Consider the following 144,179-nt stretch of genomic DNA (forward strand, 5'->3'; position numbering starts at 1 on the left):
TGCCCATAGCACATGGTGTCATGCCCAGCGCCCTTACATCTTCTTAGGGATGTCTACTGCCCTCTGTGAACTACATGCAGAATAGAAATGCATTGTTTATCTGAAACCAGAGGACCTAAAATCCTGTGCCCTTTTTTTTCCCTTTGGCACTAGAGGGTGTCTATACTTAGAAATTAAACCACACCAAAGCCCGTTCCTTGGGCTCCCAGGTCAACCGGCGTGAGCTGACCATGTCCACATGTCTGAGCTCTTAGAATTGTGGAATCTTAGAATTGCTTGGGTTGGAAGCTCATCTACTCTGACCCCCCTGCAATGAGCAGGGACATCTTCAACTGGATCACGTTGCTCAGAGCCCCATCCAACCCAAACTTCAATGTTTCCAGGGATGGGGCACCTATTACCTCTCTGGGCAACCTGTTCCAGTGTTTCACCACCCTCGTTGGAAAAAATTTCTTCCTTATATCTAGTCTGAATCTACCTTTTTTTAGTTTAAAACCATTACCCCTTGACCTGTGGCAACATGTTCTTTAGTTTAGTTGGCTGCAATCATGTCCAGCTTTTCATCCACCTGTACCCCCAAGTCCTTTTCCTCAGGGCTGCTCTCAATTCCTTCATCCCCCAGTCTGTACTGATACTGGAGTTTGCCCCGACCCACATGCGGGACCTCGCACTTGGCCTTATTGAATCTCATAAGGGCCTCCTGGGCCCACTTCTCAAGGTTCCTCAGGTCCCTCTGGATGGCACCCGTCCCTCAGGTGTGTCAACTGCAGCACTCAGCTTGATATCGTCGGCAAACTTGCTGAGGGTGCATTCGATCTCACTGTCTATGTTGTTGATGAAGACATTAAAGAGTACTGGTCCCAGTACAGACCCCTGAGGGACTCTGCTTGTCACCACTCTTGGTGCTTCCAAAAAGGTTGCCCGTGTTCAAACTGCAACTGGGACAAGCTGTTCCTGCAGAATCGTTTGGAAGATGCCTCTGACAAACTCAGGTCTAACGGTACATATGACTGAACTTCAGTGTTCAGACACTCCAGTGCTCCTGACACATTACTACTATATGCCTAACAGGTCATTCTGAAGTTAATTATCTGCCTGAAAGATACTGAAAAACTGGCACATTGGTATTTATCTGTAATACAGCTACGGTAAATGCATTCATCTGCAAAGGGGTTGAGAGACAAGAAAAAGGCCCAAACTGGTTACCAAGACAGAGGTTAGCATTTCTGCAACTACAACTTCTCCATAACACTGAGCTTTGATTCTCCAAGGTTGAGAGATTATATCTATTTTTTAATTAAGATTCCCAAGATAAAGATAAAGTTGCCAAGCTTTAAGTGTTAAACATCAGTTAAGAAGGGAAATTGCATGCCCTAGGAAAAAAAAAAAGATTATGTATGTGAGGCGGAGTGGGTTTTTCTTTTTTTAAATAAGCATGATAAAAGGCTTAGTAAAAAATGTAAAGAGGGAAAATAATAAATGTAAAGAGGGAAACTACATGGATCACATAGTGAGGACATGTCAGTCATTCCTCAGCGATGCCTGCTCAGAAAGGGACCATTTGCTGTAGGTTTAGAGATTTAAAAGTTGCCCCCTCCTAACCTTGCGGGAAGTTACGTGCCGCGTTTCACAGCCCGCACTGTCAGTGATCCCACAGAGGGCTGGAGGCTGCGGGCACATGTCAGCGAGTCGCTGGAGCCCTGTCACTGATGGGAAAAAGATTAGCATGGCTTGCAAAGACACGGAGCAACACGATAGGGAAGATAACTCAGCGGAGCGTCTACCCCAAAAATGATTTTTTACTAAATTGCTGGCGTGTTGGCCTGACAGCCCCCTGGTTCACTGGGATTAACATCAAGGCTCCAGTGCGGGAATGGTTCCAGAGTGACCAGCGAGAGAGACAATAGACAAAGCGGGGCTCTTTCATCTTGGGGCTGCTGGAGCGAAGCCCTGACAGGTGATGGATGAGCAGAAACCGACACGGCTTCCCCGTGTCCTCCCCAACACTGCGCGGTTTATGGCCCGACACACTGCGCCCATTATCCCAGCCCTCGCCCCCGGCTCTCCCCGGCCCTCCTCTCCCCCGCCGGCCGCCCCACCGCCCCCTCGCCCGGCCGTGATGGGGGGGGTGGCTGGACCATGTGGAGGGGACAGACAGACACCTACTGAGTGCTACGGCCGGGTGGGGAGTGGGCAGGCAGGGGACGTACGCGTGTGGGTGGCATGGATGGGTGGGTGTTGCGCTGCTGCGTGCATTGCTATTTATCACATTGCTGTGCGTGTGTGTCACGTTGCTGTCTGGGTACCACATTGCTCCGTCCGTGTGTGGCGAAGGGACCCAGGCCCGCAGACCTTGCAGTGATCCGTGTTCCTGAGTCTTTGCTACCACCACCCCCATCACACCTTTAGCCACCTAAAGCAATAAGCGCCTTATTCAGTCCTCTGTCACTTTAGTTACTCCATGTTTTGCGGTCATAATTGCCATCAGATGTGACCATTGCATGAACGTTATGGAATATATCCCTCAAGGTTCCAGGAGGGAGACATTTAGAGAGGAACAGGAGCTGAAGAGGTGGATTCCTCCAGCTCCATCCTTCACCGGACAGCTGAATTCAGCCCTTCACAAGTCTCAGCCCAGGAGGATTTTAGCCTGTGCACACCGTGCTTGTCCAAAAAGACAAAAACTATCATCTGACCTTCTTGGCAGGTCAAGACTTTTCAGTCTAGTTGCTTCTACATGAGGAATTTTCCATTAGGCACCTTTACAGCAGCTTGTTTAGCTCTCCAGTGATATAAACATTTATCTCTGTGATTCAATCACTTCCCTCAAAATTGTCTGAAGTCTAAGATGTTCTAAAGTATCTAAAGTCCTCTTGGATATGTGCTTCAAACACACACTTACTAACTCAGAAAAAAATTAAGATTTAAAACTTCTGGTAGCACAGCAGTAGGGCCACTTTGTAAGCTAAAAATAGATCTCTGATTAGAAAGCAGAAAATTCCCTGCAGTTCAACCTGGATATTTTCGCTTACTTTCTATTATATTTCAGATAATGAGACAAGGAGGATCATGAAGGATTAAGTACAAATATTATAAACGGGATAGTAGTGTAATTAATTGGGCTTGGGAGGGGATAAGGACTGAATGAAAAATGAGTGATCTTACTTAATGGAGGGTTATGTGTACAATATTTATGCATCAGCATAAGCGTGTGCCTTCCCTGCAAGCACAGTTATTGAGCACAGCTAATTTTGGGCGTTTTTTTTGTGCTTCGGGGATAAATCACAGAGAGGACTAAATGTTTTGTCTTTGATGTGCACATACAGTGGAGTCATTTCACCTGTAGATGGTGATTCAGAGACATAAAAAGAAGCTTGGGGAAGCAACAAGAAACCATCTGAGCTTGTTCCCAATAGACCTTGATTGATGTGCCCACTGTTCCCTATGTTATCAGTCAATACACAAAAACTAATACTTCAGCAAAACACAGCGAAACTGATTAATATAGGGGCCTTTGAGTCCACAGTGTTATACAGCTGACAGATTTATAAATTCAGACTTCGGGTGAGCAATGAAGAATGCATGCCATTAAGGTGAATAATAACACTATGAGGTTGAACAAGAAAGCATTAATGTAAATGATAGCTAGATGGACTGGAAAAGCAACAAGATAGAAAGTTGAGGTCAACTGCTGTGGCTTTTAAAGGTAAAAAGGTAAACCTGATCATCAGCTTTCGGATTGTTTTGCTTCTTAAGACTGGCAATTTCCTGACCTCACAAAACACACGGACCTGTTCTTACTAATTTTGTGAAGTACTTCATATTACTGATGAACAGATTGTATTTAGATATTGCCAGCACATAAACAGTCCATTTAAAAAGCAGTGCAGTAAAGCCATTTTCAGCAGTGATGCTACTATTCTAAATGACAAAAATTGGAATTTGATACAATGTTAGAGAGACCTTCAAAAAATTCAAGCTCTGTTTGCCATTGTATACCAAATGTTGCCCTTCTCGTTGAATAAGCCAGCTGCAAGCCATATGGATTTGTCTAAAAAACAAAACAAAAAACCCTAATTCTTTTATTTCTGTAACTTGGAATAGATAACTTCGTATGGACAGTAAGGTTTGTGCCCATTCTCAAACGATTGCTGGCATTTCCACCACGCTGTTAGATGAGTTTGGTTGATGCAAATACTCTCTTCTGCTCAGTTTAAGGCATGAACTGGTGGCATTTATGAAAATTTTTCTGTGATACTTTGCAGAAAGCGGGAATAGTTCTAATCTAATTAAAAAAACATTTTGTATTTTACCATGATTAGAGAATCAAGATCGTTTTGAGCCCCAGGCGAAGTTCTGTAACTGTTACCTTAGAGGTTCCCTCCCGCACCCTCCTTTAACTTGCTCACTTTCAGGTGCTGTGATTTCTGCATTCCTGAGACCAGCTTTAATGAGGCTGTAGGGTTGGTGGAGCACAATTGTTTGCAAGCACATAAGTTTTGCTTTGAAATCACAGGTGATCTTGATATTTCCAGCAGGCGGAACTTCCACTTGTGTAAAGCTGCTGGATTCAGTCCAGAGAATTTGGCCTGGATGAGTGAATACAGCTGAGCAGCAACCCTGGGAAAACTTCTCTTCACTATGACTCAGAGAGGTACCGCTGGGCATAGCCAAAATCTTCAATTAAAATTAAAAACTTGCTTGCTTTGTCATACATGTGTTTCTGATGTTTTTAATGAAACTATTCACAGAGGGGAATTGTGCAACATTTATCCCATTTTCTGAGGAACACTACTGTATAATATAACATTGTGCCATTAATGCTCAGTTGTCTTGCACTGATAAAAGTTAGCTGTGTCACAATATTTACTTTTAATTGCCCTGATAATACGTTTCCATTCAGTATCTGATCTTTCTATATACAGTCCCTGTCCATGTGTCGAAACTTTAACTCACTTGTTCCCTAGTGTTCTTACCATCGAAAAACATCGCTATGAGCAATTTTCTATACACATATATTAATTTTGGATCACTGAGATTGCCTAATGAGATTATAATTCTCTGTTAAATATTTCTGACAGAAGAGATCCAGAACAGAATTTGGAAAACATCTTTATCTCATGATGAAACCAAATTTGTTTTCGTCAGAAATATTCCCAAGAAAGCCTTCTGCAAGAAATTATCCTGCGTAATGCTAATAAAGCAGAATTAGTTCAGGTTGCCGCTGACAGCAAATAATTCTCAATTTTTTCACCCTATCGGGCTCCCACACTTGGAGATTATTACAAGCAACTGTTAGGAACAAGAAAATGAATATGGGAAAAAGTGGAGAGAGAATTTTCTTTCCTTGAATTACTCTTGGCACCTTGGGATGGTCATCCTAAACTGGATCCCAGCTCAGTCACCTGGGTGAAATTGCCTCCAATGGAGCACCTCTCAACACACAAATAAAAATTTGGTCCGGTTTTCTATGAATTCTAATTTTTACAGCACTTCTCCATTATGTTTTATTAGTCAACACTGCAACAGTAGGGTTTTAAAAGGGAAGATTATTTTTCTCAAATTATTTTTGATGTAAGATGCTGCACACCAGTGAGCTTTACTAACTGATGTTCACAGGCAGGAGTTCAGTTGGTTGGGAGGAAGGTGGGCTTTGCAAGTTTTTGGTTTAGTTTTCTGAGAGGCTTTATTATTTTTTTTTTTTCGTTCCTGTTTGAGATGCTGCAGCTTTGGTCAGCTTGATACAAGTATTTCCTTAATGTGAATATTGATGCAAGTTACATCTTCCTGTGACTGCTGGGAAATCAAGGAAGATGCTGAGCCTTCTACCAAATTGTCCTGCCGATTGTGGTAAACAGCATTACAATAGAGAAGTGTATACTAATGTTCTGGCTAGCATTAAATAACAATGAATTTGTGCCTTTCTTAGTCATGTCTGTACTAAACAGACCCAAAGTGTGAAGTCAGACAATGCTGACTTCTCATCCTTGGGTTAGGTCAAATTTAAGAAGTTGTGTGGCCCAAGAGGACTGGACCTGTAGAGCAAAACTCTTGGTGCTGAGGACATGATGTCCCCTGTATATGTATTTTGGGGTTTTAACCTAAGTCTAAATCTATTCTGGTGTCACAGACTGAATGTTCATTAAAATCATAGAATCATAGAATGTGTTGGGTTGGAAGGGACCTTTAAAGGTCATCTAGTCCAACCCCCCTGCAGTAAGCAGGGACATCTTCAACTAGATCAGGTTGCTCAGAGCCTCATCAAGCCTGGCCTTGAATGTCTCCAGGGATGGGGCCTCCACCACCTCTCTGGGCAACTGTTCCAGTGTCTCACCACCCTCATTGTAAAGAACTTCTTCCTAAGCACCTCTATTAGCACCTAGAGCTGTGAAGTGAACTTCTGGAGCACACCTCCTGGTTTAATATCAGGGGAAAGGAGTTGCTTCGCGTGCTCCAAGACAGTTCTACCACATGGGCGAGCAAGTTGCTTCAAAAACCCCATTCCCCTGATCCAAATTAAAAAATTAATGCAGACACCCCCAAATATATTGCTTAATTATTGTTTAATTATGGGGCCTGCTGTATACGGATGCAAACTCTGCCATGTCACTCGCCCTCATCTTAGATCCAGCCGTGGGCTATTGTGTTTGCAAAAAAAGCCAGAACTGTCCTGCCCCCACCGCACGCAGGTCTCATTTGCAAGAGAAGAGGTGGTAAATGCAACTCACATTTCTTCGACTTAATCTGCAGATTGGATATTAAGGAAGTGGGAAATGCGTGTCCGATGACCTCAGGCTATGTCTCCACTTGAAAATAAAACATGACAAAGATCACAGCTTGTCTCACACCCATACACGTAAGCTCTCCTCCTTCCAATACCAGGGTCTCCTCAGGTAAAACCCTTGCTCTCTTGCAGTGAAGTTGCACATATCTCTCATCCACTTCCTGATGGGTTTTTGTGTTTACTCTAACATTTTTAATTTGAGAATCGAATCAAAAATTCTATCAGAGCCAGATAAATCCTCTCTCTTCTGAAGAGTTGCACTATGGTGCTACTACAGCTCTTTTTCATGGGAATGACAAAAACTTCCTGAATTTGTTTTACACCCTGGCAAAGACTGGTGGAATAGGGCACCATGGTGAAATTATATTCCTGTCTGGGAGCTCGGTGCAGTATACCCATCCCTTATTTTACCATTCTTACTCTGAGGACCATACCACAGAGCGTGTGAGCACACCTTACGTCTGCAGCACCTAACGCTTGACCTCAGAGACCAACGCATCTAAAATAGTCCATGCTTTGCATGAAACTAGTGCAACTAAAACCCATCCTGCGGATTCTGTATAATTTGCAAATTGCTCTGCTTTCCTGGCACCAATGAAGATGCTGTTGATGCCCAGGGGTCCCAATGATCATCACTTCGAGTTTTGGCAATTCTGTAGGTGGTGTGACCTTGCTATTAGGTAAAAATTGCCTTTTAGCCTCAGCTCACACTGAAATCTTCCCTGTCTTCTACTATTTTTGCTTCTTTTTTTTTTTTTTTTTGGTTTTATAACTAAAATAGGAGCCTCCATTTCTACACAGACCATGCAGTTAAACAGGGTCAATCTAAACTGCCAGTATTTTGCCTCAGAATGCAGTGCTTGGTAAGGCCACATCCTCCACTTGGATAAATTAAAATTGCTCATTAAATAGAGCTATTCTGATTTTTGCCAATTTGGGAGATTGTTTGATATGATGTGAAGAAAAAGTTCCTAAAAATTAGACACAGCATTCTTGAAGACTGATGAAGGAATATATTCCTTGTTTTCGGTACAGAGAATTTCTTTATTTACACTTGTCCATACCAGGAGCATTAATTCCAGATAGGGGCGAAGGCTTAAGAATTACCTCTTTAGTCTAACATCTGTTTGTCCAAGGGGAATTATTTATTTTAAATCCATTCATCTAGTAGAGACCTGACAGACTACCAAATTAGCATGAAGATGGTTGTATAGACAAACCTGCCTACAAAAATGGAAAAAAAAATCCAGGTTAATCCAAAATAATTCACTTAAATGAACCTCATATAAGAAAAACACACTTAGAGTCATCAGTCGCTCATTGCCAGAAGGAAGGTATGTATCAAAAGGAGACTTGAAAAGGCCTGTCCTAATGCCCAGTGTTCTTCAATATATTTATAGAAGTCACGGACAATTGGCTAGATAATACTTTCATTACATTTGTAGACAATACCAATGTGGGAAGGACTGAGAGTGCAACAAAAAGACTCAGGCACAGCTTGCTACTGAAAAATGGTCCCATTTTCCCCAGGCCACTCTTTTCCTCAGACACAATCGTTTATGCAGCGGTTGGAACTAACCTGACTAAAAAACCCCAAAAGGATTAGTTTTCAACTGCATATTGCAGGCTGCAAGGTGACAAGGTGGGATAGGGTGGGAATGCGTGAACAGAGCTGGGGGCGGGTGGGGGAGATGCCCATTTCAGCCACAGCCACTGTAAAGGGACCCTGCAATTGAACCCCAATAGTACACTGAAGGACAGAAATACGAGTTCAAAATAATCTCGACAAATAGGAAATTCACTGAAAACAGGATTAAATAGGATAGGAGCAAAGTATTGCACTTAAGTAATATAAATGGCCTTTGTAGGGAGATTACAAGATTGCAGTTCCCCCTTTGATTCCACGCTGACTTCTGAGTGCAACACCTTGATCTTGTGCCTCTGTGGCACCTGTAAGAATTTTGGGTTGCCTTTCCAGTTTGGTTATGATTAAGTATCAGGGCAAAGCAGAGAGAAGGCTGTTCTACAAGTCAGGGAGCAGATACTCAACCTGCTGCCAATGCTTACTGCAGATAACATCTGAAGTAATCCTTATGTCCTACAATTGTTTCACCTACAGCCTCCAGTTTCTGCCTTTCCAAACAAGGCAGGAGACAAAACAAACAAAAAACCTGCTCTCACAAGCGAAAATCACAACCTAAATAATATGGTTAGAAGGCTTCATGTCTCTGGTGTTGTATACCCACAGCTAAACCCAACACCGAGGTCTTTCCTCAGTCTTCAAGTAGTCCTGACTCAGGTGGAAGGGTTCAGCTCACCAGAGACCTCAGCTGCCTTCTCTAGATATCATTCTCTCTCATATCTAGGCTTTATATTCATTTGCTTTTATAGAGAGGCCCCCCAAGGACGTACCTGTGCCCTTCTAAACTTCAACAGGGTACAAGGCCTATGTAGTTTCCTATATTGCCCTCGTGACCTTCCCACTATGAATGGAGCAACGCTATCCATATCTAACACGTGAGATTTCTTTTCTTAGGCTTTGACCAGAGGGATAATAATTTCTTTTCCTAGCATTTAGATTAAAGGAAAACTTTTTTTTTTTTTTAAATTACCTTCTGATGTCATTTAAACTAATGGAATTACACGAGAATATAAACAGTACGTAAAAGACGACTTGGGCTCCTAAGCCATGTTTACACAGGCGTCTGAGTGAGGAAACCCGTTTTCTGAGCCGCGCACACATCATTCTCCACGGAACGTGGATTGTATAAAGCTGCATTGTTCCCTCTTCCAACTCACTCAGAGGGCTTTTTGTGTTTTTGCTGCTTCTACCCCTCCCCCCCAATCCTATATACGGACCATTTTTCTCTTTTTATTCTTGCTGCTGCTGTGTCCTTGTCCTTCCTTCTTCAGCCTCTTTGCGGGATGTGGCAGAGCTTGGACTCCCACCTCTCCCACAGGCATATAAAAAAAAACCCCCAAAACAAAACCAAAGAAAACACAAACCACGTAATACTGGAATTAAATTTGCTTCCAAAATATTGTGCTCAACAGCTTACGTGAAAAGAGAGAAGGGTCTTTTCTTCCCCAGGTAAGACTAAGGAGTGATGAAACTGAGATAAAGAAGGGTTCCCAAAATTCAGTGTTTGTCCATCACCTGTGGTTTTTAAATCCATCATTATAACTACTAGATTTTCTTTTGTTCTTTTCTTACTTACTTTGACTATCTGCTGATAATAATTCTATAGCAGGCATGAGAGAGAGAGTAACATTTTACCCATATTCAATTATGCTACACTTCACCTTTCTCAGATTATATTAATTATAATTCATGGCTTTAGCAAACCACTCTTAGAGTTAAAGGGCACTCAAATAAGGAAGAAAAACAAACGTAATCTCTGACTCCAATGTACTCATGCAAGGCCTGTTAACCCACTGATTAAATGATCTAGCCTTGCATAATTATCCCTGCTATATGAACTGGTAAACAAAGGCAAAAAGGTGGCTTTCCTACTGAGAGCCAGCATAGGGATAAATTATCCATTGATTTCCACTGGAGCTTTAAAAACGTTAATGTTAGAATGTTAGCGTTTCGCCTTAATGTTCGCAAACTTCAATCAGGATACATTCTTACATTTGAAATGAATTATGGTGTTTCAGCAGGGGATGAGAGGTGACGTGTAAGTCCCTCGTATTTTAGACTGCATGGCAGAGTTTGCATTTCATCAGCTAGCCAGGGTTTTATATAATACCACTTAATAAAATTAAACATTTTCCTTGATACAAATGAACACATTTGGGTGTTTGTTTAAAGGAATAACTACACAAAAGGTAAAACGTAATACCAAACTAATGTCTAATGAACTGTATTTTTCCCTGCCCAGCATCTCCATCTTCCTGAACCACAGCTGTGTGGGGTAAGCTTCACGATTCACCCTTATTCCTTCCCTGCCTCCAAACCAGCCTTGTCCCAGCTGACGGAGCAAAGGCTCGAGCTGTAGGAGACCTTCTCGGATACTGGGATATGGGGTGGGACCAAAGCATGCCGGGCACCGAGAGGTCTCGGTGCTCTCCCCCGTGCCCTGGCCCGGCTGGAGTGTCTGCGCTCAAGAAAGGGCTTTTATTCACCCCGTAACAGAGTTTCCCGGACTCCATTTCTTTAGCTACTTACAGGCAATCAGTGAGGGGCAGTACCAAAACCTCACAGAGGCAAATGACTTGATATTGCTGCTTCTCCTTCTGCTACTTTTTCCTCTCTGTTAAGGACCCTACACTGCTTTGACATGGTCTAACATTTTCACACCCTTTCCTGATTTTTAAGGGCCGGCACTTACCTCCCCTCCCCTTTAGAAGGAATGGCATATAACTACAGTCTGTGCTAAGTCAGTTCATCAAATACTTAATGATGAAGTCCGTCAGGCCTAACCTACTCCAGAATAGTGAATTTAGCCAAGGCTGGGGCACCGAAGCATCAACTCAGTATTTAAGGATATTACTTGCAGCGTATCTACTACTTGCTGGGGGGTAATGGTGAGAAAACACCAGCTAAAGGACTGATCAGCAAGTAACGCCGCAAAGCTTTTCCGTTCCGAGGGTTGTGTTTTCTCATCTCAGTATTGCCAGTGCTATGTGCCACAGGAAGCATCATTCCTTTCTTTCCCCTGTCCATTTTAATGCTTCCACATCTTTAATATTTTATGTTGAGGAATATCCTTTCCCTAAAAATGTGCCCACTACGATCAGTCTAGAGAGGAGTAACCCCACGAAGTCAGTGCGGCGGCACCTGAAGGAAACAATTTCTAGTTTTAAGTATTGCGGAGAGCTGAATTGTTTTGCGATACCTCTTGATTTCATTGCCTGGTTCTAGAGGTTTTTTGCGGATCCAAAATGTTTCCAGGTCCCCCTGCCCCTGGTTGTTTGTATTCGCCTCTCACGTTCCGATTTCACTGTTTAAAGGGCAAGGAAAGTTTACTGAATGGAAAGACCTTGGAGTCTACAATATCAAACAGGGGAGTGACCTCAAAGGAAAGCATATTTCATTAAAAAGAAAAAAAGAGTTTCCTTGCAAATCCAGCTTGTTTTACCCACCCAGATCTGTCTTTTTGCTGCCTCTGTGGTAACACATGTTTTATATGAATCTATATTAAGATGAATTTTAACCTACAAATAACTAGATACAGCTATGCAGTAGGAGGGAATTCCTACGAGATGATGTAAAGTTTTTTAAGCAGTAAAATTAAAAATAGCACATAAAACCTGACCAGTAGATTTGGATCTGAACCAAAGCAACACATTTGGGAAACATTATCAAGTTTATCAGGGGTAACATATCACAGAAAATCTGCTTCTGTTTATATGCCATTTATTATTCATTTTTGACATTTCCCTTTTTTCTTCAACCTTTTTTACCCCAAAGCAAATATATGTTAGACTTAACTGAAACGTGAGATAACAGGCTGGCCTTTTTATTTTCTTTCCCTGTAAGACAAAAGCAGATCTGACTAGAAGTAAAAAAAAATAAAATTCTATGAAATATAAGTACTGGGGAAAAAAAGTTGCCAGAGTAGCACTGGCAATAAAGGAGAAATCTGCCTCGCAATGAAAACCAAGAAAAATTAAAATGCCTAACAAGATTAAACTAAGGGGCGAATTCTGTCCTTCCCTACGCTGTCTTGCGTTTGATGATGTATAAATAGCACATTACAGATGTCTGTCTCAGGCAACATACCATATCAGTGGTAAAAAGCTTTTTTATGTCCGGGACACTTATATTAATAGGGTTATACCAGCAGAGACTTTTTTGCCCACAGTTTTCCGAATGTTTTCAGGTCAAAACGATTTATAGTAGCCAAGTCTAACTCAGGGAAAAATACAAACAATGAAAGCAAATTCAGTCTTGGTAAATGATTCAGTCCCTCAACTTTACTCGGACAAATTCTCACTCACATCATCGCAATAAACTTTCGATGAGAACGAGCTGTCACTTTACTTGCTTTTGGTCTGTCTTCGAAATAAAGGTAATCATGAAAAGGCAGTTTAAACCTGATCCCAAGTCAGCCAAGATGCATGCAGACTTGCTACTGAACGCAGCTCAAGTTGGAGCTCAACTTCAATCTGAATCCTTTTATGTTACTTGCCTGCCCGTCGGTAGTTTGCAACTTCCTTCAATGGATTCAACTGCAAAATATGAACACGTCTTTGAAAGCTGCCACTGAACAACGGTTTGTTCCGATGCTGAGCTCCCCAGCTGAGGTGAATGTTTATTATTCTTTGCTTCGACGAGCAAAACTTTTGGAGCGGTTTCAAGAGCAGATCTTTCCTCTGTGTGCTCTGGAATACGCACACCCCAGCAGCAGACCCTCCTCACGTCTCAAAGAAAGCAAAAACAACAACGGGCATAAAACGGTGGAGACATTTATTTTAAAATGCAAGCAAACCTCCAGAAAATTATAATATAAATATGTATTATCCAGGGTTTATTTATTCTTAGTTTTTTATTTTAGTAAGCACTGCAGTTTTGAAAGTAGAGACTTCTTTTTTTTAGAATGCATGTGATAAAACAGCTCTGCGATTTTATTAGTTGTTGCATATTGCTGCTGATGTAAATGCTTTGAGTGTCTACTGAATATTTCCAATTGAAGAGTTATTTATGGCAATAAAAGAAAACTGTGAAGATTCTTGCGATTACAACGCACGATGAGTTTGCAGACTCACAACCAGACGTTACTAAGGAAATCTTGGGTTACTCCACTACTGTGGCAGAGCACGAAATTCACATTTTGGCAAATGTAAGGTAACATGTCTTAAAACGTGCTATTTAGAGGATGCTTATTCAAAGTGGACACAGATGGAAGAGACCAGAGAGAGTACGTCAAATGCAGTTTCGAGTAACCCAGTAAGGTTGAACTGCTGAACCCTGCTGTGGAAATTAGCATCACTGGTGATGCTGTCAGGAGCTGAGTGCTACCAGACAGAAAACATGATTTATTAGTGCACATGAAGAAAAAGTTACAACTTCTAAGAATTAAGAGGTTTTGTTTTGGGTTTTTTTGGTTTGTTTTCAGCTTGGCAACTTGAAGGCTAATGACTTGAATCAATTTTGAATCATAGAATCATTTATGTTGGAAAAGACCCTTGGGATCATCGAGTCCAACCATCAACTCCACTCTACAAAGTTCTCCCTTACACCATATCCCTTAACACCACATCTAAATGACTCCTAAACACATTCAGGGATGGTGACTCCACCACCTCCCTGGGCAGCCTATTCCAGTGTCTGACCACTCTTTCGGTGAAGAATTTTTTCCTAATGTCCAGCCTAAACCTACCCTGCTGCAGCTTGAAGCCTTTCCCTCTTGTTCTATCGCTAATGACCTGTGAGAAGAGACCAGCACCAACCTCTCTACAGTGTCCTTTCAAGTAGTTGTAGAGAGTGATGAGGTCTCCCCTCAGCCTCCTCTTCCTCAAACTAACCAGTCCCAGCTCCTTCAATCACTCCTCATGAGATGTATTCTCCAGGCCCTTCACCAGCTTCGTTGCCCTCCTCTGCACTCGCTCCAGCACCTGATATCTCTCTCGTATTGAGGTGCCCAGAACTGGACACAAGTCTCAAGGTGTGGCTCCACCAGTGCTGAGTACAGGGGGACAATCACCTCCCTCCTTCTGCTGGATCAGATCCTCAAAAAACAACTAAATGAGAATGAAACCCAAGTCATTTATTTTATATTGCTGTTTGTGTTGTCTCTCTCTCGCAGTTGCAGAAACCCCAGCAGAGGACAGCACTAGACATTGCTCAAAGCAAAAACTTGCAGATACTGGGAACACTTCGATGCTTCGTTGACCCTCCTGAGTATCACTGTAAGAGCTGGCATTTCATCCAAGCTAATAACTGAGTGTCCACAGTGAAGAAAGAGTCATTTCTGGGGGTGACTCAGTCCACCCTAATGTCGGAGTTCAAGAAAGAACGAAGGTCTTTAGAGGTCTGTCTCTCCATGGTCTTTGGAGCACTGCACATAGGAGGACATAATTTGCTACCTCAGGCAAAGCCCATGGATGTTGCGAGTGGTGTCCCTTGAAATGCCACAGGAAAATTAAGGTTGTTAACACCCACCACCTGTATTTTCAAGACGTCTGTGGCAGGCAGGACTCAAAAAAGTCTGTGCTTCAAACAGCGTATCGGGTCAAGATGAACAAAGCTGTGAAAGAATTCATCTGCTTCAAACGGAGGCAAAAACATATTTTCTAATTTTGAGAAGAGATGATAAAAAAAAATAAATTAAAAATGAATGCCATTAAAAAGAAGGTGAGAGGATGTCCTTTTAGCAGCTCTGATGCCAGTACTCTCACCATGAATTATTTTTATTTTCATTCTCCTTTCAAGATCAGGGAGGTAAATGACCTGCCACTGCAAAGTCTAGAACGCTATCTTTCATTTTTATGCTTCTTGACCCATGAAGTCAATAAAAGACGTCTCAGAGGAATTCTTTCAGCAGAAGTTTCTAATAGAATTGCGATACAATTGAATGAACGCCCCAGGAGAAATGGACTTTCCAAATACACACAAAATCCCAGACCAGCTTTCCGCATGAGGAAAGTGGGAATTCCTGCTATTTCATGGGCCTTTGTTTTACACAGAAACGGCCCCACTACTACCTGGCGTGAAAATAATCTGAATTAAATTGAAGCCTGCACCTCACAGAGCTAAAACCCATGAGTGTTTGCTTGTTAGTCTTTATCGGCTGATTTTTATGAAATGCCGCATTTCAAATTGTTCTTGGGGTCAGAGTTAAAGGAAGAGAGGACAGATATTTTTTTTAAATTTTAGTTTGAAAGTATGAAAGACCTGAGGGATCTCGAACTTTCCAACACGAACGATGATCAGTGGCTTGGACACCTGTGTCAAACTCTTACCAAAATTGTTCAGCTTTTTTCTCAGCTGTTACACTGTGCCTCTTGATTCAAACTATTTGATTACTCAGGTGATACCTGCATCAACAAAACTCCAGTTTCTATTTGGAAAATACATATAATAAGGAGGACTACTGATTGTTTGAAAAATAATCTTGTCTCAGAAGCAGTATTTTTCAACAAAATAATTTAAACTAATTTTCAGACAGAATGAATTTGAGACTTTTGCTGACTTCACTTAACGTACACTGGATTGTGTTATTTGAAGATCCAGGCAATTATATCATGAATGACAAAAATAAAGAAAAAAAAAAATTGGTCTTATTTGCATATCTCAATTAAAGTAATTACAGTTGTACAACATATAATCAGAGTAGCGGGACTCAATGTGAATGTGAAACCACTCAACAAAAGGAATCTTCATTAACTTTTCAAGCTTCCAAATTTAATAAAGCTAAGGTCACTATGACAGCCCCAAATGCGGCACTCACCCTGTAGTTTTAAAACACAGCTCCGAAGAACTAAGTCATTGGTTACAAATAATCTTTTGTTGTATAAATATCATAGCTATTACTACGAATGTACACCTGAGTATGTGTAATCCAAAATTAATCAAAAGAACAAATATGTACATTTCATATCATACACATAACAGAAATCACCACAGAATCCTTTAATTAGTTTGGCTAGATAACAAAACTTTTCTTTCTCCAAATTAAGAACTGCCGCAGAGATGTAATACCTGGTTCAGTCTTATATTGATATATTCAGCATCTCAGTAAATAGGACCACGTATACCTGTTCCGTGAAGTTCGTGTAAGAATCTTACTTCAAGCCCACTGTAAGGAAGGTTTCTATTAAAGAGCCTTTGAGCTATGACGCTGCATGATATTTAAGCCTGAGTTTACTAGTTAAAGTGCCTATAATTAATCAAAGCCTTATGTGCAATAGAAAGAAAAAAAAAAAAGACATTAAATGGATTTTGTTTTTTTTTTTTTCCCCAACTACCTTAAAAACCAAATCAAATACAGAAGAACATGGAACTGCTGTATTTCAGTGTCGGACATTTCTTTGAGTTTATAAAGACACAAGCAGGAACTGCAGAAAAAAAAAAGAATCATATAAATGCATAGCATTGAATTTAGAAGTATATCAGAAATTGTCAAACATTAACGTCTGCTGCAAAATCAGTGTAAGATCACTTTTTTTTCAATAACCTTCTCAGAAATGTTACCAAAATGAGATTCAGTTCCCATCTCTCTGAATTCACTGGGAAGACTCCATTCACAGGAGCAGAAGGCAGACGGAGGCTGCGCAGCGGTGAGCTAAGGTGGGCCACCTTGCATTCCCTCACATGCTCCTAACGGGATAAAGCCAAGCATCCAAGAGCAGAGGTTACAGCCTGAGGTGGGCCCTCAGGCAGCAACTGGAGTGGAAGCTGAGGCTCTGCACAGTGTTGTGCTGCTGCCACGGAATGGGAGGTAAGATTAGTAAGAACCCTTAAGCTTCCTCCTACCATAGCATCTTAAAATCATGTCTGTACAGAGACAAGTTTCTTCATTTTGGGTAGGATCCTGTCCTGCTCAAAGCCCCTCAGAAGTTCCCTGTCCACACGCATGATCTGACCTGCAGACATTGCCGTGTCACACGACCCACAGGACAGGGTAATTTCTGAATGCATCCGTGTCAAGCCTCATACTTTGTCCTCTTTTCATTACGGAAGATCTAAACCAGTTGAGGCTGATCACCTTCCACCGTCCTCTTCCAACTTCTTTCGTGTGTCTAGAGAAGACAGACAAACTCTTCCACAGTTTCAAGGCAGTAAAAGAGTAGCTGTTTGCCACTTCATTAAAATCCATGGAAAATTTCTTTAAACCCTAGGATTTCACTGAAGTGAATGCAGAATCAGAATGAGAACAATCACAAGCTGCAACAGCAATTTTGATCCAAGCCACATAGAAATATTCTAACCTTTAAGTTCTGGTAGCAATTTTAAAATGTCAAGAGGTATGTCAACTCCTTAATACCCAAGTCTACATATTTAATTGTCACAGCCCAAATATCCAAGAGAGTTATATTAATTCCACCTGGACCCCAAATTAAGATCTGCTGAAAAATCATGATAGATCTTCCTCTTAAACTCAGGATTAGCACTTGTTTGGTTTACTTTTTAACTACATACTTATTGATTTTCTAGGACACCTACAGCACTGTTCATTTTAGTTTTAATTTCAAAGCAGTCAAGCGCAAGAGATCTCTGCAAGATTATCGTGTCACGTCATTGATCTGCACTAGCAGAAGACTCAATTTGCTCAGTAATAAGCAACATAGGTCAAAGGCCACGACTGAGAAACGACAAAGGGTATCGTTTACACCCACGTCAATCAGAAACAGCTCTATTGAAATCAATTGAGTTATATTTATGTCAAATCGGTGTGAAAGAGAATTCTGTGTTTGCAGAATTTGCATTACGTGGCAGTCTGGAATTCACCTTTATTAGCCCGTAGCAAGAAACATTACAGACTACCAAGTTAAAACACTACATCTGCTACATCGGCTTTTTAACCAAAATGGGCTTTGCTCTCCTCCTGGTGAATCGAATTCATGTCCCTGTTTCAGCTCACTGGCTTCCATTGCTTCACCTCATCTGCTTCACCGTGTGAATTCATACGTTCTGTGATTTTGCATTAGAGATTCACCTGGGGCAAGAGAACAGTAATTCGTGTCCTACATTTTAAAGAAAAAAAAAACAAACACAAAAAACCACCTCTTCCAACTATCTGCAACTATTAACAAGCTTTTGGATACGCAAAACTTTGTATTTCCTGACTTCTGATGTTCATAGACTCATGGAATTGGACAGGCAAGAATCTGTACTGGTTTTGTCTGGGAGAGACAGTAACTCGCGTGGTGCCGTGTTTTGGGCTTGTGACCAAACCAGTGTTGACAACACACCGATGTTTTAGCTATTGGTGAGCAGTGCTTACACAGAGACAAGAACTTTTCTGCTTCTGACACCACCGCACCAGCGAGCGGGCTGGGGGTGCACAGGGAGCTGGGAGGGGACACCGCTGGGGGAGCCGACCCCACTGACCAAAGGGACGTTCCATACCGTGTGACGTCATGATCAGCAATAAGTCATTTGGAGTCATGGCATTTGTCTTCCCACGTAACCGTTACCCGCGATGGAGCCCTGCTTTCCTGGAAACGGCCAAACATCGCCTGCTGATGGGAAGCACTGGAATAATTCCTTATTTTGCTTTGCTTGCGTGCACAGCGCTTGCTTTACCCATTAAACTGCCTTTTTCTCAACCCACGCGTTTTCTCGCTTTTACCCTTCCGATTCTCTTCGCCACCCCACTGAGGACAGAACAGTGCCAGGGCCCGGCTCAGGGAGGTGATCCTTCCCCTCTGCTCACCACTGGTAAGAACATCTGGAATGCTGGTACCAGGTCTGGGCTCCCTGGTACAAGAAGTCCATGGACGGACTTACCGGAGAATGTCCAGCAAGGAGCCATGAAGACGATTGTTCTGTTGTAACAAGCAGATTGTTCTTTTATATTTCTCATTGTTCTTTTAAGCCCTGTTCTGCAAACATGGAAGCTGCCACTGAGGATACTTGCCTACATTCAAATGGGTTGCAGAGATATCTAAACATGAACACAGAGCCCTCTATAGCCCAAACCAGATGTGGGATAAAAAAAGATGCAGCATTTCCCAAATGTTTGCATCCACCTACTGACATTATGTTTTTGTAGGAATATATTGATTCCATTAAACTTCTCAAGAAGGAAATGGGGAGAGGGAAGAGCGATCATTTGATATGAAGAATTTATGTCTTACTTTGTTTGGTTCAGAGTAAATGTAAGAACACAAGTCATCTTATACACTACTTTCATCACATTTCCCATTTAAATTTAGCTGAAATACAACAAAGAAAGTAGCAAAGAAGACTTTTTGTCGCTCTGTAAATTTTAGTAGACATGGAAAACACCAGATAATTTATCTGAGTGATGTGGTCTGTCACATACCAGTAAATATAATCTCAGCAACTATCCTTTGTGACAGCAAGTTAGTAGCAGCAGAAATGCTGTCATTAAGAAGTTTAAATATTTACCATACTACAAACAGGTATCCTTACCTAATGATGAACCAAAATAACGAGAACCACAGACAAAATGGAGATCAGTAACTTTGACCATTAGTCTATATAACTCTTCTTCAGAGAGAAATTCATTTGCACTTAAGATTAAATGAATCATCCTCTGGTGACCTTATTGATTATAAATGCAACCTGAGATGGCCACCATAGCCTAGGATGACTAATGTGAAGATATAAAAGTCACCGACACTGTCAAAAGTCACTCTGTAAAGTAGTATCAGCCACTTCCCCATGTCAAGATGACAGATAAGTGCCAAGAATCATCAGAAAAGCCCAGGAATTGTTTAAGTGACGTGAGGTTAGATTGCTGTGGCATACGAGTGAAATATTTTAAGTGCTTTTAAAATAAACTATAAACTGGAAGCATAAAGGTGAGCGCGCAATACCTCAGATCCGAAACTTTACATGAGATACTTCTCAGCCTCTTTACGTTGTCTCTAAATACAGACAGCCCCAATGCTTACTGTACCAAACTTTTTATTATTGCAAACAAACTTCTGTACAAAAACATCGTGGCAGGCAAAGAAATTCAGTGACTTCGGCACACAGCACATGACAACTCACAGAATGCTTTAAGGTTTACATTTTTATTATACAAGTGACAAATAGCTTTCCTCAGGGCTATTTAAAGATAAGACTTCATTGTTTGACAAATAATTGCAGGTAAGCGTGTATTAATTTCAGTTACCAAAGCTCAACAGAGTGATGTGCCATCCACCTAGATTTACCTAACTGGAAGTGAATATGAACAAGGCAGGATTTCCCCTAATACACATTTGTAAATGTCCCCCCATTAGACATGGAGTTTGTAAACAGTGGATTTACTACTGTGAAAAAGCAGTGTGATCACTGCTTCTAGGAAAAGAAAAAAAAAACCTAGTGTGATTTCTAATTGTGTTCCTGACAACAACATAGCGATCTGCGGCTGCAACTGCTGCCGTGTGACACGAACGCTGGAGCTGCGGTGCTGCCCGGTATCTGGCGCCTGTGGGTTCTGACCAGCCTTGAGAAACCTCATAGTGGCGGTTCTGCTCAGAAATAAACTCTTTAGGCAATTCCTACTCCAAAGAACTTACGATATTAATACCGTTTAAGGACTGAGTTCGATGACTGAATTCGTCACAGCGCAGCCCAGTTTCAGCAGACCAAATGCATCTTCAAAGTCTTAAGGTAATGGTTTTAGAAGTGATATGCATGAAAATTCCAGTGAGAGCACACAAACCCTGATTTACGTACACAGGAATAAGCAAATACAAATCTGAATCTGTGCACAAGCACTGGCGTTTTCACACATACATGCAAGCAAAGTACACAAAATCGAACACATTTTCCGAACGTGACCTCTGCAAGAATATGTACAGCAACTGCAGACCACCCAGAAGACACGGTTAACAGAGCATGAGCTTTGCTGCTTTTGGCAAAGCATTTCTATTCCGTTTACTGGAAAAATTACTAGAAAATAAGAACAAACAACTCGGCAAGGAACTCAACTCCTTGAAGCATCAATCACATCTCGAAACCCAACGAAGAGCAGTCAGCTGATAGGTATTTCTGTGTTGACTCTGATTCATCTAATGCATCATACTATCAAGGAACTTGACGAAGTACCTAAGAACAGCTCAGCTCTTAAAACTTATTTTTATCATCCCTAGTCTGATGAGGCCAATTTGACACTAGGGAAGTTTGCTGCTACGGAAGAGTGTTCTGTTTTATACTGGTTTATATCAGCAAAATAATTACGTGCTGGGTAGAGCTGTCTGAGAGATAACGTTCATCATGGTACATTTACACTGACAAACGCTTTCTAGTTAAGTCAAGGCATTAGAATTTCCCCCTTCCTTTCTAAATCTAATAAAATTATATAGAATTTTCAAAATCTAGCAATGGTCTTAAAACATATTTTATGTTTATTTATATTGAATCTGAAAAAGGATATTAATTTCCTCATGGTTGAAAGGTACAGTTTATACTTAATAAAAGAGGTAAAATGACCTCTTTGCAATACATTTTTGGATGTCAGCCAGCACATAATACTTAAAATCAGGTGGATCTCCACTTATTACAGGAAAGACATTGCATTTTATGAGAGTGATGAACATTCAGGTATTCTCCTATTCATACAAGTTCGAGGAGATCCTAAGACTAACTAAATAACTGTGCACACGTTCTTAAAACATACCCAATTAATTCTATTAACATTCTCCTTCTTTAAGGTTCCTTTTCTGGGGCACCTTTGACATTTCAGTTTATTTGATTTCCATTTTGTCTTCACTACTACTTACTTCTCTGATAGAGAAGGTGTTTAAGAATTCAAATGCACAGATAAACTGTTGTAGCTGAAGTATCTAAGTAAAAAAGTATTTTAAAAGTCAAAAGATAAAGGCTAGCATAAAAACTTAGGCTGCACTATATAAAGTCAGTCAGGTTATGAACAGATTCGTATATTTTAGCAATGTGAAGAAAATGGTTATGTAAATACACACAAGTATTAACATCAAACTGTATTAAATTATGTAAACATACACATCTTCTGTGATCAATACAAACATCTACTCGTCTCAGGATACTACTGCAGCATAGCTCGAATTTGTTTTGAAGTAGATTCATCATTCAGGTGTTTTGTAGTGAACCTAGAAATTGCAAGTTAAAACAGTATTTTACAAAAGGAATAGGGATTAGAAAAATTTGAAAACTTCAGTGCCTGTTTTTGAAATTGTGATTTCAGAATTACACAAAGGAGGTTCCTTCAATTACACAAAGGAGGAACTCAAATGTTCCTCTAGTCACTGGAAATTAACGGCTCATAGGCTGGTACTCCTTATCTTCTAAATACCTCTTGCAATAAATTATTCCCTGTTAATAGGTGGAGAATTGTGGCTAAATCCTGGCTAAATACTGTTTGCCATCAGTCTACGACACTGTCATAATTTTGGGTCGAAATTACCTCTTTTTTTCCAGGTAAAAGCCTCAAAAGAAGTAAAAAATATGGAAAGACATAAAAATAGGGTAAATGCTAAAAGAACTTAGGAATCTAGACTGAATTTTGGCATAATCTATAAGTCTAATTTTAAGCAGCTTTCTTAAACGTCCCGTAGCTTTACATCTTACGAAGCACCATCACACAGAGGGTCTTCTATTTTGGGGGGATTTCGTAACCAGCAGAGTTTGTTTGGTGCTGAGTTACACTTTGGGGAATATCTTGGGAGGACCTAAAAGCTTTAGTGTGTTTTTTTCCATTTAAGACCACATTCTCCACTGCTTATGTTCGTAGGGAGACCAATCATAAGCTTGAGCTTATGTATGTATCTGCATGTATCTGTAGGATTTAACTCCACATCAATTTTAATTCAAAAGACATGCTAAGCATGGTTATGGCTGCTGTTCTGACTCTATCCAAGCATTCAGCAGCTAGAGAATTCGATACACCTCTGAAAAACTTGGTACTAAGACTCCTTTCTCAGCTTCAGAGAAGTGTCAGACTGTTCCATCTTGCTTCCCAAGACAGCACCTTAAACACGTAGCTACGGGATTGCGATTTAGGTTGCTGTTTTCTTGAAGTTGCATCATTTAGCAAAATTAAAAAAAAAAAAAAAAAGTGTTACAAAATAGCAGGGAAATAGAGAAAGGAAGTACCAAGCCTCTGAGAAACATAAATTCTACTCTTTGCTTCTGAAATGTTCTAGTTGCTGGGGTATTTTATGTAACAAATCATAGCTCAGATATATTGTTTACCTTTGATGTATTGTTTACCTTTTAGATGGCTAAATTTCAGTCAATAAAACAAATCTTAAGTACGTTTGAAGAAGGACGTTACAACTTCCAATATTAATAGTCATTGCTTATGAAAGTGAAATAGAACTGCAAGAAATTAGTATTACTTAAGAAAACCCCAGGTGATGAAGGCAAACCTGAAAGGACAATTTTCTTAATAGATCAAGCTTCTAAGGTGAAAAGGCTTAAATTGAGAGAAAAAAAGGAGGAATTTGTTAAGGCTGAATGAAGCAATTATTCCACGCATACCTGAGAGCATTCAGAAGTCCTTCCACAGTGTCAGGTGGTTGTTCCTTTAAAACTTTTATGCATCCCTTCATCTGGGAACAGAAGCATGCCACTATTGAACAATAATATATGAATTGCACTAGCTGAAAACAAGGAAAAATTTCACCAAAGACAGGCAGGGTATTTTTCCTACTGAGTATTAATGCTGCTTTATATGACACAATAAAAGCATTATAACTTATTAAAAATTATCTTAAGTTAAAAACCTAACTTTTGAGAAAACGACATCTACTTTAATAAGCATTTTTAGATAGTAAATTATATATCAAGTGTATATATTTTAACTTGCATATGATTTCTCCAATTCCGACTTAAATACCAAGAACAGCTGGTATAAGCTAAAAAAACATTCTGGAAGAGAGTTCCAGGTCATTGCTGTTGGCAACTATCAGAAGAGATGTTTCAACTTTGACTTTTATTTTTATGCTTGCGCACAAGGAAGTAATTTTCAGTATTCAGTTTTTAGTTGTAAACGTAACTGGCGATAACTTATGATTAGTTTCCTGACTAGTGGTTACAAACTTAATTTGAGATAAGAAGTCCATCATGATTTTAAACACCGTACTGAACGAGAGGATACTGTGAAAAACAGGCTGAAACTCTGTCCAAATTTACAAAAGAGGAAATGAAGCAGAGAAAGCAAAGGTAGGACTCATTTGACCTCCTACACAGATTCCGTATCTGGTCAACAGAGAGAAATATTCTCTAGCCTATTTAGAATATACTTTCAGATGTAGTGAATTGTGCTCCAGAAGTACCTACTTCTTCCAATTGCTATGAAGACATCTAATAGCTATCCAGAAATTAGTCTAGATGAATTCCACTTTATTTAAAATAACAGATAAAGAAAATGGCAGAATCAAGATTTGAACCTTCTCAAGTCACATTTCAGTGCTAAATCTACATGTCAGTATTTTCTTCATAGCTAAGGAGCAACTGTGCCTTATTATGAAAGTGGAAGATTAAACACTTAACTGAAGTCAGGGTCCATGTATTTGCCATTAAAAATTATTTGGAAAATGTGACACCTTCCTGTGCAATGACCAGCCTAACAATCACTGCTCCCTGCTCAGATGGCTCACTGCTACCTGGAAGACAAAACTAGCTATGCAAATTGTTGATCAGATGAAATTCTCAGGGCAGCAGCACACATTTTTAAGTGATGCAGTTACTTCTCCTGAATTAGAGAAACTCAAGACTCTATTCACATCACTCAGTACAGGTTTACATGCCTCATCAGATCAAACTCAAAGGAGATAAAAATTCAAACCATTCTTTTTTTGTTAGAATCAGAATCCCCAAAACAGTCGAAGAGGAAAAGCTGTAAGGATGTCTAAGCTAGGAGACTGCAAATAACAGCTTGAAATAAAGTCTCCAGTCTTGAAAGAGTTAAGGAAAGGGTAATTTGTTCCATTGTCCCTGAAATTCTTTTGAAATGGCTCCCAAGAACTGACTAGCTTGGAGAAAATAGTCATTTTTCACAGTAAAACAAACTCATCATCTGAAATATTATAAGGCTTTTTTTTCATTAGAGAAGAATCACTAAACTAATTAACCAAATTAAAATTTGGGACCACGTACTCATTTTTAAAAACTGAGTCATACATCTCCTGTCTCTCATTTACATCCCACTAACTATCCTGTAAGATTACAGGGCTTTACAATAAACGTGCGAAACAAAGTACAAGCACTGTAGAGTCGGTCCTATCAAAATTTTACTTGTGCAGTCTCTGTAGGCAAGAGAGTGAATTAGAATTCAGGAAGTCTGCATTCAATTCCCAGGCTCTATCTGCTGCATGACCTTGAGCAAATCAATTCACCTCTTTGTGCCGTATCTTTCCCTCTGTAAAAGAGAGCCAAAGAGGAGCCGTGGTAAAATACTGATATCTGTAGATGAAAAACGCTAACGAAGACTTAGTGTCATGGAGCACAATAATATATATATTATTTTTTCCCTTTTGAAGTAGGTTCCTCTTGCAAAGGGAAAGACTTAGCTTCTTTTTTCCATGACTTACAGTTTATTTCTGCTGAAAGACGTGGTGCATGAGATTTAGGTTTGTAAAACCACATAGCCCAAATAATAGTACTTTTTTTTTGTTTGCAGTATCTCAGACGTAAAAATAACGTTGATTTCCCTGTGACTGGCGATGCCAAAGCTAAAACTGAAGGCTCATTATCAACATTACTACAATAACATTTCAGTTCTGCTACTTCAGATCTCAGACAAAGCAGAGACAATGTGGAATATCTGCTTATTTACAACAGAACTACTACCAAAGATGAGCATTTCAGCATAAATAAATTACATGAGTAATAAAAAATTATGACCTTATGAACTTATTCGAGGGTAAGTGTAATACAAAATTATTTTAGTGTTAACCATGAAGTTGTCAGGAAAGCAGAGCTAACAAAGACAAATGAGTATCTGTGTCTGGGAGAAAATACAAAGAAAAGAAGACTGATCCTTATTTTGATTTCTAACAAGCTGATCTATTAAAATATGCAGTTGAAGATAATTTCTGAATTTTGCCATTCAAAAGTAATTACAGTAATTTATACAAAGGCATAAGCTTGGGCTGAAAAAAAACCTGCAGACTAGTATTCTCAAACCTACAGATCGTTAAAGAAAAGTCACTCTTACATCAATCTTTGATGTCTTTGAGAAAGCTCCCACAGGATGAACGTGATCGTACAGAATAATAACTCCCACCATTACTCGCATGCAGAACATAAGGGTCTCTTCACTGGTGAATCGACTCCTGTACTCGCTGGAAAACAGAACAAAAGAAACAAACAGTCGACTTTTTACTGGAAAATTTTGCAAGCTAGACTATGAACGCATGAAATCTGAACACTGTATTTCAAGGTTGAAGATGAATCTTAGTAAGATTTTAAAGATCTTTGAATTGTTTAAGTCTTTGTTAATTTAGCAGGAAGGTTAGAAAGCAAATAGATACGTAAACCCCTTCTAACACCCCTCCAGAGTTCGGATCCTCACTTCAGCAAAATGTCTAAGACGATGGCCGCACAGAAGACTTCCACAGTATCATGGAGACTGATTGTACTTCTGTTTAATCTTAGAAACCGGAACCTCAGAACACTGGGACCTCAAAGGAAAGCTACTCTTTTTTGCTTAAATTCCTACTTTGAAACAATTAACATTTAGGTGGGGACTAATTTCAGCAGTTAGTAAGTCCAGGGCTTCACTCAGGTGGGTCACAGTCACTGCTATCTCTCTCTTTCTCCCCCCCACCAATTCCCTAGGCAACTTCAACAGCCCAGCTTCACTAACCATCTAAAACGTGGAGGCCCACTAGAGAGGACTGGACCGAACTCATTCCAAGGAGTTTTTCTTTGACTTTTCAATTGCAAACCAAGAATATGGATGGCAACAGTTAAGACAGCCTCTATCAGCTCTAATCCCTGAAACCATCATCAGAAAATGAAAAATGAACTATAGTAGAGAAATCCTGAAAAACAGAAATTATCACCATTTTTCTAGCAAATATTATTTTGAGTAGAAAATACATAGATTTGTCTACTGTCATTCACTGGTTTAATATAAAACTTGATTTTTTCACTTAAACATATCATTAAAAATACTAAAATCTATACTATATTACCTGTCAGTTTACAATAACTTCAACTTTTATTCTTCTGTTTAAATAACGCAGCACCGTAACACGAACAGACTTAAAGGCTACATACATTTTGATGTGAAAATGCTTGGTTATCGCACAATTAGAACTAAATATCAGATAATCTTCTGGCAGATCACTCACAACTTTCTGTTTCTCTACTTTTGCCAAAAAATGAACTGATACCTAAGGCTAGTTTTCAATGACTACTTCTAAGATGTCCCTGGATTGTGAGATGAGTTCCACCACCTACATACACTTCTCCAGAATTTTCATAAACAAACACAATAACCTCAGGAATTTACCCTTTCCATGGCACCACGAACAAACAATTCAAAGACAGGAAGACTACCTCGGCTCTATCTTGTATGTGTTTTCCACTCAAAGAGATATCTAACCTAAAAAAGACTTGACTAAATGCATAGCTAAATAGTAACCCCACTGGCTATACCAACTGTACAGTTTTCATACAGCTGAAGTTTCTCGCATCCAGAACAAGATGGCTGCATCCAAAAAGATCAACTCAAAGGATCCTCAAAATAGTATCATTTGTGAGAATGCTACTCGGAAAAGCCAAAATCTTGCCCTTTAGTGTGCTAATAACAGCGGCATGGGCAATCAAGAGACAGTAGTTGGCCTATGGCCCTGGTGAGACAAGACACAGACACCGAAGCCTGTGAGAGCATAACATTACACTTGTATTTTAACCTTTTGTGGAAATACAGGCTGACCTTGTAAGCTCTCCCTGACAAAACTCAATGCTGATTCATGAAGAGTATCATAAGGTGGTTAAAACAGGAGGCAAGGCTTTCTAATACCACGTCACACTGCGTATACAAATGTGATAACAACTTCAGGCAAACATACAGGATTTCATTCGGATAAAACCTGTGTTTATCCCAGGTGGCTACTTAAAATACAATGCAAATTCTATCATGCAAGAAAAACAAGACTTAAGGTAGAACTTACGGTGTTTCCAACATGACTTTACATACACTAGCCATAGTACTTAGACAGTCCGTTGTATTTTCAATTGGTAACGTTTTGTTCTAGAAGGGTTAAAAACAGACAACGTTCAGTAAACCATCTTGCAAAATTAAAATCACGAATGTCTGTGTTAGACCTTTTCTCCCCCATTACCTACTTCTGACACAAAATGTGTAGTTGCGTTACTGAGCGTTTTCAGCATTGGTGTGGCTTCTGCATAAAACAGGGACATCCTATTGGCCATTTCATTGTTTACTTCATTCTCAATGTCTAGCTGATGAGAACATGAGAAAAAATAGTCAACAAAACTCTTTAAAATGTTGCCAGCAGCAAGATAAAGACACAGTACATGCTCATGTCAGCAAGCAGATTGTTGCACAAATAGTTCCACTCTAATCACTTCATCCGGACTGCTGATTAACTCTTGGCGTGAAGGAGAGAACATGACAGTGGGCGAATCAAAAGGAAAAACCACCACCACTAATGGTATAAACGCATAGTAATAAATACCTCAGTGTGAACGGCAGATCAGATTTTATTTACTTACGTGCATGTTGTTTATTCTGTTGCGACTTATTGTCCGCCTATAATAACTGAAGTCATTCTGAATTGCTGGGTTTCTCATCTGAGAGGAAGACAAATAGGAAAGAATCACTTTCCGTTCAAAATACATGCAAAAAATTCAGGAGGTATTAAAAGATTTTATTAACCTTAAGTTCATCAAAACGAAGAGTAAAATGTAAGATTTCTGCAAACTCTTTCGCTAGAGCCTGTTCCCGTTCCAGGTGCTGAGTTGGAGTATAAGGCGGGCACGTCAAGGACTCCAATAAGCTCTGCAGGGCCTTCTCTGAATAAAAATCAGAAGCACAAATTCTATTCAGTCCACACTATGACAAACCTTTAAGCAAGTATCTAAATATACTTTGCTTGAAGGGAAGAAACCCTCTGAACATGCAGGGCCTTAACAGAAATGCTTTTTCATACGATTCTAAGGTGAGAAACGTTAGTCAAAGAGACCTGCCTCTTTGGGCTCTCTGCCATTTTCTCTCCGTTTTGTATCGCTGACCTCTTTTCCCTTTATATCACCCTTTATCCGGGTTCCCTACAGAAAATTCTCGAGAAAGCATTTTCATTGCATTCAGATATTCAACTCTTTCATCTTTCCCAATTAGCCACCAGCTCAGTACAGAGATTATTCTGGCATCTCTGTTACTAAAAGCGCCCTCTTAGGCACCGATAGCAATGTACTTCAGCTCCCGCGGCTATAATTACTAACATAACTCAACAAGAGAAAGACTCAGTAAGCAGGATGGTGTAGACGAATTCCCTTGCACTGGGAGCTCTCCCACTTTATACATAAATTTTTGCATACTGGTTCTCTTCCAGAGTCCTCATTCAAGGAGTAATTACATATTTTTGGGGGTTTGTAGGGATGACAAATCCAGTGTAAAACATGCCCAACTTCGGATTTTCAGCCTGTGAGAGAGTTTATTGACACCCTTCTCCCTCTGTTATCCCTGTTTTTAAAAAGTCTCAAAATATTATTGGTTTACATTCCTTTTAAAACTCGGAAGGATCCAAATCACAAAAAATAAATTGCATTAGTACCATAGGGACCAGTGGAGTGCAGAAGAGTGGCAGGCACCAGAGAAAAACTTCATCCATTCTTTGCTTGTACTCTATTTAGATAATGCAGATTTATTTTAAGTGATACACTAACAAACTAAGATAAATTTGAAATTAAATTAAGATTAAAAATAGGCCTTGATAAACGTAACTACAGTTAAATGTCTGCTGATATCAAACAGAAAGAATAATAACCGTTTAAAAGTCTGTGGAAAAAGAAACTTCCTACCTCTTTATATATAAAGTAGCCGAATGAGCAGACAGACTAGAACAGGGCTCACCTAATCTGAGTGAAAACTCATAAAAGCGCTTCAGCCTTACAACCAGAGGACATACTGAATTCCATGCTTTTTCTTGCAACTGGATATCATTGGGGTTTTGTATTGCCTGAAATGAAAATATTACTGTAAAGAACTGTGGTCCGTGAATAACAAGCAAAAGATGGTTCGGAAGTTTTCTAGTTCACCATTTTAGAAAGTAAGTATTGTGAAACACAGAACAATTACGAGAAATTACATTGCGCAGGAATAGGAAATTAGTGAGTCAAAAAAATACCATTTTTTTCCACCTTCCCTTTCCCCTTGTAACATAGTTATTTAAAATTATTCATTCAAATGCACCACTGACACACAGGAAATATGTTTTAACACGTTATTTGGGGAAAAAATATGTCAGAAACACCAAGGAAGACCTTTTATATGATTACAGGTTACAGAAATAGCCTTTTTGTAAGATTCCGATGCTCTTGAAATCTTCAGGTTCTTAAGTAACCAACAGCTCACAGTAACTGCAAAGCTGATGCAGGCAAAGATTTGGTCAGTTGAGCCAAATTCTACGTTACAGTTCAGAACTGTACTTCAGGACCAATTTCATAGAGTAAGATGCCTGCAAAGTCGATGTAAGGTTATAATTTACTTTGTTTCATTATTTCACTTACACAGAAGAACAACTGTTTTCAACCTTTTTAATAGTGCATTTCTAACATCTGAGTATTACTTCTTCCATGTCCTCAACTTTGACTTCTACCATAAGATATATGAAATGAGGCGTATGAAATGCTGTTTCTCAAAGTGAAAAATAATTACTAATAGTAAACTTAAGAGAAGTTCCAGCAGCCACCATTTAACAATTTGACATTAGGGCTTTATATTCAACATTACACCTAGGCTGTAACAGATTTTGTAAACACAATTTTAATGAAGATTTTCATATCGTTTCATAGAATGTGCTTGGATACAGAACAGAAGTGAGGAACACATTGAGTTTTGCTTGATTCTGCTTCCAAAAAACTGTCATTAACTTTAACAAACGTACATCTCTAATTTCTTGTCCAGCTCCTTTGTAAGCCTGAAGGTCTGCAAGCATACTTTCCGAGTCCTGTAAAACTGCACTGATCTGATTCCATACCTCCCTTTCTCCATCTGTGGGCTGTGCATCTAAGAAACAGAAAAGCAAAATGCACGAAGTCAGAAGGTAGCTGCAATACAAATGGCAAGATTACTCAGTTCTACTTAATACATTATATTCATATCGACTATGCATAACTCCATTCTCATGTGTTTTTTTAAAATACACAATTATCCTACACTGCCATTCTGCTAACATTCAAGTTTTTACTTTCTACAGCAAAGAAAAAAAAAAAGCAGTGCAGTTTTTGTATGCTCTGGCTCATAATACCTCTTCTAAAAACATTGGATCTTAAAGTGAAGCAGTATCATAAAGCAATATTATTAGAATAGGATAATGCACCAGTCCTTTAGTAAAAATGTCCCTCTCTTTCATGAGCTCCACAGCCCCGATTACAAAGAATTGTTCACTCTTCTTGCAGCTTGGGGATAAAATCAGGCCTTTCAGTGGATGGAGCAGTGGGATATTACGCCACTTTGACTTTCCTCCAGGCTTCCCTAACCAGGGTAATTTATTTCTCCTTTTGTAAAACACAGATACAGTACTGTTAAAAACATTTTTCTTATGTATGTCAGAGATCATTCCTGCTACTAAAATAAATCCAGCTCTGTCAATGATGAGTTTTCAAGGTGGGAGTGACCTGTAGATCTTTCTTGTTCAGAGAAATGACATTTGAAGTAGATCAATTTTCCCATTCAGATCCCACCCGATGGGATTTGCACAGCAGTGTGACCCCAGGGAGTGATGTTATCCCTAGAAGATCAACACGTTAGACAAGGTAGAGATCTTCTCCCTTCTTTTGCTTTAAAACATAAAGCCAACTGGCACTGACTAAAGACTGGATGACCTATATATAGAATTGTAGTCAGTATCTGTAGAAGCAATCACATTTTGTGCTGATTTTGTCTGGGGCAGAGTCAATTTTCTCCATAGTAGCTGGTATGGGGCTGTGTTTTGGGTTTGTGCTGGAAACAGTGTTGATAATACAGGAGTGTTTTAGCTACTGCTGAGCAGTGCTTACACAGAGTCAAGGTCTTTTCTGCTCCTCACACCGCCCCACCACCAAGCGGGCTGGGGATGCACAGGGAGCTGGGAGGGGACACAGCTGGGAGAGCCGACCCCACTGACCAAAGGGATATCCCACACCATATGGTGTCGTGCTCAGCATTAAAGCTGGGGGAAGGAGGAGGAAGGGGGCACATTTGGAGTGATGGCGTTTGTCTTCCTAACTAACAGTTACGTGTGATGGAGCCCTGCTTCCCTGGAGATGGCTGAACCCCTGCCTGCTGATGGGGAGTCGTGACTGAATTCCTTATTTCGCTTTGCTTGCATGCGCGGCTTTTGCTCTACCTATTAAACTGCCTTTACCTCAACCCATGAGTTTTCTCACTTTTACCCTTCTGATTCTCTCCCCCGTCCCGCTGTGGGGGGAGTGAGTGAGCGGCTGCGTGGTGCTTAGTTGCCAGCTGAGGTTGAACCATAACACATTGTCCCAGCAGACTTCTAGAGACACAACTTTTAATTTTTCTTTTTCTTAAACTTGTATTAGCTTTTAACAGAATTTTAATGTTTTTGGAAGAAAAAAAAAATATCTGAAAGTGAATCTTAGGACTTAAGGACTACTTGTTTTCATTAAAAGCAATGAGATACCTACAGTTCAAAAATTCGCCGATTAGGAAGAGATACTTTATACATCTCTACATTAATAGACAAGAAATACTAAAATAACCTTTCCTATTTAGTTTTCTCAGTCTCTTTAAGAAATGAGACACAGTTTCCCACCCATATATCAGTACAGGATTCATTTACCCACCCCGCATTAGAAACAAATGAACCGCTTTAACTTGGAGAGTCTGGAAAGAGCAGGCGTCCTCAAAGCTTCCCCATGATGTTTCGGGTTAGGATCATTTGCTTAAATGTGTCACCTACGGACCTTACACCAACCAGACACCAATGGCTGAGACTTATGTATCCATAGCTCTGAGGCAACTAATACTTAAAATGTTTTCTATATTCACAGGTCACCGTGAGTCCCATGAGACTGGGCACAGGAATCAATACTGATCTGACGTTTCCTTTTATTCCGTAAGTTTTCCCTAATCTTGTTTAAAAGACGGAACGAGTAAAAGTCAAAATAAACTGTGCTTACTCAGCTGGGTTTTATATGCAAAATACTTCGCATAACTAAAAAATTCCACCATCCTCCAAAAAGCGAAGGGGAGTAGCACCAAAGGGAAAAACTACCCCAAACAGGAAAACTCCAGCTGGGACACGGCTGTTGAAATGAACTATTAGTCCCGTTAAGTTTACAGTGTTGCTGACTGGTTCTTTCCCCAAGCTGCAAGAAATCTCAGGTACACGCCGTTAACAGGTGTGTCACCTTCTGATAAAGGGGGGAACAAAACAGTAAATGCTTCGGAGTTTAACGAAGAAACTACTAATCTTGTTGAACACTTACATACCATAAAACAACAGAGAAAGAAGGTAGGAGTCACCTATAAATCAATATCTATATTTTAATGGCTAAATAAAAAATTAAATAACATTTTCAGTGACTATTAAGACACAAAAGAGAATAAGTAATTTATTAGTACAGTTCATGAGTGTAAAATGTGCACGTTCAGGTCACCTGAAGCAGGGGCTGGTTAACAAGGTATTTCTATCTTACTTTTTCCAATTTATTTGCTTTAAAAAACATTAGCTCCTGATAGAAATGTAACACTATAGACCGCTCAGCACTTTGGGACTTAAAAACGACCGTGACTAACACGCTTTATTGTTGGTCTTTCTCCATTTTTCCCAATTCAACTTGTGGAAGTTGGGGGAAGGCTGAATGTTTGAAACCAACCGAGCTTTCCGTAGTATCCCAGCACATGGGGAAGTAGGAGTAGGAGGAAGGTAGGTGGGTGGAAGAGGGAAAGAAAGGGAAGGGAGAGGGAAAGGGCTGCAAAGGCCACAGAGCAACAGGCTTAGCTTGCGTTTGCAGAAGCGGTTCATATTTATGGTGGAAGCGTTTAGCTTAAAAATAAAGGTAGGGAGGATGATTCAGGCTTTTTTTAAAAAAAAACCAAAACATGCATCTTACTTATGAAATATATGTTATGCGAACAGATGTTCTGATAAGACCATGTCCATGTTTCAAAAGGGATTTTACATGAAGAGCCTGCCAAAAATGGTCATCTAAAAAACATGTAATCAATCACTTTGAAAAAGATTTCATCTTGCTGTCAACAACAACAGCAGCAGCAACAATTAAAAGGAATATAGACTTCTTCGTGACAGATTTTGGCTTCTCAAATTGTTTTTCTATCCAATAATACCAAAGCTTGTGTCTCTGTTCTGAGAAAAAAAATGCCATTTCTGAATCACAGCGTGGAATCACTGCTTGGCAGTGCTCACCTCTCACCCCACATCGCCAGAGAACCAGCACGCGCTTAAGTAATTGGAGCCCATTTATAAATAAATCCGTAGCCACCGACTAAGCCACATTGAATGCAAGCCCTCTGAATAGTAAGTTACCATAATCACTGGACTTACTGCATTTCAAGTCTGAGTTTTTACAGCACCCACACCTTCAGAGTACGCTGTCTTTAATAAGACAAAATTGGAAACTCTTTCACCCAAGTGTTTCCAATATGAACCTTAAACCTGACAACTAAATGAATCCTCTGTTATATTAATTCAAGAGTGAAAGCAGGCTTTACTCTTCCATATATGGATTCTACCAGCAAATTTTCATTTAGAAAGCAAAAATTTTAGCTCTGGAGAGAAATGCAATTCTATTGGCTCTACAAGACATATCCAGGATATGACAATTCATCCATTCCATGAACAAATGCCCTCTTTCAATGGTCTATTCCATGTTTTGGATGGGGCTTCAGATTTCACTAAAAAAAAAAAAAAGGGGGGGGGGGGAAGCTGGACCAACTACAATACATTTGTGGATGCATTAAATATTTCAGATGCATGGTGGGGTGGGAGGGTAGAATCATCTTTTTTTTTTTTTTCCTTAGAAAAATACCCATCGTTTGTTTCACAAAAACCGTAACAGCACAACGTATCTGCCTTATTCTTCACCAAGTGCACGTTAGAAAAAGCATAGAAACTGCTATGTAGGTAAGACATTAGTACTCATAGGACAAGATTAAATGTAAAAAGAATGGATATGAAGCCTTGACCAATACAAAATCAAGTATAACAATATCTCAGTAATTAATTTTATGAGTTATAACAATATCTTAATAATTAATTTTAATGAAGAGATACCAGACAGTACTAAAAGAAGTACTTCCAACCCACACAGCCTTCCTGTGTCTGAAACGCAGACCAAAAGCACAGCACTTTATTCCACCCTTGCTCAAACGGGCTGCAGGTTAACAGGATGCCCACTGAAGCTAGTCAGTGGTTGCATTTCAGTGAATGTGGAGTCTTATTTGTAAAAAACATCATAGCCACCCGGCCTTGACAGCCCTGAAAAAGAATAGTGAGTAAAACGAGAGGTACTACAAGCCGTTTTCAGCTTTTCTTGCCCTGTTCCACTGCTGAACACGGGCAATAACTCCACCAGCCACTGACAGCAAGTTAGAGACCAGTATAGGTGTTTTACTGTATCGTGCTAAAATCCTATTTCAGTTTTCTCATCATGACAATTATTTTTCCCATTCCAATCTGGGACAAAATTAGATGAAAAGCTAGTTTATGTCCTTAGAAAAGACAAAAGGCAGTACAACTGCAGTGAATAACATATTTCAGAGGGCACCAGAACCTGCTACACTCCATATATTAAGAACAGTATTAGGTAGAAGCACTACCCTGCCCAGCCTATGCTGGGTTTTTGAATTTCATCCTTTCTAAACTAGCTAGAACAAAGTGAAGCTCCCTAAATTGTTAATACTTGCTACGGGCATGGTGCTGTGCCAGGGATATCAGCTCCACTACAGACACGGAGTAGACAGACTTTCTCCGACTGAGCCATAGCTTCTCGCGTAGGGCACTCTCTGCAGCGCGGGAGACAAGAGTTTATTCTCCCACAGGCTGGATACAGGCCTGTCTACAGCCTTCCTGCCTTTGGAGCAAGGGTATTAATTAATATCCTATTACAGAAAAAGTGGGAAGTTGTTCTGCTGCTAGACATGTTCTAATCATAGACACTTTTAATCATACATGAACAATGATAACTGAAAATTTCATTAATCTTTCAGGAGATGGGGGGAGGACATCCTAGAAAATGTGTGTCCTTGATTCTTGGGGGTGTGGGATTAAATTAGGATCAAGTAATGAGCCCACCCAGCTAACATTTAGTAAAAAGGGGCACCTGCTCAGGTTAAGGTTTATAGAGTTTTGTCTTATAAAAAGTATTTGTATCTGAGGAGAGGATGGGACCTCCTGATAACCTATGAGCTTTAGCCTTTTAGGTTCAAAGCAAACAGTTGTTACCTCAACCTTCAAATTACTTCCAAGAATTCCTGTGGAATTATTTGTTTACTTTGCCTGAAAAAGGCCCTCTATGGGCAGCAGTAATTTGACAGTAGATTTTCTGCAAAAAAAGAACACTTGTACGCTGCTATGGAAAGAGCCTCATGTACCCAGAATTCATTTACCTGTGACTAATTTAAATAAGGTCAATATCTAAAGAACAAAACAGTTCTTGAGCTGAGAAAATCCATTTGACTCGAGACTGGCCAGGCACTCACTCTTCCCAACATTATTTTTGAGTTGAGAGCTAAGAAGGAATTAAGGCAAAATAAGTGGTATATAATCAAATCCAGTATATAGCAGTTTGAATAAGAATAACCACACCAAGATTCAAGTGTAAAATAGCAATACAGTTCACTTTCTAGGAATTAAGAGATCCTTTTCTTTATTTAAAGCTTTCAGTCAACCTTAAAAAAAAAAAAAGAGTAATTTGGCTGAATGCATATAGTTCGCATTTCACCTCAAATTAAGAAAGGCTTTTTTTCACCTGCACAGGAGAACACTATTCTCCGTAGCACTTGCTGAAGTTACCACAGTTCCCATTTCTCCCTGTTTGCTTTCAAGGCTGGACTGAATGGATCTTCAAACTGCTTCTCTTTGTACAGATGCAGAGTAACTGCCTAACTCCAAAATGATTACCGGAGAGCAGACGGAACCGCTTTTGCTATACAACATTAACTGAAATTAATGCTGGATTCAAGCTTTTTCAAGTATGACCATGGAGTTATGAAATCTGGTTCCCAGTTTTGAATCAAGAATAACGCCAGTAGAAAGGTGTCATAAGAATTGCAACTGATGATATAGACAGCTGCAGAAAAGGGGAGTTTTAAACTTTTTTTTTTTTTCCCCCAGCCTAAAATCTTCTGGGAAAAGATTAAAATAGTTATTTAAAGAAAAAAATGGAAGGTGAAATCTTGAAACATACTAATTTCTTTTTCTTTCATGATTCTTTCCAATTTTCAAGTGCAGCACAAGGCAGCATTTGAATTAGGTGAGAAAACATTTTTTTTTGAAGTGTTTCTGTTTTTATCTCTCCATTTTTCGAGACCTCAAGTATTGCATAGAAGAGGTGTATTGGAGGGACTAAGGCCAATTATGAAAAGAACAAGTTGGTAAAAAACACAGAAAAGTGAGAATGGAACTGATGAAAAGCGACTTAATAATTAAATATATTTTAAAATAAACAAAAACCCCCTCATAATGGCATTTTTCAAAAGATGCAATACAAAATGTCCTCCTCAAAATTTTCATCAAAACATAGAATTCTGACCGGGAGAACAATAATTCACAAGAAAATAAATTAATTCCTGTTGCACAGAACAACTCAACCTTATAACACAGTGCCTGTAAAATGTGCATTAATTAAGGATACTAAAGGGAAAAAATAAAATAAAAATCTACTATGCTGACCTTACTGTGTAGCTTCAAGACTGACCTAAGATATGTAAGTCTGTACCACTGCTTGCCATCCTCTCCTGCACTTCTGTTCCATTCACATGGCACTGCTGGGGCTCTTCCAACCACGGCGTCATCCGCATCACCCTGATCTAAGTGGAGGAGTATTTAGTAGGTGGGGGGAGACGGATAAAGCGGTAGTTTGGTGGGGCTTTTTTTGAACAGCTAGTTCTTAGCAACTTCATTTTTCCACATTGCTATCTGTATTGGGTTTGCACCCAAGGTTTTGGTAGCTGGGGGGTTACAGGAGTGTTTTCTGTGAGAAGCTGCCAGAAGCTTCCTCCATGTCTGATGGAGCCAATGCAACTGGCTCCAAGACGGACCCGCCGTTGGCCAAGGCTGAGCCCATCAGCAACAGTGGTAGCACCTGTGGGATAACATAGTTAAGAAGGGGGGAAAAACTGCTGCCCAGCAGCAGCTGGGAGAGAGAAGTGAAAATGTGTGAGAGCAACAACTCTGCAGACACCAAGGTCAGTGAAGAAGGATGGGGAGGAGGTGCTCCAGGAGCTCCACCAGAGATTCCCCTGCAGCCCAAGGTTAAGACCACGGTGAGGCAGGCTGTCTCCCCGCAGCCCATGGGGGTTAACAATGGAGCAGATTTCCACCTGTACCCCGTGGAGGACCCCACACCAGAGCAGGTGGATGCCCAAAGGAGACTGTGACCCTGTGGGAATCCCACACTGGAGCAGGCTCCTGGCAGGAACTGTGGAGAGAGGAGCCCATATTGGAGCAGGTTTGCTGGCAGGACTTGTGACCCCATGGGGGACCCACACTCGAGCAGTTTGTTCCTGAAGAACTGTAGCCCACGGAAGGGACCCACGCTGGAGCAGTTCATGAAGAACTGCAGCCCATGGGAGGGAATCACATTGGAGAAGTTGGTGGAGGACTGTCTCTCCTGTGGGAGGGACCCCAGGCTGGAGCAGGGGAAGAGTGTGAGGAGTCCTCCCCCCGAGGAGGAAGGAGCAGCAGAGACAATGTGTGATGAACTGACCACAACCCCCATTCCCCGTCCCCCTGATCCACGCGGGGCAAGAAGGGAGAGAAAAATCGGCAGTGAAGTTGAGCCCAGGAAGAAGGGAGGGGTGGGGGGGAAGGTGCTTTAACTTTTGGTCCTATTTCTCATTACCTTACTCTGATTCGATTGGTAATAAAATAAACTCATTTTCCCTAAGTCAAGTCTGTTTTGCCCATGACAGTAATTGCTGAATGATCTCTCCCTGCCCTTATCTCAACCCACGACCCTTCTGTTTTATGTTCTCTGCCCTGCAGAGCTGAGGAGCGGCTTTGGTGGGCACCTGATGTCCAGCCAGGGTCAACCCACCACAGTTATCATTCACGATGGGTGCAACCATGTGTCTGTACATTGCAATTCCAGCATATGGCTATGAGACTATACCGCGAAGCACCACCCATGGGATGACCCCTTTGAAGCAGCACAGATCAAATCGACTGTCAAATGAATTTAACGCCTGAATGTCCTTTTCCTGCTTTCTTTGTATAAACAATTATATTACTTTTGACCAACATCAGCCCATAAAGCCTCTGATTTTTGAGGCATAGAGACAGATTGTATTTGTTCTACTCCTGCATACGAGAAAAAGGGCAGCTTCTGTTTTTTTAAGCAGTATTTGCGCAGTACAATGTACGCACAGCAGGAAGTAGTATGTCACACACTTTCCTTTCAGGTACAATACAAAAATTACCAGGGCAGGAGTATCCAAAAAATCTGTAAACATTTCATAAGCAGTGCTGATTACTTTGAGATTTCAGCTTTCCGCCAATGAAAAGTGCACAAAAACCTAGAAAGAGCAATATCCTGATGCGAACAATGAAATACAGTAAACACATCAACTTGGCATACCCCTCATCCTCTGAATGGCCAACTCTAGTGGCCATTCATGCATGAACTCCAACCTAAAACTGAGACCACAGAACGTCTCAAGTCCAGCGAGCACACAAGCAGGCTCTTACTCATGTCCACTAACTAAGAGTGTCCTTTTACACCATACAATGGCTAATTAAAGGAGACCAAAGCATGCAATTACAGGCATTTTCAGTCACATCCTTTTGACACAATACAGATTTAGTGCCATAAAACCCTCCAAGACTTTATTTCACAAGTAAAAGATTTTAACCTGTCGCTCAGGAGTATCAAACTCCCTGCAATTTGGAGCTGATAGTTCTGTGCCTCTCTAGGTGGATGTGCCTGACTAGTGTGCGCACGTGTTTGCACTAACCACCCGTCACCTCCCATGGGAGAGGGAGCTTCATCCCGTTCACTTCTTGGCAATGCACTTACGGAAAAAAAAACCAACAACAACCTTTGCTGCCAAGACTCAAATAAAACAGGTATTTTCCCCTCTTACCACCCCTTCCACTCCACCGAGGTTTCCCACTGCCAGACCACCTGTTTCTGACAAGCCTGGGTCAGGAGAACTTTCTTACCGTCCAGGACATGATGGGGCTGATCAAACCTGGGAGCTCAGAGCAGCTGAAAACCTTCACAATAGCTTGGCAAAGCTACAGAGCGCTACTGAAGCACTCACAAAGTTGATAGGAAAAAAAAAATACTACGTGGTGGTTTGGATAAAGGTTTGACATCCCAGGTTTACAATGAAATTCTCAAATGATATAGACAGAAGAGAAAAAGGGATACACGGCTCGCAGCACCTTCTCCTGAACCCAAACTAACCAATTAACTTTTTTCATGATTTAAAACTGATTCTTCATAATGAGGTAAATAAGATCTAGATAAGAAGATTAAGATATGTGCAAAGTTACAGTCATACACTCTAGCTCTTATCCAAGAAAGCATGTTTGAACAATTTCATGAGATTTAAGTATGTGTTTAATTGACTTTTTGAACCAGTGCTTCAGAGTGCGTACGCACATAGTGCCTCATATCATGCCAGTAACTTTTTTTCAGAAAAATAATTCAGGAATTAATGATTCAAGAGAACTATTTCAAGGTGATAAAACGTGTGTCTAATCACTGAAATTCTCTCTTAAACCATGGTTCAAAACAAAGTTATTTTAAAAGCACTGGCTTCTCTCAAAACATTTTGTTATTTATTTATTATTTCTTAGAATAAAGGTATTAAAATATCACACACTGTTAGCATTTTAAATAAAAAGCATTTCACTTAAGTGGTGGAATAGGATTAAACCCATATTTAAGGATTTGATGACCAGTTTTCAAGACAATGTCTAGAAGTACATGCAGGGAAACTGTAACCACCAAAAGTGAAATAGCTTTGAATCAGATATAGATGTGACAAGGAAATTAGAATGCGAAACACTGTTTTGCAGAATGCGAAACACTGTTTTGCAAACTGATAACCATGCAATTAAGAGAGATGCAATCAAGCATATACACTTTGACCACTTCATTATTTTTTTGAAACTATAATAATCCCAGTTACATCATCACTGAACCAGGCAAAAACAGTGCCACCTCCACTGCTTATCTTTTTTCAGCTTTTTATTTCCAATATTTTATTTCCAATTTCCATTCAAGGAAGTAACATAGACGGGTTTTTTTTAACCCTGATTTGTTAAAGAAAGCTGAGGTTGAGTTCATCCATATGTAAATTTAACAATGGCTCATAAATGTTTTGAAACTAATTCAAGGTAAGGTTTGACTTCCGTATCTATCATTCTGCCCCCTTCTCTGCTCAGAATCAATTTAAATAATTTTGTGTGGTTTTATAAATATCAAAAAAGCCATATTGAACTGAAGTGTAATTTGATTTGTTTGCAAATCCCTTCTGAATTGCTTTATGATGCGTAAGCGCATGCAGTTTATTAGGAAATAATAAGCAAAGAAGGCAAGCCAGGCAAGAAGCTTTGCTCACTTTCAAAGTCAAGGAAAAAATTTGGCCCCTGATCAAGCTCTGTGCAAGTGAGAACTTTTAAAAGATTTCCCATTTGGTTCCTGAAAAATAGAAAAGGAAGAGAAAAGGAGTCCTGAGTAAGCAAATGATTTTCGCGACAAGGACTTGGACAGACTGGTTGTGCTGGAAAATACACACTGCAAGCAATCAGATTTTAAGATTTTCCTCAGTTTGCTGTTAAGTCAGGAAAAAGATTCTCTCATTGTCTTGTAATTGTTTGAACTTACTTTCAAAATCCAGGAAAAAATGTGGATAGTTTTCAATTTCCCTGGTAAGGACCTTAAGAAGATTACCCATCCCAGCAAACCTAGTAAATGCAACAAAATCGTAAACAGTTACATACGTAAACTTAGAATACTACAACTAAGGGCTTGACACAGTCTGCATTGAATATTAAACATTATGGCAAGTTCTGGACCATGAGAAACATTTTGGTCGTCAATTCTGTGATATTTATGCATGGGGACAGAGAGAGTAAGACCTTGGATGAATACAGAAATAATTCTATTCAGCAAATTGGAAATTAAACATCAGTATAACATCATGAAATACAGACAGATATTTATGAGTTTATTACTTCGCAAGAGAAACAAACTCAGAACAATATCTGTATTTGTAAATCCTCTGTTTTGCTGGACTCAAGATTACTGAATACCATTCCAGTGTAAAAAAAGAGGTCTTAATCCTTGACTTGGATTCTTTAGCATAAATCCATCTTATTTCACAAAAATAACTCAATTTAAGAAAAAAAATAATCTAATTGCTTCTAAACAGTAAAGCTTTATAAAATATTACTATAAAAATCTATCAGAAAGAAAAGCTAAAGAGCTTGCTCCTTTTAATTTTTAAAAATACATGTATGCATTTTTGGAAATAGAAAAAAGGAAAAGAAAAAAGAAAAGAAAAAAAAAAAGAAGAGGGACAAACTCTGTCTTTTTATCTATTATTCCTAGATTTTATCATCTTGGAAATCTTTGCATTTCAAGTCATGAAAAACGCCCAAAAGTAAAAATATCCAATGCTCAAAAAAGCAAGTCTCTATGGAAGGCAAAAAAAGGCAAAAAGGAAGGAGATTTGAAGAAAAGTTTTTTTACCTGTACAGTCCTTAGGAAGATACATTACTCTAAAACTACGTAGAAGTACAGCTTTCTTGGGCAAACTTAAACTATTTCTCAGAAAACGTAAAAATTAAACCATAAAAAGCACATAGAAGGATAAAGAGGTCTGCCTGGAGGGATGTAGAAAAATGTAATTTTAGATTTAAAACTCAGATTGAAAACTGATTTTTGCCTCAAAGATAAGTATTCTCAGTACTCTAAACCTTGGGGGGCTCTTGGGGCTCACATCTGATGCTCATCTATTTTTCAGTTTAACTTTTTTCCCACTTAAGAAAACAGACCACAAAAAAATTATTCTAAGCATGTACATGGCTGATACTCCTGATGAGGAGACAAAGGTTTTTTCAAATTTTCCCCCAAGCACTAGAGAAGAAAAAGTATCACCAACCCTAATTTCTATATGCATATAAGGGATATATTCTATAGCAGGAAAACCTAGGAAGGTAATGGAAGGATTGAAGATTTCAAAGCAGTCACGGTGATTCCATAAAATGATAGAAATTTACTCAATAATCCATTCAGAGCATGCAGCTTCACGTGAACCAGGTTTTTGTTAAAGAAATGGTTTTGTTTTGCATTAAATACTTCAACATTTTCTCTCCAGAACAAATCCAGTGAGCAGACTGTCAAGCCCTTTACAATTAGTAACATCTTGCACATACAACATTGAAACATGAAGAAACATTCTCCATTATTCATAAAGTTACATACACTTATATGCAGGAAAAAAATTTACAATTTTACTTTCAGAACAAGATCTGCACTGTATGAACCGAGTCTGACTTTCTGATTAGCCTACAAAGGGGAAAAACATGCAAACAAAGCAAAATACATTTTATAAGCATTAAAACTTGTATCTTCAATAATTTAACATTTTCATCACACTGGTATAATACATTTTATCAGCATCATGTAAGAGGAACAAGATAATGTGCATACACTTATTTTCCTTTTCATCACCTTGAAAGAAATAATGTATATTATTATTAAATACTATCACAACCTAAATTACTGACTCAGTTCGGATTCTTCGCTTTCAACTCGTTTTAAGCCGTATCTTACCTCATTGCCTTCGATCTTCAGAGAGTATCCAAGCATTTCTTCTACTGCCCAAGTCAGGACTGCAGCCCCAGACCGGTTTGGTCGACAGCATCCTTCCAACAGCGGGAAAGCTGCTCCCTTTGCCAAAAACCCGAGGATACGCGCCCGCATCTGCATCGAGTAGCTTGAGGCCATGTGCCCAAGCTCTGGTTTCTGAGCCTTCTTACAGAAGTACAGCACATCATGGCTCTGGAGATTTCTGAGTATTTTCCCTGAAGTTTTACTATATTTCTTAGCTTTTTTTTTTTTTCCCCCCATTTTATCCCCCCCCCCCCCCCCCTTCAATCCCTGTGTAGAAACTGATTCAGCTATTTAGGTCACAAGTATGAAACAACAACCCTGCCACAAACTTTATACCCATCTTCACAGTATTTCAGCCTCTAGTTTTCCAGCGATCTCGAAAGCATTGGTTTGACACTATGTATTTCCAATGTACATCAAACCAAAAAATAGCAATATTCAACATCAACATCTAGAAATATGGTTCAGGCAGCTGCTAAACACGCTTTACGATTTGAAATCATTTCTTTACCGTTTCCTAAAAACCAAAACTAAAAGCTAGATCTATTCCAAGAAACTTTCACTTCAAACTGTAACTCATCATTTAACACCAAGTTTTTAACTCCACATTAAAAGGCCAGCCTTCACCTTAATGGAAGTGCTAATAAACATAATTCCTTGCCCCAGATTGAATTATTTTATTCTGTATAGCTCGCTGCTTCCCAGTACTTGGATCTTCCAAACTGTCTTTCCCTGAAAACTCTAATAAAGTATTCCAAACCTCAGGAACGGCAAGTCACTTCCAGGGTAATTTTTAATGAGATTTCAAACTAACTAATGATTTAAATTCTGAGCAGGTCAGCATATATACTGTGGTTGCAACACGAATGCAAATAAACGGCTGATGCACAGAAGCAAATCAGAAAGGTTTAACTTAAGAGCATAAAATTACATTTTATTAAATTGAAAAACATTTTATTTTACTTACTGTTAAATCAGTTTAAATGTTGAAATGAGCCGCAACGCATGTATAAAAATATTGCTGTTGCAGCACTCCTAAATGATAGCAGCTTCTCTTACGGGATCTCCAAATCCCTAAAAATTCCAACTTTTAACAGTACGCTTTAAAAATGATGACATGTTGACATGACAACGATGTTTGCGTTTTCATGTTTTCTACTCTTTTCCAAACCATTAAAGCTTATTGCATAAGCATATAGAAAATACTTTCTAGGCTACTGTTGACAGTTTAGAACTCATTACTCGATTTTTCATGCTCAACATTTAATTACTGGCACACTGACATAAATAAACTGTAAAAACAGTAATGAACAAGAATATTATCCAGCAGCCCATTTAAAAATGTTGAGCCTTTAAAAATAATAACACAGGGTGGCTTTCTAACATACCACTCTGTTCCTAAAATTTAATTAATTTAGTTTTGACATTCTAGAGGCATTATCTAGAATGGGAAAATAAATTCCTTCTCCCCCACTAAACCAATCAATTTAATTTTTGAATTGTGAGAAATAAAATACTACCCACCCAAACCAAATCAAAATGCAACCCTTCAAACCTGCCATGGATTTTATATACATATACTGAAATATATATTTATTATATATTGAAATCCAATTTTGAAACTTTAGTAAATGTTCACAAACTGAGTATTATCAACTAAATACTGCACGTCCAAAGCTAAGTATCCTGTTATTTAACTCTTCTTTAAAATCTTTGTTTACACACTTTTTTAAGCAATTACATAAATTTGAAGTGTGGAGTTTTGTACTATAGTTTTAGCTATAGTACTATATAAATTGCTAGAGAAATACTACTTTATTTCCCCTTCCTTACAGGACTAATTTAATCAGTACAAACTCAAAACCATCAGCATCACTGTAGTAGCTACACTGAAAGTTTAACACACAGACAAAGCATCTGAACCTCGTGCCAGTGAAAAAGGAGACGTTCACCAGCTCAACCCTTTGCTGCTCATTGGTGCTCCTTTGCCAGATACTATTTCCTAAATCTGGCCGCTTACATAAACATAGTTTAAAAGGCTTTTGCCAAAATGAGCTGGATTAGCAAGTAACTACTACTTAAATTCATTTAGATCATCCTAAAGGAGGGACTCTTTATCAGGGAGTGTAGCGATAGGATGAGGGGTAACAGTGTTAAACTGGAAGAGGGGAGACTTAGATTAGATATGAGGAAGAAATTCTTTACTGTGAGGGTGGTGAGACACTGGAACAGGTTGCCCAGAGATGTTGTGGATGCCCCACCCCTGGAAGTGTTCAAGGCCAGGCTGGATGGGGCTTTGAGCAGCCTGGTCTAGTGGGAGGTGCCCCTGCCCAGGGCAGGAACAAGATGATCTTTAAGGTCCCTTCCAATCCAAACCATTCTATGATCCTAATGCAGTTGGTCTGGGAGTGTTCCCGTGAGCCGATCCATTAGGATTTTCAGGAGAAACAGAGACTCCCAAATTCAGGAGTGATGATGAATGATGAGGAACGGTAACTTCTAATGGCACACCTACACAGGTGGAGACAGGCATCCAGTCTGCAGTCTGAGGGAACTGTACTGTACTAAGCACATTACCACCATTAAAGCAGTAGAACTGACCTTACTGCATAAATTATTAACTGTGGTTTCAAAAAACCACCAGCATCTGAACCCAAGATGAACTCTCAGATCAAAAGCACGATTCCAAGTTGTTGCGATATTCACCTATAAAGTTTGCTGAAGAGCTTGTAAGGAAATAGCAGGAATGGAAGACTCAGAAATGAATGAAGAATAAAAAAATGCAGAAATTTCTTAACAATGATAATTTACTTTGTTTTCTGAAGGAAGCCCTGTATCACTCACTCTTTTTGTTTGGGAGAGGAAGGAAAATATAAAACATCATCTTTAATTGCATTTGCCCACTCTATTACTAAAGTTTTTGCTTTTTTTTTTTCCTATGCAATACACATTAAAACCCCCTGATCTCTTAAAGTATTTGTGTAAGACTAGCTCCAAGAAAACTGGAATGCTGCAGTGCTTGGAGCCATCCACAGAGGGAAGGTACAGGCAGAGACTGCTTTCACAAGGGTTCCCCCCCCAACACATCCCCTACTTATCCCTCTCACCATCAGTATGGGAATTGAGCTCTGCAAGGGTCAAGCAAAAGAATGGATATTACCATAGGTAAGAAACCGGGAATACTGTTGCTGTGAAAAGTGTAGTGCTGGGGTCAGGAACAGTCAAGCATTTTGATTCCTGTTCACAGCAATGCCGTCATTGGAGTTAGGCGTGGGGTTATGTAGACCCCAAAACAGGAACAGCAGCTCTGTCACTCTGCCCAGATGTTTGTCTAAACTATTCTTAAAGCTCTTCAAAAAGGCCTTTAAGCTCAATCATGACAGTTCATGTTTTATTATACCTGACCAGTCTCACTGCCCTTCTCTGCAACCTCTCCAAGGGGTGCAAATTCCAATGGGTCACTCAACTCTCGGTACAGTGCTCCAAACGCACCTGAGTATGGTGTCAAATATAATGAAGGAATTGCAGAAAACAGTGCTTTACATGTCCCTCAAATATTACTTGCACAGTCTTATTTTACCAATTGCCTTCCTTTATGCGTTTTGTCAATTCATTAGTCCTGCTTCTATACAGTACCTTTTATATATCTTCATCAAACTCCACAGTAGAGGTGGTTTTTTTTTTAATCTTCTCTCCCTTTTTCTTGTAGTTAAGAATATTTTCATGGATATGGTAGAATTATTATCTTCAGTTGTTTTACTGGTAAATCTTTAAATTTTATAAACTGTAGTTGCATTGATTAAGAAAAACATATCAACTGATGTTTAATAGCCTCAGTTTTGCAACTAGATGTTAGTTTTGAAAAGTGGTGCTATTCCTCTGTGGACTTTATTCTAGAAAGAAGCACAAGACTGTATCATTATATTAAGAAAACAAAAGAGTGAAAATAGCCATATATTTGTGTTTGAGATGCTAACTGCAAAAAACCACCAAAGATATTTCCCAGTGAACTACCCACAGTATTCTCTACAAGGCATGGATAAGGGAAAAACACATCCAAATTCTTTTCAGAGGGCAAGCTATATTAATTTTCCAGAAAAAAATAAATAATCAAATTATCCCCAATGTTAGGCTCTAAATACTGCATTTATAAGATTTTCATAATATAAGCAATATACTCGCAGAACAAGATACACCAAGAAGTGACCTACACACAGAAGCGATGAAAAACCAGTGCCACGCATTCCTTACACAGGTGAAGTATAAGCAGACTAAAACACTCCAATAAAACCCAAATGCAAAAAACAGACGTAAAGAAGTGAAAAGTGGAGTAGGAGAAGAAAGTTGCTTAAGGTGAAAGTAACCCAAGATAAAAGAATCCGTTCTGCTTTGAACAATTATTTTATTACAATTCCTAGATAAGCAACGCTTCAAGCCAAGAGCTTTTGCTGTTAACTGATGCGCAGATTGCAGGACACAATTAAAACCTACAAAAAAGGTGAGGCAAGTCAAAGGGAGTTAATAAATGGTTTGTAATGACAAATACATTTTTCACTAATTATAAAACATTAAAAGAGCTGGCCAACAATATTAGTATCCATAGCCCCAAGGATTAAAGGTCTTGGCTCATGGTTTCCCTAAAATCAAAAGGTGAAATAAAAGAAAAAAAAAAAAAAAAAAAAAGAAAAAAAAGATTACCTCCGATGAACTTATAACTTATCCAAGGGGGATATTTTTCTACATGCCAACCCTCACACCTGAACATACTTTGAACAGAACTCCTATCTATTTTCAAAGTGCATAATGTCAGAAGAACCATCATGAAAGGATGAAAACCAAGCAACCAAAATATCTGCATTCTGATTCATGAGTCATAATAAACAAAAAAAAAAAAACCAAACCCCAACAAAAAAAGTAGAATGGAAGTAAATTAAGTAATTAGAATGAAATTATATTTGAAATTAAAAAAACACTTCTGTACTTTGATCCTTCGACCTGAGTGTACAGTAACTACAGTAACCCAGTTTGCATAGGGCATCGCATGCACAGATGCTTATACAGAAAACAGGGACGCAATTTCCCTGCACAGGATAAATGGAGCCTCTATCAGCGGATCCTGTTCGGTAAGCAAAGCAGGATGCTGGTGTTTACCAAACTGATAGATGGGAGAGAGATATCTTTAACAGAAGCAGAACAGGTTTGACTAGTTTAAGTGTTTCTTCCTTTGAACAAAACCACTTCATTTTTTTTTCCAGGTGGAGTTTGACTTAGCTCTTCTGAACTCTTGTAAGAGAAGAGCAGCCACACCATCCTTTTCTGCTTAAAATTTCCTCGTCCTTGCCTTCTCTCACCCAAAATCATAGTGAAAAAGGAAATAAACCATCCTAGAATACACTCACACTCAAATTTTGGAAATCTAAGGACTTGGGAATTTGAAAAGGTATCTAGTTTCAACGTTTGTGAATATAATGAGTGAAAAAAAATCTATTCTAGAGCATATATATTATTTGACACAGAATCAGAAACAGGACTCTCAGGTAAAAAATCAGGAACAGAAAAAAATGTTGCTGGTCCTTTCTGCGTGTTAATGACTGCCAATTATTCAGCCTTCTGACTATGCCACAGAGTATTTTGTACTATGCTCACAGAAAATCCAATGCAAGTGTCTGAAAAAACAAGATGAAAACCATCATATTCCAGTTCTTCGCGCAACTCTGGTAAAGACCTTCCTCAGAGTGATTTTATTTGTGCCAGCTGATAACGGGAATAAGTCTTTGCATGTTAATTTTTCTTTATCTATTTTACTTTTGTTTTTAATACATAAGTGCCAAAACAGTACATTTAATCTCAGTCAAGCCAGGCATAACTCCTACAGTGACTGGATTTCTTACTGCATATTTGCTACTGATCTGCTCTGAATGCATCAGTATGTAGGACATAATGCATTTTGCCAGCTAAATTTGTATTTCTGGTTTGGTAATAATATATAAGATGCAGATCCGAAGCAATCTTTACAAGTATTCTTTTCCAGAAAAGGGGAGAGAAGTCAAACAATATCTTAAAATACTGAGCAGACAATTAATTCTGATCAAAGAAACGTATCGACATTACTGGAATTGCGATAGCTGTGGCTGACTATATGTATCAATAGCTCCAGAGTTGAGGAATTAAAGATGAAATGTGGATCTTTGTAGGGATTAGTTGCTATTAGTTTAAAATACTTCCACTTGTGTAATAGTGGTCTTATTTCATATCTCATTACACAAAATAAGAAAATTTGCTGACCAGTTTGCATTGCAATGCAGTTGATGGAAATAGCAAGAGTTCCACTAGGAAAAAAGAAATTATTCAAAACCCCACTGTAAATAAACTGAGGGATAATACATTTCATTTTATTTTTTTAATTTAGAATTTCAGGAAAGGGTAAAAGAAAAACTTCCTATGTGTCTCTGGGTGAGGGTAAAGGAGGAAAGAATGGGTATCATCCCCAGACAGCAATTTGAGAGACCACCTAATCCTAAGGAAGTGGTAAAGAAGGTTTTGCTGAACTATGGAGGCATCTGAGTAACAGAACTGGGGAAGAAGCTTGAGGAGCGTTAACAACCACGTATCTGTACAAGCTCCTGGAGTGACAAATGTTCTTTCTACAACACAGAGGAGTTTGCCAGAGGAATGGCTATTTTAGACTTGTTCAATACTTGTGGGGAGAATTAACTGAATATAAGGATGGAAATACAGGAGAAATTAATTAAAAACAGCAGAGGTCACTAAACAAGAAGAAAACGTCAAACTAAAGATCATGATTTCAAGAAAAGCAGGTTCGGTAATGTCATATCTGGAAGAATTGGTCTCTTGGAAAGTTGATTTAAGGGATAAAGGGAGTGCAGGAAACTCAACAGTTATGAAAATACAGAATAGGTTATTCCAATGGACAAAGTAGATAAAATGAAGACTTAGAAATCAATATGTCTGTAAAAGCACCCGGAAGAATTGCAGGAAGTAAAGAAATATGTAAAGGAGGGAGATTTGACAAATGACTGAAGATGAGAAAAGAGAAAGTGCCGTAACACCAAAAATCTGACAAAGGAGTTGTCAGTGGTTTACTGGGAAAAGAGGATGGTATTTTTAAACAGTATCTCGTATCTGCTGTATAGATCTGGTTTTTGTTCAATACTTTTAATTAGTGACAGACAGAGAAGAAGAAAATCCCTTTTTAAAATATGGACTAAGCTAGAAGGGAATTAAAATATTCTGGAAAATAGGATCATAATTCAAAAATCACTTTGATAAACTGGAGGTACTAAGTAGAAGAAATTCTGTAAATAAGAATGTAAAATACTCCACTCAAGGAAAAAAAAAAACAAATCAATCCCACAAATGCAGATGGACTGGTAAGCAGAAAGACTAAGAAAAAAAATATTAATTTTTACATTGGACTATAAATTAAACATAAAGCAGGTAAGAAAGTCGCTAAACTCCAGAATTTTTCAAAAAATTGCTCTCAGTGTCAAGTTAAGGGACAAGGGGACTGAATACTGAACAAGAACAAGTTTTCTCCGAAACACTAGTCTAATCCGTAATTATGCAGGAGTTACAGAAAAGTATAAATTCCAATAAAACGCCTCCTTTTTTCTTAATTAGCTTTATGTAATATTTTAATCATTTCTAATATTATTTTATTAACTCCTATTCTTTCACACTGGACACTCAATTCATTAAAAAGTACAGGGGCAGACTGGGACCATGCCATTTTTCTGCAAAATAGCCTGCCTTGAAAATGGCATGCAGTTAATAGGCAAGCACATTAGCCTTCTCAGTGATGAAAACATAAAGAGTTTCTTAATTCTGCATTGTGCCTAATACTTTAAGAAGCGCAGCTCCTAGTAAATCTATTTTCAAGTACTGTGTTTTATTTACACAGAATACCAAAGAAGCTTTTGTGACCCAACATGAGCTGCTAAAAGCCATTACAACTTTTTCCGGTATGTTAAGAAGTCCGATATTTGCCTAAGATGACAAGTAAGGAAGGAATACTGTGGATGGTGCTGAATTAAAACCATCCTTAATTAATTAACAATTAGATTTCTTGTATGTGTAAATGAAAATTAAAATAACGCAATGACCCTGTCGGGCTCCGCAGCGATTAATCCAAATGACTACTGGAAGCTAGTCCTAATTTAGCAGTGAAATTTGCACAGTAACTTTTTATTAAGACAATAAAATTGATGCGCAGTAGCGACTTTACACCCTACTCCTGCTTTGCTATAAAATCTGTTTTTAGCTAATTGACAAACTTGGGCGGCGATGAATCACGAGCCCATTTTACACCACTTAATTTATGACGAATTAAAAGGAAAAAACACAGAGAATTGGTTCCACTTTGCGGTGAAGCTAAAGGCCGGCACAAAGGTGGGCGCCGTACAGCTCCGCAACGCCGCCGGGCGCATTGACCGCGGAGGGGAGGCGCAAAACCCGCGGAGCGGCGCCCCTTCGGCGGGGGCGGGGCCGGGGGGGGCCCGCGCTGGGCGGAGCGAGGCAAGGGCGCCCCCTGCCGCCGCTCGGCCGCCGCCGCTTTTCACACAAAGCCGAGGGAGATTCACGCTCTAAATAAAAACTGGGTTAATTCCTCCGAAATGCTTACAGCCTGCACGCCTCGGCACCCCATCGTGTGGGCTGGAAGGGACCTTTCGGATCCTCGAGTCCGACCATCAGCCATCACTAAAACGTGTCCCTCAGCACCACCTCTACCCGTGCCTTAAATACCCACAGGGTGGTGATTCCACCGCTTTCCTGGGCAGCCCGTTCCAATGCTTGACAACCTTTTCAGTGTAAACATTTTTCCTAATATCCAATCTAAACCTCCCCTGGCGCAACTTGAGGCTGTTTCCTCTTGTCCTAATGCCTGTTACCTGGGAGAAGAGACCAACCCCCACCTGGCTACACCCCCCTTTCAGGTAGTTGTAGAGAGCGAGAGGGTCTCCCCTCAGCCTCCTCTTCTCCAGGCTGAACACCCCCAGCTCCCTCAGCTGCTCCCCATAAGACTTGTTCTCCAGACCCCTCACCAGCTTCGTTGCCCTTCTCTGGACCCACTCCAGCACCTCAGTGTCTTTCTTACAGTGAAAGGCAAAACTGGACACAGTACTCCAGGTGGGGCCTCACCAGTGCCGAGTACAGGAGGACAATCACCTCCCTAGTCCTGCTCACCACACTGTTCCTGATACACACCAGGATGCTGTTGGCCTTCTTGGCCACCTGGGCACACTGCTGGCTCATATTCAGCCAGGTGTTGACCAACACCCCCAGGTCCTTTTCCACCAGGCAGCTCTCCAGACACACCTCCCCAAGCCTGTAGCGCTGCATGGGGTTGTTGTGACCCAAGTGCAGGACCCAGCACTTGGCCTCGTTGAACCTCATACCATTATCCTTGGCCCATTGATCCAGCCTGTCCCGATCCCTCTGTAGAGCCTTCCTGTCTTCAAGCAGATCAACAGTCCCACCCAACTTGGTGTTGTCTGCAAACGTCCTGAGGGTGCACTCAATCCCCTCGTCCAGATCATTGATAAAGACATTAAACAGAACTGGCCCCAATACTGAGCCCTGGGGAACACCACTAATATCTAATCTAAACCTCCCCTGGCACAACTTGAGGCCATTTCCTCTTGTGCTATGGCCTCTTACTTGGGAGAAGAGACCGACCCTTGTTACAACCTCCTTTCAGGTAGCTGTAGAGAGCAAAGCTATTAAGGCCACAACTGGACCTAACCACGGGTCTGTATTTGCACTCAATCACCGGTGCCACCTCACTGCTGCAGGAGATGCACGCACCAACCTGAACCTTTGCAGGGACGAGAACTCCACTACCCATGGATGAATTTCTGTTCCACTCCTACTTTTCTAAATCAAGCCAAACTAAGCTAGTTCATGTTTTAAATAATCACATTTCAGAACGAGCAACAACATTAAAAAAAAAAGAAAATATTTATACCGCTTTCCTTTGCCTCCCACTTAAAACTCAGAATTTAAGTTTAAAAGTAACTGTGACTGTAAATTTGCATCCAAAATTGAGAAAAGCATGATTTCTACTGGAATGTTAACCAGCGTAGGGGTGATCAGGCTTAGCAGATAGTGAGCCAAGGTGGTGAGCATTCTTCGTAGGGCACCCCAGCCCTGCAAAGACACTCCTTGGCAGCTGTCCTCTTTCCCCCATGTGAACAGAAATACCATTTTTATTTGCCCTTATCCAAGAAGTTTCGATTAGCATTATTTCTTTTGAAGTTAAGAAGCAGACTAAAAGTTGAAAGAAGGAATAAATCTGGTTTTCCTTTTGTAGTCTCTGGCTAAAACCCAGATACACGGGATGAGATACACTGGCTTTAAAATGTCAATTATCTGCAATCAAAAATGGAGCGAGGTAGTTACATCCAAAATTTCCTTATTTGCTCTGTTGAATACCACTGTTTGAAAAGGCAAATCAAGCCTTTTAGGACTAGAAACTATGGAAAAAACACTATATTTAGGTTTGGAGCAAAATTTAAGTTTAATTTTTACATAAAAAGGGTCTAACAGCCTTGTTGGTTTGACTTTTAGTCGTAACTAACTCCCCGTTCACACTTCAACAGAGGTGACATAAGCCAAATGTGAAAGAAATAGACCCTCATAAAAGCATCATTCATCATTTTCTAACAAAAATTCAAGTTATAAACAAATATTTAAATAATTTAAAAATGTTTTTAGAAACAGCCATGTAACTTGTTAAAAAAATTGTGTAAAACTTACACAGGCACACACAGAAATGTACGTAATGTACGTGCATATACACATGTACAGAGAGCTGCAAAGCAGTGTGTTTAACCAAGAACTGAGAAATAGTTGCTTGTTACAGGAAAAAAAAAAAATCGATAACTCAAGATTAAAACCATAACACTAATAGAAATCAAGATTAAAATCATCGACTTAACTAAACTTTCTGTTTGCTGGCTCAAAGCCATCTGCTCCAGGTGTCCAGGGACACAGGCAGTTGTACAGTGGCACAGTGTACAGATTTACGGGGAGGAAGACAACCCGTGTGATTTCAGCTCTAATGGGGTCTTAAAACTTGGGTTCCTCTTAGCTCATGACTTAGATGATGTGAGCTCTCTGGAGGATGGGATGGGGCAGAAAAAGCCCTCAAATATTCCCAATTCCACAATGAACAAATGGCAGATAGTAATTTTCTGAAATAAAAGTGTTAATATTTACCATTAATAAAACTGTTTTGTAATACAGCACAGAAACATGCCTGGAAATTGAATTACGTTTTCTTCCTTCTCCTTTGAACCAATCATTCTTTTAGTTGCTGTTTATTCAACCGACTTACTAACAAAACCAGCGTAACTGAAAACTTCAGAAAAGCCTGAGAGATTAAGTAAAAAAATGCTCAGTGACTGAAGATGATGGGGGTTGATGGGAAGTAATGGAAATATACTTAGGGAAAAAAAGTTCAAAGAACACAGTTTAAAGACTGGAAAGGAATGGAAAGACCTAAAATCAATATATGTTTCAACAGTGCAAAAAATCTTTTCCATAAAAAAGCCTTTAAATTGCACAGGGTAGTATTCTTTTATTATATTTTTTTTTTATAGAAAGAATGGATTTTTTTGATACACTGATATTAGAAAAAATATATACAGGATATAAACTATATATATGCATATATACAACGGTCTCAGATAAGAAGTTTGAATTTTTATATATTTAAATTTTATATCAAATACACCAAGTTATTAATACTGCCATCCAAACTACTTAGCAAAGAAGAGCCTTTATGAAAATAATATAGTCAAGAAGTAATAATTGCACATATCAGTGGTGGAATTGACATTTGGTGTCTATGTCACTTTTTTGATATTCCAAAGTAGAATTATTTGAATTCTGCAAAAGCCCAACTGAAAAAGTGCCCAGCCCAGTCCTATACTCCCCTTTTATATGTGCCCTCCACAATGTCACACAAGAAAAGGCACTAAACCCTTCCCACCAGGTCCTCTTCAATTCAGTTCCTGAAGAACTGGCTTGTCCCAGCCACCAGTCTTCCAACCCTAGAGTGCCAAAACCAAGCATCGCCTAAAACACCAAAATTATCACCATACTGCTAATTACATGTCATTAACTTAAAGAACCAGTGCAAGAAGACCTAGAATGTTGTTTAATCTTTCCAATCAAACTAAATACACAAATAAGATGATCCTTATTTTCCTATAAAAAGTTCAAAATTCTGTAATAAATGACTCCTACATTTTAATATCTTCCACAAACTGAATTGGTTATCATGAACTTCCCGAAATGAAGTTGATAATAAAAGGTTATTTGAAAACATGCTACAATCAGCATATTTTAGTCAGGAGGAAAACTCCAATATAAATCAAGATTCCCATTTGCTACCTGGTTCGGTTTGGAAAAAAGGCTGCAGTTAAGGCTGCTATCCACTAAGTGGCATTATCACCTCAAACACCTAATTTTGACAAAAAATAATCGTAGGGCAGTGCCTTTTTTCCTCCTACAGACAGATTAATAGAAAACATTTTCTCTGGATGATTCACTTTATTGTCAGAAATTTAGGCATCGTTCCAGACAGTCAGATGTACTAGTAAACCGGCACTACCGATTTACCTTTCACATCAAGACATTTGTAAATATTTAGGAGAACGATCAGGTTAGAAATAAAACTATCAGGCCAGACATCTTGAACAAAGCAACCAAAATATCAGAGTAATATGAGCCCAAATCAGACACATAAAGGTATAATAAAGTATTTTAAAAGTAGATGGAGTTTCAGAAGTGCTGTACATCAACAATTCTAGTATTTCCTGTTGTGAAGTGTGAAAGTACCAAATGCCACACCAGATATATACTTTAGATAAAACACTTCAGAAAAAAGTAAATGTAATAGATTAGATGGATGCTACCTGATGCTGGAAGGTATTTAAAAAATTACAATAATTGTGAAAGTAAGAAAAGTATTACGTTTCACTAATTGGTAAAGGATTAGTTTTCAAAATGTTAATTAAGGATTAATGACTGTAAATATAGGTTTTTGATAAATGTTTAATGGAACAAGGCATTTAGGAACAGTATAAAGATAAGAAAAAAATACTAGAACAAAACTCTCATTGTAAAATAGTTTTTTTCTCCCCCTGTTCCTGTTGTTTGTGCCTGGTCTTTTATCACTGTCAATTTGTACATATATAAACAGCTACTGAAAATCAAGGCGGGGGCAGGAATCAGTATCACTGTATACAAAGAGTAAAGGAAAATGAAATGAGCAACTCCTTCTGTCGCTCTGCCTCTTCAAAGTATATATTTTAAGCTTGCGAAATGTCCTACACACGCACTCAAAATTCTGAGCATACTTCAATGCTAGAAGGATCAAGACATTCCTTCTTTTTTTTTTTTGTGTGTGTGATTTTTTTTTTTTCCCCCTCCTTGCTGGCCACAGAGGAATTGCATTAGGACATAGTCCTTTTTCCCTACATCCGCCTACGACAAACATTTGGTGCAAGTCAGCGACTCCAAAACCAAATTGTTTACAATTAACTCAAAAAGCCATTAAAAAAAAAAAAAATCGTTTCTTTGTTCCAGTTGGAAAGAGAGACAGCCAGATGTGTGGCTTGTTGATCTTGCTCTTTTCTGACCTCTGAGTGTAGGAAGAACTGCAGCTGAGGAAGGAAGTCAGCAAGTTGTGTTAATGAAGGTGAACGTAGCAAAAAAAGATGTCCACAATCTTTTTTCATCGAAGAAAAATCTCTTTGAAAGAGTTTTTATTTAATAAGTAGGTATTACAGAGCCTTACTTTTCGCTATTGGTGAAAAATTAGACTCTTTGTTTTGGGAGAAGTCAATAGACTCCAGGTTTTATTACTTCTGAAAAATATTCTACCCTTTATTTCAAGAACTTCATGAAGTTTCGCTGCTGTAAATTAGCAAACACCTCATCACTAACACCTGCTGGGAGTCCATCTTCCTTTGAGGACGCAAAAATGGAGGAAAAGCATTTTAATTTTAGGCTCTGACTGAGTCACAGTCTGTCATTACACACCAAAACCAGGTCTAAAGCTGAATTCCAGATTGAGAGTGTGCCCACTTCTTTGGAAAACACATCTGGCCAAAAACATACGGCAACAAACTATAGTTACTGCTGTACTTTGAAGAACTTCACATTTCTCCCTGAAACAAGTTTCTGCATTTTATCTGTAAAACACCTGGTAATTAATTAAGTAGTAATCTGTGTTGAAAACTTCATTACATGGTACTCCTCATGATGGTACAGAACACGCCTGTAGAAGATGTTCCGCAAGCATAAAAAAGAACAATCTCTCAAAGACTGCCAAGTAACAGACGTGAAACATTATCATCTTGTTTCTGAACTTTGAATTATTTTCTAAAAAACATCAAAAAATGCATTCTGAAGTTCTACAGCCACATTGCTCTTTGTTTTATCATGTTAGCTGAAAAATTAGTAAAAGTTGCCATACTTGAGGTGACACCCAAGGGCACATTCGTGTGTGAACTCCAGATTCAGTCCAAAGATCCAGCTTTAGATATTAATTCTGGCACCTAAGCATGAATCCAGACTCCTTATGCAGTTAGTGAAGCTTCCCAAATGCACTCTAGGCATCCAATTTCGTTGTCAGAATTAGGTTAAACGTTTGGTGTTGCTCTCTCTGCACTGCTACCTTCATCTTAACAGCTCACACTAGTTTTGGTACAAAATGACGCCTAATTTTTGTCAACTAGTTACTATTTTTAAAATATACTTACCATCCAGACACTTGAGTAATATCATCATAGTTCATCTTTCAACTTATGTTTATTATTATATTATTAGTCAATTAAGAAACTCTCCTATGTATTCTTAGAAAACAGGAAATTGAAAATGACGACTAGTTTACTCTCTTCCCACCCCACGTTCTCCTGCTCCCTAAGGTCTTTTAAAAGACAACATTAATAGATCACCCGACACATGCATACGTACACACAAAGCCATTTCTGCAAACGTTTATACAAATATTTAAACTGGTAAGAAAATTCAGATTCTGGAGAACTGAAACAATAATTCATGTCATACTTTTCAGAACAGTTGTAAGGGATACTGGTCATTTGAAAAACATCTAAGAGATTCCATCTTTCTCTTTGCATTAGGAGAAATTTAAAACCTTATCAAGACATTCAGCACGGCTCAAACAACTCACAGGTATGAGCACAGAGAACTGCTTCTGCTGCATTAGCATTTAGAAATTATTATTGGCTTGTCATTGTCATATTAAGATTTGATTTTCAGAACCTTTTATTTTAGAAAAAAAATGTTTAGATGCTTCTACGCTCCATATTTTGTCATAGTCTTCTTAAAGAATGAATCTTTAAGGTCATTAAAGGCATATTTAAGGGCTTCATTTTGAAAAAATAATTTGTCTCAATACCTCTAAAAGGTCTGCAATAGCAAACAGGTAGGACTTCAAAAATGTATCAGGTAAAAAAAATTACTAAAATATTTTCCTACCAGTTGTAACTCCTACCAATGGAACTGATAAAAGCAGTGAACTACACTGTAGTAATACTGACTTTCTACAGACTAAGTTTAAAAGAGTCCATAATTTAGCAGATCCTCATTTCACACTCCTTGTTTCTCATCACTGCCTGTTTCTTCTGAGATGTTAGAGTGTTCATCTCCATTCCCATCATTTTTTCCTTCAATTCTTTCTTTTCACTCAACTTATCCTATCCATAAGATCTCCCTTCAGCTCATCTCAGTCCCCCCACCATGGTGGATAAGCCCATCCAGAGCACTACATTTGAGATCTCTCCAGCTCATAAAGATCTTTCTTCACTTAAAGAGTAGAATGGGCCCTAAGTTTTAATTGAAATGCTACTTTTAGAAAAAATAATAAATTAAATGGCATATAGATAATTCCTATTTTAAATTCCCTACAACTGCAACAAAATAGAAGGTTAGGAGGCCTTTTTAGGGAGAAAATAAAGTGTAAAAATAAAATAGACATAGCAGCTTCACTGGTTAAGTATATGGTCCTTACAAGTATCACGTCATTAGTTTATAAGGCACAGAAGAATAATTTCCTACACCGCAGAAACTGTCAAAGCTATGATTAGTCTCTAATCTTAATAAGTCTTTCCTTCCACCTCTCACACCCACCTCCTCCCTTGGACCTGAGTTCGTTCGCCCGGCCAATGACATAAAACAGGAATATTGCTGGCTTTCAACTATGCCAGCTCCACATTCCCCAGAATCCTTTGTGGCTTTAAATTAATGAATTTCTACACCTTCCAAATTCCTCTGCAGGTGGCTTTATTTCTTTTGAACAAGCATCCACACGATTAGCAAACACCTATACTCTGTAGACTGCCACCGAGACCCCTGGGTTCACCTGGGTACTGCAAGCCTGCTCTGATAGAAAGCCAGCAAGGCTGCTGCCACCTTGGGCTTGTTTCTACCTGAAAAAAAAAAAATGAAGTTTTTTGTGGTCATTTGCCCACAGCACAACTTGTTGGACGCCTCTCGTGGCAGCTAAATTAATGATAGCATTCACCGTTACTAACGTAGGGTTAGCTTAAAGAGTCCTCTCCATACTCAATGGCTTCCATCTCTCTGAGAAACCGCCAGATGAAAGCTACCATCTTGCATGGCCTTTCTTCCCATAAACAAGTATTTATTTATAAATATAGTAAGATACTATTCCCTTTCAGATTTTGAGTGTTACATGCTACAATCGCCCAGTTCAAATGTCACGTCTGCTTCATGTTTCCCAGCAGCCCAGAAAGGGCTGACAAGCAGGAGCGTGTTTGGGTCAGAACTACCAGAACCGCTGTCTGTGACTTGTAGCCTTGGAGCTCTGGTGCAATGCCAATCACAACTTGGCCGCATGTGAAGTGTGATACTGAGATCTCCCATCTGTTCCCTATAATCTATGTGGTAAACACAAGTAGCCAAATTGGCACGACCTCCGGTATTTCACTACGAGGAAGAAGGTAATCTTCAATAATAAATACTCTTGTAATTACATCTACAGATCAAAACCTTCTAGCTTTTCTCTATCACCCTCTGCTTCCTCCTCAGGTATTGAAGTTTGCAGCTGTTCACAACCCCCTGATAGTCTTCCTCATGTATCAAATGCTTCCTTGGAGCAGAGAGAAGCAAGATGTTTAAATCCAATACAACAATTTGTTGCTGCAAGTACTGGCACCAGTTTCCCTGTGTTGACACCAGTACTTGTTTGAGTCCACAGTGAACTGATGCAGAGGTCAAAGCTGACAGAAAATTAATCCTCCAAGAAGTCTTTGCAATCCTGTAGATTTTCAGCAGCAAATTCCCCAAGCCAGCACATCCCAGATGAATAGGTGTTGATGCAAGAGAAGGGGCAGACGGAGCTGTACCACCACTTTGAATGGCAACAAGCTAATCAAACAACTACATACTCCATCATAAAACTAAATCCCATAGACAGACGATGCAGAGTTGCTGGTGTGGCTTCTCTCAAGGAATAAAAAATTTAAAATAACCGAACTGTTATTACTTAAAATCTCAAATAGCATTCAACAAAGACATAAACACCCTGTACAAAGTGAAGTCCAGCACATTGCATTCTTCAGCTTTCTCACAAATCACGTATAAAAGAAAGAGGGTACTTAACACAAGCACTTGGTTACGTCTTACCTCGAAATAGGGTGGTTCCAATTCACATTCAAGAATCCAAAGAGGTGATGCTAAACATTCAACGTCTGTCTGTCATGAAAAACATTCAAGATTACACTTGGGATCTCTCTCAATTTTCAGATGATACTTTCTGACTTTGAAAGGAAATATCCAGATTATATCCATGGAAAACTGAAATTATTCTTTTAAGAGTAAAATTTGGAACTTCCAAAACCTTTTAAAGTAATGCCATTCAAAAATGCTGCCGGGTTGAAATGATCAGGTACTTAAACTGATTTTTTTATCCCATATAGTTCTGCAGAACAGATTAAATTTAATTTGGATTTCATAATGAGCTGTTGCCAAGACTGGTACAGCCAAAGGAAAATAACGCTCACTGGTACTGGTATTCATTATATTAAAAATTAAACGAAACAGTACTGAAATAATGAAAACGCAAACCCACATCCAAAACATTAGCAATTTATTGTAATGACTACATTTATTTAAAACAATATTTACATTGAAAGAGGTCTGGTTAAAGCAGATCAAAATTCAGAAATGAATTTTCCAATATTTTGAAAGTACCAAAATAAAGAATGTAATTTACATGTTTAAAAGTGATCATTTCATTCTGCAAGTGTTGGGGGGGAAAGCTGAGAGAGAAACAAGGGGACCAGGCCCTTCATAAGGATTTTTAGGGACAGTTATTCTTAAGGTCTGTCTCTTGTGTCACATTTTCAACTCTCTAAATAAAAGAACTCGTAGCAACATAAGCTTGCTCCCAGAACAAAGGTGAAGTCAACTTCAGAAAAAGAAATCCGCCACAGAAAAGCTTGGAAATGAACTTCCTTTCCAACCATAACCTCAACAATGCTAATATAACTCCACAAACACTCTTCTTCCCAAATATTCTCGTTCACTATCCTTATGACTATGGAAAAACAGAGGTCAAGTCATCAGGTCATAAATTAGCTGAATTAAGTTTTGGCTTTGAAAAACATGATTGTATTTCTGCAGCTATATTTATAAAGATATGACTAAAAACTGGTTCTAAACTAATGATGGATTTTTATTCATTTAATTTCAAAATAATTAGAGTACTTGATCGCTGCCTAAAGAGGAATTATCTTTTGAAACTCGGGGGTGGTGCAGTGCAGATTTTTTTTTTTTCCATCTAAAAATATGTTCTTTATTGCAAATTGTAACTATTCATTATAAAAGCAGATTAAATTAAAACAGAATGTAACACTAATTTTTCAAGTAGAGCACCCACATAGGGAACTAATTAGGAATAGCTCCTCTGTGTAAACAAACCTTTGTACCAATTAGTAGCTGGTCAAGTCAGGGAACTCCCTTTCTCCAGGGGAAAAAAGTCTATTTTCAGCATTGCTTTATTTTGCTGCTGGCTGCAAATTCTCTCCAGTTCTGTAGCAACGGAGGGTGTTTAGAACTTACATTTCAGAGACTTTGATGGGAACCTGGTCAAGATTTGGGGGGGAAAAAAAAAAAAAAAAAAGAGGCAGTAGAATGCCTAAAAAAAAAAAATATTACAGAATTAGGACGTCAAAAGGGATGAGAACAAATCCCATTCTCTGCCTAGGCCAATTCTATCCCAAGGGTTTACAAAAACCAGAACAATACCAGTGAAATGATTCAAAATAAACAGTGGAGTAAATGAAAAAAGTACATGGGAAAAAGAATTCTCAGTTGTTGTTCTATAATAAGAAAAGCAAACAAATAAAAGCCTCAAGGCGAGAAGATTACACCCAGATAGCATTTTGAAAGCGTTGGTTAGGTGCAACAATAAAACTACATAACAGGAAGCCATTCAAGGGAGGCTGAGTATTCGTTTATCATTTATGACGTTCAAATCTGCTAGACAGCTGCTCTGTGCAGACAGAAAGTACTAGAGTCGACTCCTACCTTGACGAAGATGATCCAGAGCCTTCCCGATACTTATACAGAGGCTGCAACCTGTGGATTTAAAAATTTGTTTAAAAGAATTGTTATTAACAAAACTGCTTTAATGACTAAGTAAAAATCAGAAAACTTACTTAAATACCTTCAAAACATAGTCATTCCCCCCCAATTTTTTTTTTTTTTTAAAGCAATGACTACTGCTGCAACGTATCTTCCACTATGCATTATACCCCAGAGCAAAAGGTCAACTAATCCCATAGTAAAGCGCATCAAGATAGCGAACTACTGTTACCATGTTCAGGACACTTTACTAACTCCAGAGAGTGATACGGGTTACATGGGAAAGAAGCTGTGAAGGAGGCACTGAAGAACATTCCGAGCAGGAACACCTTGGGACAGGGAAAGGACTGGAAGCACCTCACAGAACCCAGAAAACCCCCATTTCCTACAGAGTGGCGATGCAGAACAAGAGACAACTTCTGACCCTCCAGCCCCACTGGGTTGAAAAACCCAGCTCTAGATACCCTTGTTTTCTATAGCGTTTACTGGTCGAAGATACATGAAAACACGACATGGACCTCTTGGAATGGGTCCAGAGGAGGGCCACGAAGATGATCAGAGGGCCGGAGCACCGCTGCTACGAGGACAGGCTGAGACAGTTGGGGTTGTTCAGCCTGGTGAAGAGAAGGCTCTGGGGAGGCATTATAGTGGCCTTCCAATACCCGAAGGGGGCTACAGGAAAGATGGGGAGGGACTCTTTATCAGGGAGGGTAGTGATAGGACTAGGGGTGATGGTTTTAAACTGAAGGAGGGGAGATTTAGCTATCGGGAAGAAATTCCTTACTGTTAGGGTGGTAAGGCACTGGGACACGTTGCCCAGATTGGTTGTGGATGCCCCATCCCTGGAGGTGTTCAAGGCCAGGCTGGATGGGGCTTTGAGCAGCCTGGTCTAGTGGGAGGTGTCCCTGCCCATGGCAGGGGGGTTGTAACAAGGTGATCTTTAAGGTCCCTTCCAACCCAAACCATCCTATGATTCTATGACCCCTTCCCTCTTGACCCAACAACAATAAAAATGACAAGTCTAAAGGACACAGGAACTCCAGGACTAATTAAGTGAGCACCCGTGAGAAATTTTCAAAAAGGGTATCCTACTTATTGGACCACATTAACTCCCAAGCTAGTAAGCATTTAGGTATTTTCCAAACTTCATGTAATTAAGGTTAACTGGAAAGGGTGGTTAAGCAAGAACGCAGCACGATTCATGTTGAATACAAATGAAAGCAGATTTAGTACCAGGAATGAGATAATGCAAAGGTGCCAGAACAGAGTGGATGAAAACGATGAGAAAGGATTACAGGTGGGAAAAGGAGACTGGGAAGAACAGAAACAGAAACAATGCAGGTAAAGGAAGAGAATGGTGAAATTCAGATGATCGTCAGAAATAAAAAAGTTGGGATTTAGCTTTGAAAGGGCAAGTCTAGCGCAGACTATGCTGACACAACATCAACTGGCTCTGGAGGAATGTCACAAAACGAAAAGAGGCCCTAAGTCAGTTTGAGAAAGAGGAGGAAAGTATTTGCTGCTAAACACCTAAATTAAATTAATTAATCAATTAAAAATCTCAAACCAAAGTAGGTACCTGCAGAACTGTATTTATATGAGCCACAACTTGATCCATTTATTTGATCCACTCCAGAAGGAGTTCATCAATGTGGAAAGATCAGAAATTTTTAGTCACGGAAGCCACAGGCAACACAGTTTAATTGAATTCACGACCCATTATCGTAAGAATGAAAACAGAAGTAAAAGGACCTTACTAAGGGAAAAAGGTACTAAATTTCTGCTTCTTTCTAGAAGTATTAAATGGAAATATGACTACAAAGATCATAATTTGAGAGTGAACAACAACTACTGCTTCCCCTTCAAATGCACAGGACATATCCCACCAAATTCTACAGAAGTATTTGAACCGAAATGTCTTTTTCAAGAAAATTAATTAATTATAGAACAAGACTTACAAATTTAATTATGGTAAAAAATTGACGGAAACCTTTAAACCAATTGCAAGTGGGACAGAAAAAAAATCCAGGCTAAAACTCTACATAATAAAAATAAAAGATTGCTATAAGAAACAAACTAGCATAAAAGTTGTGAAATACATGCAAGAACAGAAGATAAAATATATTTTATAGAAACTTTAGAATTTGTATATTGCAAAACCAGACAATCGGATTGTTTTCTTTAAAAAAAAAAAAAAGTATGTTCAGAGCACATAAGCCTAGTGAGACTAATTAAAAATCTTGAGATCTAACATAGACCAAAAGAAAGGTCAATGAGAATTTTCTTGAGTTACATTCATAATTTCCATATCTTTATGTTAGACCACTTTGTTCTGTTACATAAATTGCATTATGTGGAGAAAATTAACACTGCTGGCAACAGTAAGATCTCACATAACAGGTGCAAAATATACTCACAAAAAGCTTACAGACCGTGGCTGGGAAGTAGACTATAACAGTTACTTTTGGAAGTCCAAACACATTTTTACATAGAAAAACTGAATTTTGGAAACAAAAAACCAGCAACTATAAAGGAGTATCTCCGGGCCACCTGACTCATGAAATTACAAAAAGTTTGCAACTTATATGGAATAGCTGTCCTAAGCACAACTTAAGTAGTAGCCATCACTGAATTAGATTTTTAACAAAATACACATTACATTCTGGAAATCTGCTTTTTAACCTTTTTTAAAATTTATCCCAGATACCCAAATTTCTTTCAGTCTAAACCAGAATCAAACCAAAAACAATCTCAGATGGGACGTAAAAATTCTGTCGGTCCAATTTGTAAAGCTAATATGACACAGGAGTATGAAACAGGCATTAAAAAAGGACTACAAATAGATGCCAGGAAGCAATTCTTACTCAGTAAGCAATAACTGCGTGGAACGGGCTGTAAAGCAAGTTCGTTGAGGGAAGGCATTTGGACTGAGAGAAACGCTAAGTAGGAAAGCAAGTGCCATGGGAGAGAAAAGAGGACGAACTACTCTGACTGGAAGAGCTTCAAATTTCCAGGTTTGGGTCGTTAAAACAGGGTATTTCTTTAAAAGTGGAGAAAAACAGTCCAAGATTGGTATCAGAGTCTTCCATAGGAAAGCTGGGGGGAATCAAGAGGGACAACACTTTAACACGTTTATAAAATAACTAAATACCAAGATACCCCTTTCAACACTCTGACCTAAACACGGGGTGAAGAAACATGTTTATAAGCAACTGCTCTTCTTCTCCGGAGAATTCATGAGTCAGGAAGAAAGGAAAGTGATCACTTCTTAAAGACCAGCATGATAAAACTGGACAGAAACAAATAAGACACTGTGGAAACCTTAGCAAAAACCTTAATGCTGCTTTAAGGGAAGGATGTCAACAAGGAGGCAAACCGTCACGTATTAATGCAGACGAGAAAATTCTCTTTTATTGTTTTGACAACACCCAGTAAGTCGATTTATCCCTAGTTAAAATGCATTTATACAAGGAAACGCAGAAGTCAGCTCAGTACCCTCAGCGTAGCAGTCTGGGGGACCTGCTGGGAGTAAAGCTTATTATCCACTCAGGGATTTCAGCAGACTTAGTCCACAACCAATTTGACTTAAGGCAAAACACAGCTGCTACTTTGAAAGTTTCCTGCTGTGTAAGAAATAATTAAGGCTGTATGATCAGTATTCAACAAAGCATCGAGAGCAAAGATGCTAAATTAATTCTGCTTGCAAATAAAGAGTTAAGTGAAGTTGCATTACAGAATGGGCTACATGATGTTGCAGTTCACAGGTGAAACAGGAGCTAAATAAAGTGAAGTGTGTGTCAGAGGCCAGACTGAATCTTAACTATGCAACTGTAATATTATTTCATGTTTTAGAAGTCCTTTAATCAAAAAGCACAAAGCATATGTCCCAAAATGAAGTTACAGATCTGTATTTTGATTTAAGATACAGAAAAAAAAAAAAAAAAACCTGAGACGCAGCAGAACACCCCTATCAATGTATATCCTGAAAAAGCACAGGCTCATTAAAGCTTCTACTACCAAGCTGGTACTATTTAAATACTATGCAGAAAGATGTAAGAGATGTTGATGGTAACACAGGTAATTCAGGGCAGTTCATCCTTAGAGCATCCTGACCTGAGCTTCGATCCTCTCCCCACGCAACCCTCAAACCACAAATCGCGCCAGGAATTCCCAGCCCAGGAATGGCACTTGGCCCATCACCGTCCGTGTGGGGACCAGGAGCTCGGTTTCCTGACCGCTGGACCGCTGTCAGGTGGAGGGATCCGGGGGCCAGGTCAGCAGGCAGCCTACATTGTCCCCACAGCGATCCCTCATCTGCCATAGAGGAGAGGCTGCCAGACAGATGGAAGCGCTCCACGGACCAGTGTCAACCCGTTAAGTTGTCTGCTGGACCAGACTCTGTTAAGTGATTAGGATGCTAATAGCTTTAACACTACTTAAAAAAAAAAAACAAAAACAAAAAAAACACCAAAAAACCCCCAAAACCTAAAAAACCCCCAAAACAAACAACAAAAAACAAACCACAAAAAAAATCCCCAGGCCCTACAGTTTTTGCGAAATGTAAAGTTAGACTTGCAGCTCCTTGACAGAAGGCAATCGGACAATTAGAAAAAGGCTGAAACAACTGCTTGAGACAGGGATTCCCAGGGAAAACAAATATCATGCCAACTCAGGTTTGGGCTAGCAGGTTGCTACTGCTCCTGTAGTTAACAGAAGGCAAAGCTTAGGACAGGGATAAATTTTACAATACTGCCAGGATATATATTCTCTGGTTGAGGACACTGCAGATGCCATCTGCTTATATTTAATTTATTCATTTTGATTTAAAATGCCAGGCCATAATTCTTCATAAATAGATTAAAAAAAAAAATAAAATAGCACTTTCAAAATGGCTAATTACACCTGTGTATTTCCTGGGGCTTTTCTTATAAAAACAATATGAAACTCAATTATTCTATGATTTTAAATTACTCTGGATTACTCTTCCAGACACAGCTTCTCATTTTCAGGTTTGATAGATTATTTTTTTTTCCCCTATCCTTCTAAGCACGCAAAGACTGTACTACCATTGCTTTCCTAAAGAACTTGCTGAATCCCAGCTTCTGGGATTCTCAGCTTCCTGGAAAGCAGGATCCCTGGCCATATATATGTCAGAAAATAAAACAGACCAGGGCACATAGCCATGCTCTGGGCTTGGAACCAGCGAGCATGGTACAGCTCGTGGCTGTACAACTAAAACCCTCCAAAAAAGCCTGGCCAGATCCAAACAGCCTTTTGGAAATGGTCCACCGCCTCTCCTAACACCAGAACTATGCTTGGGCATTATCTGGGAGAGCGTTAGTTGGCACAGGACAAAACTGTGTCACGAACAGCACTAAAAATGTAACAGTACAGTCGCATGCCATATCCATTCCTTATTTAGTTCCTACTATGAACACGCATCACGATTATAGTACCCAGTTGCTTCTGGAGAACGTCATTTTTAGAAGTTAATTCCACAAGTAGCCAATGCATTTCAGAATTAACAGGTCACCTTTTCCAGGCGTTATAGCTTCTGGCTTTAATATCACATCCTCACCTAGGTGGTTGTTGCTTTAAAATCACGAACCAAATAACCATGTAAGAGTTAAGCCTTTCTGTTTCTACATGTATTATATACAGCACACGTGAAAATCTGCACTCTATAGGTTTAGGAGGTTTTTTTAATGTGTTCAGACAGACTGAAGGTGAGCATCTGACTTCTTAATTCCAGCAAGGCTGGACTGCTGCCAGTAGAACATTGGTCATGGCTGTCCGTTGGTATAAAGCGGGCATAGCTCTACTGACAGCATCCCAATGCACAGCAGCCGAGACTCTGCTCCTTCAAACTTTACCCACATCGGGGTGGCGAGCAAGGAAGAAATTCACTTTACAAGATTAGCGTTTTGGGAAGAAATCTGTGGGGTTTTAATTAATTCAGAAACTTACATATGTCTTCACAAATTTGTTTCTTTCTTCTAAGTCAGAAATCCCAAATTACTTACTTCAAAACATTTCATGCAAATCCAAATCAAAAACATTTACCCTTATTTTGCACAAAAAGAAACACAAGCAACAAATCTTTGTAAACACAACAAAGGGATATAAATTTTCTCCAAAGGAAAACACAACTACCCTGGTGCAAATTTGAATGTAAATATTACACTTAGCAAGAATCACTGTGTTTAAAACTTCGTATAGATATAATTGATTATGTGGTGTCACAGGGTACTGAAAAATTACACTGACATTACAAAAACATCCACCCCTTTCACAACTGCTTACCTACGGATCATCTCACTAACGTGCTTCTCCATTCCCAACTCTGCTTACCTTGAAGTAGTCTTAAAAATGTAATGGTATTGAGTATTGAGTTTGTGTGGCAAGGTTTTTGTAGCAGGGGGGCTACCGGGCTGGATTCTGTGAGAAGCTGCCAGAAGCTTCCCCCATGTCCGATAGAGCCAATGCAGCCAGCTCCAAGACGGACCCACCGCTGGCCAAGGCTGAGCCCATCAGCCACGGTGGTAGTGCCTCTGGGATAACATAGTTAAGAAGGGAAAAATAACCCTGCAGAACAGCAGCTGGGAAAGAGGAGTGAGAATATGTGAGAGCAACAACTCTGCAGACAGCAAGGTCAGTGAAGAAGGAGGGGGAGGAGGTGCTCGAGGCGCCGGAGCAGAGATTCCCCAGCAGCCCACGGTGAAGAACACAGTGAGGCAGGCTGTCCCCCTGCAGCCCATGGAGGACCCCACGCTGGAACAGGTGGATGCCTGAAGGAGGCTGTGACCCCGTGGAGAGCCCACACTGGAGCAGGCTCCTGACAGGACCTGTGGACCCATGGAGAGAGGAGCCCATGCTGGAGCAGGTTTGCTGGCAGGACTTGTGACCCCGTGGGGGATCCACGCTGGAGCAGTCTGTTCCTGAAGGACTGCGCACCCCGTGGAAAGGGCCTATGCTGGAGCAGTTCATGAAGAACTGCAGCCCACGGGAAGGACCCATGTTGGAGAAGTTGGTGGAGGAGGAGTGTCTCCCATGGGAGGGACCCCATGATGGAACAGGGGAGGAGTGTGAGGAGTCCTCCTCCTGAGGAGGAAGGAGCAGCAGAGACAATGTGTGATGAACTGACCACAACCCCCATTCCCCGTCCCCCTGCACTGCTCTGGGGGAGGAGGGAGAGAAAATCAGGAGCGAAGTTGAACCTGGGAAGAAGGGAGTGGTAGGGGAAGGTGGTTTAAGGTTTTTTCCTATTTCTCATTATCCTACTTTTATTTGATTGGCAATAAATTCATTTCCCCAAGTCAAGCCTGCTTTGCCCATGACAATAATTGCTGAACGATCTCTCCGTCCTTATCTCGACCCACGAGCCTTTCATTATGTTTTCTCTCCCCTGCCCAGCTGAGGACAGGAGTGACAGAGCGTCTTGGTGGCCACCTGGCATCCACCCAGCGTCAATCCACCACAGTACTGACAAAACTGCATATTATTCTGTAAAACCCTGATGAACCATTTATAACTGTTGACTATTGGCTGCCAATCTGGTCCAGTGAGTCCACCTAATAGTCCACCTAATAGCCATCTGCTCCAACATAATAGTTACAGATGACGAACTCCCACACCCTGATTTACTAGGGAATACTTTAATCATCGTGCCTTGAACTACAGGTACAATTTCTGTCTTTCAAAAAGATGATAAGATGACACATCTACCCCAGCAGTGACATCAACACTCGACTAAAGACCATCACTCCAATTAGACAGAAAACTCACTATCAGCTCTTCCAAGAAAAACAACCAAAAACCTACAACACAACAAAAACCCTCCCACACAAGTGAAGTAACAAATGTATTAAATCCCAGTGATGATAACTCTGCTGGCATGAGACAGACATCTGCTTCTCACAGATCTTGGCTGGCATCCTATTCCTGATGTGGAAAAAAAAATAATAAAGCAGCTCGAAAGAAAAAGAAAATGTGATTTTAGGTCCAGAATTAGTATGGTCCTTTTGCTCTGTTCCCTGGATAGCCACGGTGACACTAGAGAAGGATGATGCTGGGAAATGACTGCTCGTTATGAAGATCTTAATTTTCTCCAGCTCCCTCTGGACTACTTGACAAAATGCTTCTTTTCACAAGAGAGTGATTGTTTGGGTCAAAGATCTACGCTTTTCACAGTTGTCAAAGAAAAAAGTCTGGTTTCTACAGGTAGATCCAGTCTGCTGTGATTTCTAAAACGACTTGTGCTGGACTGAGCAAGAAGAGAGACAGCTGACTACATGCCCCCAAGTCAAACTGTTCCACAGCATCAGTAAGCAAAGGGAGCGTACAAGGCTGACTAAAGCCAAGCTGATCAATACTATGAATTATTGACTCAGAGATGGCTTTGAACACATATGGAGGACATCAGCAGGCAGCATGGCTGAAGCTGACAGTTCAAGATCATCCTGCACATTCCGATGCTTAATCACGAGCCCATCAAACACCTCCTAGTAATTCACGGCAGAAGCTGGGTGGAACTTATTTAGAGCTGTTAATTGCCTTCACTCTGTGGAGAAAGTGTGACCCTCATCAGTGGGAAGGCTATGCTTTTTGTCAGAATATGCCAAAGGAAGTCAGGCAACTCTTCCTTTACTGTACACTGAAAGTCACTGTAAGACTGCAGAGCAAGTGGGCTCAAGGACTTCTCCAGACATGGAACAGCACCAAGATGGCCAGATTTGATTTCTGCGTAAGCCATCAGAGGATCGCCTGAACAGCCTGTCTTCTGGAAAACTGGAGATGAAACTTTTTAACAGTGCAAAATTAAGCAATAAACTTAGGTATGCCTACCTACAGTCACTGGCACAAGGTGGGAGAATACCACACACAGTCATTCTTTAACCACCAACAGGAAAGTGTCTGCAGGTTTGGCGGACAGCCTAATCCCCGACAACTGGGATTTTTATCTTCTTTACGAAATCATTTAGAGCCAACTTCCCTTCAGAATCTCTCATCCATACAGAAAAAAAAGAAAGAAGTTATTAGAAGAATGAAATGTTTTACTTCAATGTCAGTTGAAGGAACTACTACCCCATACTCTGCTAGTAAAATCCCATTAAACACAGAAAGCAGAATGTCTCGTACCATGTAAGAGACACACAGCTACCTGAATAACCTCCCCCCAACCCTCGCCTTGTGATTCTCTCTAAAGCGAGTCATATGGCAGCGCTTTTCTCCTTTTATGGGTAAAAAAAGGAGAAAGGAAGTCAGCAGGCCGAGTAAGACTGCATTGCCACATGAATCGAGAAGCTCAGAGCTCTACTGCCACTCACCCGGCCCTACCTCAGCACATTAAGAATACATACCCCGAGAGAGGCATACCATGAATCAACTGCCATTTACTTAATGCATATATAATTACATGTCACCGAGTGTTTCACGCTGAACTCGTCACTAGAGAATGTATTCAAAACTAAAGGACAGAGGGCATGTAACATATTTGCATTTGCTTATCTACCATCTCCTTTCTTTGTGTGAATGTCCTGCCAGTAGCATGCAAACCTCTTCTTTGGGAAACAGCTGTAGCGATGGTATGACTCACAGCAGCGATTAAAATTACAGTACTTTCTGCCACATGTTATTTCCATACATGTCCCACACCGCCCTGGTGCCCACCACCCCCACACCCGGCTCGGTCCACCTTCCTTCGCTCAGCAGCTGTACAAGACGGAGTCAGAGAAAGTTACTAATGATCTGACTTAGCAAATTTGGCTTTTTTTTTTTTTTTTTTTTTTTTAAGAGAACTGTGGAAATTTCATTAGCTCAATGCTGGGGAAATGTAAATGACATCCAGAATTCCCTATGTATCAGGCAAAAAAAAATAATACAATAATAAAAGCCTCGTTGTTCTTTTATCAATAGAAAGAAAGAAATCATTGTTTCTGCCTCAATAATCGATATTAGAGTTAAATACCTAAATCATGAGGACTCCTACCCATAAACAGCTACAGAATTGAGAAATTCTATGGAAACCCATTTCCTCTCCACATACAGGTGATGGGATCAAGAATCTGTAAGAACTCCCATCTCCTGCCCAAGCACGGGCGACAGGGCCTGTCAGCCAGACCCCCTCAGCGTAGAGATGGGCACCTGCACCCATCTTCTCTGGAGTTGGGGAGCCTATGTCTCAGCCTTACAGGTACCCGTCGTTGATTCAGAACCACCTTGCCTTCCCTCAGCTTCACGTGCAGCCATTCGGAGTTTTATTCGGATATCGCAGCTTGGTATTTGCCTGCTTTGTTTGGGAGCGATCCTGAAAACAACCAAATTCAGTTCCACAAGTTATGCTGGCTGGGTCACAGCCCACGGATCAAAGATAAAACACAGAGAAGCATTTCCAGGGTCAGAGTCTCTGTCCTTAAAAACTTTTTTTTTTTTTTTTTTTTTTTAAAAGGAAGGAAACAGTCTCCCTGGTTATCAGATCATTATCAGGTCAGATCAGATGGCCAAAACAGCAGAGTTCAGTAAGGAGCTTAAAATAATCCCATCATGCTCTTACACAGAAAATGGAATTTGTCAAATATATGCATTTGTTATTGTTAAAGATTAAAGCTTCCAAGGAACAAACGGTAAAGTGTAACCAGTGTGTATTTAATTCTCTTTTGACAAAATATTATTTCAGTATAAACATGGAATATTTCTTTAAAAAGTAGTATTTTAACCTGTAGGTGTCCCTTCGCCTTATGAATAAATTAGAAGACACTGAATAACAGCAACCGCAAAAGTACAAACACTTTATTACGATTGTGGTGACTCAGACTGCCAGGATTTGGCAGCCCACAGTGTTCCTCAGCAGCAGAACAAAAGGGGATTTTTTTTTTTGGCTGATTTACTTTTAGTTCAGTAAAGGACAACATGATACTGTCTGTGCTATAATGAATCCAAACCTCAGTAAAACAAAGGCGTAAGTGGTCAGACCCCAATCATTTTTTTGTCTCACAGTATGAAAATGGACAAGCAGTTTATGTGTACTTCTTTGGCCTCTAATATGTGTGCTCTCTCCTTGTCTTTTGGGAAAAAAATAAAGTAGTAAGATTATCTAGTTGCAGAAATCTGCCTGCAGTTCTACAGGCAACATATTCCCAAAATACTTCAAGATCAGGAAATATTTTCTATTTTCCTCTTGAATACAAGAGATACTGATACAAAACAGTAAGTAGATTATTTTTTTTAACACCTTCTCTAATTAAAACCCTGTAGGCCTAAGTATCGCACTCTAACAAAATCTCTCAAGTATTCAGAGCATGAAACACATTTTGAGAGAGGCTCATTTTCCAGCATCCCCATCATGATCTCATTTGGAATGGCAAACCGTCCCCGCGGTAATTGGAATTACAGAGCTCTGCCGCAGCACAGCCTTGTGAGAGGGCGAGGGAAGTGTTCCAGTCCTACAGCGCATTTACGCTTTAATAACAAAAACATAGGGAAAACGGTTACAGAAACATCAGCTCCCATCTCCTCTGCTGCCATCAATTATTAGGGAGATGATTACAGACTTATCTCCAGAAGCTTCTAAAGATGCCCATGTCCGTCATGAAATCTTTATCTGAAAGAGTCACCAACAGTCCTTGAAGCAAAACACTGTGCAATTACAAAGCAACAGGACACGGAGTCAGACCATGCATATGGGGGCGGAAGAAAGCATAACTGAGACAAAATTAGACTGTTCCTGGAAATAAAACATAACAAATTTAACAATCTAGCCTTCTAAAATTCTAAGCAAGTTTGAACAAATCTGAGGAATAATATTATAACATTTTCCCCTCACCATTCCTTTCCTCCTCCATTTTCCACAGCATTAAATGAACCTCCTCCAAAATATTAGGGCCAGCAAATCATCTGTACCAGATAAATACCACTGCGCATCTCTCATGGAGGCATCTCTCATTAAACACAATTCTGGAATCAATTTACTGGAGACGGGATCATATGGATCAGTTACCAGAGAGAATTTTCCTTCTTCTCCAAAACCAATTCAGCTCCTTAAGCGGCACCATCACTCAGCATTTCCCTACCAGCTAACAACCGACAGTAATGAATTTTTGCCCCACAGCTCCACGCTGCTATTAATATGCATGAGAGAAACCAGAAGACGAACTTCCTCCCCTCCTTTCCCAGAAAGCCATTAACTCAAGCTAACCTCCCAGACTTAATCTGGGGCGGCTGCAAAATGAAAATCATAATGGTCAGGCTAGGCACCAAATACACTGGCAATAATGAAAACAGAAGAGAAAGTAGGTTTTCTTTGAAATGCCTTTGAAAAGCAAGAAAACAACCCCTTCCTCATGTTTCTCAGTCTAACCACATTCAGCCTAGGCAACAATAGTCTTGGGACACCACTGGGCTCAGTTCAGTTGCAGAGAGGCAAATAGTACTTAAAATGTCTTAAAATATCCCGTCTTCCCAGTAGGTGCTACTCCAAGCAGGACATGGGTCTCCCGGCCATCCTGCATCCGCTACCCAAGCGCAGATGCAGTGGATGTTGTAAACCATCTCAGCAAGGATGAGATACCTATGCTGGACAACTGAATCAGACCAGGCTCAAATTGTGTTCTAACCCCAAAATAAAAACTTTCCTCTCTGAAGGAAACCTCAGTCTTGCCAAATTCTGACCTTCAACCCCCAGAGACCTACACTTTTCTTAGATTTATTAGTCCATACGAGACTAGAAGCACAAAATGGACTCACAAGAGAATTTTGAATCTGGCAATGATAAATTTGGGTATATAATGGAAATTAAATATAACTTGGATAGTAAGCAGGAAGCCATCTAACCTAATAGGAAACAAAGTTGTGAAGGCTGTACCTTAAACATCACCTATGCTGGAAGCTCAAGAGGTACCTACGTTATTAAGAAGAGCTGTAAAACCTTCAGGCCTCCCTGGGAGCAAGATACAAAGTCATCCCTTTCACAAGCTGATGAGGAAAGGAGTCATGCAATTTTGCAGTTTCGGATGAGACGGCAGGAGCATGCCCCCAAGCACCATGCAGCAATTTAAGAGCATCAGGAAAGCAACCACAGAGGATGTAAAAGTGGGCAGGAGGCTCTTCCCAAGCGAAGAGGCAGGTTCACAACCACATCTCCGCATGCCAGGGTAGTGCCCTAACCCACTGACTACCCTAGAGTATTCCTGCTGAAACTACGAAATGGAAAAATATTTACTGGATGAAGGAAGGCAACACCCATACAAACAAGATTTCCCTCACCTCAGCTGAATGCCTTGATCACAGGGCAGAAGTCACTCTCCCTCTGGTCTAATTAATTCTTTTTTTTTTTTTTTTTCCTCTGAAGTAACACAGTTGCAGGTGAAACGAAGGGCAGCTTTAAACTGAAAAGGGCCCAGAGAATCAAGCTTCACACTTCATGGGTAAGGGACAGAACTAATGCGCCACTGAATGTAAGGAGAAGAGGGAGAGATAAACATCATTGCAAACACTTCTTCCTCGAGTTTGAGAAAATAGCTTACACTTACTTATTTCTTAGCAAAACAAGCTTTTCAAATCCTGGGGGAACATTCCCATCACAGGATGCCAAAGGCAGTTAGGCAGGAGAGAGATGCCACTCTCCAGAACAGTCACGGTGGTAACAGCTCTAGATGGCTGCAAAAATGAAGCTCTGTGCATCTGATTTTCTTCACAGTAAGAAGATACAGACAACGGTGTGCTTTCAGACGTGAGTTTTAAGACCATCAACCTTGGCTTTGAGGCATCTAATTCTAAAATAGGCCACTGAAATAATTCATGAATTCAGGCTGTACTACAACAAGGAAGAGGATTTCTCCCCCCCAAATCCCATAAATTATATATTAAAAAAGCTTCTAACAACTACTTAAATTAAACCTATAAGGGGCTACAGGAGAGTACAGAACGGCTGTTATCTAAAACATCACTGTAAGTCTACACATGCCCTTAAAAACACCAAAGCACCTCCACAGTGTTATTAAATTGTGCAAACTCCAATGCCCAGACATGACTGTCACCCAGAGCTCAACATAACCAGGGGACCAAACTCAAGCTCCCAGTATGCTCCAGTATATTCTAGACATGACCAGTCCCACGCCATATGGATGCTCTTCAACAGGTCTGAGCATGATACCTTCATGAATGACATTTATTAACTTCAGAGTTCAACCAGACCAGACCATCGCTTGTGATAAGGCACAAGTTGCACTGCTGCTGGAACCTTCACGATGAACTCTTCATATTTTACAAACCTCACAAATTCCTTACACAGGTTTACTCAAAAATATGCCTTCAGACTTACGCAGTATCTTCACCTTCTGCACTGCCATTCATCCAAACCATGATGTTAAAACTCAACCTGTACATTGCTGCTACGAACAGCCCTACCCAAGTATTATCAGAGACAGGAGGAAAAAAAAGGATAAAATGCCCAAAAAAGCGCCATAGAGCACTGGTTACGTAGTCTACTGATAAGTTCATAAATTAGACAACAGTATTTCAGCCATTAGCATGTGAAATTAGCCATTCCTGAACTAAGGTAAAACTGACTGATATTTAACTTAATGTAAACATGAAGATGCCAACCATGAGATTATTTCTAAACATTTCAAATCCACAATAATAAATAAAATTCTTTCATGCTCCTGTGTGTCAGTGCTGCACCAGGTCATATCTGTCCTAAAAGGTATTTGTCCTGTATCTATTACTGTTATTTTTCCTGTAGAAGCAACTACTGCTACCAGTTTAAATGAAGAACTTGTATCAAGCAGTACATAAAGACAGAAAATAACAGAAGTTTTTCATTTTATTTGGTAGTGTGAATTGGAATTCTGTGAAAGCAGGAGAATGGTAAACTCAGTACTTCACAAGAATTAGGACCTGTGCATCTTGCATCATTCACATCCCTCTCATCATCATTCACACATGAGTGCATAGCAGCTTCTATTACAATTTTAATTTAAACAACAAAATTCAAATTCATGGCTGCGTTTTTTGCAACTCTCAAGCTGCCCCATATATTACATATTTTAATTCATGCCTCTCAAACTGTTTTCTCTGATTTAATGTTACTGTTTTGCATTCCTAGATAACGTGAGTAGAAAGCACTGCTAAAAGAATGATTGATAATACTGAAACGGATCCAAATACATACTGAATTCAGTACGGAGGAAACACGAAGAGGTTTTGGCTCCTTCAAATCAACATATATTATTAGTATGCATATTCCCCTGTCCACTGATGTTATAGGTCACATTGACATGCTCAGTTCGTCTCCAGGGATTTAAGAGGAGACCTAATGATGTCTGGATTGCATACAGGTTTTGAATATAGAATAATATTTTTCTGGTTTGTATCATATGTGAACTGCATGAACAAGTTCGTGTGCTACTGCATGCGTTATGCACCTAGTGGTAAAGGCTGCCAGTGATTCTACAAAACTCTTTTACAGTTTCTCCAAAAACTCTAATTAAAAGGGTATTTGGAAATACATATAAATATGATCAATTAAAGAGGTCTTATTTATAGTATCTATACACCTATAAAATACTATTTCTGTTAAAGTATGGGAATTGTTATTCATCTAAAAAAACATCTAGTATTTTTGACACACATTTTAAGCTCTCATTTTGTACAACACAGAAGATGTGGACATCTGCAACATACTGCACATGCAAATCCTCAATGTCTTTGTGAGACTACCATACTGCTGAGGACAAGATATTTCAGCCTGACAAAACAGTGTCAAAAAATGATGTCATGAAGACAAGCTAAGCACACTAACAATGAATTATCTTCCCAGCACTGTAAAATTCACTAATAGACTCACTATTATGGTGAAATGACATCTGCTGACAGTAACTATGCAGTAGTACCCAAGATGATCACCATTTTTCCCTTGTAAATTAACCAAGCATTTTTTATTCTAATTACTGGCGTACATTGTCTTTTCAATCACTTGTGGTTTGTTTATTTTCTGTTTTTAATAAAGAACAGAGGTTCACGGATAAAAAAAAGGAAGCATCACTGCAAAAACAGCACAGGAGGGTAGTGGAGAAACTATAGCACAGGATATAATAAAATATTGGTCAGGCATTAAGAAACCATATAAATAACCAGAGAACCTCTCCTATACGTACCATAGTTTCAAGTGAAGCCTTAAAGATCAGATAGACTATGCTACAGTGGTTCAAATTGAAGCTGAAGAATTTTATTCTTGGTTGCTACTTAATGTTTTTCATTAATTTAAGTCAAACTCTTCACACTATTCCCATAATCTGTCATTTCATTTCATTTAAACACTTTTTAAAAGCCTGCCCTAGGAAAGCTAAATTCACGTGTAACGGGGCTTTATCACGAGTTTTTAATTCGGGCCTGGTGAGATGGGGGGTAGGGCTATTACAGGAGAGTAGAAAGGAGAATCAAATGCGAGAAATTACAAAGTTTATTCCTTAAAAAAAAAAAAAAAGTAGTACATTGTTGATGTCTAAGTCTTCCTTACATATTGTAAAAACATAAAAGTTAGCATAACAGAGAAAAGGGAAGTATCAGCTCGGTTCTTCCCCATGTAATATGAGTTGGGGTATTTTTGCAGAGCAGTGCTGAGCATGTGAAATTCTTTGCCCACAAAGAAACCTCATGTCACGACTGCATTTCATTCCCAGTCTCCCCACCTAAGAGTTCACAGCCAAAGCCGTATTATGGTTTTTCTGACCTTGCAGACGGTAAGAACAGCAGAAGCAAAGCAAAAACATCCCTGTCCCCTTTAACTTACCCTTTCCCCATACACACACAAACTGCCTTTAGGAGCTGGTAAATAAAACCAGAGCGCAAAAATTGTCTGAATGGCAACCAGAGACGACCAGGAACAGGCTGGAAACGAACCCACATCACCACCCTCGGCAAGTTATTAGCACCACCACCGAAAGCACGCCAGGTTAAGAGTCTTGCTGTGTTGCCAGTGAATTATGCAGCATTCGATTTTACACGGTGGCGTCATGTATTAGCAAGACCATAGCATAACAAAACCCAGATAAATACAATTAAAGCGAACCGGTCTTGAAATTAAATTGGAGAAAAAAGTAATACTAGGAAGAATAGATGCGGGGGGGAGGGGATGGTGGTATCTGTTCACTGTAACGCATCTCAACGCGGCGCAGGCAGAGAGATTCAAACAACGAGATGGATGTGGTATTACAGATCGCGTTTTTCACCTCACGCCGAGGTGCATCCCTCTGGAAACACCCCGCTTGGAGCACCCTGCATCCCGCAGCGGCTGGAACACAAAGTTTTGGCTATAACCAAAGTTGTGAGCTTTAATCCCCCCTCTCACCCCCGCCTCCACCCCCGCACTGACTCCACTAAGGCGCTACGACCTGTTGTCTGACTGACTCCCAGAGCGAAGCCAGGCTCTCCCGGAGGGGGGGGGGGCGGGCAGGCGCAGACACCCGCCGAACCCCAGCTGCCCTCCCCCTCGGCGGCTCCGGTACCCACCGGCCGGCAACCAAACCCCGCAGACTTCCAGCCTGCAGGGCCTGCGCCCGGGGGCGGCGGCTCCCCCGGCTCCCCCACGGCTCCGCGGGGGCTCGCACCGCAGCCCACGCTTTTCCAAGCGCAGCCGGTAGCATAGGCGACGCGAGCCCTCCCGGCGCCCGCCGCCCCGCAGCTGGAAACGGCCTGGGGTCGGCAACAGTTGGCGGTGTCCCCCGGCGTGTGTCCCCCGGCCACCGCCAGCCCACCGCCGCGGCGGCGGTGCGAGGGGCAGGGGCAGCTGGGGGACAGGGCTCACCCTGCGCCGAGGAGCGGCCACAAAGGCGGCAGCGAGGGGCTCGGCAGACATAGCAGGGGAGCCCTCCGGGAGGGGAAAGCCCCGTCCCCGCCCGGCTGCCGGCGGGGTTGGTGCGGGAAGAAGCGTCTCAGCGCGCCCGCCCCCTGCGCAGCCCCCGGCCCCGCTGTGCATCCCTCGCCCCGGTTACCTGAGCCGCCCGTCGCCGCTCGCCGCTGCAGGGACCCTCGTCCATCCCCCGCGCCTCAGCGACAGCCGGCGGCGCAGCGCGGCGCGGCCCAACCCGGCCCAGCGCGACGCTCGCAGGCCCGCCCCGCGGTGGCTGCGTGCGGCTCCCGCCGGCGGCCGTCCCCGGGCGGGCGCGGCTCCCTCGGACCCGCCTCCCCTCCGCCGCGGGCTGAGGAGCGGGACGGGGGGGGCCAGGGCCGCTCCCGGGGGCGGGAGGGGGTTGAGGGGACGGTGGCGGAGGGGGAAGGGGAGGCGCGGATGCGAGCAGGGGGGACGGGGAGGGGGGTGGCCCTCAGGCTGCCCCAGCCCGGCATGTGGGGGGTGCGGGGTGTCCGCTTTAGAAATAAGGGCAGGGAGAGGTGCCGCTGTCACCCCCGCCCGGGGACATCGGCCCTGACCCAAATCCCTCCCGTTTCGCAGAGATCCCATCCCTTCTCCTCCCAGCTGGGGGGCTCTATTTTTGGGTGGGGGACGGGACCGTGTGTAAATACTTGAGTGCAGCGGGACTGCAAGTACATATTTTTGCATTTCTGGCTTTGCAGAAGGCAGCACTTCCTCCAGACGTCAAACCCAGATCTGAGCCCATTCACAGCTCGTGAAAACGCTTTGTACTTCCTCTCGCTGTTTCTGAGGGTTAAATAAGGTTAAAATTTGCCATAGTGGCTGCGCGGCGCTTGGTTTCCCCCTTCCCCAAAGGCCAGTCTGTCAGTCATTTACAGGAAGAAAGAAAAGAAAAAGAAAAAGGAAAAGAAAAAAAGAAAAGAAAAAGAAAAGAAAAAGAAAAGAGAGAAAACGAGACTACACGTACCAATATTGGAAGTGCAGCATAGAAATATCTGGTTATTTGTTCCTAGCAGGATTTTGCTTGCCGAGCTCGTTTACCGTGCGAAGCCATGATGCTGACCACAGAGCCATTACAGCTCCGTGACACCGAACCCCAGAGTTCACAGCTGCGCTCCGACGCGTGGAAGAAAGGGCCTGCGCGCGCGGAGAGGTGTGATTCTCATGAGTAAGGCAAGTTTTGAAGCACCCTTGAAGCCCAGCGGTTTGATAGACCCGCGGGAACATCGGGTCCGCCGCGGACTTGACCTTCTGGCCCGTCACTCCCCAGAGCAGCATCACTTACTTTAACTTCTTGCCTTTACCCAGGCTGTCTCCAGATGTCCTTGAAGCGTTCTTCTTTGCTCCAAAAATTCCAAATTTTCTAGTTAGAAAGTAATTCGAGTGACATACTTAGTCTATTAAAAGGCTGGGTGTCTGTTACTGTAGCACATATTTAATATAGCTACCCTTGCAGCACCCAGCTTAGCAGAACACTAAGCTGCTGGCTTGCAGTTTTGATCCGCAAGTCTCAAAGTACCTTTTAAAAGAAGTAAATAGCATTGCTCCACTTTCAAGCATGAAGAACAGTCACGTGGAAAACTTGAACCAGGAGAGAGAACTGAACCCCAGATTCCCAGCTAGCAGCTTAATGTTCCCTTTTACTTATTTTTCTGGGGCATGCCTTCTGACCACTGTATAATGGGTATGTCTTTAACTGGATGCTTTTACAAAAGAAGAAGCAGATGTCACTCATCATTTGGAAATATTCTGACTCTATTAGTGCATGTTATGAATGCTCTCAGATCGTCTGCACTGAATGCATCAGGAACTTATCCAGAAGAGTATTTCGATTCTGGATATGGATAGTATTTAGGAGTCAAAAAAGTCCAACTTTTAAATCCTGACCAAACAAAGGGACCGCTATATATTGATGAAATGAACCGTAAAAATCTACATAGCTTTAGCGTCATGTACTGCCATAAGAGTGAAGTTGAACAGCCTGTAGGGAGAATGGCAGGCGAGTGATAGATTTCAGATTCTCAGCTTTGGACAATGACGTTAGAGACCAGGAAGTAATTGTTTAACCAGCTATTTGTGTATCAGCCACGCTACAGTAACTGCCAGTGCAAAACTGTCATCCCAGTGCTGGTGTGAGACATAGTCAGTTTGAGGTACGTGGGGTCGTGTTCCTCAATGAAGTCGTCTCTAATCACTTGGACTCTGTGAGGGATCTCACACAGCACCCAGTTTTTGCTTTGGAGAAGTGCAGGATTCCCGTAAAGTTCTGTCTCATCTCTACCACCCCCATCCCAGTACCTCACACGCCCTAAACTTTCCCAGGTGGAAGGATGTGCTTACATATACACAGGTGAATTGTGCCTCTAAATTTAGGTATACAGACACCGGCATGTTCTTAGGCATTAATTAGATGTCTAATCTCCCATTGCACTCAGTAGTAGGGTCCAGACCTGGTGCATTCATATGAGCGTCTCACACATCACAAGAAGCAGGTAGGTGTCTACAATTATCCGCTGGACAACGCAATGGACCAGCTGCTAAGAGACTGTGTTGTCACAACTCAAAGCTACCCAGGCTCTATTGACCCAGCTCCCAATCCACAGGTGGGGTAAACAGAAACATTCAGGGCTTTTTAGGATGCCCCTGGGTATCTTGGCATGTTTTCTACTGCTCTTCCAGAAGCATCAGCTCTCCTGTAGGTCCTGTGACCCATACAGTAGCTCAGATAGCTCAGAGCGAATCTGTCTTCACAACAGTGGAAACTTAGACACCTGGCTGAAGACACCTGCATACAGATGTGTAAAATGTAGGAGTCTGAATCTCACACTGAATCCCATCCAAATTGATCTGCAATCTCCAATCTCAGAGGAATTTAACACATTTTGTTTCACAGTTATGTCAATATATACACAGCCGGTTGCCATGGCTCAACTGGGACATAGCAGCATAGCAGCAATCTCCCAATTTTTTAAGATGCTGGCCTTATACCATCTGCTGTGACTTGAACGGTGACATAGAGAATCTTTTTTTTTTTTTTTTAAATAGGAATGATTCGTAAAGTCATTTATAACGTTGGCAAATATTTGAGTTTTTATCTACCTGGAACAGTGTTGTCTAGACTTCTGTGAAAAGTATGCAAGTCTTGAAACTCATGGTTTTATGCAGAATTGCTCTAACAATCATCTGGATGCCACCAGCGGCTTCAGAACAGATGGAAACATGAGTTTTCAGCCTTTGATGTTTAACTTGCTAAGCAGAACTAACGTATTTATCTAGCAGTTTTCTTAAGTATTACATGTAGGAGTTGATTTGTGGAATAAAATGACATCTTTCTTAATGCTCATTTTAGCTCTGTGCAGACTGACATGAAGAAGGTTGGTACAAAGAGCATTCTCAGAAAAGAAAGGTTTAGAGCCTAGTTCGGAGATTACCAAATTCGAAGGAAAGTGTCTTCAATTTCAGTGGCCATTGAATCCGCCCCTTAATCATCTCAGTCTGGAAGTACTTTATTTTTGTGGTTAACACAGAAAAAAAGGGTAATGCTAATGTAGTCTATGAAGTAAATTATATGAATATTCAGTACGATCCTGTCATCACTTGCATAATTCACGGTGCCACTGATATTGTTTGGAATTGTAGCTGCTCATCACTTCTGAAGATGAACCTCAGTGCTATTTTTGAATTTAGGGACATAATTTTCTTCTCAGTTATACCACTGAAAATTAGGAATAAAGCCAGTAACTTTTGAGACATAATAAACCAAAAGAGGAGAGGAGAGAGTTAATCTATCATTTTACAACTCCGCATTGTGTCTGAAATTGTTTCCTATGAGAGAATTGGTGCTGCTGTGATTTTGTCAGTATTTTTCTCTCCTCTCAAAGAACACACCATTAATAAAGGAGTAGAGGAAACTTCTGCATCTTGATTCTTGTAGATAACTTCAGTTTGAAGGGCTTGCTTTCTCAGCATACATTACGCCTTTATTGCAGTAAACCCCCAGTTTATTTCTTGTACCAACTGATGCATGACGTTGGGAGAAGCTTGGGCAGCCAGCCCTTTGCTGGCAAGGGACCAACCATGGCAGATTAGAGCAGCTACACCGCTCACCAAAAATACAGCAGTCTCGGCTAAATACAGCTGGAAATCTGACCTGTGTTTGTCTACCTGTTTGGGAGTAAATATATAGGAAGTATAATCCCCTTTAAAATACATGAACACACCTTGAATGGCACACAATAAAAAAGTATTTGTTTTATACGTTAATTATCTTCATTAGGCATTCGATGCAGACTCATTTTCTTTGTCAGCCTTACTCAAATTAAACCACTTTACTCAGGAAAGTGATACGATTAAGCTTCTGGTATAGACTTTTAAAGATAGTGATAATGCATGCACACAGCTTAAAAATGGTCGAGATTTATAAAATAGATTGCTTAAAATAAAAATAAATTATATTTTTGTCCTTTTTTTAGCAAGTCAGAATAATATACATTAAATAATGGGACTTTGGCTGTGTAATTGTATAGGAATGTGGTTAGACCCAGGGACATTTTTGGGTATGGGTTTCAACTGTAACTACATTATCCACATCTACATGGACAAAGCATAATAACAGTGTGCCAATAATAGTGTGCCTGTACACGGATTGATGCTTGGTGTTAATGCTGTAGCACTGAAAATCATAAAAACAATTAACAGGAAGCTTACGTTTTGGATTCAAAAGTTTATCAAGAAGCAAACATGGAATATTTATTCATTCTGTATGCTGCTTCTACAATGCAACCGCAGAGTATTTTAGTGGAATTACATTGTACAAAAAATATTTCAGATTTGCTTGTAATAATATTCCCATTGCAAAAAAAATATAGTAATAATTTCAACAGCTTACTGGATATGTAATATTTATCACTATTAATGTTAATAAGAAAATGTCTAAGTACCAAACTATTTTAAGCTGGTCGGCACAAACCCATTTTCATTTGCATCTAGCAAGATGTATCCTGGCAACCGTATATTTTTGGATTCGTAACAATTTATTCTATTCATTTTATGCAAATGAAGTAACCAATACTGCAAGAATCATGAGAATTCAAGATGGATAATTTCCATCATTCAGAGCTATAGATAGATGGCTAGGAATCTATGCATGTGACTCTTTTTTTTTTTAATAATCTATTGAAGATTTCCTTCAATGTATCTACCCGGCTAAAACGCTTATCTGGTATGATTTACATACTTTTACTCCAAAATGGAAAGCAGTAGCAACCCCAGCTGTGTCCTGTGAAGTAATGATTATCCCACACCACAGCCCTGCTTCTGCTTTGTTATTTTCTGAGTTGAAAATGCCACATTTTTCCCCAAACTCACATAGAACTTGTGGAGGGAAGAGGAAGATCAAAGGCTCCAGACATTGACCACATCTATGCACGCTGATTTGATAACTTGATAAGCTAATGCAGTATCTACGGCAAACACTAAGTTTAAGTGATATACATATGGAGTTTCTACCAAATTTCATGTGAACGGCATTGAAAGGACATTTTTCAGAAAGCTGTCTTCTGGTTTTGGTGGGTGTGTGTGAATGATTTGTTTGCATTTGCTACAGAAGAAGGTTTACAGAAACCTGTGTATCTTCAGTATATTCTATTATTATCAAAACCTTTTTTGTTTGTTTTGAGATCTAAGGAGTTCAGCTGGGACAAAGCTCTGTTTATAGGAAAGTACTGCATATAATACCCTCATAAGTACAGAACATCTATAAAAGTAATTAATTCCTTTTTTTTAAACTTCTGTTCTTCAAGAACTTTCAGCCTGGATCAAAATCACTGAACGTGAATACTCTTACAGCCAGGCCTATACAGTTCTTTCTAAGGCAACAACAATAAATGAAAGTTTCTGTAGCAGCGTAGCTGGTTGACCGAACCTGGACCCTACCAGCTAGTCCTCAGTGAACATGATAGCTATTGTTTTTCCACTCTAGGACAATAATCTTCCACTGCTGATCAGTAGGACTCAATTATACCCAGAATAAATTCAAACTGGACAACTGAAATGGGCCTCCGTCACTTTTCCTGTCCTTACATCAGAGTTAAGTGTACATATAGCAAGAGTGGTTGACCTGTTTCTGAAGCAACTCCTGAGCCGCTGAAGATTTCAGCTGGTAGAGGAGCCTTTTTTCAATTTACCTTCATGCATCATCCTGACTAACACACTTTTCAGAACCTGCGTCGTGAGCTAACCAGTAGAGCCTTCCCTGGGTACAGCAGGCTCAATCGAAGGAGAGGAGGACACAGCTGATGGAAATGGAAATGTCCGTCGTCTCATTTTGCCCAATTGCTACACAACAGTCAGTGAACTTAAGTTTGGCTGAAATCTTTGTTAGAGAGTTAAAAGGTCAGGACTCCAATTTGATAATATATGAAGTGATGAGCGGTTGTTACAGGAAATTACACAAGTGTGCTAAAGCAATGGTTGTGTTGCTAAATTAGATTCTTAGCTTTTGTAAGAGGAAAAGCCAGGGTTTGAATTGCCTGTACAATCTCAGTATGGATCCCCATACATATACATTACGATATTTTTGCAAACTGTATACATGAATGTCTGATGTTTATAAACTAACACACACAGCCAGAAAGCAGGATAGGTGCACAACTGGACTGCAGGAAAGCTATATTAAAATCCTGATTCTGATATTTCCTAATTCTTGAATTCTTAACTTTGCAACTTTAAATACTGTATTTAACACATACTTTATGTATGCAGCACAGTTGTTTAAGGAATACATCAAACCAAATAAGATCTGATACCTTGTCTTGCATAGACTGTTTAGAAACGATTTGCAGGATCCAAGCTCTCCTTTGTAGGAGCATTAAGTTGTGAATGGACGTTATCTTCTCAGTTCCACTGTGTCGGTAAAGGACATCACCACTCCCAGCTGTTTGTCAAATTCTTGCCTTTATTGTCCCCAAAGATTTGCTGGGGTGATTTGCTAATATAGTCAAAATGAGGCAGGTTAGGTTAAACAGTTTAAATAGCGTGTCTTTCCTGGGTCACTTCATTTTCACTGAACCCTATTACGATATGCTCAACCTGCCAGCTCTGCGAGAAGACATGAGTAAATGTGACAACTTGCAGCACAACATGGAGAGAAACGGGCAGGTTGATCCTGGGGTCTGCATCTGCTTAGCGCTCAGCAGCCTTAAGGAATTCAAATCTGGGTTCTCTCTTCTACAATTATTTGTCTCTTCTGATACAGCAAAAACCTTAAAGCACATGCTATGAGTTTTATTAAAGGTACTTGGATTTATCTGTTGTTTGCTCTGTCAAAACAAATCTCAGAGTAGGTATAAAACACTAGGTAAATCTAATGATTTTTCCTGCAGGGTTCTCTTTTCACCCATGTTTCACAAATCGTAGAGGAACTATACTACATGCAAGGCAGTTTTCTTTATTTCCTTTTCCATTTTTATTTGAGAGCAAGGAGGACAAATAAGTTTAGAATTGTCTTACATTTTTTAGTCATATGACAAAAAACCCCACATTCCATTAACAATTTTTTTTTTCACCTAAAATCTGAAAAATCAAGAATGGTGCCTCTTTCAAAAGGAGAGCTTCTCTCTTCTAGTCAAAAAGTTCAAAGAAAATTTAAGTGTAACAGCACTGTGAAAGGCTCCATTTGAGACGGTGCCAACATGAAAACAATTTAAGTCCTCTACAATCTAGGCATTCCAAGCTTAGACTATCATTTGTCTGGTTTGTAATACAAACAGCACAGCAATAGAAGTGTTTGGAACATTGAGATAACGCTTTCTTCAATTTCCAAAAGTGCATTATTCTTTTTCTGTCTTATTAGAGTCGGAATAATTGTAGCCCATATACCATCCTTCTGCTAGATGATCTTAAAACTACTTAAAAAAAGGTAAATGTCCTTATTGGTAGTAAACTAGCTGATCCTTTTCTGGCATCTAATCTAGGAGAGCTAAACACATTTTCCTGAGTTCTCTAAATAACCATTACACCTCTTCTTGCAAACATTGAGTCTATATGTAAATGAAATAAAATATTAATAATCTGAAAAATACAGCAGTAATTATGAAAAGTCAAGAGTCATCAGTCAAGCAGATGTTTATAATGAATAGTAATTAATGCCGAGTCAATTATAAGGATAAATGGAAAGTTCGTTTGTACGGATGGAAAAAGACCTGTTTCCACAATAAACTGAACAATCATAGGATCGCAGGATCATAGCATAATTTATATTGGAAGGGGCCTCAGGCAGTTTCTAATCCAAACTCCTGCTCAAAGCGTGGTGAGCTCTGACATGAGACTGAGTTACTCCAGTGTTTATCCTGGTGGGTCTTGAAAACCCCCAAGAATGGAAACTGCACAACCTCCCTGGGCAAGACGTCTGCCTCTGACTTCCTTGTGTTGAAAAGGCTCGTCCTTACAACCTGAACCTCCTGGGTTTTTTTCAATGTACATGCATCGTATCTCTTCCTCCTTTCATACATCACTCTGAAGAGCCTGGCCCTGTCTTCTTGATAACCTTCTCATGGGCATTAGAGAGCTGCTGTTAGTTCCCCCCTAAAAGCATTATACAACAGAGAGTAAGTCTTTGCCTCATTTTTCCCATCAACAAATAGGAAATAAGTATCTTATTTCATCTCGCTTTCTGCTGCTTACCCAATAATGCCACCTCACTTAGTCCCCTGTCACCCTCCCTCCCATGTCTTTTGGGATTCGTTCACCCCAAAGCCATCTTACATCACGGTGTTGCCTTCAGTTTTAATTCTAGGGAGGGGAGCTCCCTCCTCACTTACCAGTAGCAACAAGAAGTTTCTAGGAGTCAGAAAGCGTCTCTCATCGCATTGGCATTGCTTCTTGCAACAGTCCTAGTCTGACATTCTGCAGTTCAACCTTGTACAGTTATTTCAGCTTTGTCACTGTGGTGCAAAACAAAATATTTCTCTGACAACATGATATGCAAACAGTCTTTTCTAGCTCATTAATAGGTGGCAACGGAAAGCTGTTTCTCCTGTGACAAAAGTTGTGTTCATTCAGTTCTTAGAAGGAGCAACTGAACATGGAATTGTGGAACAATTAATTTTGCATAAGACAAAAGAAACTCATAAAAATCTTGTTGTCGGCTCCTAATAGACCCCATTACAGGAGTGAAGCATATTCTCTGCTGTAAGTCTTTCAGTGCATTTTCTACATTTCTTTGCTTACGAGAGATGGCTTACTGCTGCAGGTACCACTTTTAAAAGGAGCTGTAGGACTGAACTGAGAGCTGTATCTCAGTGCAGTTTCAACAAGAAAATGTCTAACTGCGCCACAGCTCCCATCAGGATGAAGACAGAAGAAAACCATGGATGAAGATTGAAAAAGCATGAAAAAATTTCCTGGGTAAGACAGCCTCTATGTCTCAAAGACAGCAAGGGAAAAAACAAATGAGTTATCTTTTGCCATCATTACTAGATCAAATCATGAGCAGATCTATCTTCAGCACACAGTTTGAAATTCAGTTAAAATCTGAAAAAAATGCATGACTTGGTTGGATGCTGGTCTTCCTGGTAGTGCATGCAGGGCAGAAAGGAGCTCTGCCTTTTGCTGAGGATCAAGATGAGGGAATGAGTTTCCTTTCCTTGTGTTTTATTTGTGTGACGAGCGATTACAGATGATGTTTTCTTTATCCTGAATATTCAGCAGTAATAGGGAAAGCCATGCAATGAACGACACATAATGTGCCATTAGAGTTTTTCCTTCCCAAGCATTAGTTTGTATCACATTTTGTACTGAACTGTACTGACTCCTTCCCACCAAGTAAAGCACAGTATAAAGAGGAGGCTTTAATGCAACAGAGTCAGCGAGGCAATTAGTGCTTTATTCAAACAAGCAGGTTCGATTCATGCGTTACCACATAAGCATTTCCAGCTCTGCTTCCCTGACAATCTTTACTATTAATTGAGCACATCTAGCTTGCAGTTGTGTGAATAGCATGAAGTTGATGGCTTGGGCCATGCTGCTGCATGGGGCTTGCAGTCCACCCATTGCCCTACAGCCAACGGAGAAAAAAAGGGAGAAGTTAGAAGTTGTATTTTAACCTCTTAACGGCTGTGAAACCTACTGACTTCAGGGTCCGTTTCAGGGTTTCAGCTGTCTGGCAGTCAGCAACTTTCAGATCTGTAAGGGGTTCCTCTCCCTCGGAGGGGAACTGCCGTGTGAAGCTCAGCAAGAAGCGGCCCAGCAATGCATATTCAGTGCTGGGTACAATAGCTCCATTCTCACTGTCAGGTCAGCAGTCGAGTTCAGCGTAACTCCTCCTTCTGCTTCTGAATCAGGACTTTATGGAAATGCTGGGGATTTTTAATAAAGCAACTCTGCTGTGAAACAAATCTGCCCTTCGTGACAGCTCTTTGCTAAGCGGCACCAGCGGAGTGCTTATTAAGTTAAAATTTTAAAGTTCAAAGGCAGCATCAGGTTTCTGTAGGCGTCTCTCCTCATCTGCTCTTCACAGCAATATAATTTGTTACCACGCATATTTTTATTGCACAAGTAACGTCTATATGCTCTTGCTGTTGTAACACTCGGTCTATTTTTGTAACCAGTGAACCATTCACACTTTTTTTTTTTTTCTCAAACGCTAAAGCTTCAGATCTTTAAGCTGATTCTCAGCCTTTTTGTACCTAAATTCAGTTGCACTCTATGCTTTCTAATCAGTGTCAAGCTCTTCCATAACCCTGGAAATGATCATTTTCAGTGATCCATATCACTGTGTAAAATTAAATTCATGCATCACAGAGCAGAGAAGAATATTATTCCATGACTCTCAATCCAGTCATTCATATGAGTTTACTTATGGTCACATCTTGCTTCACAGAATATAATTTCTCATGAGGGCAAATTCCAGCCTTTTAAATTTTTTGTGTTACAGCCTTCACAAAGCGACTGTTGCAGGTGATTATAATAGTGAGTGAAATTAGCATCCAAATATTTAATTTTTAAAACAAAAATGCAAAGGGTGCCATTTCTGGCAACACTCAAATAAACAGGTTTTTTCCCATTATTGTTATAGAAACCCTAAAAAAAAACCACTTAAAAAAAAATCTTTGTACCAATTCATGGGAATTTCTCCCATTTTTATACCAATTTCAATGCTTTGACTTGCAATCACGTGGAGCATAGTTTTTAAGTGCGGAGGACTTGTGGTAGTGTTAAGTGTATGGGAAGTTATTTCCTTGGAATGACTTGCTCCTGCGGTGCCCGCTTCAGGCAGAGCGTCAGTCAGTGCTGCAGTTCCCCCGACACTACGAATCCAGCCACAGGTTTGAATGTCATATTTCTTACTCAATGACTGGGTCTCTGGGTCCATTTTTTGAGGATTTATAAAGGCAAACTTACTCCTTTCCTTCTTCATCCCACAGTAATGCTATAGATAGCTGCTGAGGATCATTGTCTGACCTCCCTGGTTGTTTTTCTGCTGATTGGGAATCCTTCCTCAGCTACCGCCAGAAGAATTAAACTTTAGAAGATTTAGAAGACAGCCAGGCATCTCAGTGCGTGGGATGCTGTGGGTAAAGAAAGAAAAGGGTTTTTTTCAACAATTTTTTATTAAACCAAATAATTCAATATCGTCTTCTGGGGTGGATTTCACATGTGACCAGTGGAATCAATGGGAGCTGGATGGGTGTATCTGAGAAAAGGATCTAACTGATATATTTTTTTCCAGGGTAAACTCAGCCATATCTTCTTTGTTATTGTTGTTTTTTGTCAAAGTTTCCATTTTCTGTGCAGGAAGTTTTCACCAGAAGAACTTTGGTGTCTGAAATGGTAAGCGACGTATCATGCGAGGCGACAGTAGAGTAAATAGGATGCCTGTTAACGAAAGTGAATTTCCTTCTACACAGTCATTACTTTTGTCATGCTAACTTTCCATATCCTGTAAATATGAACCTCACCTCGAGCAGGAAACACATGTGCGCACGTTCTTGTCATTGAAAAAATGATAGAAGGCAAAGTTAGCTGGCACTGAACTTCCAGAGTGCAATGTTTGTGAAAAGTCACAGACATACCAAGAGGAGATTTATATAGAAAACATGAAGCATGAAGTTGTAAAGTAAGAGCTGAAAATGAACAGTGATATTGGATTTTCTTAAATAAACCTGAGAATTCTGATTTCCTTCCCTTCAGGCTGAAGCCTTTTCTTGTGCATATAATAGAACATAAAAAACCTCTAGTAATGAGGATTCATCTTTGAAGTCTTACAAGGTTTATAACACTGTATCTACATAGTCCTATAGCTGTCAAGGGCCAATTTATGCTAGCATAAACTGATGTAGCTCAAACAAAATTAAAGGAACTGCTTATGAAGTACGTGCATGTGTAAAGTAACCTGTGTTTGTGTATATACAGAAATATTAGGATTATTTTACAGAGCAGCAAAAACCCATCACTTCACAAACGATTGTTCTCAGGGGAGACTTTATATACCTTGCACAGAAAAACATTGCACAGGTTGAGTTTTAATGAAGTTTGGGAGTGGAACTTCAGGGAGCCATGGGAAAAAATGGTGAAGAAAATCTCTGATCGCTTTAATTACAGAGAGACTGCCTACGTGCAGTAAGGAAAAAGGTGACTCTTCATCCCTGTTTTTCCATTCACAGCTGGACGCGTTAGGACTGTGCTGTGCCATGTGTATTTCAGTAGGGCATGACAGCTGTGGTGGCCTGGGTAAATTGCCAAGAGCAGCAGTAATGGGCCGGGAATATTGACACAGCTATAGGAATGGTACCTGTTATGAAGGAAAGAGAAAGAAGAGATCTTAGAGTGTATTTGACACAAATTTAACATGATAATAGAAATTTACCTTCCTGTAGCAGCTGTCATCTCAAAACATACAGGTGATGGCTGGAGTGATGAATGCAAGTTGTGGTAGCTGTGGCTAAGGCTGAAATTTGATGGCTTAATCTGGAAGGCAGTTCTCAAAATCTCCACTTTATGTCACACATACCTCAGCATTTCATCAGTAGTGTTTCCTACGGTTTTGATTTGAGCCTTTGCTTAAAATTGCTGACATTTTAGAGCAAGCATTAAGACCCATATTGCACAAACTAAGCTCGTTCTAGGAAGGAGAAATGGGTACTCTGCTTCAACTGTGTGAGGAGCACAAGCTGCCAACACATTCCTGATGTGCACCAAGGGCAAAGGCGCAAGAGCAGAGCTCTACCTGCCAGCCTGGATGCTCCCTGTCATCGAGGCTGCCCTTGGAGGTCCCTTGCAAAGGGTGTGGGGTGCTGAGCTTCTCCCATTCATTTTCTGCAGAAGACGCCTTGGGAAAGGCTGGGAATGGCTGTGTTTCCAACGACGTGTCAGGGAGCAGCAGGGCAGGGGCAGGAGTGTGGAGAGCCGAGGGCGCCCTCACACCGCAGCACAGCTCCCCAGGGCCACAGCCCAGGATGGGGGACCAGGGTCAGTCACGGCCCCTTCCATGATGCAGCCAGGCCAAGGCCTGCAAAATTCTGTCCTGTTACAATTGTTTTACAACTCTACCTCTGTAAGAAATATGAATTTTAGTGGAAACTAGGATACCCTGGGCTTGAGCAAAAAGTTTCCTAAGGAAAGCAAAGCGCCTAAATTCTGTCTTCTCACTGGTTATGTCAGAAAATCATAATAATTTTTCTTAATAATGATTTAAAAATCCAGTCATCCTTTTTTAGTACAAGTCTGTTCTGAATCTTCATCAGAGGCCGGCATTTCTGGCAGCCCTGCAATGTCTGTTGGGGCATTTCATCGCTTTTTGCCTCAGAGATCCATATGTGGCACTACAGACATTCAGATGTAACATGGGATCTGTCACAAGTCAAATATTTGTAGACATTTGTAAACATACAGGTTGGTTCTCGATCGAGCCTTGTATGGCTTTTCTTCTTTACAGGTATACACTTTCCGTTAGCTTTTGTTCATAAGCATTCTAAAAGCAAAGTAACAAAGTGGAGGGCTGGTGTCCCAACTGTGGCCAGAGAGGTCACTTGAGAGAAGGCTTAACTGTTCAAAGAACTGGCAAATATAGGTCTTGGCAGCTTCTATGTAACCTAAGTTCTAAAAAGCCCTTACAAAAGATCTAGTGAAATAGGATCTTCTTTAAAAAAAAACCAACAAATTATTGCACATACTAAAGTGCTGATTGTAGGAAGTGACACTAGGAACATTAGATATTTGCGTCATAGCCAATGAGTACAATCCTTAAGAATCGTCGCACGTCTTTAAAATGTCGCTACTTTTTTTTTTTCCTTTTCTTTTTCTTCCTCCGCCCCCCCCCGTTGGGATGCCTTCTAACAAAGTCAGGCCAGTTATGGTAGCAGGCTTAGGCTGCTGAGGTACTCATTCCAACGGCCACAGTATTTGTAAAAGAACATTCCTGGGAGGTCTACTGGCTTATTTCAAGATGAGCTTTTTTATAGAGACCATCTTTCATTTGAATACTTGTTTAATGTTTTGGGGGTTTTCTCTTTCCATTGTTCCCTTGGTTTTTCATGGAAAACCAAGGGTGAAAAATTCAAGGCAGCAGAAAAATTGCAATATTCATAAGTTTCCCAGAGATACAGTAGTTATAGAAGATACAGAATGCATGGAGGTGCAACAACAAAAGCAATATTACATTATTACAATAATCACTAATGTACTTCAAAAGTAGAGACAAAAAAGAGTCCTAAGCCACATAAAATCATTTTTAATGAAGTGATATTGCAAAACTCAGGTTATTTTCTCCGTCTCACTTTCTTTCCTGTCTATGAAACTTCATTTTCTGGGTCTCTCTGTTTTCAATTAATGTGAAAACGCAAGTTGTTAAACATAACTGAACTTTGATCCATTACTATAGTGTCCAACTGTTACAAGCTCCAGGCTTAGGGGATGGGGAACAGAACCAGGTCACCCAACTGGGAGCTGCCAGAGCGAGCAGTCTTCTCATTATGAAGGCGTATGAGCAAAGGTAAACAACACTGCCATAAAGGCTTATAAACCACAGTTTTAATGTAAATATAGGAACACATGTATTTATGTAATATTTAGATTCTAAAGATTTCTCTCATCTTTCATCTGACTAATTTATAGATGCTTCACAGCCCTCTGGCTAAGGATATGTATGTCCCTCCTTCAATATTAAATCTCCAGACTGCTCAAGAGCTGGGACTTATCTGAATCCTGGTGCAGTTCTTCAGAACTCCGTTTGAAAAATATTCAGATTCCATCCTCCATGTCTTTTCCTTCTTTATGGAATTCTTGGTCCCCAATTCCATCACAAAGATGTTTCAACTTTCCTGTCTTTACATGGTTGTTCAGCACCTTGAGTTTTAGAAACATGATCTGCTTTTGTCATGGCCACATGCGGTTATCAGCTGCCTAGTAGTAAACGTGGCATTTTCTTGACACTGAAGCCAACGTGACAGTAAATCCTACTCCTCCTCCTCATACCTGCTTTGTACTTCTTCTCATGTTTGCTGGACTTTCAGATTATGACAGTTATTTTTAACTTCCTGTGCTGGCTTTGGCTGGGGTAGAGTTAATTTTCTTCATAGCGATTAGTATGGGGCTATGTTTTGGATTTGTGCTGAAAACAGTGTTGCTGGGACAGCTGACCCAACTGACCAAAGGGATATTTCATACCATATGATGTCATGCTCAGCATATAAAGCTGGGGAAAGAAGGAGGAAGGGGGGACATTCGGAGTTACGGCATTTGTTTTGCCAAGTAACCATTAGACGTGATGGAGCCCTGCTTTCCCGGAGATGGCTGAACCCCTGCCTGCCGATGGGGAGTAGTGAATGAATTCCTTGTGTTGCTTTGCTTGCATGTGTGGCTTTTGCTCTACCTATTGAACTGTCTTTATCTCAATGCATGAATTTTCTCACTTTTACCCTTCTGATTCTCTCCCCTATCCTGCTGTGGGGGAGCGAGCGAGCGGCTGCGTGGTCTTTAGTTGCCGGCTGGGGTTAAACCACAACACTCCCATAATTTGAATGATCTGCTTACAATCCAGCTTCACAAGCTGTATTTGCACAACAGAAGATTTGATGAATTGGGGCAACAATAAAGGGGATTCTTCTATGCTGAACCAAGCATTTAGTAAAATATTAATCCCAGCAAGGCCTTATTCAACTCTCAGTCTTTGTTTAGAGGATATAGTAAATTTAGGTTTAAGATTCCTAGCAGGAGATCAAAATGTCAGGAACACGTGATAACAATAATTATTCTAGTATAAACCATCTGTGCAAGTTCAAGTCTCTTTTAATGATTAATTTATGTGAGGCATGGACCTTGCAGGGGTTGGTTTTATGCACAGTAACTCATTGTCTATCTGATCCACTTTATACTCTATCAAATGCTTGCTGTTCTCCCATGTTCAGCATAAAGATGGCAGAAAGACATAAAGCCAACATAAATTTCGTATCATGTGTTGAAGACTAACTCCATGGAAACATGATTATCTTCCTGTTTTTAATCCAAACCAGTTTAAAATTCTTGTGTTATCAAAAAAATGCTCAGTCAAGTATTGATAATCATATACCTATTGTCTCAGTGTGAAATTCTTCATGTGTTGAGACTTACAAATAATAAGAACATGTGAAATGACAATCATACTTTATAAAAATATGTAAGTAGAATTAATCTTTCTGACTTCTGACAACCGCAGACAACATGGTAGCAAGTCACTTCAGAAGGAATGTAACTCCTCCCTCCAACTCTGTCCTTGAGGGATACCATATTACATGATTCATCTGACCTAACTTCAGTTGTCTACATCTAAGCTAGCCATACTTCATAGACAATGAAGAGAAATGGGCATATGATTCATCTGACCTATTTTAGCCACATACTTTAGGATGAGTTTAATTGCAGTCTAGAAATGTGTCGTAGTCTCCTTGACTATAAAAGTAGTCTATGGAGACCTCATCAGATGAAAACGTCTAAAATAGGCCAGATTAATACCATTTAAACTATCTGAAAGCAGAGACCAGACTATGTAAGACATTGTACAAAGGAAGGGGAAAAAAAACCCAATGGATTGGATCTTAAACCTACTTTGTGCCAGGAAAAATTACAGGTGTCAGGTGCTTGATGAGCCATTTTTGCGTTGTAAAGGGATTCATAAACACCAAATATCCCCCATTTACTTGCTCACACATAAGCATCCACTACTTTTTGAGATGCCTCGGGTGTTTGAAAGAATTGAAAGAGATTTGTCAAGTACGACATAGGTGATCCAGGCCATTTTGGAGTTGCAGGAGGGACCAGGTCAAACACTCTAAGACATGCCAAGCAATCCTAGATGCCAATGTGTGGGCAACCACATCAGCTGTCTACTGTCCTTATAAAAAGATAACCAGGGTGGGATTCAGCTCCAGATGGAGACACCTATGCTTAGGTTTCTACATGTAGGAATGTGCATGTGTGCTTGGTGTCTAAAGATCTGGTTATAGTTTACAAAACTTACAGCTTGATTTGGCCCCTGCACGTAGGTAGGTAATGGTGTATGAGATGCCTCAGAGCATCAGGCCTTGTCCCAAATAACCACTACAAAAACACAAGTCTTCCACAAGTCCTGCGTCATTTCTTAAATAGCAGCAGATGGCAATTTTTGCAATGACCTAATTGAGCTGAGGATGTCCAAATCAGGATTTGAATCCTGTTTGTATATTCTGTCACTCAGTAACTGTGTAGGAGAGAGAATATTTTATGGAGTCTAAGCAATCATCTAAAGCAAAAATTATTTTTAGAATTATTTAACAAGACTATCCAGTTCAGACAAAACTGTCAATAAAAGAGACTTTATCAAGTAAGGTAAATGTACTAAGCCTTCTCCAGATTCATGTCCAACATAACTAATTTGTATTGCTCTGTATATAAGACCACATATCAATTCCTATCAATTACACATTGGCCTCAGATGTTAACAGGTCAACATGTTGTTGCTATACATCTACTTTGGCATGTTTAATGAATAAATGAATCTCCCATGACCAATATTCTTTCTTCAATAACATCAACTTTATTTTGATGGCCAAATTCACAACTTTTTAATGCAGCATTTGGCTCATTACTATCCTCACTTTATTCTTTGTGCTATAGCATGTTGTTTCTGTGGTGTAAAATTTGATCATTTATAGTAGACTTACTCAGTCATTTTGAAATGCTTTTAGTGACCTTAAAGCAGAGTATAAAAATGCAAAAAAAGTCCAATTTTCAATTCTGATAAATGTACTCTTTTGTTTCTAATCTCCAAAACATTATTTTCTCATTTTAAGATATTGTCTCCTGTTGCCTGTACATTTTATGATGAATGTAATGAATTACCAGAAAGATTTAAATCTAATTTATGCCACATCCCTGGAAGTGTTCAAGGCCAGGCTGGATGGGGCTCTGAGCAACCTGATCTAGTGGAAGATGTCCCTGCCGATGGCAGGGGGTTGGAACAAGATGACCTTTAAGGTCCCTTCCAACCCAAACCATTCTATGATTCTATGTTTTATAACACTTGGAATACAGGTAACATAGAATCATAGAATTATAGGGCTGGAAGGGACCTCTGGAGATCATCTAGTCCAACCCCCCTGCCAGAGCAGGGTCACCTAGAGCAGGTTGCACAGGAATGCGTCCAGGTGGGTTTGGAATGTCTCCAGAGTTGGAGACTCCACCACCTCTCTGGGCAGCCTGTGCCAGGGCTCTGCCACCCTCAAAGGAAAGAAGTTGCTCCTAATGTTTAGGTGGAACTTCCTATGCTCAAGTTTGTGCCCATTACCTCTTGTCCTGTCCCCGGGCACCACTGAAAAGAGCCTGGCCCCATCCTCCTGACACCCACCTTTTAGGTATTGATAAGTGTTGATAAGGTCCCCCCACAGCCGTCTGTTTTCCAGACTGAAGAGACCCAAACCCCTCAGCCTTTCTTCATAAGAGAGGTGTTCCAGTCCCCTCATCATCTTGATAGCCCTTTGCTGCACCCTCTCCAGCAGTTCCCTGTCCCTCTTGAGCCGGGGAGCCCAGAACTGGACACAGTACTCCAGGTGCGGCCTCACCAGGGCAGAGTAGAGGGGGAGGATGACCTCCCTCGACCTGCTGGCCACCCTCTTCTTGATGCACCCCAGGATGCCATTGGCCTTTTTGGCCACGACGGCACATTGCTGGCTCATGGTCATCCTGTTGTCCACCAGGACTCCCAGGTCTCTTTCCACAGAGCTGCTCTCCAGCAGGTCAGCCCCCAACCTGGACTGGTGCATAGGGTTATCCCTCCCCAGGTGCAGCACCCTACACTTGCCCTTGTTGAATTTCATAAGGTTCCTCTTTGCCCAGATCACCAGCCTGTCCAGGTCTCTCTGTATGGCATCACAGCCTTCTGGTGTGTCAGCCACCCCCCCAGCTTTGTGTCATCGGCGAACTTGCTGAGGGTGCACTCTATCCCCTCATCCAGGTCATTCATAAATATATTGAAGAGGACTGGACCCAGTACTGACCCCTGGGGAACACCACTCGTCACTGACCTCCAACTAGACTCTGTGCCCCTAATCACGGCCCTCTGAGCTCTGTCTTTCAACCAGTTATCTACCCACCTTACTGTCCATTCATCAAGCCCACTCTTCCTAAGCTTCCCTATGAGGACACTGTGGGAGACCGTGTCGAACGCCTTGATGAAGTCAAGGTAGACCACATCTACCGCCCTCCCCTCATCTATCCATCCAGTCATGCCATCATAGAAGGCTATCAGATTAGTGAGACATGATTTCCCCTTGGTGAATCCATGTTGAGTACTTCTGATAGCTTTCTTTCCCTCCACATGCCTTGAGATGATGCCCAGAACAAGCTGTTCCATATCTTTCCATGAACACACTTCATGTTCCATGTACATACTTCATGTTTCATGTGGATATTTAGAAGCCTGCTTCTAACAGAATGACAAAATAACTTTTTGCATAATTCAACCCAAGTTATTTCTAGATATAGTTTATTTTTTTTATAACCTTCAGTGTCATATACCTCACAAGCTTTGGAAAAAATACATTTTTTTACGAAAAAGTATAACATAACCGAATAACACGTAGTCCACAGATTTCTACATTCTGCCATCACTGACCTCTGAAAAATATTGAGAGGTGAATATTATGGGTGAAGACTCTTGCCCACAGAGTAATTTTAAGCATTAGTCAGAACTCTGAATAGAAATATTTTCTAGATATTATTCTCTTATGAATACTGAAAAATAATAATCTTTATGAGGGTCTTAAACCCATGACAATATTTATTCCCCTACTTACTGCGATAATAAAGCAATCACTAAAGATTCAGTTCTGGCTTAAAATTTATTTGCATTTGAGGCAATTTACTCTATGCTAGTGCAAGTGCATATTATAGATCTTGTTGCTTAGAGACATGACAAGACTGAACTATCTGCAGAACATTCAAGGGTTCTGAGACAATCTTCCAAATGCTATGTCCATTTGTTACCCCCTCCTGTTTCTCCTCCCTTCCCAGCAAACACATAAAGATCCGAGCTGAGAAACCCTTTGCCAAGATTCTCCTTTATTATTCATTTCCTGACTTGAATAGATTGAAATATACCCCAAATCCCTCGTCCTACTCGCCTTTTTTTCTGCTTTCCTCTTCCATGAAGGCTGCTAAAATAATGGCTGCAAAGCTTGTTTGCTATATTAGGGGTGAGTGGACCTTGGATTAATGGAGTCATAGTTTTTAGGACTGACTATCGCAGTGCACTTCGCTATGGTTGGTGGTGGTGGGAGTGTTAATTTGTTTTCCCAAGTGACAGGTGATTGGATGAGACAAAACAGCCTCAAGTTGTGCCCAGGGAAGTGGTGGAGTCACCATCCCTGGAGGTATTTAAAAGATGTGTAGATGTGGTGCGGAGGGACATGGTTTAGTGGTGGACTTGTCAGTGTTAGGTTAACAGCTGGACTTGATGATCTTTAGATCTTAAAGACCTTTAAAGGTCTTTTCCAGCCTAAATGATTCTACGATTCTATGAATCCATTAAGAAGAGGATGAAAAATGTTTTAAATGAACAAATGAATACTTTTTAGAAAGGCCTCTTGCAGTGCTTGTAAGGTTGATGTTTCTTTGTTGAGGTAATATTGCTGTACATGCAATGTTATTTTGTATTTAGGCATTTTCTTTTCTTGCATGTTCCAAATGCAGAAATAGAAAAAATAATGGTTCTATTTACATAATCCAAAAAGGAACAAATTGCAGTGATTTCTTGAAATTCCTTAGGGACTTTGCTATTATCTTTGGCTTCATGTGAAGACACAGATCTACTTCTGATGAGTGGCAACGGAAAACTCAGACACAAATATCCCGGGCCTGTCTTTCAAAGATATGCCTAAAAAAATACTGCAGTTAGACATTTTCCAAAAAGTAAAAAAGTTTCCCCTCACCTGCATTGATATAAAGACAGGCTGTATATTAATTGTGTGACGTGATCCCCAGCAGCACTTGTATGTTGAATTTAATATTGCTGATCAAAGATTTAATGACTTACATTTTCCCACTCAGGTCAGTGGGAATGAATGCCTTCTTTCATATGCTTTTGGGAACAAGCTGTTCCCTGAGGAATGCAGAGGTGGTGTAGGACATGTCCTCCCAGGTAGAATTGATCTTGACATTCATGCAGGAATGTGGAGAAGAAAGCTACCTGAAGTTTATGGAGCAATCCACTAATAGAAGAGCCACAACTTTTTAGGTCTGAATAAGCATTGTTTCAACCAGAAATACCAAACTGAGTGCATTGGGTGTGCCCGAGAAGCTCTTTTGATCCTCCTTTCTCCCAACGTGAAACAAATTCTTGTTCCTCAGGATCAAAACATGGTACTTTGTGTCATGCTGTTGTTCTGGGAAGCCTGGGTAAAATCGTTTTTAGGGCTGCGAATAATACACATTCTGCACAAGTGGCCACGCTCCTTTCTTGTCAAATATCTTTTTTTCTGACCATAATAATCAGCGTGGATAAATTTTAACTTTCAAAGAAAGGAAAAGGTTGAGAAACGCTGGGGTGACAGTTGAGTATTATTTCCTGAACCTGAAGGCTTACAATGAAAATTTAAATTCTAGGTAATCATATTGATGTGTTCTTGCTTAATCTGAACCAGACCAGCTGTCTTTACTTCCAGCTCCTGTCCACCTCCTGACAACAAAGGGGCAGAGGTGTCACTGCTGAAGGATCTCTACCCTATTTCTACTGTATCTGCTATTTAGTTAACTTTTTTTTATATTTCCTGCTCATTTATTACTATTCGTTTTATTTTTATAAGCCTGTATATGCATCCTTTGCTGTTTTTATAATCTTTGTTAATCTTTTTATTGCTTTAGGACACTTAGAATAAATCAGGTGCCATAAAACAGTGCCATCTAGTGGCAATCACCAGTTGTGTAGCCATTTCCTGATTTTTCAGTTATTACTTTAACATTTTCGAGAGTGCTAATGTTTGTCGTGATATAATAAGTACCCCTAATTTTAAGACCTTCAAGATTATTCCTGAAATTTTTTCCAAGAAAACAATTAAAAAAAAATTCCCTGTTCACCCAGGAACATTTTTGAGATCTTTTATTTCGCTTCTGACAAAATTTTTCATATTGTTAAATAAAAAGAAAAAAAACCCTACCTTTTCTAAAAGACATTTCAAGATTTGAAAGTAAGCAAACTGCCTAATCATGCTATGAAAACATGTTGTTAAAAGGGTAGCTTGACAGGTTGCCCTTATAAAAATGGGGTTCATGGAAAATAGTCCCTTTGAAATGAGTGAAGAGTGTCCTGGACACCAACGTACTGCAGAGAAAGCACTGAATATCTGAATTACACAAATGGTTTCAAGAAGCTATCTACTCTAACTTCTGTCTGGCTAGATGTCTATTTTTCCCTCCCACAACTGTGGAACTAACCAATTTTCCCCTTTTTTATTCTGTGTTGCTCCTGATGGGAACGTTAGCACCTGAGGAGGAGGAATGTGATTCACTGTTTATGAGTATGATATGCGCTCAAAATAAGTTAAAGGATTAGGAGGGCCTTCTCTTGACTTCTGTTCTTTGCTTGACCTTGAGTTGGAAAAGGTAGTGTGAGATTTTCAAAAACACTTGGCTTTGACCTAGTTCTCCTCTAATTAAATCATTCCTAAAACTCCCACTCAGTAAGAGGTCATTTAGACCATCACTGCAGACTTTAAAATTAGTTCTCTTGCTTATTTATGCTTCAATTCCTCCCCTCGGCATAATGGATGTAATAATTACCTGCTCTGTAGGAGTTCTACAAAGCTTCATTAGCGTTGGATAAAACTAACTACAGAAGTGCAAAGCGGTGTGCGCTTCTACTGCAGTTACATTTGCTGCGCATCTGCCTGCATGATATTTTGCTGTACAGCCCACAGGAGGGATTCTCCAGCTTTGAGAGTTTCACTAAGACGTTATCTCAAGAATAAATACCATGGCTTACATGAAATAATCATTAATTAAATAATAACTGCAGTTAACTATGGTTTTTCTCTGGAAAATCACTTACAATGCACCACAACAACATTACAATTATATTACAGCAACAAAGTACCCACCTGTGTTCAGTTTATATGCAACCAATGTGTATGTATTGCAGTGAAGCCTAAGAAAATACCAGACTGCATTAGTAAGACCACAGCCAGCAGGAAGAGGGACGTGATTGCTGCTTTCTATTCAGTGTATCACTTGTCAGACTGCATCTATAGTACTATGTCCAATTTTGTGCTCCTCAGTACAAATAAGAGAAAGATCAAATGAAATGAGCGCAGCAGAGGGCCGGCAAGACGATAAGGGGGCCGACATGACACGAAGACAGTTGTAGAGAGATGTGTTCATCTAGCCCGAAGAAGAGTAGGCAAAGGAGGATGTAATTGCTTTGTTTCAACTGTTTAGTGAGTGTTTATAGAGAAAATGGAGCCAGATTCCTCTTGGAGGTGCACAGCCTCCATCACTAGGGGCAATGGACACAAACTGCAGACAGTTAAAATTCTAATTGAGTAGTAGGACAAAACCAATTGCCATAATGAAGGTGATGAAATACTGGAATGGGTGTCTCAGAAAACCTCTGGAATCTCCACCTTTAAAGAGACACAGAATTTGGCCTGGCAAGGCCCTGAGCAGCCTCATGGTTTCAAAGTTGGATTCAACAATGAGATTGACTCTACTTTCAGTGGGGAGTTGCATCACACGACTTCCAAAGTTCCATTTCAACCTAAATTATCCCACGACATTCTGATTTGGTCTCAGTAAACATGTCTTAATGTTAAGAACATTCTTCTCAGGCAGTAAGAGCATTGGCTCCTTCGTCTTTCCGTAAATCTTAGTATTTTTGTTTCCACTTCTATTGGAGCACAATGACAATTGCACTGTGCCATCTGGAACACACTAATAACTCTAGTGCTGCTGATTTTGTTTTTTGAATATCAATGGCATAAGATAATGTCCCACTTTTTTATTCTGTCCCCCAGCAGTGTGTTTCTTTCTTTATAAAACTCTTAGTATTATCATACAGATTGCTGGAACAGTCACACTGGGACAAAGAGAAAAAAAAAAAAGGCAAACAATTTTTCATTCCAGAAAGCAAAGCCTCTAAGGAAATTAAGAGGATGTTTTAGGATGAAAATATTTTGGCATTCCTAATGATTGCTTTTGCTCTACCCTTTGCAGGTATATACTATTATCTAGAGTCTTATGTTCTTGATATAGTCGCAATAAAATCCAAAGTAGAAGGAATTTATTTACTGTAAGCATTGTAGATTGTATATTGCATTTGGCCTACATATCCTATGCTACTAAGGGAAAAAATAAAAAAACCAGAAATTTTCCTAAGGCAATTTCTGTTTGACACGTGTCTTTCATGGAGTAAATAGCTTGAATTTTGGGGCATGTGGATAGAAGCACTCTCGAGTGGGGTTCTAGACAGGCTCTATTTTGCTCCATCCCTCTGCATAACTTAGTATTGCCTTTGCCCTCAGCAACACCTCCACGTTGCCTCAATTTTCAGGGAGAAATTAGGGGGTTTGTGACAAAAAAAAAAGGGCAGTTCTGGAAGAGAGCCTTCCTTCTTTATCTTATTTTCTCTTCAAGGTATAACTCGGTCAAGGCTACTTTTTTGCTCAAAAATATTTGGTACAGTTCTCTGCATAACTGTACTCAGCTCCACACAGGCAATAATTGTACATTAGTGACTCAGAACAGGTAATAAAAATATATTGCCATTTTTCCCTAATGATTTGCATGAAATGCCTGACATAAAACTAACCTTTACAAAATGCATGTAAAAATATATGTTTAAGAAGCAACTAATAAAAGCCAGCGGTAACACTTCTTTAACGTTGCAGTTTACATGTATGTAGTTGGTAAGGCATCGTTGGGATTGTGTTTTACTCATACCAGTCTAACAGTCTCTAATGGGGAAATACCGGAGTCAGTGAAACCAGATGTTTTGGAGAAATTCGGTTGGGATTTCCTAAGAAGCAAATATGCCAGAGTATGGCTGCTACGTTACAAGGCAGGGTAATAAGCCTAAAATGAGTGTGGAAGGTTAAAACCCTTGGTTTACATCTGTATCTTCTAGCGCCAAGTAAACACGAAGCTAATAATTAGGATTACAGCTTGTCCTTCCACAGCCGTGCCACTGACCACTGATTTATTTTAGCACTTCAACCACAGTATGCAATCTGTTGACATACTCAGGCTCTCATGCGTTTAGAAATAAATGATAAAACATACATCAGTCGCTTACGTTTTATGAGGATTGGGAGGATATTTGTATAAAACACGTGTTGCTTTTGTATGTGGGGGCAAGACCTGCCTCACTCAGTTTGTGTGTGCGTGAATAATCTGTTCTTCACCCTCGGGATGGGTATTAGTGCAAGCTGGCACCATCCAGCAGATGGTGCTCAGTACTAACAAAAAGAAATTAAAAAAAAAAAAAAGAAGAATCAGGGAAAGCTTTTTTTTAATTTTGTTTCTATTTTCCTGTGACTTAACAGCTATTTTGGTGCCATTTTTTTGTGTGCTTTTTCACCCTGCGGCTAATATTACAATGTCGTTCACAAGTGATCATAATGAGCTTTAGGTGGTGGATAGGTGAAGTGGTGTTGATTAGCTGTTGACGGATCTTCTGCAAGCTCCTTAATGGCAGCCTGCGGGATTCGGGCTGCTTCGAGATTCCTGTAAACCAGACTCCATCACAATGTGAGTAGAAATGACAGTTAATTGCTGTGGAAAAGCACCAGATTTTAAAAGAGAAATTCTGCACATCCTTTAGAGATCTAGCGCTGGTACAAACTGCTCACTACACTACATTAAATAATATTTGTCGTAAGACTCACATCTTTTAAATGCTTGAAGTCAGTATTAAAAAAAAAATCCTTAGAATATTCCTTGGGATATTGATTAGAAAAAAATAGTAAAAATAAGTCAAATATTGTTTATATTTACAAGTGACTTGCTTCCCAGTCAAATTAGATATTGTAAAGCAAAGCCAGATGAATCTCAGATATTTGTTTTGCCTTTGTACAAGAAAAAAGAGCCTTGAGGTCTGTTGTCAGTGGGAGCTGACAATGACTTGGAAACTGCCTAGAAGGTTTTTAGGAGGCTGAACCTGTCACATCTCCATGCCTAAAGAGCAGTGCAGAGGCACCAGCAGTCGGGCAGTGCTGTGGAGTCCATGTAGAGGTCACAGACTGGCTTTTCCTTGTCTCTGAAGACACCATGTTGGAAGCTGTGTCCTTGCTGGCAACACAGTAAAAATTCCTTGCTGTTGGCAAGGAATACCAGGACATTTCCTCAGGGATGGCCATTCCCTTTCTTGTGCACTGCTCTCCTCTCCTGTGGAGGATCTAACATCGTGTTTCATTTTGACCTTTCAAAGACATTGCTGTGTTGACATTTGCTCCTATTTTCTTTTCTTCCTCCATCAACGCAGAAAATAACTGTTATAATCCCAGGCCCAGGGAGAGATCAGAGGCAGATGCTTGAAGTTACTGGTAATAAAACAACAGATACTGAATCCTCTCCCTTCAGAAATCAGGTTAATCTCGGATCTCGCTACATTTAAAATGTAAGAAATCTTAATTCTGGTCTGTATCCTAGCTCAAAGATTGATGTGGAAATAACAGAAAGAGAGAAAAAAAAGTGTAGAATAAAAAAGTGATTTATCTTTCTTTTTTTTTGCTAAATAAAAATCTTCTGAAGTCAGAGACCTTGCTCTTCCTGCCTGATACAGGACTAAGAGTGAGGGCAGAATCCCTATGACACGTCCTTGCCTTAAATAATGTTGCTAGCGCCTAGGACCTAAGCAGTGGGTATAGTAGATATATTGCTGTGTTCCAAAGCAATCATACAATGTCATGAGGTAAATTAACCTGTGTAAACCCCCAAAATCTGTTTACTCTCAGCAATTGCGCTGGTGGCATATAAAACCTGGTAGAAAAATGTACCATCATAAAAGCCTGTAGAAAATTGGGATTTTGACAAATTTGTCATTGACGATATGCTTTTATTCACTAAGCAGTAGCTTTTCTCAGGTGTAATACACGTATACGTACACAGATGTACTTTTCAAACAAAACGATATGTTAAGATTTTCAGGAGTGCCATCAACAATTGATATAATATTGCACTGAGGTAATTTCCTGTCTCTTTAAGGCCAGTTCTAAGCAATGTTTCACTGGTAGGAGTAGATAATAATAATAACAGCCTTTTTCTTTTTTTTTTTAGGGAGGTGATGGTGAAGGAGTAAGAATAAAGAGTAAATTAAACTCATTTATTTAACAAAACCCCACAGTCCTGACCTAGCTCCCTCCACGACAGACTGCACAAGAGCATAAAGCATCTCAGTAGGCCATGTGTTCTCATTTGATGGCTCTGTGGCCCAGAGACAACATTTTTAGAGAGTTTTTCTCCTGGTTCAGGCTGCCTGCAGCATGGCCAGGAGGAAAAGCAGGTACGGAGCAGCCTGCCCACTGCCCCAGTATGAGCAAGGGGTGCTTGGGTATGGGGAAATGGGTGGGGCAGAGGGAACCAAACTTGGGGTAGACTTAATGATATTGCCTTCTAGGGGGCAAACTGCCCCCAAGCTCATCCTAGGATTCGTCTTGAAGAGATGTTGTTGGAGTTTTCCAGGAAAAGGAAGGGAATTGGTCAGTGCTGCAGTGTGGAAAAAGGGTCCCAGTGCTCAGTGTTCTTCCCAGGACATGCCTCATTCTGCAGTGCAGACATAGAAAGACACTGTGGAGGAGGAGGAGGAAGCTGTGGATTGAATATCCCAAAAATGAGGGCAATCCACCAGAGCTGAGAAGGTGTATGGGTGCAGCAGTCTGCATCATAAAAAAGGGCAGAGATTGAGAAACAAGTTCTCCTGACTCAAACCCTCCAGACTTCATCCGTAGTCAATGCAATGGTGTGGGGACCCATTACATTACATTACATGGCACATGCAGGAGAACAGGGTGATCAGGCCCAGTCAGCATGGGTTTGTGAAGGGCAGGTCATGCCTATCAAACCTAATATCCTTCTATGATAAGGTGACCCATTTAGTGGATGAGGGAAAAGCTGTGGATGTTATCTACTTGGATTTTTGCAAGGCTTTTGACACTGTTTCCCACAACATTCTCCTGGAGAAACTGGCTGCTCATGGCCTGGACAGGTGTACTCTTCGCTGGGTAAAAAACTGGCTGGATGGCTGTGCTCAGAGAGCGGTGGTAAATGGAGTTAAATCCAGTTGGTGTCTGGTCACAAGTGGTGTCCCCCAGGGCTCGGTGCTGGGGCCGGTTCTCTTTAATATCTTTATCAATGATCTGGATGAAGGGATTGAATGCACCCTCAGTAAGTTTGCAGATGACACTAAACTGGGCGGGCGTGTTGATCTGCTTGAGGGTAGGTTGGCTCTGCAGAGGGATCTGGACAGGCTGGACCGATGGGCTGAGACCAATGGTATGAGGTTCAACAAGGCCAAGTGCCGGGTCCTGCACTTGGGTCACAACAACCCCATGCAGCGCTACAGGATTGGGGCAGAGTGGCTCGAAAGCAGCCGGCAGAAAAGGACCTGGGGGTGTTGGTTGACAGCCGGCTGAATATGAGCCATCAGTGTGCCCAGGTGGCCAAGAAGGCCAACAGCATCCTCGCCTGTATCAGGAATAGTGTGGTGAGCCGGACTAGGGAAGTGATCATCCCCCTGTACTCGGCACTGGTGAGGCCCCACCTCGAGTACTGCGTTCAGTTTTGGGCCCCGCGCTACAAGAGGGACATTGAGGTGTTGGAGCGTGTCCAGAGAAGGGCTACAAAGCTGGTGAGGGGCCTGGAGGACAAACCTTATGAGGAATGACTGAGGGAGCTGGGGTTGTTTAGCCTGGAGAAGAGGAGGCTGAGGGGAGACCTTATCACCCTCTACAACTACCTGAAAGGAGATGTAGAGAGATGAGGGCTGACCTCTTCTCCCTGGTGACAAGTGATAGGATGAGAGGAAACGGGTTCAAGTTATGTCAGGGGAGGTTTAGATTGGATATTAGGAAACATTTTTTCACTGAAAGGGTTATTAAACATTGGAATAGGCTGCCCAGGGAGGTGGTGGATTCACCATCCCTGGAGGTGTTTAAAAAAAGGTAGATGGGGCACTTAGGGACATGGTTTAGAAGTGGCTTTTGTCAGGGTAGGTTAAAGGTTGGACTTGATGATCTTAAAGGTCCCTTCCAACCTCAGCGATTCTATGATTCTATGATTCTATGACCCTCATGCTCAAAGTGGCTCAAAGTGACCGGAGGTGCAATGAATAGATGAAACAAAATTAATTAAATAGATCGTATTAATCAAATTAGAAGTATTCATTGTAGAAGTTCTTTGGACACTTCCATATTGCAATGTTCATTCCATCCATGCAAAAAGTAGGAACTCTATCAGATGAGAAGTCTTCTGTTCCCAGGATCATTCATAGCTTCTGAGAATTATATCAAATATGATTAAAGTATAATTAAAAAAGTTCACTATGGTAGGACTATGTTAGCACTTATATATTACATTATATTAATTACATTATATTATATATATAATATATATAATATATATAAAATATATATATAATATATATAATACATATAATACAGATAATATAGATAATATAGATAATATAGATAATATATAATATATAATATAATATAATATAATATAATATAAATATATAATTTATATATATTTATAAATATATAATTTATAATTTATAAAAATTTATAAATATAATATAAATATTATATTATATTATATTATATTATATTATATTATATTATATTATATTATATTATTCCTTTAATTATAATTTCATCATCAAGGATAGTCTCATTTCACCAGGATGAGTCTTAATAGCAACAGACTTTATTTTAAGAGTAATGTTAAAAGTTACTTTGGATTAAGGTAGAGAATGAAACTAATCTGCAGTAGTCATTTCTTAATACCAATATATTTAGAAACCTTGACTAGAGTATTTTATCACTTATTCAGATTAGTCCAGAAATCAGATCAACCTAAATGAGAATAAGATACTTTTATTTCAAAACAGGAATATTCAGAAGGAGTTGCTGAATTAATTTCATGTGCAAACAAGCTCTCAAGAAGCCAGTAAAAAACAGAGTACCAGTGTGCTGAAAGGAGGGGGAGAAAACGTTAAATAGAAATACAAATGGAATCTGACAGGAGGTTGAGTCTGAGTATTTATAGGTGACAGGGTGTTAATGTATTATGCAAAAGAAAACACAAAGCTGGTTTCTTTTTCTAGATGTTGCACAAAAAACAGTTTAGTAGAAGCATATTCTATCTACAGTGCCGTGTTCCGTCTCCAGCTAAAATGGAGTAGCCTTAAGAAATGAAGCCCAGATCATCTTTATTATCCTGTAGAATTCCTCAGGGGACTGCGGGAAGGCTGGTGAGTGTAATTCCAGAGAAGACGACGTCTGCAACAGCATGATCATCATAATGCTTTGTGCCCTTCTAGTGCTGAGTTTTGCTGGCCTATCTTCAAAAATCAGTGGACGAGTCTTTCAGGTAATGCCTGAAGGGTTAATGGTTTATGACCCACAGGTGCAGGTAGAACTCCACAGCTGCTTGTCAGTAGAAAAGCAGGATGTTAAAGTCCGAAATTGTGTGGCCAGTTACTAACGGATCAAATAAGCCACCCCTATAAGCAAATCTTCTTTGTGTCCTTGCAACATAAAACTAAGCTTTGCATGTTGTGATAAAACACTTAGAAATTAAAATCTCCCAGTGTGAGTCCACCTGGTCCATTTTGTTCTTTATGCCATGTGAGACATGCTGTATTCTCATGTGCAGCTGTTGCTCCGATTCCCGCAATGGTTTTAGATGGGGCGGAGAAAGTCATCCTGTCTTTTCTTCAGTCCTCTTTCTCCCCAGTGGCAATTTATGGCAACCACTAGCGCAGCTCTCAGATCTGAGTTGCTCAAGAAAGGATTGCTGCAGTTTTTGATGTGAATTCACAATCCAGATAATCTGAAATCAATTTGACCCTGAATTGTAGTTTGGAAAAACTATCAGATTTCTCCTGCTAATACCACACAGCTATTTTTTTCGAGCTATCACACAGGGCCTTTCACTGTAACTGTAAGGTTACAGGTGAGCATCCTTTAATGGGAAATATGGATGTTACAGCATTTCAGCATGTTTAGATGCTATATGATTAACTACATGAAAGCATACCGTTGCATTTATCAATGACAAACTCTCATTTATGCAGAAACAGTTTATGCAGCTTGCAAATTAGATGCTGGAGCTTATTCTGCTTGGACTATTAATTATGAGTCCAAGCATAGTAGCATGTAAATGCATTTATATTGCTTCTGATGCCGGCAGCATAACCACTTTGCAAAGCCCAAGGCGACTGCCCGTGGGTAACAGCCCTGTTATCGTGGCAGTAAGCTGAGTACCTGGAGCTGGAGTTCTAGAGCTTGCAGGGAAAAGACACGTGGCTTTATTGCATGTCAGCTCTTATCCAGAAAGATTTATTAATTTTGCCTGAACACAAGCTCTGCAGGAGATGTGCTAACTCCTGCAGTGCCTCTTGTGGGTGTTATTTCTAGAAAAAAAAAATATTACAGAGAATTCATGCTACAGTGCTATACCACACGTGGAGTTAGAAGTACAGAAGCAAAGAAACACGGTTTCTATTTTCTAGACTGAACCAAATCACGTTGCCTTAACAAGTACGTAGCCTTAAAACAAAAATCCTTTCAATGAACAATATTTCATATATTCATTTGTTTGTGCTGTAGTCCTGTTTGGTATCATCATTCTCAGAAATACTTTGTCTTCCAGAAGGGGATATTATTTGCCACTTTCTCCTCGTATCTCTTATTAAATTGTATTTTTGTTAAAGTTCCAGCTTTAGCATGTAGATAAATAGCAGTTTTCCAAAAACACCATGGTATGCTAGTTCCTTAGTATCTAACCATAGGCAGTCTAACCGTAACCAAAGTATACTGACTAGTGTATGTCAAATATATGTAGTTGCTTCCTTCCAAACATGGCAGCTTTAAGAAATCATGTGATTATAGGAAATATCAGATTTATCTAAAAGATGTAAGCTTTGAGCTCCCTTGTTATTGAGAAAGGGCCTAAAAATATGCTGAGATGCACCTAAAAGGTGCAAAAACTAGATTGTAAATAAAATGAGGGATACACACACCTCGTTTTATGAGTACAACCACCACATAAAAATTCTGTCATTTTAAGCTGTTTTTTCATGCTGAGGTCATTAGATTTGTGTTTAAGGTTGTATGTTTGAGAACATGCTCCACACAGGTACAGTTTCAGGGCCAAGACGGAAGGACTTAAGTCCTTGAAAAACTTATTTGTGGTAAGAAGCTTGCAGCCAACCTCACACGGCCAAGTGTGAAGGCTGGAGCTGTAGAAAGCTAGCAGCATCTACACCCTTTGAGTCTTTGAGGTTTATTAGAGTGAATTTTGTAGAATTAGTCCTCTAAAGTTGCTGTCTCCTTTAGCTGATCTCCTTCTCCAGTTTACTCTTCTATTCTCTCGCTTTGATAATTCTGTTCATAGAGCAGTATCATGAAGCATGCAAGAAACGTAAAATAAAGCTGTCTTGAGCAGTTGCCTGGTAACTCTACATATTAAAATGCTTCTAATATTCAAGAGATACATGGATTACAATAATAAAAATACAGGAATACGGCAGGGAATCACTAACAGCTGTTAGGGATTAACACCCACATCCAGATGCTTGAAAAAAACATGTTGTACTAATAAGCAACGGATTATTAGCTGTTTGAGTAATTGCTTTGGATTTAGAAAAATTATCCTCTCTGATATGATGAGTTTTCAAAAATCTTTTGCATTTTTTCATGAATACTCCTTATTATAAATACGTAACAGCACATTATAAAATTTAAGGTAATGCATTTTAAATTTATTGTCCAATAGCAACATTGGAGAATCTAGATATAAGGAAGAAATAACAGATATTTCTACAGAAATCACACATCCAATTCAGGACCTATTGCTTTGTGTTTGATTTTCCATACAAAGACCATAGCAAATGCCTGTGCAAGGAAAGTTAAGGGGGAAAATATCTTGAAAAGATGCAGCACTTCTGTGAGCGTGTGAGCTTTTAAAAAAATGTGTTTTGTACTGAAACAAGCTTTCTTTAGTAACGTAAACCAGGATTCATAGGATTTAATGTTAATAGACAGAATCTTCCTTCCAAAACCAGCAAAAAGTATTTGGGTTCCTCTCATACTGCCTAAAAGATGAGTTATTACAGCATTTACCTGCAGTGACTGTACTGGAGCCTTGCCTTATTCTGGGGCTGCTGTGGAAGCCAGCCATGGTCTGAGATGCGGCATTGAACTGACTCTGGAGGCTGGAGGTTATGACAGTCCCCTGAGAAGTCAAACACCAGCTTTCTAATCCATGCTCCAAAGCCTATTAAATCATATTTATACAAACATGAACGGATCAGTCTGGAAAGAGTAAGAGGATGTAGTATCCTAGTGGCCAACACGTTATTGCAAATTTTTAAAAAAGGTCCTAAACCAGAGGTAGAAATTAAACTCTAGTTAATTTTCTAACTCTTGAGTTGCTATAGTAAGAGAAGGGAAGGGAAAGTATCACTGCATTTGTTGGGTGAACACTGTAAGTGGAATTCAGTTACCTGTACAGTTATCTAGTACCATTTCAGATGGCTAGGGCCATCCTTTAAGGTCTGTAGCTGCAATTCTAGAAGGAAAGGCGTGTGTCTTCTACAGGTCCTGTGTCATATCTATTAGCCCCTTGTAGATGCCTTGTGGTCTTCCTAAGACACCTCGCATGCCCTAGACATCTATGCATGTGCTGTTGGATTGAGCTAGAGATGTCTGACTTCCTATTATACCCGATGGAGATCAAGACAAATACAGTCAGTGGAGCCTATGCTGTACTTCAGCTCTTATAAAGCAGAACGTTCAGTTTTCAAAGTCCATATTATGTAATATTACTGTCTGAATTATTTTTTTCCATTTTTATCTGTTATGATGAACACATATTTAGTGGAAACATAACCACAGAAGTGAACTGAATGAAGTCCCTAGACTGCCTCTACTAAATGCAGAGAAAGGGTACCTTCTCGCATTGTGTTTCATCGTTGTGAGTTACATGGCTCAAACAAATGGGATGATTTATATTCTGAAAATATGTCCATGTGTGGTCTCAATTCAGATACCTAAACACAGGCTGTCTAGCATCATTTGGGGTGTCCTGCTCTGTCCAAACATCTGCATGGGGTTGATAAATGCAACACACGACTTGGCAGAGGCTTGCATCCTTCTGTAGCAGCAGCTGAAGGCTTCTCTGGGCTATCTCAAATAGACATGAATGCTTATGTTCAGACAACTGAATTAAGTCTGTTGTCTCTCTGTTTTGGATAGAGACCGAGAGATTCAAGTCAGGCAAAATAAATCCAATCTAAAGCACACAGAATCAAATGACATTGATGTGATGGATAGCAACGTTGTGCAGATGTGGTAAAAGTTTTGTAACATGGACAAGAACCCTCCGTTTTGTCCTGTATTCTTTTTCCAGAATTAATTATCTGATTACTTTGGGGTGATAACTTTTCCTTTATTGCAAAAGAAATTGTGATAGCACTGCAACCAGCCTATATTGTGAAGTACAATATTTTGAGTTTCCTTCCCAGAAATATGGTATCAGTAATCTTGGAAATATGGAATGCTTTCTAAATTTCACCTGTCCCCTTTTCTGACATTCATTAATAATCATTTCCCTTTTCACTATTATTGTCTGTTGGTAAATAGCACAATTGCAATGCCATCAGCATTACGCCTTCAATAATTCTGAATAGGATGTAACATAGCAGGCAACAAGAAACACAGACCAAGACTATCACATGTAGTCACCCTTTTAGAGGAGAGGTGCTATGCAAATACATAATACTACATCAAAAAGAAGTCACATCATTAGCTATCTGAACCATCATAAAGATGAAAATGGAATTACTCAAGTGAATAAGAAAATCAAGATTTAAAGTGCATTGAGAGGCACAAAACCCTAACTTCTGCATATTAACTGTTAAAATATTCTACTGCACCATTTTCCTGCTTCTTGTAATTGAGTCTAATGATATGTGTACTAGAAGTTATGAACCAGTTGATGAGATTATGTAGAAGAAAATATAGAATTTGCTGTAACAGTACTGAGTTTCTATCTGAAGCTGCTAGAGCCCAAAGCACAAAGATTACAACACATGGTGAAAGTTGTTTTCTTTAATGGATTAAGTGATGAAAAATGCATCCTTGTGCAACTCATTTTACAAAATAGATTGCTTAGATTACAATATATAGAATTGAATGTCACAGGTATGACTTTTATTTGCTGGGCAAAGCTATTTCCCATATTTCACACATCATAGCCATAAAATTAATCATAATACAATAATAAAAATCAGGTATTTTATATTTTTTTAAATTATTAGCAAATAACAAAATTACCTTTGGTAACTTTAGCAGCCTACTAGAATCAAGGAATTCATATTATTCTAGCAATTAGCATAGGTGTTTCTACCTTAATAAAATATGTTGAATGTATTTATAAAAGTATTTTCATTACGTGATTACAGAAAATGCAAGAACTATATATTGATCTTATGCTCAATTTTATTTAAGAGTAGCTGACAAGTGGGAATTTATTCTGCTTGTGATTGTCTTTTATGGTCATATTTACAAACTGTTTAGTTGTTTGAGTCTAGTTTTTAATCAGTATGCCATGCACAGTCATCATATAAGCTATAGCTTGGCTATCTGCTGTCAATTTAGATAAAGATATTTATGGACGTCTATTTAATCTGACACAGAGAAGGTAGATTTAATTAACAGTTCATAAATCATATCATATTGCCAATCTGGTATAGCTATTGCAGAAGACTTTAATCTAATCTGAATTTCTATGTGCACCAAGTCTAGCTTCCTCCTATTTCCACTAATCACCAATTGCTTTGGTACTATGACAGATATAATAAATCACATACTCGTAGTAAAAGGCACTGAATAACTTGATTGCTGCTTGCACCTTCACAATTCAAGACCTTCATCGCAAGTGGCAGGTGGATGACTTGTGTCTGCAACCCAAACTGCATACGTATCGTTGACAGCAACATGGATAACCCTTCTAGTTTGGGCAGAATAGTTTACATGGTACACTTCCGACTGCTGTGGACAGAGAAAGAAGAAAACAAAACATAACCCCAAACAATGGAAAATTCCGTGCTACATTTGTAAATCATGGAGAATGTTATTTTCACTTCTGCAGTGGAAGCCAAAGAGTTCATTTGGCATTAATTAGTTAGTCCAAACCATCTTCTCTGCTTCACTAAAAAGCCATGTTCATACTCTTTTCAATACTTAGCCTGGCTGGGGTCTAAATAACCATAAGAAATCTTGAACACTGCTTTAAACAAAATAGAGAATTCTCTAACCAGTTTATAGGATTAACTTTCGTCTCCTCAGTCCTGATTATGTGTATTAATCAGAACATCATCACTATTCTTAGAAGCACTTTCTTAGAATTAACTATGACTGAAAGCTGTCAAAACCGTTAATAATTGAAAACAGAGATAATGATAACATTCTGGAATCTTTGACCCCCCCTTATGACCCTTTGCCGAGGGAACTGCTGGGTAATATACTACAGCTCTGCAAGAAGCATTTCATCTACGGAGGGAACAGAAATCATAAATCTTTCTTTATATATGCCAAGGAGAATAATTGCTTTTTTTTTTTTATTTCTCCTACCGTGGTTTGTATATCTGTGATATCTGACACTGAAGCTATAAGTCATTTATCAGAGGCAGAGAGAAATTATAGGAAAGGAAGTAGGACAACATTCTAGCTTTAGAGTGCTAATGGATAGATGCTTTCTGTAGTTTGTGTCAAATTTACTGAATAATAAGAGAAATACCACTTCTTGTTTCCTTGGTTACAAATCTCTCTACTTAAGGCTTTAGAAATTGAAATTCAAGCACAGAGGAAAAACATACAGTTTAATATAGTCCAGGCTAAATTTCTGAATTTCCTTCTAGAACAGTGTAAAATATATTGCTATGTTGAAACCCAGTCAGTGAGATCCTCGTTCTTCCCAAATCAGGGGTCTAAGCCTTTTCATTAAGATTAATGTCAGAGAATATAGAAATGGAGCTGCCAAGGTTTTCTGCCTTTTTGGATGATCTGCATGTTTTCAGATGTTCTTTCCTTGACATCTAGGAGTCACGACTGCTCCCAATGGGTCCAACTTGTAATACCATTGTTCCATGTGAACTTTAATCAACTTCTTGCTGTAGCAGAAGTAGATGAAAACATGATCAACCCTCTGTTTCAGACAACAAAATAGTTGGTGTGGTGTGATCAAGGAAATAGCCAAATTAGGAAAACTTGTAGAACACCAAGAATTCCTACCCAAAGTGTCCAGAAGTGTCCAGAACAAGCAGATTGTAAGCACAAACAATAGTGAAGCAAATCAGAAAGGAGTTGGTTTGATCATCAGCAATGTGTTCTTTAGTCAGTTCTACAGCTAAGAACACTGAAGAGTCCTGGAATAACCAAAGATGGCTGAAAACCTGCTCCAGAGATGGGAGTCCTGCAGCCATGCACCAGGATTCAGGACCATTTCTTCATCCTCTGGGGAACGCATGGAGCAGAGTAGAGCCCAGGGAAGCCCCACAAGCCTGCACCAGGACTATGCATAACACAGGAGGAACCACTACACTCACCACCAAGCCTTCCTGCAGGACTGCACTGTGTCTTGCGTGGAATGAGGTCATGTAAGTCCCTCTATGTCAACCCAGCTGGCTCCTCTCCCTCCAAGCACCATCTCTACCGCAGCAGAGGGAAGTCATGTAATCAATAAAATTGCATATATCTGTGATTGAAGTTCTTTAGTATGCAAATCTATTTACCCTCCACACTGTCATTTGATTTTATGTATGACATATGTAGTTTGGACTTACGGGGACAAAGGGGAGTCAGGGCAAGCAGGTCTTATACACTGACAATCTTGAGTAATCTAGTGAAATGAACTGGATGGTGATGCACTACTTTGATCCATTTTGGAGCTGAATACTATTGAACAGCACTAAGATCTGAGCGAAGAAAGTGCAAGTAAAATGTGCTGACAGCATGACTGCTTGCACTTTGAGGGAAAGAACAGACAATTTAAAGAAATCTTTTCACTGTTGCTATTTGCATTGGCATGATCTGTTCAATAGAAATTAAAATTTTTCCACTCCTTTGCCTAGAAATTATTTTAATTATTTTTTATTTAGATGCAAAAGACATAATGAAAAAGTTTCTCAGATTCTACATGATTTAGATGAAGTATATAATTCAGCAGGAACAAAATGCCAAATGAAATGGAAATTACCAGTATGATGTAAAACAATCTGCCTCTCACTTATCCAGCTGACCCTTGCATGTTGGCTGCAGAGCACCGAGCATTATCTTTGAGCCCCCAGTATCTTATTGGCATTTGTAGCCTTGTGCAGAGACCAGTAGTTTGCAGTAAATCTCCTCTCACAGAGCTATATTCAGAATGAATTCTTATCTGAATAGTGCAGTGAATACTGACGATAAAATACTGAGTTTTCGTGCTTCCCAATAAGAGACCAACTATTGCATAACTTCCCTCCAAAAGATAAAGACCAAATCAACAGGTAGGAGAAACAAAAAATTAGGAATATAGCTGAAGGATTAGTACCTAGGAAGAACTGAAAGAAAAAAAACAATACAAGAAAGAAATACTTAAACCACAACAATATCCTTTTGTTCTCTTGATTCCCCTTTTTTTCTTACCTGTTTGATGTGACAAATCAATCCTCAATCCTCTAACCGCACACATACCCCTTGTGCCATTCTGGGTTTTTGGCTTCGCATACACTCCGAAGAACAAATGTTGTCTTCTGATCCCACTAACAAGTGGCTCAAATATTCTCCAGTTCTTTCAGGCCCCAGGAGGGAGCGTGGCATGAGAGCAGAAGCTGCTATAGTGCTATTCAATTTCATCTTATAAAAAATTAGACTGCTGTTAATGAATGTCTTGTAACAGAAGTATAATTTTTATCCGGTGAACATTTTTCTTCCACAAAGACATTTCAAAGAGTAGGTCTTCCCTCTTCTCCTTTGCTGTATCTGCACAGATAATACAGATCATGCACATTCTTGACCATGACGCAGTCCGTGTCCTTACAGCTGGTCTTCCTTATTCCCGTAAAACAGAGGGTTCAAACCCAAACTTTCTGTTGCTCATGCTCCTGGCAGGTGCAAACCCTGAAGCCTGCCCAGGCAATGGCTGAGGGAGCGGTAGGAAGCTGGAGCCAAAACCATGCCATAGACCATAGCAAGTTATGAGTATGGATGATTCCACGGCAGAGCTCAGGCCCATTCCCTGTTCAGTTTACCAGCATAGACATAGACATGGAGAAGAGTTAGGAGTGCCAGGGAACCAGACGTCACGGAGTACACAAGACAGCATACTATTTTGCAAAGACAGTTCCACACAGGTTTTGGTACTGTTGGACATCAGGTCCACAGATTGAAAGAATGTTTTTTTTAAGTGGAATCCTCTTTCTGTAGGAAGCACACCAGAATTTTAAAGTTTTTATCCTTCAAGGGAAGAAAAATTTAAAGCATCTAACTTTGTTAGGACAAGAAAAATGGAAAAAAAGTGATTCACATTTATCAAACATTTCATTCAAAAGAAGTTTGAAATGTCAAAATGGAAAAGTCAAGAAAAAGCAACAAGGTCAAATATGTCAGAACAAAACTAGAATGATTTGTACTTCCTGTTCTCTGTAGAAGATATAACCAAAATAGAAACATTTACGTAAAAGCTCCAATTTTGCATTGAAAATAATTTGGCTAAAATTTTATTAACCCTTTTAAGAACTCTTCATCAATGTTTTCCTCCATGGTTCCACTATATCTGTTACAGAGGAAAGGATGGGTCATCCAGCAAATGGAGGTGACATTTAAACTAATTATTTAACACTTACCTGAAAATCTGGCCTGAGGGAAATAACTTCCTTTGGACCAACAGTCCTGAAGCCTTTATTCCACAAACATCTAAAAATGCAGGGTGTAATTTTGACTTCTCTAAAAATAGCAAGAATTTTACTCTTCAGCTTCACACAGCCAAAAATCCACCTGCAATTTTCTAAGTGTCGGAATGAGCTGCTGCCATGCGAAGAACACGTTCTGTAGTAGACAAAATTATGATTAGTCTTGACAGAATCGTAGACAAATTTAGTGGAGCTATGTTTAGGACTGCAGAGATTACCAGTTCCCCTCCCTTTCCCAGCATGGCAAAACTAAGCTGATTTGGGTTGCAAATATCTCTGTGAACACAGAGGTTCCCCCCGTCACTCTCCCTACTTACTTCCAAATAAAAGGTTGGGTATTTTAAGAGTAGCCCTACTTATTCAAGTACAGACAAGAAAGAATCTTCATTTAGTGCATCAGTAAAAAACACTGTTTATTTGGCCTCACCCCACAATTTACCTATATCTGTCATCAATTATAGATACGATATTACTCTGTTCTTTTGCTGTTATATCAATATAGAAGGAACTGAATTTACTACAAAATAGAAAGCAAAGAAAAGACAAGATATCCAAATAACTTTATTTAAATTATAGCTTTATATATGGCAGAGAAGTACTGTATGGGCTTTGCGGGTACAGTAAAATAATACGGTAATTAGCCTGTTGTTGAATTTCAAATTCGTGGTTGTATCCACCTACTCCAGCAGTTCTGCAATGGTGCAATTATAGGGTTTTGTACATAATTTAAATGTCGACATTTGACTGAATGACTACTGTCTGTGGACTTAGAATGGCAAACCAGGGGCAGATTTGTGTCATAACTGGATTGTAAGGTGGAAAAACGCAGCCAGATGTGTCATTTGCATTCACTGCTATACTGGGAAAACGATGAGGAAATCTACATTTGGAAACTCCTTCTAATTCAAAGCACAGCCTTTGGATGTTATATGCATAATAGCAAGGGATTTCCAGAATTGTGCTCTCTTGACAGGAAAACACCTTAGAGTTGTCTATCTTAAAAATAAGTATGTAATAAAAGCACAAGGTAACAACTGGTGCTACCATATTGCATTTATATTATATTCAGGAAACCTTTGCATTAAAGGTTGTATTAGAAAGTGCAGAGGCTCCTGCAAACGACTGGCTGAAAATGAATTTATGGAATGCTTTAGTAGGAGAGTCCCTAATAGGATTGGAAATCCTTGGGAATTTAGGTGTTAATTTTGAGGGGTTTGGGATTTATAGCTGCTACTATTTTGAATGATAGCATCTCCTCCTCCGCATTATCACACTCGCTATGGCTGAGGTGCACTTGCAAGACAAGTTAGAAATGATACTGCAGGAAAATCACCAACTCTTTCTAGGGAACATTGCTGGTGGTGAGTTGCCTCCTCTACCATCTGTGATTTCCATGACTATTTTTTATTCAAAGTCTTTCAGAATTCAGACCTTGAATATTTTTATCTATTCTGCTTGAAGATATCCTTAAAAAATGGTGTTGGACAACTATTTAATATTTCTTAGAGATCATAATTAAGGGGTCCTTCATGTTTAAAAGACCTTCAGCACTCATTCTATCCCACCATTTTTCTTTTCCTCTGCACTCCCACAGCGAGAATATTCATGTCACCGAGATGTTGTAAGATAAATTACAGCTGAGTGATATTTAAACTATATCTCTTTTTCTTTCACATAGAAGGATAGTCAAGTTAACATCTGGCAAAGAGAATTACTTGGAAGAATACCATATGCCTTAAACACAGACTGGGTAAGATGAAGATGATGCTGACTGACAGTAGAGAGCATTTTGAGGAACTTGAATAAGGGAAGATGTCCATCTCTTACTGAGAGATATTTTTCAACAAGAACATCCACTGAAAATCCAGGCAAAAGAGAACAGAAGGGACTTCCCTCACATTTTAGTTGCCAGAAGACTCTAGATAGTTTTTTTCCCCACAGATGCAATCTTCCCGTGGTTAACTTTGCCTGCACTATTCTAAATTAATAAACAACTAATACATTGTTCCCAACTGAGTGACGAACGCTGCCATTTCATACCAGTAACTTCAGGATTCAGTTACTGTTTTCAGAGTGGGAAAACATGATGAAACCATACTGAAATTCATACTCCATGTCCTAAATTAGCTGCACCTTCACTTCCAGATGAAGTCAAAAGTGCTGGTTATTAAAAAAATATTTCATGACTTAAGTTATTATTGGGCAGAAATACATTGGCTGCTTCTCCCTTTCAGAGATGAAATACGTGTGAGTAAGAAGCAAGGGAGTCTCAGCCGTAGCATCTTACACGGATACAACTGCAATGAGCATGTTATAACTGCGTGACAATAAACATCTGAACAATGATGTTCCATCCCTTACAAGTTCCCAGGTGCTGTGCAGGACTAGGCACACCTTTAAACTTAACGTGATTCTTCATTTTATAAAAGCATTGTCCTTCATAGATATAAATAAAATGCGGTGAATACATCCCTAATTTCAGGACCAGATCAACTCTTAAATTGATTTCTCCATGTAAAATTAATTGCCTTTTCATAACAGCATGCTTCCTGTACTTATAATGCATTGCCCTTCAGAAAAAAAAAACAACAATTCACAAAGGTTTAGAAACTAAACAACTCCAAGGTAATCATAGAATAATCATAGAATCTTCAGGGTTGGAAGGGACCTTTGAGATCATCGAGTTCAAACAACCTACAATCTCTGCCACTAGAGCATGCCCTGAAGTGCCAAATCTAGACGTTTCTTAATGTGCTCGTAAATCCCAGAATAGCAAAATATTTAGTTATTGACAGCAATTCTTGGCCTTGAAATCTCAGCATTTTAGGCTTATTCACTGTAGGAGCCAAAGAAATTGGCAAGTAGTTATTGTCCTTTGTTCGGTTTCCATAGCAGCAATAATAACAGCTTGGTGGTTTTGTTTGTTTTTGTTTTTTTTTTTAATCTTTACAAACTTCCCTTTTCCCTTCACAATACTGGAAGTTTCTGGGGATTGTAACCCATCTGCCCCTGACCATACAATTGCTCTGCTCCTGCCTAGGAGGAGCTGTGTTGCAGCCAATATTTTTTGAGCATTTATAGGCATATGCTTGAGAATTTGTCGTTGCATCATAATGGTCTTGTGTTGTGACATGAAGTTTACCATACAAAATAAAATGATAGTACTTCTGAAACTATTACGATGCAAGCATACTTCTCCTGGACACTAACTAATGTTCCAGTTTCCTTTTCTCCCTTCATCAAGGAAGAAGCATTGTTGCCTCATGTTGTATCACAGGAAGAAGTTTAATGAGACTATACAGCTTTACAGCCATTCCCAAAATGCTATCTGATAAATCCCAAATAACAGCAGCATTGTGCTCAGTCTGCCTTCTACAGAGCATGGCCAGTACTCATCAGCATCAGTCCTGTTCCACATGGAGGTCTGAGGTGAGCCACATCCTACGTCCAGACTTCCATAAAAAAAAAAAATAATCCCAAAAAATTAATCAGGAATCAAACAGTGATCGAACGCACACTTTGTTTCTTGATCTGATTCTTAATGAAGCAGCTCTGTTTTACCCTCTCCTGGGGGTTACACTGAAGTGCCGCTGGCCGTTGAATAAATTCTTCTCAGAGGGGCCTTGGGCAGGAGAAGTTGCCAATTTGTGTATCCCTCTGAAAAGTGAAGGAAAGAAGGTTCATGAACTGTGAAAGGAAAGGAGTACAGCAAGTGGGGAAACATGCCACTGCTGTGCTGAACCTGCTTCCTCCAGGGTGGGGGAGGTAGAGCTGGAGAACATTTTCCCCAGAAAAGAAGTCCACTTGCTATGGAGAAAGGTAATGGATGTCACCCCTCCTGAGCTCTGCTCGGCACTGGATCTGGAAGAACTCCTCTTTCTATGAATGGACTAAACACACTGTGAACTCCCAGTATGCTCAGGATATCCAAGAAACAGGTTGGATAATTATCACAGATCACAGAATCACAGCATGGTAGGGGTTGGAAGGGACCTTATAATCTACCTTATTTTTCCTTAGACGAGGGTGGTGAAACACTGGCACAGGTTGCCCAGAGAGGTGGTAGATGCCCCATCCTTGGAAGCATTCAAGGTCAGGCTGGACAGGGCTCTGGGCAAGCTGGTCTAGTTGAAGATGTCCCTTGCAGGGGGGTTGAACTAAATGACCTTTAAAGGTCCCTTCCAACCCAAACTGTTCTATGATTCTGTGATTCTGTGTCTCCTCTTTGGCTAGCCTTTGTTCACGTTTTGCAGTTTTCGTATAGAAAGTTTTTTCCATATTTTACAGACAAGATGCAAAAACTAGGAGTCTGAAATAATTTGTTTTCCAATGTAGGAAGACAATCATAAATCTTTAAATGTTATGACTCCCTGACTTATCCAGGTATAACTGAAGTGCAGCAGCCAGCTTCTGAGTTGATCTGTGTAAAAAATGTCACATCCCTTTTAGTAATTCTTTATCCATTTCAAATTTTTAATTCCTAGGGAACAGATGATATTTGCAGCTTGTTTCAAATTCACAAAGCATAGGTATTGACTTCCATTTGAAATGCCGTCAGGCATGTGGGACATCCACCTTGAAATGGCTGTATAGGAGACTTGTGAACTCTAGTGCTTCAGTTACCCGCGTTTAACCAGCTCAAATGAGCCCCGTGTGTCATTCAATTAAAATGCTTTTTGGGTGAAGAGAGAATACATATTCTAAAAGTAAAAAATATCTTCAGCTTACATGTATTCGAAAGCTCTATTTTATGCAGGTAAGTGAATTTTCCATTCTTTCACATCTACAGATGTGAACTGTGATGGTATGACATGAGAATAGTAATGTTCTCAGCCTTGACCTATGTAGTATTTAATGAATAGACATAACATGGTCCATGGTCAGACCACAATTTCTCGTGTGGCAGTCAGCTCCCTCAGCACAGGGTAAAATGCAATAGGGGAACAGGATTTGCAATAGCTACTCAGATTACAAACCCACTTAGGGATGACCTGTAAGTTAATATATAAATAAAAAAAACAAAGGTGAAGAAGGGAATTGGATGGTCATGTGGATATAAAGCCTCTTTCATTTGCAAGTAAGGTAGTCTTCATGATTTTGTCCTCCTCCAAAACCATCAGACTCAAACTGCAAACGTTTCTTACACTGACTATGACGCTTACTTATGTTGAAGAAATTAAAGAAATCAACTACATGTGGACAAAAGGCAAGGACTGCTCTGCATAGCTGTGGGAGCACAGTCTGTAATTTTTTAGAAGATTTTTTAAGATTTCATAGCTCTGGTATATGTTCAAAACTTAAACCACATTAATTATTATAGCATAACTTATTGATACCCAGTGTGTGCTTTTCTCAAAGTAGTCCTGAAGCTTTGAAGTACTTTAAAACACAAGATTAATACGTGCAGTTTAGGGACTGGCTAAAGTCAGGAGGGCTCTTTCAGTGAAAGACAAGCTGCTCACATTTTCCCTTTAAAAACCTCAGTGGAATCCAAAACACATCCCACTTCAGTGAGTAACTCCCCTGAAGCTAATGGCTTTATTGACAATTGGGGCTCCATCAATTCTTCCGGTTTGTTTGAAATGGCTCGTATAAGCCAAATGTATTATGTACACTTAAACTGAAAATGTCCTAGTTCTGTTTGTGTAATAGCTTTGGCAAATACTTGTGTACCCAGTAGCCCTGGTTTAAAAGGGGAACGGGAGAAGGCATTCAACATCACTATTTTCAAAGGATCATGCTCTGAGCAAAATCCAAGTAAGAGTTGAATGCTTGTGGAAGGAAGGAAAAGTGAGGGTGGTGAGGCACTGGCACAGGTTGCCCAGGGAAGTTGTGGATGCCCCATCCCTGGAGGTGTTCGAGGCCAGGCTGGATGGGGCTTTGAGCAGCCTGGTCTAGTGGGAGGTGTCCCTGCCCATGGCAGGGGGTTGGAACTAGGTGATCTTTAAGGTCCCTTCCAACCTAAACCATTCTATGATTCTGTTGTTCTATGGTTCTATGAAGCTCAGCTCAAATTTCAAGCACTGTTATTAAATACCGGCAACAGGGAACTCAGGATGTTTCCTGTTCATTTGTATGGGAATTCTCACACTAATGAGAAGTCACAAATGTGAGTGACAGTTCCACAGACTGATCTTCCTCTATTTTTACATCATTGTTGCAACTGTGCACTGTGGAACTTAGCTAAAGTTTTCCCATTTTCAGGCTGTCAGACCTATGCAATACATTAATTCAAAGGTCTTCTTAACTTGCTATTGTTCCTTTAAATTAGTTTTTTTGCTTTCTTTCTGACATCTCTTTCTATCTGCTAAAAGTAGCTTTATTATCATGGGTCATAATGTCAATATAAAAAAACCCCAACAACCAAACAAAAAACTGCAATAAAAAAATTCTCCTTTAACTGTCAGAGTTCATCACACATGGAAGTAATTAAATTCAGACAATGGCTGGTCAGATTTCCCCAGCTTCCTCCAGCCAGTCATAATCATCAACCTAAAGAGCAAATCCAGTTTAGAATCTCTGACATTCCAGCTCAGGGCTGAAAATGGAGAATTCGTCTCAAATCCCTGACAGTCAAGCTGGGCTCTTGCAAAGTGCTGCAGGTTTGGAAGAAATATGACTGTGTTGAATACTTTTGTGGATCTCTTGCTGGGAAAAATGAGAAATAGCAAGTGTAAGCTCTTGAATGAGCTGTTCTGTCTTAAAGGAAATAGGTGTTTGTAATTAAAAAATAAATACCTAGTCCCCAGTCAGCTGTTCTTAGATGAAATTTTAATCTATAAAAACAAGCAAAAAGACTGGCACAGAAACCAAACTTTTCCAAAATTTTCTCACAAACTGCATTTCCTAATGTCTACAGCTTCAGTTTTGCATGTTTTTTCCCTCTTTCATTAGCTGACTGGAGTATTTAATCTATTCGTACGTTGTAAACCTTGAGGAAAAAATCATGGAAGAGTGAAGAAAGTTATTTGCATTTGTAAACTAAAGATAATTTCACAAATAATAATAAATATGCAACTTTCCGTAATTAGAAATCACATAATTCTGCAAATATTTCTAAAGATAATCATATTACCTGCAGCCAACAGGAAGAGAAGCTCAAGGCAGTACGGTGCCTTACCTAGGATAATCCAGCAGGTAAGACCAAGTGCGTGGGAAGAAAGCTCATCTTTCTGGTGACCCATCCCGGTCTCCACTAACACACTTCTTGCTTTGTTCCCGTACATATGGTTTGGGGTTTGCTACTGTGACCACTTTGGCCCGCAGCTGTGCCAAAAGGAACAGCCTCCACTTTGTCTTCATGTGCTAAAACAACCTTCCCAGGGCTGTCCCTGAACCTCCTCAGTGGTTACTGCTCTGCTTCATTGCATATTTCCTGCTCAGATGAGAACAGAATTACAGAAAGGTAGTAATTTTCTTGTTATCATAGGTCTCTACTCTCATATATATGTGCCAGCAGTTGCAGCGGAGAAGACAGGATTACATTTTCCCATTTCTTTCAGCACTTTCCTCACAAATTGGAATCGTTCTACTGCTGCAAAACAAAGCAATAAAACCCCAAACGCTTCACATGACAGGTGTTCTAGAGGCCAGACATCTGGCCCACATATTTCTGTGGCCTCAGTTATAACATTGGGCAATGAATTTCACCACTGACCATTACAAAGATGTTGCCCTTACACAAATCAACAAGAAATAGGAGGAATATCCAAAGGACTGGAATATGTTTTAGAGAAGGAAGTGCTGGGGGGGTGTGTGGGGGGGTGTGGGTGGGTGGGGACAGGACTAACAGAAGTTGAGAAACAGAGAATAAAAAAGAAAGAGAGAAGGAAAAAAACCCACCGCAAACCCAATCCACTGCAAAACAAAAGATAATGTTCCTTGACAGGACTCTGAATGGAGATACATGCTCCTTCTGCCTAGTAACACACCTGGTGAGAAATGCGTGGATGTTTAATAACGCTAATCACAATACAAAGAAGCAAGGTGCCAAACAGCAACGTATGGCTAGGACTCCGTCCATCACAATCTTTCATTAACGTCACGTTGACATCCTCTGACTTTTAGGACAACTCTAACTGTGTGTTTACTCTCGCTAGTCCACAGGCCACCGTGATTTGCCCCACATTCCTGAATTTCTTTCATATCCATGCACAGTCACCCAAAGTAAGTGAGCAAGCAGAATTTAGTGCCTGATCCTGGATCTGCAATCCACTTTGGCGATTCTCACACACCCAAATGGGCACATTGAAAGCAGCAATTGTGCCACTCGCATAAACAGAGATTACATACAATTTCAAGAGATGCAGCCAGAAATGCTCTGAGAGACTGTAAACGCACCACTTTTTCTGTCTAACTTCTACTTTTCAAAGAAAAAAAAAGAACATAAAGCCAATTGAGCAAATTAAGGCCTTATCCATTCTGTGAGAAAGTGAAAGATGGAAGAATCTTGCCTTAGAGAGTGGCTATCTGTAAATTAAGTGCTGCTCTCACTTCTGATCACATCTTTTTTGACCTTAATGGAAATCATCCAGTCCATATATTACCTTGGGAAAATCTCCTTATTACTCTTCCTCTATTTTCCTGATTTTTATTTTTTTTTTTAATCTAAATACATAGCTGAGACTACTGATGTTTAGATTTTTTTTTTCCCCAAGGGTGGAAGTTTTACATTAGAGAAAACAAAACAAAACAAAAATACAGCAACCACTAAGCCATTGTTAAGTAACTGAGCTACGCTACTATCTAATATGAAGCTCTTGAATAAATGTGAGGTTTTTTAAATCTGAAAGTTTCTTTTAAAATTTATAGTTTGTATATTCCAAATCTTATGCAGCAGAATACTCAAGGCTGGACGTGCTTATGCAGCTTTGCTGGGAACACACATTAGGTAAGTTTATATAGCTTCTTATTTTTTAAAACATCATTGATCTCAAAATATTTGGCAAGCTTTCATTAAAAATCAATAAAAGGCTTACAAGGTTCTCACCAGTTTTAGAGGTGAAGAGAAAGAAATATTTTGTGACAGATTAAGCCACATTCATAGAGTGAGTCATAGCTAGGACCAGAACTCAGAAAACTTGACTCTATTTCCCCATTTTTTCATTACTCTACCAAATGTTGCCCACAGGACTTTATGGTATTTGCAGGCTGGTTTTGGCTAAACGTCTTGGGAAAGGACATGTATACTTAAGGAGAACCTTTGTCTCTAACTTGATCACAAAGAAGAGGGGCTGTTCCCTATAAACTACATAATGTTCTATTGGAATCACTTTTTCTTCAAGCAAAATTCCTTTTTGGTATATTGAATGGGTGAAATGAAATGTCAGGCTCATCCAGGCTTCACTATGTAGCCTTGTGCTACAGCAATGTGAGGAAAAAGCTGAAGGCTTTCTGACAGCAATATAATCTCCCTAATACTGAGATTGATCTAGCCTGCAGAGAAAGGGGTGGCTGCGGTGCATACAAATGAAGAAGCAGTGCTTTTGGAGAGATTGCAGCCAATCTCGTCTGTCTGTCAGCAAAAGAGTGAGCTTGTTCACTAAATATCACAGCCTTCAGCTTAAGAAACCATATACAGGAGGCAAAAAGAAGATAACATGAAGGATGAGTGAAGAAAAGAAGCAACTACGTTATCTGTGCATGCTCTGATTAAAACACTATAGAAGGAAGCCATGCAAAGTTCAATGGATAGACAAGAGACTCAAGACTGATAGACAAGCGCACAGTCAGGAAGGTTTTTTCCTTCATCCTGATGCTGTCAGGACTGTGAGAAGCAGAATGAAAACATAAAGTGGTAAACTATTTCAAATATGATTCTTTTTCCTATTCTTGGTGGAAACCATCATGAAATGTTTCTTGAAGGTATTACAAAGCCTATCCATTTGTCTGTATGTTTGGCCAAGTGGTTGTAGTCATCAAACTGGCAGCAGAATCCTGCTAAGAGGAATTTCTTAGCACGTTTAGAAACTGTTAAAAAGCCTTACTGTTTCCAACCTGTATACAAAATATACATATTCTGCATATTCTATCTTACTCTTTTTTTCAATTACTTCATCCCATCTTTAATATGTTAATGTTTTTTTAAAAAATCTTTATCTTTTCCCATATAAAAAAATAGAGGATAAGATATGCAAGTGCCTATAAAGACTGCAAAATCATCTGGTCATATCTTCATCCTTTAGCACCCACTGGGCTTGTGCTGAAAAAATGGATTTGATCCCATATATAAGTCACGCAGCTGAACATTCGTACATGACTTGGAAAACTTCCAGAGGTAATAGGCCAGTGTTGCAATGTGCTGACCACACTGTAGCAGGAAATCTGTAACTCAGAGGATGGTTCTATGGGATTCCTTCATTGCTCTTCTTGTGCCCTGGGTTGCATCTGACAGCAAATTAAAAATGGAATGACTGATGTCATTGACTACAAAGCAATATTTTGTCCCCCAAATGCCTCTTTAGGGTATTACTCCTTGTCCATACACAGGAACATGAAGGAATACAGAAAACAAACAGTTAATGAGAAACTGTAACATATTCACTGGATAATTTGGGAACTGAACCAGGCTCCCAAACAGGAAGGATAAATTCACAGGCACCTAAAGTGAGACTTGAGAACCTTTTCAGAGTTATCCACGTTCTTATACACGGACAATTAACTGTGCCAGGGACTGGACGCAGCTACCAGCCCTGAGGAAGGCATTGAACAGGCACTTACAGTTGATCAGACAACTGGCGTAGCTCCCTGCTTCCCGACTTCCTTGCGTGCTCTGCCTGCGGCACCTAATGAAGCAATCCATCCAGGTCTGAGATCCACATTTTCTCAGGATGAGAGAACACAGCCGAGGCAGAGAGTGGCAGGCAGTATGAGACTGATGGTATGTGATAGACTTAAATATGCATGATAGAGGATGAGGAAAAGAAAGCTGAAGAAGGTTTTTCCTTGAGCATGTAAACATGCAAATACAGTGGTGCTGCTCACAGACAACGGCTGTTGTGTGAGAAAACTACATTTTGGGTCCAATTTCCTTGTAATAACAATGCATCCTTTACTCGTGAGATTTTTCATTGTTACTAGACAGAGATGGGCTGTACTAGGTACAGGGTCATGAGCCCTCAAGAGGTCTCCAATGAGAATGAAAAGTCCCTGTCAACCAGTGCACACAGGATACTCTCTCCTAAGAGCTGGACACTAAGTACAGTTTTCAGTTCTCAAACAGTTAACAGCAAACGTTTTTAACAGGCATCTACTCAGTGCCCTCTCTGTAACTGTCTTTCAATTTATTGATCATGACCTAGAACATATTGACGCAAACCATGATGTAAATCCGATGGTAAAAGTATGGGTGAATCCTGCAGTTCCCTGTGGATGGCATCCTTTTTCCACAGTGATTTCCTATTTATTAGGCAAAGGAATTTACGACTTTAGACAGGAAGGGTTTGGGGAATAGACAGGTGGAATCCCAGTAAACATGAACAGCAGAAGTCAGACTGGACATTTTTCTGTTGTGCTTTCTCCTGGCCCCATCCCCCTTGTCTATCCCCACCTATGTAAGTCTTGCGTGTGTTCTTAGCATGCTCATACTTTCTGGGCAGGGAGTGACGTGCAGCAGAATTCACATGTGTCATCCCCTTTCCAGGTGTGGTCTCATGGTCTTTCATGCACGACCTGGCCCTCACTACCCCTAAAGAAGTGCTTATGAGAAATTGTGGCTTCTGACAGTTCTTTCACTTAAGTTCCATTTTTTTGCTGATTTTCTTTGTTATTCAAAGTCTTGTATGATAAGCTAATCAAGAAGAAACAGAAACACCGAAACTACAGAGGGACCGATTGTTATTTGGATGTCTATCATTTTCAGCAGGCTTTCCATGTGTCTTCATTATACTTGTTGAATCACATCTTTTTTGCTATACCTTTTTCTTGTCTCTATACAAACAATAAATTTCTCTGAGTTTGTATTGAAACAAACTAATACAGAAGTTCACATGGCTGACTTTAAGTTATTGAAATTGTCTTGTTCAACCTTGACTTGTGTGTTTTGTGAGGCTTAAAAATGAAGGCAAGTTTTAAAATGTATTACTTTCACATTATTATAAAGACATCTTCACTAAAAAACATGAAAGCGGCTCATTCCTGCCTCTCACCAATGGTCAACGCAGAGTTCCTGCGTATATCTATATATACTGTGCTGTTATACCGGCAGTTAATAGCTTAAAAATTGGATTGATTATTGATTAATCAGCAATAAAGGTCAATATATTTTTAAGCCTTTAAAACCCCATACTCATTACAATACAGCAATGTACATTCAGTCATTTCACACCCATCAGCTTCTGATGGCTTCACAAATGGGTACAACTGAGTATGAGCGGCAGCAGCCATGAGCCAAAACCACAACAGGAACTGGGTGAAAATTAAGCAATGTGGACAATCACATGTCACTGCTTGGGCCTGTGCCCTTGCTTCATTTTGTGTAAATCCAGACTGGAATCCAATCTAGTGCAATACAACTAAAAAATTATAGGAGCTTCTTGTATGAAGTTCCTTCTGAAATGCTTCCTTCTCCTCCAGAAAGTGAACCAGGCAGATATTCCTTAGTTTCCCATCCATTTTATTACAAAAGTTCACAGGGATGGGATTCTCAGAAATACCTTTGTGTTGACCATTTTTGTCAGCTCATTCCACGTGCTTCAATGCAGCTGTTCTTTGAAGCATCTAATTCTCCCCAGACCGTGTTCAGGGGATGCAGGTATGGAATCACCAAACTTTGGTTTACACTCCATGGGGATGCCGGAGGTGAGTGGAAGTATGCCCCGTCTAAGTTTTTTACTTTATCTGGACCTAAAGACTCTACAAAATCTTACACAAAACTTCACTGAACAATACACTGCTCTGTCTTCTAGCCAGTCTTGTAGCCTTTGTCACACAAATGTTTTTAACCTCTATCAATGAAAAATCATACAGCATATTATTTCTAAAAGGCGGATGCTTCAAATACTTAGCAAGTGAAATTGCTTTTTTCAGTAATGTCAAGAAAATGAAAAAGCTGGAAGCAAACTGAAAGTTTCTGTCAGGAAAAGCTGTACATGTAAACACAAGCATCACGTCACCCCCTGACACGAAACTGCCTCATTTCCTGAGTTCAATCAAAATAATAGTAATAAAAACCCCTGTTTGCCAAACTGGGTTCTCCTGCAAGCCATCTGCGGATCAGACCTCAGAACTGCAGTAATTACATTTATTTTGTCTGTAATCTCTAAAGGATGCCGTCATCAATGAGCACGTGGGACCAGTGGAGAGTTGCAGGTACTTTTTACACTGAGTTTTCAATGGACCTTGGAAGAACACTTGGGCTCTTAGAAGACTTTAAGAAAGTTACTAAGCAGGGTCATTATTGTCAAAGGTGAACTGTATGGCTCAAAATATTGCAAATTATAGATTTTTTTTTCAGTTTAGATGATATTTTTTTTTTTTTTTTTTTTACAACTGCAGAAAAATAGAAGGACTGAGGTTAAGAAAGTGGTAAAAGTTTGGTTGTCATAACAACTGAGCTCACTGAGTGGAGAACCCAGAATAATCTAATTAATTTTTCCCAATGTGCAAAACCTTTAGGGTAGTTTTGTTCAACAGTCAGGTGACATTGAGTCAATACCTAAAAAAGAATGAAAATAAAATAATATAGGGCATAAACATGTATGTTAAAGCCAGTATCCTAATTTCTGACTCAGACAAAACTCCTTCTGATTTCTAATCTCACTGAGTTATGCTGGATTTTAAAAGTTTTATTCTGAGAGCCTTTGTAAAGTTATTTTGGAAACAAAGAACAGAAAAGCCTGATATTGTTGGCCTGAAGTTTCATTAAAGAATCAGGTGCTTCTTCCACTGAAGTCATGTATTGCTTTATGCAGGGTCCTGAATTTAATATTGTCTGGGTGTCTGGAATTTAGTATTGACTGGGGATGTTGTCCTGAGATCAGGTAAATTATCTTGACTCTATTGAATTCACTGTCAAAACGCAAATTTGCCCTCATAGACAATGAGTCATCACCTACAAATCTACTTAATCGTGTACCAAGTCTTTGCTCAAGGGATAACAATAAAAACATTTGAATTCAACAGGAATAATTGATTTCCTGGAATAAAAGGCAGCAGGTATGCTTACAGTTTTCATACAACTTGTTTTCCTCTCTGACTCTGTTCCCACTGAAAATTAGTCTAAATTCAGCCACCGGACTCCATGCCAACATCTCAGTTAGCCAATAAACCACCTTTAATGATAAACAAAAGAAAAATCGTGCTTGCTTTTTTTCAGCAGACAATTTAGTAGTGCATTAAGTTGCATTAAACACATGCCATAAATTGTCCTGCTTGCTGTATTTTGTGCGCTCCCTGTTACAGGTGAACATCGCTCCTGCTTGCGACACTGCTGTGCTGGGTATAGAGCAGAGTGGATTTACAAAGGGGCAGCTTTCACTGCTCCGACAGCGAGAGCCAACTTGCGTTTCACACTATGTGACACAGAGCAGCTGAGCTTTTTACAAGAGTTTTATCCCCAACAGGGGAGCCCAGAGGCACCCCGAACATTGCATTATATGCCTAGGCTGCCAATTACTCATGACTTCTCCAAACGGTGAGCATGCAGGCTGAATTTACTCTGTCTCAGGCAGAATTCTGATGGGGATTTAGTTGCTTTTCTTACATAATCTACTTCTTTTCAATAAGTCTTTCTGTGATTGCGGTGGTGGCTAACAAATACATGGTGACTCAACGTGGTACCACACAGATGACTCATCAGACCTGCTAAGACGACTGCCAGTCCATCAAGGTAATGCACATTATCCCTTTCATCATCCCACATAAATAAATACAAATCACTCACTTCCTTCTTTTTTCATCCCCTGAATCCGCTTCTGTAAGTCCCTCACTCACAACAACACAAAATGCAGTAAATCTTTTTTATTCTGAATTATTTTGTTGCCAAAGATACACTTGCTACTTAAAATCTCAGTATCTCCCTCTGTGTGATCACTCATGCATCATCTCACCTCATTTCATACAGAAGAAATAATTTTTTTGCGGAAATAAATGACAACAATTATCTTCAGGGGAAAAAAAAAAAGCTATCTGGTACAGGTATATTGTAAACACCTACATGAACTGCAGATGCATTTGCAGTATAAATCTTTTTCACTAAGTTTAACACAGGTGACAAGGAAATAGCATATTCTTTGGTCTTCCTTGGGGGAATATCAGAAAAGTGAACCTTACACAGAAGCCTGCCGGACCTACAGCCTAACGACAAGGGCCCAGGAATGACCACAGATGATGTATCTTATTTCCAGCTGATGCTGTCAAGACAGCACATACTTTGAGTTTTTGAGGTGGGTGGATTCTCAGGCTTTTGAAATTTATGACAGCAAAACACAGTTACAGAGTAACCTTTAAAGTTAATGTCTAAGTGAAAAATTAAGCTTCATTTAGTAGCTTCCAAAATGTACCAGCAGAGGAAGGAAAAGGTAGTGACATCTCATTTTTAGAGCTTCTAGGAATATCGGTTGATACTTTATTTATTTTAGAGCTGAGCAATGCTCTCACACACATACAAGAAAAAGCACAGCACTTATTCACAAACAAAGCCCCACAGTTATTCCCATTGCTTCTTGAGGCATCACAAGTTTATCTGGCATTTGGCACAGAGAAAAGGCAGTATCTGGAGGGTAAGAGCAGGGACTGTCTTCCTCTGTGTTTTGGTGTGGTACGGCAAGCCTTGAGACTGCCTACCAGAGCCAACCCTCCAGCAGGTTACTCACGGCAAACACCTTCTCTGCACGTCAGGCTGGGCTGAATTTTCCTTCAGAGCACTGACCCCAACCAGAAGTTAGACCATACTCCTTGGGGCACCTAAAACTTTGGTAGTTATGACGAGACCTAAATTCAAGAGAGCGATAAGAAATTCAGACCATCTGTTATATACGGTTGACAGATCCTGTCCCATCAGCAGGAGTAAGTCCTGATGCCAAGGAATTGAAGTAACCGTCTCAAAGACACGTGTTGAGTTTGAGTTAGGCTCTTATAGTCAGTGTAGGGAGAGAAGTATCTCTTCACTCCTACTAAGGTAGGTGACTTTTTCTTTGCAAATGTATATTTCCTTCCATTGATTAGAGAGAAATATAGGATGACTGAATTAAATCCTAAATTTGTAGGTGGCTAAATTTCAATGTGGTGATTCCTGTTCTAATCTTATTGAAAAATTTGTGCCTTACTCCTTTACTTTTCTGCACTTTGCTGATTGATTTGAATTATCATTTTTAGTTGATTTACAGACAGACATTTCATACAAATAAAGTAAATTCATGTTCCCTTTAGAATGTGACAGCTTTGCCATTGCTTTCAGTGGGGACAGGTTTTTATATATATCTTGGACTCAGCTTCAGTAAGGGAAATATTACTTTTGCAGTACCAAAGCTAACATGCCTCTCACCTTTTCCCTCATTATCTAATCAACAAGTAGATTCCAGCATAACAGTGTTTGCCATTTTACAAAACATGTTAGAAACATCCTAAATTAACATTTACAGTGTTACATCTGTTATTCTGTTTATGCATAATGGAGGATACTAATAGGTAAACTGGCACTATAAAGCAGCTGTCAAGGGGGAATTTAGGTGACAATTAGGATATATTTAGTGCTATAGCAAGTTTGGAGGACATCTTACACAAATGCACAGTTGTATGTGCAGCTGCTAGTATAATAAACCAAGGACTCGGTTAATTAATTTTCCAATATAATCAGGGAACACAAATACTTCTTTTATCAACAAAATTGCAGGATAACTCAAAACAGCACAGGTAGATTGAAAACACTGTAGAATGAATTACTTGGACTTCAGAAGGGTGTCTGGCTCAATATGCTACAAGAAAACTAACGAACCAACTGCATAACTGATGTTGGTAATTATTATTGGACTTGCTATAAAACCGACTCGGTGCTGTATTACCACTTTATTTCACAGAGAAGCATGCACATAAAATGTCAAGTCGTTAATATAAGAAGACACTGATCTCGTCAGAGGACTTGCAGTTGGGTCTGGTTACTGAGAAGACAGGTTAGCGTGGGTTGGTGCTGTCATCTCAGCTCTGCCATCCATGGGTGTCATTCCACTACTGAAGGAACCAGATCCATTGCCAATGCCCATGTACACAAGCATTTGCATGAATTAGGATTTATTCACACAAACACATGTTGAAGGACTGGGTTATGATCTGCGAGATATTTCTTATGAATGGTTTGTTAAGAGAGATCATAAACTGTTGGAGTTTCACGTCTCACTTTAGCAATTTAAAAGCCAGAAGTTTAAATTAAGCTCATCACCAATGCTGTTTTTACAGTCAGCCGGGAAGAAGCACTTCTAGAAGCTATATACATGCCAGCCTGAGCACTAGACTTCGATGGGAAAAATCACTCACTGGAGACACCTACATCTTATCACTGACTGTTGAAGGAGCCTGTATGACTTCCTTAGAATAGATGCCTAACTATTTGAGAGCTGAAGGTGGGTAAGATTAATCCCTCTCTAAATGGGGAAACACAGAGGGCTAAAATACACATAGTCATTTTTTAGTATTTATTAAGGAAAATTTCTATAGGTACAAAATAAGAAAAACTTGCAGCTGAGGTTATCTAAAGATAAGACTGATCAAGATCTACTGTAAGAAAGCATTTTCAACTGTTTCTACCTTTGCCCACCTTAATGATGTGAACTGAAACTTTCCTTTAATATTTTTGAAGTTTCAACACAAAAATTTTTGACTGTCTAAAATGAAATTTACAAAATCATATTGCATTCCCTATATTAAAATAAATATATTTTTTAATAAATGTCCATTGCCTTGCCTTCTTTAGGAAAAGCCATGTAATATTCTGCTATCTTGGTTAACATTAGGTATGTGTCAGTGACTGATAACAGAAAAATATAGCTGGATTTGCCCAATTTATAAATCTCTGTATCGGCAAACGGGGTTTTGACATTTTGTAACTTTGAGTACTTGCATTTGTAACTATGTTACTTTATTAATGGAGTTTTCGCTGCCCCATAAATCAAAATATTGACGTCAGTTTTTATTACTTAAATTATAAAACAATGTAAGTACTAGTGGTTGGTTCTTAGATTTCTTAAGGCAAAATTGTGATGAATATCAATCTCAGACATGTAATTTCAACAGGTTCTACATCATAGACTTTTGAAAGACGTTCAGTCTTGGTTTAAAACTACAACAAATGGCATAAGGCTAGTTTTTGCAATTAATTATCCTTGATTAAACTTTTATGTTTCAATATTAATCTGAATTCCTTCAGCTTCATTTTTCAAATGTTAGATTTTATTGTAGCTTTTTCCATTGGAGTATTAACCATTATTACAAATGTCTCCTTGATGAGGTGCTGTGTTACCCAGTTCATTCAACAACGTTAATTTTCAGTTCCGTATCCAAAGGTCTTCCTCATGTTTGCAAACTAGAGAACTTGAAAATGTGATGTAGCAAAACGTACTGATTTTTCGGAAGAGGCTGAATATTCTGTGACTATGGACTCTAATGTGTCTACAGAGCTATCTCCAGTACACAAGGTACCATGCCCCAGCAGACTTTTGCATTTGTTACTGTTTGTGCTTTCACAAAATTGTCCCTTATTTTTCTATTTAAACTTCCTTTTTCAAAATCTTCAGTGTAGATAGCAATTTAGTCACTGTGAGAATTATTGGTATTTCAGAATCAGTATTTAAGTCCCATGTATACATGTTAAAACTATTTTCACTTAATTACTGAATTACATCGTGTTTTCAAAAAACTAAATAATCTTACAAATCATCTCGAGTAAAGAATATAAAGTAGTACAATAGAAGGTTTTATTTGACGAGGTAGCAGTGCAGATCACCTGCTAAACACGGAAGAAGAGCCTATATACAAATCAGAAAACGCCTAGGCAGAAGTAAAGGAGGCGGTGATTCTTTCTCCACATGTGAGCGTCAGACCAAGAACAGCATCCAACAGGGGCTGGAGTGGCTGTCCATCTACAAGGTGTTCGAGTCCTCTATCTCTGTATTTAACTCAGTTCATTTTGTGTATTTTATTATGAAATATGTTTGCTTATAGTGGCTATTTTCACCTCATTTTGTCTAGGAATTTTTTATTATTTTGTATCTTTCAAAAGATACACAAAAAGATAAACAAAGTGAGTAAGTGACACACATTTTGATGTTGCTGACCCCTTGACGTACAGATGATATAATCCATTTTGTAATTCTGGCCTGGGTCTGGTGACAGCCTAGAAAATAGGTAAATCTCTAGACATAACAATATACAGAAATGTTTCATGAAGCAAAATGTTTATTTCGTTTTGAAGCATAGGGACACTAAGTCTTATCAATACACCTGAAGATGTTGATATAAGTCAGGTTGAACTAAGGATAAAAAAAAAACTGGTTTTGTTCTATTGTCGGCACATCCAGTGATGCTGCACACACACAGCGGCCAGCCCTGACCTGACAGTTTCCTTTTTTATGCGAATTTACTTGTCAGTTATTAATGCTGACCTCTGCAGCAGCGAGGTTTCCTCTTTATTAGATGGGGTTTTATCCTCACTAAGACTTACAACAGTAGGCTTTGACATTTTTCTTTCTTACCTTTAGATTTGACAAGACAGCTCTATCGTTACTAGTGTTTCACTTACTGAGGAAGAAAAAAATAATGTTATTTTAACTACAGGTTCAAAACCAGCAGACGCAGTACTTGTAAGCACGCCTTCCAGCCCTTCCTGACTGTGAGGCACATACAACTTCACAGCAGGAAGCAAGGAAAGCAGCAAGCAGCAAATGGCTAAAAGCCCAGAAATTTAGAAAAACATAAATTGGCAGAGATTTCGACATTCGTTGCCTATCTATTTTATAAATATCCATTGGACATCTGAGACATTCTCCAGACATTGAACTATCTTCTATTTGATTTCATATTTATGTCTAAATGAGATTTAAATCCGTTAGGGTTATGGTATTACGAAAAATAACCGGAGTGAGAGTGCCATCTCTGTTACTGAAGAGGTTGCTTTTTTTTTTAACCTGTTTTCTAGTGAAAATACTCTGAATGACAGGTCATAGATGGTAGCAATAGGGAGCTATTTTTTTTTTATTAAAATAAGAGGGCTGTGACACTGTATAATATTGAAGAAAATAAAAAATGTGGCTCTGTGATTTCCCCTGATCTAAGGTTAAAAATAGTCAGATTGCTCTTTTTACACTACTGCTCAGTCAGAATGAAATATGTATAAATAACATTTGCTGTTTTAATTCCAGTTTGAGAGTAGTGGCGTAAATGTTGTTCAGCATCTGTGGCACAGAGATACTCTACTGTACTCTTGTATATCAAAACAATTAACAGAGAAATATGTTCTCCTCCAAGTTTTGCAGGAGGAGAAGCAGAAGTGAAGTGACTTGGGCATGGCCACACTACATTAGCCCAGAGTCAGGATTATTATCTGAGTATTCAAGTACAAAAGTTGTATAGACGTGAGGGCAATCTTTTTCTCACAAACCGTATAATGGTGCAACGTTAAAGAACATAAGAGAGAAGATGACCGTAAGAGTTTTTCCTCTGTTGCTTGAGCACTTGGTATTGAAAAGACAATAATGATAAAAACCCGCAATCCATCACAACAGTGGAATATTTTATGAAAAAAAAAAAGTTATGTAGTTTAACTGGAGTGTGTCAGTATCCCCCCAAGTTAATATAAAACTCCTGTAAAGAAAGGCAAGGAAAAGTGCAGCAGATGCACAAGAAGAAAAAGTGCCTTTGCTGTGTCTCAACAGCAATCTCAGAAACTCTCCAGCACTGATGATTCTGCACAAAATTCAGGTGAGGAGTGATAAGAGCAAAGCTGGCTGAGTGATGGCAGTGGATTAGCAGTACAACAAATCCAACAAGCACAAAGGCGGATTAAAAGGAAGTGCTGAGGCATGCACTCAGAGCAATTCTACAGCCCCATTAGCAATTAGAAGATATGACAAAGCCCCTTACTTCAGCTAGATGTCTGTACAGAGTCCTCTACATGTTGATGTTTTCAATGGCTTAAACTCTGCTACATTTAATTATATTTTATACACATGATCTTTTGGATCCATTTGTTTGAATAAGGTGCTGGCATAGATGACAGCCTTTCTTTTTAACAGGGGATGGCATCAGGGTTGTGTCATTCTGCAAAATGATGGTAATGCAAATAGACCATTCATCTCCTTTCTTAGTGGAATTTATTCTTTTATTCGGAGTATAGTGCTGAAGGATGAAGCATGATGTA

General features: G+C 39.7%; 1 protein-coding gene across 11 annotated transcripts; it reads right to left on the reverse strand.

Annotated features, from left to right (window-relative positions):
* Nucleotides 1-20,421: 20,421 nt before the first annotated feature.
* On the reverse strand, nucleotides 20,422-82,461 carry CYRIA (CYFIP related Rac1 interactor A). 11 transcript variants are annotated; one of them, XM_063330507.1, is made up of 14 exons: nucleotides 82,286-82,461; nucleotides 64,239-64,289; nucleotides 62,334-62,402; nucleotides 42,621-42,700; nucleotides 42,355-42,434; nucleotides 31,478-31,599; nucleotides 30,445-30,550; nucleotides 29,248-29,384; nucleotides 29,085-29,162; nucleotides 28,695-28,811; nucleotides 28,520-28,599; nucleotides 26,554-26,680; nucleotides 23,874-23,995; nucleotides 20,422-22,483 (listed from the first exon to the last, which is right to left on the reverse strand). In XM_063330507.1, exons 5-14 carry the CDS (start codon nucleotides 42,425-42,427, stop codon nucleotides 22,420-22,422), a joined length of 1,026 nt encoding a protein of 341 aa, XP_063186577.1. In that variant the 5' UTR covers nucleotides 42,428-42,434; nucleotides 42,621-42,700; nucleotides 62,334-62,402; nucleotides 64,239-64,289; nucleotides 82,286-82,461; the 3' UTR covers nucleotides 20,422-22,419. The 11 variants fall into 11 exon arrangements, 10 of the variants coding, with proteins under 10 accessions (XP_063186577.1, XP_063186578.1, XP_063186580.1 ...); XM_063330508.1 differs by lacking the exon at nucleotides 42,621-42,700 and having other exon boundaries at nucleotides 62,334-62,398; XM_063330510.1 differs by lacking the exon at nucleotides 42,355-42,434 and having other exon boundaries at nucleotides 62,334-62,398.
* Nucleotides 82,462-144,179: the final 61,718 nt, after the last annotated feature.

This window comes from Chroicocephalus ridibundus, chromosome 3 (assembly GCF_963924245.1).
Source record: "Chroicocephalus ridibundus chromosome 3, bChrRid1.1, whole genome shotgun sequence".
NCBI lineage: Eukaryota > Metazoa > Chordata > Aves > Charadriiformes > Laridae > Chroicocephalus > Chroicocephalus ridibundus.

What these genes read in the sequence shown, in the direction of transcription:
- CYRIA (XM_063330508.1), bottom strand. Translation starts at nt 42,427, where the DNA reads ATGGGAAATCTTTTAAAAGTTCTCACTTGCACAGAGCTTGATCAGGGG. An exon ending in TTTTTTCCTTGACTTTGAAA is followed by an intron (nt 31,600 to 42,354) that starts GTGAGCAAAGCT and finishes TCTGTTTCTTAG; the next exon opens with ATGCACAGCCCACAGATGGA. An exon ending in GGACTTCTGAATGCTCTCAG is followed by an intron (nt 22,484 to 23,873) that starts GTATGCGTGGAA and finishes TGCAATTTCTAG; the next exon opens with GTTCACTACAAAACACCTGA.